General features: G+C 37.7%; 4 protein-coding genes across 5 annotated transcripts; 2 read left to right on the top strand and 2 right to left on the bottom strand.

Annotated features, from left to right (window-relative positions):
* The first annotated feature begins 54,839 nt into the window (after positions 1 to 54,839).
* On the top strand, positions 54,840 to 74,196 carry LOC117435339 (receptor-interacting serine/threonine-protein kinase 2-like). The gene is made up of 13 exons (XM_034058417.3): positions 54,840 to 55,056; positions 55,151 to 55,608; positions 57,273 to 57,426; positions 59,173 to 59,328; positions 60,975 to 61,132; positions 62,162 to 62,211; positions 63,212 to 63,373; positions 65,905 to 65,990; positions 66,622 to 66,720; positions 67,145 to 67,250; positions 69,948 to 70,031; positions 70,529 to 70,744; positions 71,527 to 74,196. Exons 2-13 carry the CDS (start codon positions 55,418 to 55,420, stop codon positions 71,877 to 71,879), a joined length of 1,815 nt encoding a protein of 604 aa, XP_033914308.3. The 5' UTR covers positions 54,840 to 55,056; positions 55,151 to 55,417; the 3' UTR covers positions 71,880 to 74,196.
* Positions 74,197 to 76,565: 2,369 nt separating this feature from the next.
* Positions 76,566 to 83,353, top strand: LOC117394885 (Y+L amino acid transporter 2-like). Its single transcript, XM_059021124.1, has 9 exons — positions 76,566 to 77,007; positions 79,843 to 79,977; positions 80,092 to 80,227; positions 80,398 to 80,545; positions 81,006 to 81,109; positions 81,258 to 81,354; positions 81,463 to 81,612; positions 82,026 to 82,209; positions 82,939 to 83,353. Exons 1-9 carry the CDS (start codon positions 76,599 to 76,601, stop codon positions 83,031 to 83,033), a joined length of 1,458 nt encoding a protein of 485 aa, XP_058877107.1. The 5' UTR covers positions 76,566 to 76,598; the 3' UTR covers positions 83,034 to 83,353.
* Positions 83,354 to 89,661: 6,308 nt separating this feature from the next.
* On the bottom strand, positions 89,662 to 99,348 carry LOC117435739 (metalloreductase STEAP2-like). Its single transcript, XM_034059140.3, has 5 exons — positions 98,829 to 99,348; positions 96,847 to 97,362; positions 94,354 to 94,881; positions 93,472 to 93,636; positions 89,662 to 90,998 (listed from the first exon to the last, which is right to left on the bottom strand). The coding sequence occupies exons 2-5, from the start codon at positions 97,354 to 97,356 to the stop codon at positions 90,714 to 90,716; spliced, it is 1,488 nt and encodes a 495-aa protein (XP_033915031.3). The 5' UTR covers positions 97,357 to 97,362; positions 98,829 to 99,348; the 3' UTR covers positions 89,662 to 90,713.
* Positions 99,349 to 99,898: 550 nt separating this feature from the next.
* LOC117395025 (metalloreductase STEAP1-like) lies at positions 99,899 to 104,770 on the bottom strand. 2 transcript variants are annotated; one of them, XM_033993863.3, is made up of 5 exons: positions 104,648 to 104,758; positions 103,925 to 104,042; positions 101,749 to 102,264; positions 101,014 to 101,178; positions 99,899 to 100,675 (listed from the first exon to the last, which is right to left on the bottom strand). In XM_033993863.3, the coding sequence occupies exons 2-5, from the start codon at positions 104,015 to 104,017 to the stop codon at positions 100,415 to 100,417; spliced, it is 1,035 nt and encodes a 344-aa protein (XP_033849754.3). In that variant the 5' UTR covers positions 104,018 to 104,042; positions 104,648 to 104,758; the 3' UTR covers positions 99,899 to 100,414. The 2 variants fall into 2 exon arrangements, with proteins under 2 accessions (XP_033849754.3, XP_058876132.1); XM_059020149.1 differs by lacking the exon at positions 103,925 to 104,042 and having other exon boundaries at positions 104,648 to 104,770.
* Positions 104,771 to 144,179: the final 39,409 nt, after the last annotated feature.

The following is a 144,179-nucleotide window of genomic DNA, read 5'->3' as shown; positions in this document are numbered from 1 at the left end:
GACCCACGGTGTCATGAGTAAGGGAGTCTAATCACTCTCCGGCTTCCAGACCCACGGTGTCATGAGTAAGGGAGTCTAATCACTCTCCGGCTTCCAGACCCACGGTGTCATGAGTAAGAGAGTCTAATCACTCTGCGGCTTCCAGACCCACGGTGTCATGAGTAAGGGAGTCTAATCACTCTCCGGCTTCCAGACCCACGGTGTTATGAGTAAGGGAGTCTAATCACTCTCTGGCTTCCAGACCCACGGTGTCATGAGTAAGGGAGTCTAATCACTCTGCGGCTTCCAGACCCACGGTGTCATGAGTAAGGGAGTCTAATCACTCTCCGGCTTCCAGACCCACGGTGTTATGAGTAAGGAAGTCTAATCACTCTCCGGCTTCCAGACCCACGGTGTCATGAGTAAGGGAGTCTAATCACTCTGCGGCTTCCAGACCCACGGTGTCATGAGTAAGGGAGTCTAATCACTCTCCGGCTTCCAGACCCACGGTGTCATGAGTAAGGGAGTCTAATCACTCTGCGGCTTCCAGACCCACAGTGTCATGAGTAAGGGAGTCTAATCACTCTGCGGCTTCCAGACCCACGGTGTTATGAGTAAGGAAGTCTAATCACTCTGCGGCTTCCAGACCCACGGTGTCATGAGTAAGGGAGTCTAATCACTCTGCGGCTTCCAGACCCACAGTGTCATGAGTAAGGGAGTCTAATCACTCTCTGGCTTCCAGACCCACTGTGTTATGAGTAAGGGAGTTGTGCAGTTAAAACTTCTGGGTTTGTTTGTTATTTTTTCTGATGAGATAAAAACCTGATGTCCTGTCTGCTCTGAAGAGATTAATTTTACACTTTACTTGTTTAAAAAAATAAATAAATAAGCAAGCCCTCCACATACAGGCTTTACTGAACAGTCCTAAGTAGAGTAAATAAACAATTATTTGTGGTTTTTGTAAGTTTATTTGTGTAGTTTAGCGTATCTTATGTCAGTACTGTTATAAAGCAGGTAACTGACTTCTTTGACAGCCAGTGACTCACCCTATCAGCACTGCTTAAAAAATGAAAAAATAATTCTATGAAAAAAATTTAAATAAACTTTGGACAGTTTTACCAAGCTGCAAGGATGGGATATAAATTTCTTAATAACCCTGAAGTTTCATGAGGTTTTGTGTGTCTGTGTAAAATACATTTCTGGATCAATCACATGGCTGCTTATATCTGTAGCTGTCTCTCTCCTGTCGTCTTGACTGGCTTGGTCTGTCCGCATGAATGCTTTTTTCAAAATGTTTGAATGCATTTGAATTTAATGGCGAGGAGGCTTTCTGACCATTAATGTGCATATACTGACAGATTTGTATTGTCTACAGGTATGCATGTGACTTTAAATGCACCTTTTGCTGGGGCAATGGCACTGTGCCTCCTGCCCACAGACTGCTAAAACAGAAAGCGTTTTATTTTTATTTATTTTTTTGCCGTAGACAATATCACTCAGATATATTTGAAACATATTTCACTGAACAAGATGCATCTGACAGGTCTGACACATCCTGTCTTCATTATTCATACTAGAAAGCTGTCAACAGCTCAAAGCAACCATTGTAAATACATGACTGAAAAGTATATGTGCCTGTTAAATACATTACAGATCTTGAAGCAATTCATATGGTATGTCTACTAAAATAATCCATTATCATATGTCACAACCCCACACATGTCTGCTTCCACATTTGTTGGATGCATCAAATGTAATTGTCTGTATGCAATAAACTTTAAATGTTCAGACTATGTTTATTTTTTTATCAACATCACCATCTGTTTTGTCTGTTAGTAGAAGTCTCCAATTGTACTGTACTGTTTGCTTATTCATAGAAAATGTACGTATGTATTTAATATTCTTACTTAGGAATTCTTGGGACCATTATTTTGAACTGAAATTCAAATTATTCTCAGAAAGGAATAAAAAGAATTGAAACCGTATAAAGCTAGCAAGAAACTAGAATAATGTATTTGATTAATTAAATTAATCCGATTATCTGGTAGATGTAACAGCTTCAAAGTAAGATCTTAAAACACAGGCACATGCCCAATACCTGCCAACTATGAGAATTTCTGCAAACCTTGAGGTATTTACTGTAGGTAAGTGACTCTATTAAGGGTAAATATACAGTACAAAGTAGTTTGAAAGAGTTTCAGTGGTATACTGGTAGTAGAGTCTTGCATCGGGTCGGGAACTTTTTCGCGGTTTGCGGTTCGGGTGCGGGTCAATAAAAAAAAAAAATTGGGTCTGAATTTGAATCACCAAAAACATTTTCTGTCCTTTCAGCGTACTCGTCTGTAACCCTTTCCCAAATAACGTATTAGAAGGTAAATATACCGGTATTTCCTGCACTAAAGCAGGAGGCGATTAGGGAGGAGTCAGCTGACTAAGCAGTGTTCACGCTTGTTTGAAACATTGCAAGATCTTTTTATCACGTATCTTTGGTGATATTAAAAATGTTTGTGAATGAGGCGAAACAAAAGATAGCGCAGGGTTTATGTCGTGTAGTGAATACTAGCTCGAGAGGTCAATCAGAAGTGTGGAATTATTTTGGAAACATAGCGAATTAAAATGATGAACATGTGACTGGATTAGTTGCTTGTAAAACCTGTCATTATGTTTTTGTGAACGACAGCCACAAAACGGGTACATCATCTCTGCGAAAGCACAGGTGTAGCTCCCTTTCAACTGGTGGCACGAAAGGAATAGACAGGTATTTTATAGTAAAGTAAGTAAAGACAGTTAATATGATACAGTGTTAAAATATATGCAGACCACTAGAGAAAGCTACCACGCTGTGTAGCCTATTGTGTAAACTCAATCTGTGGAGAATGGTAGAGATAACTGTGTGTGAATGTGAGAGCATGAGAATCAGTGGACGCAGGCAGTAGGTAAAGGACAAACACTTGCGGGTTTGGGTCGGGTTGCAGGTCTTATTAAAGCGTGTTGGGTCGGGTCGCGGGTAAGAAGACGGTGTTGCAGCAGGTTGCGGGTTCGGATCGGGTCCTGTAGTAGCAGGTCCTGGTCGGAAGCGGGTTGTAAAAATCAGACCCGCGCATGAACTCTAACTGGTAGTGTGATAGTACGGAAATACAATAATATGTATCATCAAAACTTTCATAACAATTACCTTACCAGTATGTGGGCTGATACTCTATATACTGTAGAAGCTGTGTGCAAGCACCATTCACTTCTTACTGTGAGCAGTAAGGTAGCAGGTTGATCTGTTGGGTCCTTCTTGGTCTCAGCTTCAGTGAGTGTGCCCCTTCCAAAGCTACATCTTAAAGAACTTTAGAACTTGTCTAAAGAGCTCCACTCTTGGTTTGTCTTGTGGAAGTTCAGGACCAAACTTATACTGGAACAGTATGCTTGGATAAAGGAACAGAAGATATTGTTTTTTTCTTGTTCTTCTTGTTGAAGAAGCAAAGCTTGAAAGAAGATTTTGCATACATTGATATTACCTATGGAATGTAATTTTGAAATCAGCAGCACATTTTTTTAATAGGTGTATGACCACATTTTTTAAGCTGAAATGTTTGTCTAGTTAATGCAATGTATGACTGAGGTTTTTTTTAAGTTTTCTGAGATTGCATTAAAAGAAGATTAAATCTAAAGCACAAGAAATGAACTAAACTGCATTAGTCTAATAGAAATATCTCTTGGCTTGAATGCAGTTTGGCAAGTCAAGTGACAATGCCCCCAATCAGGTCATGTTAAATGGAACATTACTGTTTCTGTTTTAATTCTGGGTCTACTGACAAACAGAAAGCTACAGTTCATAGTAGGTCTACTGTCTGTTCTACATGTAACTCATCCACAAGTTCATGAGTGTTTAGCGCAGCTGAAACAGTATTACAAGTTATCAACAGCCTACAGGGTATAAAAGGATACTTTGTTTTTGATTGAAAAAACAAACCATGCAATAAACCAGTATGTTCGCTGTGCAAAAACAACTCAGTTTTGCTCACTGACTATTAGCTACACAGTAATGTACTATATTCCTCCAGTTATGTAAAAAAAAAAAGTACTGGCGTCACCAAAAATTCAATGATATAAAGTCGCCTTTGTAACTGTAAGATTTTTTTAAAAAAAGATTCTGTGCGAATACCAATGCTGTTTAGGCCAGTTACTCAGTGTCAAATGTCATAGCATTTCACACATTTGTTATTCCACTATTCCAAATTACAGAATATGAGTTTGAGGAGGAGTACTGTAAAAATCTGATGTCTTAAAAGTCACCTTTTAACACCCACATCCTGCCATTGCACTCTTTTGTGATGCCATTTTAATTGCCTCATGGTATGGTTACCACCTTCAGAGGGAAGTTGATGTTGCCTGTTAATGATGTCCTTTTGGCTGTCATGACTGGGTCTGATATTAGTGTTAGCAGAGAAGAAACAGGATTGACAGGAGATGGAGACAGAAGGTTGGGATTGACACACCCCACAGGCGCGCAGGTTTATTTACATATACAGATATAAACTCCACGTGCCGCTACCAGCAATGGCAGCTCACGAGGGACATATGGCCGGGTGTACAAAAGGCAGTGTGGAGTAGTGGTTAGGGCTCTTGACTCTTGACCGGAGGGTTGTGGGTTCAATCCCCAGTGGGGGACACTGCTGTTGTACCCTTGAGCAAGGTACTTTACCTAGATTGCTCCAGTAAAAACCCAACTGTATAAATGGGTAATTGTATGTATAAATGATGTGATATCTGTATAATGTGAAATAATGTATAATGTGATATCTTGTAACAATTGTAAGTCGCCCTGGATAAGGGCGTCTGCTAAGAAATAAATAATAAAAAATAAACACTGTACAAAAAACAACTATCAAGTAAAAGGTGCTGTGACGATGGCTCACGCTACTCCGCTAACAAATGGAGGTCCCGCTTCCACACCTGTCTGCTATACTGGGTGGGATCTACTATCCCGAAACTAACTCCCTGTCCCACGGGCAGTTCACCCAACTGCAACCTCGGAATATGCACATGATCGTTGGTCCGTTGCAGCTTCTGTCTGCCGGAACAAACCCCGACCACCTTCCGACCTCGGAATACACACGCTATCGCCGTTAGAGGTGGTGGCTTAGTTTTCTGAACCCAGTCGTTCAGCAGCACAGACGGACCGATGCTTGGGCAACAGCAGCGCTCTGACCCCTATGGCTTACAGAAGCTGTGACCTGCTGATTAGGAGCTTGCAGCTGGTAAACACACACACGCTGCTTGTTCCTGCAACTAACACAGCAGCCAGGCTGCAACACACAGAGCGTCAGGTTCCCCATTAAAACCAATCCCATTCTTATTTATACAATCACTACACTCTTATTTACAATAAACAGAAGCCCCCTCCTTCTGTGCATGGCCCCAGCCCTGCTACAGTCACTATAAAGTGAGCTGAAGTTTAGCCACCAAGCTCATTAATTTGAGGGCACAGTAAGATTAGGATTGCATTTGTAATATGACAGTGCAGGCTTGATGGAAATGTAAGGCACTTCAGATAAATGTCATACTTGGAAGCTTCTTATGGAATCCAGTGCCAATTAAATGCAAGTTGGCTCCAAAAGCTCGAAAGTGCCTTTTCAGAAAGGTCTTTATGTAGGTCACTCACAATGCCTTTGTACTTTGTCTTAATTATAATCAGGAGTTGAGTTGAGTCCATTTATTTTTTATTTTCAGCTGCATTAAACACTACCTTTCTACATAGCCCGGGAGGGTACATGAGAGAAAAAAATATATATCTCTTGTGCACGTCTTACTATCTCATGGCCACAAGATAATATCTCGACTGATAATATCTCGATCTGCGACCGAGATAGATAGTAAGACATGTGCACATTTTTTCTCTCATGTCCCTTCCCAGGCTCCGTACCCTACTATACCTTTGTGGCAAAGTGGTTAATAGTGTGCAGGTGCAGGTGATCAATGAACAGACAGACAATTATAATCCCAGTGCAAAGGTTTGTTTTGTTAGTTTTCTGTCCAGTGCCTGACGGCAAAACAATAAACAATAAAGCCGGTAAGTAATACAGCAGCGTGTATTATTTACTTTATAATCCCCGGGTTGGTCCTGAAATGATAGTCCCGTTAATTGTACCCCCACATGAAACACAAAACACATACACAAGTCAGTTTAGTGCATGAATTAGTGCTTGTGGTGCTGTTCCAGGTTTGTGCTGGCCTCTGGTGACAGCTCCGGAACATGTTAGCTGTCTAATAACAACAAGCAACAATTAGACAAGACAAACAAACACTCACAATATGTATAGTCACAACACAGGTCCTTCCGGGTTCTTTTATTAATAACCAAAACGAAGGAACAGATTATGTCACTTATGACCCCTTGGTAAACGATTGCAGCCGTTCCACCTATCCACGGATGCCACATCATTTCCCTTCTGGGTTGATGAGTTAGTGTACCGAAGCTCCGCCCCTTTTCTAAATGACCGACTTCCTTTTAACCCTAGGAACGAAGTGTCAGGCCAAGCAGTCCAGGGTACTCTGTTCCCGTTACTTAGTGCCCTCACAGGTCGGGAGGGAGATTTACCACCAAGAATCATTGTCTTTCTGTCACAACCTTACTGAAAGTAAATTGGATGCCAATCATGTGTTACAACCTGCCTTGTTAGCCCATTTCTCCTATAAAGGTGTACTGGTTGGGGCCCATGTCTAACATGCTTATAACAAATCAGAAATACCTGTATAAGTCATGCATGTCATTCTGATTGGCTTTTATACATGTTTTTTTTATTACTAATCCATTCAATAGGATTCCTGCATCAGTCAATCCAAATATACATTCTGGATAGATTGACAGATAATATATTAAAGTTCTCCCCGGTATCTGTTTTTCTGTGATATTATTAATCTGATATTTTAAACAATCCCTGGTTACTTATATTTCCAATGCCATATGTATGATTTTTAAATGTCTGTATACAGCCTGCAATATTCTTCTTAGCTGCATATTCAGCTACAATTTCCCATACAATTTACAGGCAGTTCATAAGTTTAGTCCTCACTTGTGGGGAAACACCATTGGGTCAGTAATCCCTTTGATTTACTAAAGCACATTCTTGTGATCTATGACTCATTTTGTCCAATATGTTCAATATTTTGAAATACCTTTTTTTTTTTTAACAGCAAGTTGGTCAACTAACATTTCCACAACTTCCCTGTAAATTCAGAACTGTAACTGCACCAAAATCTGTACTAAAAAGAGGTATATTCAAAATGTAGGTTTATCTATTAGCCTTGTATTTCTTTCACATTTAGCCATGTCTACTGTAGCTATAGCATTTTCAAAGAGTTTTAGTAATACCAGCCTCAAATCTGTATGTTTTATTCTTAGCTGTGTTTAAAGCGCAGGCAATATGTACAGCTGTGGCCAAAAGTTTTTCATCACCTAGAATTTTAGGATTGAGACATACATCATTTAAAAAAAAAAAAAAAAAACTGTATGAACATAATTTAAATATTTAAAAATTTAAATAACATCTTTTATTTAACATTATGTAATGAAAGAAACTACAAAATGATATTGCAAAAGTCTACAGGAAGCCATAATAGTAGTACAGTATTTCATGTTAGATTTCAAAATGTCACATTTTTCAATTTTTGTGGAAAACTACAAAGCGGCTCATAATTCAATATGCTAACGTAACATTATTCAGCAGGTTTATTTCAACTTGTTGAAGCAAAATGTCTTAATTCTCTAGGGTGATGCAAAACATTTGGCCATGGTTGTACTTCAGGACTACCTGTAAAGGTATTGATAGAGGAAGATTGCACAGAAATCACAAGGGTCTATCCTGGTGCATAGTATTAAATACAGTATATAGTAAGATATATATTTCCCAAAGAGTCAAAGTATGAAAGCAAGGATAAAACAGCACATTTTACATATGTCAGTGTGGTAGTCATTTTGTGAGAGAGCGAGATGTTTTGTTGGTAGGGAATTAATAATTTAGACAATCAGCCCATAAGTGTCTGTCTGTTTTACGCATTAAGTACTACAATTTACAGCATATTCATTTAATGATATGTCTAAAAATGTCAATGAACAAATAGAACATAGGCTGCAGAGGTAATTACATACAGTATAGAGAAAAAGTATATGAACCCCTTAGGATTTTCACATATTTCACATATTTCAAACCTAAAATGTTATTAGATCTTAATCTAAGTCCTAATTATAGATAACGATAACCTGATTAAACAAATGACACAAAAACGTGATACTTTTTCAACATTTATTTATCCACAAATAATTCAACATTCAATATCCATGTGTGAAAAAGTATGTGAACCTTTAGATTCGGTAACTGGTGGCACCCCGTTGAGCAGCAATGACTTCAACTAAGCATTTCCTGTAAATGTTGGTCAGTCTTTCACATCGGTTTTGAGGAATTTGGGCCCTTTCCTCATTACAGAACTGCTTCAACTCAGTGACATTTGAGGGCTTGATGGGGTTTAGCTCTGGACTTTGACTAGGCCATTCTAAAACGCGGAATTTCTTTTTCTGCAGCCATTCTTTTGTAGATCTGCTTGTTAGTTTAGGATCATTGTCTTGCTGTATGACCCACTTTCGGTTCAGCTTCAGCTCATGGACTGATGGCCTGACATTCTCCTCTAGAATCTTCTGATACAATGCAGAATTCATGGTTGTGTCAATGATGGCAAGTCGTCCAGGTCCTGAGGAAGCAAAGCAGCCCCAAACCATCACGCTCCCACCACCATGCTAGACGGCTGGGATGAGGTTCTTCTGTTCTAACGCAGTGCTTGGTTTTCGCCAAACATAACATTTCTCATTGAGGCCAAAAAGTTCTACCTTTGACTCGTCTGTTCAGAGAACATTGTTCCAGAAGTCTTGTGGATCATCTATGTGCTCTTTGGCGAACTTCAGACGGGCAGCAATGTTCTTTTTAGAGAGCAGTGGTTTCCGTCTGGCTATCCTTCCGTGAACACCATTCTTGTTCAGTCTTTTTCTGATAGTTGAGTCATGAACACTCATATTAGCCAAGGCGAGAGTGGCCTGCAGATCCTTGGATGTTACTCTTGGGTTCTTTGTGACTTCCTTGATGATTTTCCGGTTTGTTCTTGGAGAGATTTTGGTAGGACAACCGCTCCTGGGTAGAGTGACTGCGGTCTTGAACTTTCACCATCTGTCTGACAGTGGATTGGTGGAGCCCAAAATCCTTAGAAATTATTTTGTAACCCTTTCTAGACTGATGAGCATCAATAACTGTTTTTCTGAGGTCCTCAGAGATTTCTTTTGATCGTGGCATGATGTGTTTCCACACACCTGTATGGTGAAGACCAAACTCACAAAGTTTCTGATCTTTATATAGGGTGGGGCCTCCCAAACTCACCCCTGAAGATCTACCTAATTATTTAAACTCCTGATTCTAATTATCCCCTTAATTGAGCTGATAAAACCAGGGGTTCACTTACTTTTTTACATACCCTGAATCTTAATTACTCATTGTTTGTCTAATTCATACATCATTTTGTTTCAAAAGACATGGAATTGGTTAATATAAACCCTATTGGATATTTAAGAAAAGACTGATTTTGATTCAAGAAGGCTATCATGGTAAAACTATGGAATTTCCATAATTATCATTGGGGTTCACAAACTTTTTCTCGGCACTGTAGTTTTATTATAACAATAAAGCAGTAAAATTGTAATAAACACCCACATTTAAAAATGCATGTACAGTTAAATCGTTTACACTTCTCCTATCTTTGATGGATTTAACAGCACCTGGATAAACTCTGGAGATGCTACTTAAAGAATCAGGAAGACATCATTTACATGGAATACAAGGTGACTTACATGGAATACAAGGTGACTTACATGGAATACAAGGTGACTTACATGGAATACAAGGTGACTTACATGGAATACGAGGTGACTTACATGGAATACAAGGTGACTTACATGGAATACAAGGTGACTTACATGGAATACAAGGTGACTTACATGGAATACAAGGTGACTTACATGGAATACAAGGTGACTTACATGGAATACAAGGTGACTTACATGGAATACAAGGTGACTTACATGGAATACGAGGTGACTTACATGGAATACAAGGTGACTTACATGGAATACAAGGTGACTTACATGGAATACAAGGTGACTTACATGGAATACAAGGTGACTTACATGGAATACAAGGTGACTTACATGGAATACAAGGTGACTTACATGGAATACAAGGTGACTTACATGGAATACAAGGTGACTTACATGGAATACAAGGTGACTTACATGGAATACAAGGTGACTTACATGGAATACGAGGTGACTTACATGGAATACAAGGTGACTTACATGGAATACAAGGTGACTTACATGGAATACAAGGTGACTTACATGGAATACAAGGTGACTTACATGGAATACAAGGTGACTTACATGGAATACAAGGTGACTTACATGGAATACAAGGTGACTTACATGGAATACAAGGTGACTTACATGGAATACAAGGTGACTTACATGGAATACAAGGTGACTTACATGGAATACAAGGTGACTTACATGGAATACAAGGTGACTTAAGAAAGCAGAGGGCGTTAAAACAAAATAGGAAACAACTTCTGATTAATTGCCTTTTATAGGCATTGAACATGCATTGAAGCACCAGTGCATAAAGGCTGTGTTTTTAGATGTTCTGTATTCAAATATCTGTAAACAACCTAGCCCACAAGAGATAAGTATAAATCACATATTTATATTTATTAAACCTTGGTTTTAAAATCTGGCTTGTGATTCCTTAAAACACCATCACATGACAGAAGTCCTTAATAATGGTCTATATTCATAGCCTTTATATCCTATAGCATTTATATAAAATGTATCTATAGCAGCAGTACACCGCTCTGACCTAGACTGACATGCGTTCCTTTCACATCACAAAGAAAAAGACAAGAAAGACGTTTCCTACCGATTTCTGAAGATGAACTTCAACAAATTCTAAACAAAAAATATGTTGTAAAAGTTATAACAAAAACATCTAACACCATCTTTCAGCAATATCCTCACTCCAGAAATGTACACACAAACTCAGAAGCCTCAAGACCTGAACTGCCTTCTGCAAGAGTTCTTCACTGCCATCCAAAAACCTAATGCAGAGAAAGCTGTCTTTCGAAGTTTAATAGAACATATACGGACTGGATATTTCATGTTTTGTGGAGAGATATTACAACAACAATATAACCCTCACTCTTTGGCATCCAGGACAATAGTTTTTCAATATACGCCTAATACAGGATCATGACTTGGGTGTATTTGTTCACACTATCCTGATACAATTGGTTTGTTAATGGCTCTTTAACTCGTGACTTTGCGTTGTCATTCACCTTTTGTACGGAACAATTTCATTTCAGTGCAAATGAGGGTTCTCAAATATTATAATGAGATGTATGAAAGCTGCAGGCAATTGCGACACTTACAATTGCATCAATTTGTTAAGAACTTTTGAAAGCATTTCACAGTCTGCTTTTTCTCGTGCTTTGCCAGTTGTGCTAAATGCATTTTTTTCACAATGAAAATGCAAATTGCGGTATGATTGCGCTGGCCCATCTTTGTACACCTACCCCAAGGTGTCACTGTGTTGCAAATGGTTATCATTTTGTATGTGCTCTCATGCAATGACTGAACACAGCTTATTTGCTTATTTTAAAGGCAATAATAGATTTTGTCAGTTTGTACTGTACATATGCTAAAAGATGCAAAATAACCATTGTTTAACTGCAAGATCATTTTTCCTTCATTTATGTTTTTTGATCTTCATTTTCTTTTTGTGCATACAATACCCTATATATATATATATATATATATATATATATATATATATATATATATATATATATAGCAAACGTCTGCCTGCAGTTCACCCAGCCATTTTATTTATCAGCCACTGTACCTTCTAGAGATTGGAATTAGAGGAACAGCCTGACAGGCTGGCAGGCAGGTATTTTAGCACAGATGGTCATCTATTTGATTCACCTATGCTTGCTTTGTTTCTAAGTGCCCTCAGAGCTGACATCTGCTGCAAGGAAACAAATAAAGCCAAGATGCATGGTATTGTTATTGCAGCCACTTTTTAATAAGTCCTTACCCACACCTTCACTGCAGGGTGGGGGGAGGCTATAAAATACTGCTAGCAATTCACCGAACAGGAGCAAGGGCTGCGAGGAGTAAGCCCTGGGACTAAAATTATTTAGTTACCATAATTTCTCATTAGTGGCAGTAACAGTAATGTACAGTCCCGCACTCTTTTTAATTGACTGCCTATTTACAGTAAATACTGCCCATGCCCTCTATAAAAATACAATAAGATAAAATAAAAAAATAAATATTTACACAGCCCTACTATTGTGGGGCTGTCATAATAATTACACATACAGCAATCTACCCATTAAAAACAAAACAAAAAAACCATAGGAATTGTATTTTAATCTCATTACACTGAAGCAGGGCTCCAGTATACAAAACAAGCTTGGGGTTTCTCAGTATTTAAACACTAAGCAAAGCAGATTCATTCATTCAAATGCATTGAAAACCAAAACAGCATTTGCTCCAGTGCAAAGTTTGCACCACTTGAAATAAATAAACTAATTAGCATATTAATACAATATATAAGCATATTTTTCCCAAAAGGAATAAACAGCTGCTTAACAACAGTATCTTTCGACTCCCATTCCAGCCGACAGTTGCAAAATCTGCACATCATCATTCTGTCACCATCAGCTGCATCTTTGCAGCGTTGTTTAATTGTTATGCACAGTTTAGGCATTTTAGAAACAAACATCTCTTCTCTTCCATCACAATTTGAATTCCCAAATGACTCGCTCCAAATTACACATCTGTGCAACTGCTAGTCAGAGCTTCCTTTTCCCTTCAGACCGTGTCTATGGTAATGGCTGAGCCTTGACAACTACGATTGCAAGTATTTATTTAAAGTATTTTTGAATAAACCTCCCAATTTAAAAATGATTTTTCGTTTTATGTTGTTTTATATTTGCATTTTGTATAATTTTGTTCTATATGTTGCATTTCGTTTTATTTCATGCTATTTTGTATTTGCGAAAAACACGGGGCTCTAATTATTGACCATCAATGCTACTTCTTTTTTTATTAAGGAGAGGAGACAGCAAATTCGGAACAGCAGAGAAAACCTAAGGCGGCAGAAAGACAAAGAAATTCCATGAATATATCAAAGGAGAAAAACAGCCTCGATGGAGGATTGAGATTAGATGCAAGAGAGTATCAGTAGTGATAGGGAGACGGGAAGAAGAAGGAGAAGAGGCACTCTTCGCCATCCCCTCAAAGAGAAGGCGAATGGCAGGGATAGATGAGAGAGGAGGGGATGAGCTGTATGAGTGACAACAGTGGTATTGAATGCCAGTTAGATAAGATTTGAAAGTTCCCAGGGAGAGGGGCACGTGTGTGTGTGAGTGTTTGTGTGCGTGTAAATAAGTATTTGGACTGAGACATTGTGTAAGAACATGGTACCTTGGAAATGTTCTTGCAACCTCAATATTTAATTAAGGCAGTTAATCTAAGGCAGTTAATTTTGAACTGCCTTAGTGTTGAACTTCCTTGATGCTGAGCTCTATTACATCTTGTTACCAACTAGGGAGAGTGAGAGTAGTGTTTTATAGAGAAAATATCTGTATTTTAATGAAGCCTTCCACCATACTTAAAAAACTAAGAAGAAAACAACATCAGAGAGAAAATGTGCTGCTGTGTTCAGAACAATAAGTATTGTCAACTTAGTACTGCACTCTAGTATACTATTTTATAAATGTACTTTTGATTCTACCTGAAACAAATGGTTAGTACAGTTCCTTCTGTATGACCCATGTTTTATGGCTAATATCTTATTTCTACAAATTACACCTTCCTTCCTTCTGAACTACACTGAACTGCTAAGCAAGTCTAGCTCATCCTCGTGGTTCAAAAAATATATCCGTCCCACCCACCTCAGCACCGTTGTCATGGTTATGAAAAAAAAAGATTGGTGATTGGACGGCTGAGATATGAGATCTTACGTCTTCAATACTATAGTATTGAAATTACAGTGCGTCGGCATCATACATACAGGAACTTTTCTTTTATTGCAAGGCATGCAAGCAACTAGCTTGTGCAGCTGCTGTTTAGTTATTTTTTACATTTGCAATTAGCTATCTAATTACCTACACAGGGCAACAGTGTGGAGTAGTTGTTAGGGCCCTGGACTCCTTACTGGAGGATCGTGGGTTCAGTCCCAGGTGAGGGGGCACTGCTGTTGTACCCTTGAGCAAGGTACTTTACCTAGAATGATCCAGTAAAAACCCAACTGTATAAATCGGTAATTGTATGTAAAAATAATGTGATGTCTTGTAACAATTGTAAGTCTAAGAAATATAATAATACCGAATGTTTAGCCAACTTTGCAGTAAACCATAGCTATATTTGTGTCTTACGCATTAGCTATGTCCCGACAAATTTTGTAAAAAGAAAACGAACCAATGAATCAACAAATGCGCCAGTAATGTAAGTACCTACATTTAATTTTATCAACTTGAATTCAGTTGACTGATGCAGCTGAGATGTATGTTATGCTCAACTCATGCCTCTATTCCTGTTTTGTTTTTGTTCCCATGTAACTGACACTTTTTTAAAACTCAAAGGGAAGTATTAACATTCACTTTTAGTCACTTTTAGCTTTTTAAATTTAAGCTCACTTTGGGAAGTCGAAACACATGTGAGAGCTTTTGTTGCGCTGGAAGTCCTCATTAATGCACAGGATGAATTGCCATGGAGACCTTGCGATATTTGGAGTCATTAAAAACTGAAAATTGAAACAGATTATTGAGAGCAGATAGTGATACATTTGCATTCTCCTCACAACACAGCCGGGGAGCATTAAGAACATAAGAACATAAGAAAGTTTACAAACGAGAGGAGGCCATTCAGCCCATCTTGCGCGTTAGGTTGTTAGTAGCTTATTGATCCCAGAATCTCATCAAGCAGCTTCTTGAAGGATCCCAGGGTGTCAGCTTCAACAACATTACTGGGGTTGGTTCCATACCCTCACAATTCTCTGTGTAAAAAAGTGCCTCCTATTTTCTGTTCTGAATGCCCCTTTATCTAATCTCCATTTGTGACCCCTGGTCCTTGTTTCTTTTTTCAGGTCAAAAAAGTCCCCTGGGTCGACATTGTCTATACCTTTTAGGATTTTGAATGTTTGAATCAGATCGCTGGGTAGTCTTCTTTGTTCAAGACTGAATAGATTCAATTCTTTTAGCCTGTCTGCATACGACATGCCTTTTAAACCCGGGATAATTCTAGTTGCTCTTCTTTGCACTCTTTCTAGAGCAGCAATATCCTTTTTGTAACGAGGTGACCAGAACTGAAAACAATATTTTAGGTGAGGTCTTACTAATGCATTGTAAAGTTTTAACATTACTTCCCTTGATTTAAATTCAGCACTTCCCACAATATATCCAAGCATCTTGTTGGCCTTTTTTATAGCTTCCCCACATTGTTTAGATGAAGACATTTCTGAGTCAACATAAACTCCTAGGTCTTTTTCATAGTTCCCTTCTTCAATTTCAGTATCTCCCATATGATATTTATAATGCACATTTTTATTGCCTGCATGAAATACTTTACACTTTTCTTTATTAAATTTCATTTGCCATGTGTCTGCCCAGTTCTGAATGCTGTCTAGATCATTTTGAATGACCTTTGCTGCTGCAACAGTGTTTGCCGCTCCTCCTATTTTTCTGTTGTCTGCAAGTTTAACGAGTTTGCTTACTATACCAGAATCTAAATCATTAATGTAGATCAGGAATAGCAGAGGACCTAATACTGATCCCTGTGGTACACCACTGGTTACCTCGCTCCATTTTGAGGTTTCTCCTCTAATCAGTACTTTCTGTTTTCTACATGTTAACCACTCCCTAATCCATGTGCATGCATTTCCTTGAATCCCTACTGCGTTCAGTTTGAGAATTAATCTTTTATGCGGGACTTTGTCAAAAGCTTTCTGGAAATCTAAATAAACCATGTCGTATGCTTTGCAATTATCCATTTTCAATGTTGCATCCTCAAAAAAGTCAAGTAGGTTAGTTAGACATTATCTCCCTTTCCTAAAACCATGCTGACTGTCTCCCAGGATATTGTTACCATATAGGTAATTTTCCATTTTGGATCTTATTATAGTTTCCATAAGTTTACATATAATAGAATTCAGGCTTATTGGTCTGTAGTTACCTGGTTCGGTTTTGTCTCCCTTTTTGTGGATCGGTATTACGTTTGCTATTTTCCAGTCTGTCGGTACAACCCCTGTGTCAAAAGACTGTTGCATGATCTTGGTTAGCGGTTTGTAAATAACTTCTTTCATTTCTTTGAGTACTATTGGGAGGATCTCATCCGGCCCAGGGGATTTGTTTATTTTAAGAGCTCCTAGTCCCTTTAACCTTCTGCCTCTGTTATGCTAAAGTTATTTAAAATTGGATAGGAACAGGTCGACATGTGGGGCATGTTGTCCGTGTCCTCCTTTGTAAAAACCTGTGAAAAGTAATCATTTAATATATTTGCTATTTTTTTTTCTTCATCTATGATTTTGCCATTTGTGTCTCTTAGACATTTAACCTCCTCTTTGAATGTTCTCTTGCTGTTATAATATTGGAAAAACATTTTGGAATTGGTTTTAGCCCCCTTAGCAATATTGATTTCTATCTCTCTCTTGGCCTTTCTAACTTCCTTTTTTACTTTTGTTTGCAGTTCTAAGTACACTTTCTGTGTACTTTGTTTTTGGTCCCTTTTAAACGCTCTGTAAAGTGCCTTTTTTCGCTGAATATGTTTTTTAATTGATCTTTGATAGAGTGTCCTCAGTACGCATATTAGTTTACGGTTACGTCATTAAGTCATAAACGGGGCTCAGCCAGGAATTAAATTCTGCAGCCGCTTGATCTAAATGCACAACAGCTTGACAGCATTGTCTGAATCTATATTAATATCATACATGTCTTTAAACTTTTTAACGAAGGAAAGGCAAATTGAAATGCTGATTGTCTTGCCTCACACTGCCTGCTGGCAGGGTACACCTAGAAATGCTTATGTCACAAGCTGATATGTATATATAACTGCAATTTTTGCTTACTCATGTAAAAATGAAAAGTCTGAAACTGTCTCCCCAAAGACAAATACTAAGCATTCAGTGCTCGATGAAATGCTTATTAAAACAGCAGAGATTCTTATTTTTAATTATACATAGAGGATAGGCCTTTGTCCTCTAAGTTTATATTACCATATTACAGAATCCATCAGATAACATCCTCTGAGTATTAAGTGTAGAGGCAGGACTAAAAGTAAAAGCTCAGCAACAATGGCTCAACAGGTTAATTGCTTTAATGTCATTGCACAGGATACCACGAAGCAGCAATCAGCCCGGCTGCAAGCTCAACATAAATGAAACCAATAAAACGAACTATCTCTACAAACAAAGTATAATTAACTGTCAGTATTCATTATTATGCTAGTATTTTAGATTAACAGAATATTTTTAAACAAGCCACTTCTTTCTGTATCACTAGCTTTTCAATGAATATCATAAATTGGAAAATCTAAAGCTTAAGCATGCCTAGCGGTTATAAAACAGGTGACTAAGTTAGGGAAAAGCATCTGTCACAGTAATTACAATAATTATAGCACTGCTAAAGAAGAGCAAAAGTTTTTATACTTCAGAGGAGGTATTATACTTCAAGACCTGCGGTGATATCTCACATGGTAATATCATGCCATGTCAAATATTGGAGTTGTTTTCTGAAGCGACTTTTGTATCCTGAGGATCTCACTGTATGATAGTAACAAAATTAACAACATTTTTATCTGGCTGACCTGACTCAGTGCGTCGTTGTCATGCCTTGGGTGTGCTGAAAACTGAGGAGTGGCTTCTTGTGATTAGATTTTTTAATAACAAAAACAAATATAAGTTGTATTCATTTTGATTTAAATTGACCTTTTAGCAAGTGTATAAGTGCATCACTAGGCAGGCTGTTACTGTCAACCCATACTTGCCAACTGCAACCACATTTTATACACACACTGATTTGAAATAGTTCCCTTCTATTATTTAATCTTGTATTAAAGAACTTTAACATTTTTGTTTGTTCATTTTTGTACATCGTTTTTAAGACCTGTGACAGGATGGCACTGTGGACACAGGTGTTACTGGCAGGGAAGGAGACTCAGACACAGAGAAGCTACAGTTGAAGCGCTGATGTGCCCTTTAATAAACCACAAAAAAAAAAAAAAAACAGAAACAAAAGGGCGCAAGGGCCCAAACAAAAGGTATAAATGAAACACAAAACTCTGTCAGGCTGAGGAAATTGATGGAAAATGGGAAAAACAATCTAAGTTTAGAAAGAGCGGTTTAAAAAAAAAAACTCTGTTTTTACGTATAAAGGCTGGACGGTTGTGCATCACAACCAGATAAACTCTGGCAATCACTCTCCCTTGGGTCTTAAACAAATATCTGACACCCAAGGCATTCTAGTTTTATTGGCTCAATTGGAAATATTGAAGAGGGTGGATTGTATTGTGAAATAAAAAAAAATGTTCTAGAATGTTCTAGAAATGTGTTCGAGTTCATCTGTGCCCTTGCCCTGTAATAACCTGTACTGCTTGTATAACTTGTTTCTGTACCGCATATCTAACTTGTTTTTGTAATCTAACTTGTTTTTGTACTGCTTATCTTGTTTTTCTCAGAATGTTATGGGAAAGGGATAGCTTACAGAAATGATTCACAGGGCGAGCCTCGAGAAAGTGATCTGGCCAATTACTCTCTCGCACGCAGAAGCCTAACTTGGTAAGCTATAAAAGAACGGGTTCCCCCCCTGCTCTGGTGAGAGTCAGCCGTGGGGATATGCGCAGTCCTGCTCGGTAGTTTTGGAGACAGCTGCTTTCTCTTACTAGGGTCGAGGGGCTCTCCCGATCTGCTTGCAAGGGTAAGAATTAGTTCAGTTGCGTCTCATGGGTTGTATTGATCTGTGATTAATATAACCTTTGTTGAGGAGAGTCGGCCGTGAGGATTTGCGCAGTCCTGCTCGGTAGTTTTGGAGACAGCTGCTTTCTCTTACCAGGGTCGAGGGGCTCTCCCGATCTGCTTGGAAGGGTAAGGATTAGTTCAGTTGCGTCTCTATGAGTATATTATATCTCTGATTAATATATTCTTGTATGTGTGTTTGTCTATTATTGTATCAAGGGTGTGAAATAAAGCGGACCTTATTTGGAATTACTCTGTGTAATTGTCTTATTTACCTCCACATCAACTTCCTTTTAAATTTAAAGTAATTAAAATTTCACACAACATATTGGTACAGATTTCTAGCATATCATATGAAAATGAAGTACAGAATTGTCAAATTGTGAACATATGGTATGAGAAACAGGACAGCTTTGCATCATATAGCCACATTTTATTTTACTGTGCTACACATTCAAAAGGGTTTTGCCATCATGGTTAGCCATACTGAAATTATTGCCAAGTATGTGTCAAATTATTTCCTATTTTCATGATACACTTGGCAGAATATCTCTATAAAACTCTGAAATTGATGTGTAGAGTTAATGATGTTTGAAGACAGCCCAGCTGATTTGAATATAGCAGATGTATCACTGTAATTTCCCAAACATGTATCAATCACATTACGATACTGAAAAAAGATGATGACAACATTGATTTCTTTAGTCTGACACTGAGGGGATCAGGAACCACAGTCGCATTTGAAGGCACAGATGGACAGTGTTGGATTCAAGACCACAACCAAGGTCAGAAATGGGGCAAGCTAAGGACAAGGTGTCAAGGCTATCACTAAAAACAAACAGATAAACCAGAGAAAAGGTCCTTATTTAACCAGGATAAATCACTCTTTTACAAGGTGAGGCTTGACTTAAAGACTCAAAGAGTAAAATAAATAAATAAAGACATCAATTTAATAAAAATACAAAACAATAGTTAATGAAAGATGAGCTATCACAGGGAGACAGGACAAGGAGCACATGCACCTGGTTCTCTTGAGTCCTACACTAAAATAAGCTCGCTCAGCTGTCTCCTAGATCCTCCTTTATTTATGTGGTCAAGCTAAATTGGCAATTCATTCATTTATTTAGCTCGACCCCACCACATTCTCACATGTTTTTGCTCATACACAGTGGGATATTATATAAATATTTCACAGCTGTAGTTTGTTTATGTGGTGAGGCACATATATGTTATGATATAAAATGGTATCATTCATCACTGAAAAAAGGTCATGCCAACAGACATCTGCATCAGTCTATTGTAGATGACATAAATGTCTTTGATCCCTGATCAAATGATACATGTGGTCTTTCAAGAAGCATGGATTTTATTAAGCATGCAAGATTGCCAAACAGACACAGGAAAATGATATCTTACTTTTTTTGACAGTGAGGTAAGGGGAGCATTTGAAGTGTCTGTAAGATGGACAGCCCTGGTTACTATGATAATACATGTTTTCAGTTACATTGTAGAGTCTTTGGAAATCGTTCAGTCTGTTGGTAGACGTACTGTTTGTATGTTATGATGACTTAAAGATTTTTTGTATCATTTTTGAAGGCTGAAGGCCAGTAATAAAGACCATATGTTTCAATATATGTCTTGCCTTAATATATAATTAACATTAAATTGGTTTGGAATTCTGTAAACCAAACTGTTGGTGACAAGGTTTGACCCACATCGTCCTCCTTTTGTAGGTTACTATGGTAATGGTGTGTACAGAATTCACTTAAAAACCACTGAAGCCTGATTTTAAAATATGTTATCATTTAGAGAAAACCAACTGTGTATTGTATATGTTTTTTAATTTCACATGTTTGTATATATATATATATATATATATATATATATATATATATATATATATAATTTTTTTCAAAAACATTGTGTGACATTCTTTTTTTTAGATAATCCAGTACATGTGGATTCCTAATGCAGAACTGGGTGTGGGGAACCAATTTCATTTAAATGAAAGGGTGTCGGGTAATACTAGGTGGATTTAATGAAGGTATGACATATAAAATAAATACTACAACTCAGTCTAACATTAAAAAACATAGTATGATCGTTAGATAGTATCAAAAATTGTGAGCCAGTTCTACATTGATTACTATTGCTTTTACGTGAGTCTATCCACGTTCTGGACGTTGTGTTGGTTATAGATGTAAGTTTGATCATACATGTACTGCTGCTGTTGGTGATGGTATCAATGGCTATATTTACAACGACTGTTGGAACCTGAGTGGAAGGTTCTTTTTCTAGATTTTAGATGTGATCATGTCATCATCATAATACCTTTCTGGATTTTGGAAATTAATGTTCGAAGTCAGTTTGGTTTGATTGGCATTGTTCAATAGGTCAAACAACCTTTCAGGGACAAATTGAAGAATTGTCATCTCATGAAACAGAGATACCCTTCTTTATTTTCTGTAATCCCATTTCAAATTTCAATTTAAGCAATGCTTATTGCACAATGTCTGAACAAATAATGCAAAGGCCAATGAAACTTGGCAACAAAATAATAAATAATGGCAACCAGAGAAAGGGCACAGAGTTCAGTGGGCATCAGTGTTTCACCATGGTTGTAAAAACCTTTTTTTTTTTTTTTTTGATGGGTGGTATTAACCACCCAGCTGCTTGTCCCACGATTTACACGTGGCGCGCATGCAAGTCCAAATTTGTCACTCCCATGAGAATAGCGTGCAGGTACTTATATGTGCATTTGCAAAGTTTAACACGTCTTTTTAACGTGCTTCAATGAAAAAGTAAGAACACTGTATTGTAAAAGTGTATGCAGTTTTATTTTTTACTGGCAGATGGCAGCAGTCCCTAAGAAATGTGCTAGACAGACCGGGTCATCTGTATACACACAGCTGAGAATGAAAAATGGATGCCTGTGTATCTACAGAGAATAAAACGAGGAGATTTCTTTATTTATTTGTTGGTGTTACAGGTTGTAAGGAAGTCTTGTCAGGTTTGGTACTGGTCAAAATGACTTATTGTACCTACACTTCACAGATAATAAGCGCTATACACCCGTGCCTGAAACTGGGGAAGATACTGTATATGACGTGATTGAAAATTTGCAATGCAAGTTTTCTGGTGTATATGTGCTAGATAAAGATGTTAGCATTGATGAGGGTTTGAAGTACTCTGCTTTGAAATCTATCACACAATAAATAATTTATAAAAAGTGATATGCCTGCACAAGTATTATAATGTTATTATAATGCTGCCATTGTAAAAAAAATGATGTTATGTTGTGATCTATATTATAATGCTACAATTGTAAACTCTTTGTTGTTATTTTGTTATTTAAGTTCTATTGAAATACTGCATTTCCGTTGATCATAATCACAATAAAAAAGAGTGTATTTAAAATATAGCAAAAAATGTTTTGAAAACTGTCCAAATTGCTTGTTTGATGGCTAAGAATGAAAAATCTGAAAAAAAACAGCATTTTTAAAATGGAAATTGCCAAAATAAATGGGCAGCTGGGTGGTTAAAGACTAATCTCACCACTTAATTAAGAAGAAAAAAGAAAAACTGCAGTTGCAAGGAAACCTCTGGTGGTCCTGTCGGAGAGATGGCTCCCACTCCAGGCATGCTAGCAGTACACTGTTGCAAAGACATACAATGGAGAAGAACGGACACAAGAGTCCACTGCAGTGGAAGGCCTGTTGACATTGACTGCTGAACCTACATGGAAGGAATAAATATTATGTTTAAATCGTGAAAATCCTCAAATAGGTATATCTATAGGTAACTGTATATCACTTCATTAAATGCTGGTTAACAATACTTTTGGCTGCTGAGGTTGCTGCCAAATACAAAATGAATAAGGGGTATAGGACATGGAGTCATCGTAGAACAGAGAAATGCAGTTTCAGTGCTACAAAGGGAATACCAAATTCTGATGTCTTTCTGGGCTTCTAAACTGTGGTAGAGAGAGTGAGGAGAGAGTAAAAATCCTGCACTGAAAAAATTGTAATGTCCCAGAAGGGAAGGGTTTATGAGATTTATAGTTTTACTAAAATAAGACATTGATAATACATTCTCTATTTTTTAGTTAAAGATTCTGAGATAAAGAAACATGAGAAATTTAGAAATTAGCAAGGATTCTTAAGGTGATGTATTCTAGTTAATGTAATGGAAACAAAGTTGTTTTGAAAAATTGAGCATTATAGGTTATCAATGAAAAAAGGAGGTCAATAGTTTTAAATTATTGCTGTTGTTGCTGATAAAAGTTTAAGTGCTGCAGAAAAAAAGCAGACTTTGTTTTCCAATAGAACACTAGTCCAGAACAAAGGATGTGCCACATGTTCAATTATGGAACACAAAGCAATTGTCCAAATAGATTTATTTGAAGTAAAACCAGCCACTTAGATTTGAAACTCTGATTGGAAGCCCTTAGGCAAGTGAAATATGTTTTCCAGTCTGCTTGCCAAAGGGCACTGCTGTTTTAATGCAAGCTTTCCAGACCTACTGTAATTAGAGCACTGTGCCTGTGCTGTGCACTTTAGATTTGAACGTCCAAGGAAATATAAAACATATGATAATGTCCCCACGGCTACTTTTTAAAAGAAATATCAAGAGCCTAGTTTTAAAGAGTTATTTATTAATGCATTTTGTATGTATTATTTTATTTTTTTATTGTATTCTTCTAATTGTACACCACAATATCAAAGCCATTTTGCAAATACTGTATTTGCAGGATGTGGTACAACCTGGATATGTTTTAAAACAGTAAGTTGCAGATCAACCCACACTTGAACTTTATGTTTGGACACGCAGACCAACTGGATCAGAACAAGCAAAAAAAAAAACCCTGAACCGTCTGCGGCCCCCCAGGATACAGTCTGCGGCCCCCCCACGATACAGTCTGCGGCCCCCTAGAGGGGCCCACCCACCAGTTTGAGAACCGCTGATCTACATGATGGGCACCATTAGGCTCTTTAAAATAGGATTGCATAAAATCTCTTATGCAATCCTATTTCAAAGATTTCTTGTTTTAAAAGCTCAAATGTGAAATATAAGAATACCAGATTTTGGTTATTGCGTGTTAGCAGAGCTTTTTATTTAACACTGCTTCAAACTTTTCACCTTGCTTTTCAGTCAGGACAATCTGCGTTAAATAACCACCTTTATTATAATACAAAATCTTACAGATTACAAAAGCATTGAACCCCCACGCCTCTGGACAAGGCTGAGAGTGAGGTGGTGGTGGAGTGGATGGTAATTCAAAAGCACGACAGGACTGCATTTGTGAAGTAGGTTTATATACCTAGTAGGTTGATGGGAACTTGCCTGTAATTGGCTTGTAGACTGACCAATGAATAAATGTGCTCTACTAGGAACTGCATTAATTATGTTATAGATTTCTTGCCTGAAAACCTTGCAAGCTTTATAAAAGTGCTTAGTCAATTAAATGCACTACAGTTCTTGCTGTATTGTGCAACCTAAAATAAATATGCTATCCAGATAAGGTACGTATATATTGTAGTATTGTTGTGCAGGTCATCAGAATAACACTGCAATTTTGTAATTTCCATAATCTTGATGTTTATGTTTTTCTTCAAGAATAGCACAGTCTGGATCTAAACTGAGGATAATCTTATTTAAGTTATTTAGGTTTGAAGACAAAAGAGACTCTCAGTACAAAAATAATGTTTCCCGTCACAGTAAAAGCCATGAGACATGCCTGCAATACAAAAACAAACTACAGCATTCTTATATGCAAAAAAAGTCATCCTACTGCAGATCTTTAATGGCAATGCTAGGAAATGCAGTAAACTGTAAAAAAAAAAAAAAATGAATATATAAGTTTGATGTCATTTGCTGGAATTTAAAAGTTCATGCATTTATTGTATTGTTCTTTTTTTATGAGGTATGCAACCATTATTTGTGCTGAGTGCTAATGCAGGTAAAACCAATTGTACGACTAATAATGTAAGTGAACGTAAAGAAGTAAAGTAATGCTTATTGAAGTTCATTGTGTGAACATGTCACACAACTCAGATGCAGGGACGACAAAGCAGAATAAATAAAGGATTTACAATATCTTATTTTCAATATGTAGTCCAACTATGCCAGTTCATTGCATGAAAAATGAACAGTTATCAAAAGTTTAGGTTCTTTGTATTTCAGGGAAGCAAAAATTTGAACTTGAGTAGCCAGCAAAAAGAAAGATGTTCACAAGTATTTATAAATCTATTGTATTTATTAACACGCTGGGTACGTGCTTTAAATTCCCTTCTGTCTCGTCCTTCACCGCAGACCTTGCTACATTCTACTTTAGTTTTGTTTTAGTTTTGCATCAGGCAAATTTCCCAGTGCAGTTCCCCTCGGTTTAGTCTCTTCACTGTCAGTTGGCTTTCCCTTCTCCCTGTCGTTTCTCTCTCCGTTTCCCTGTGGCATGTTTCTATGGCGTTTCTCCCTGTGGCATCCTGCTTTTCTCCATTTCTCTGTGGAGCTTATAAAGCAGAACAAATAAGGTATCTAATTAAAGTACAGCTATTTTCAATTGACATGAATCAAATTCCCCTTTTGTCAGATATCACTCGATTCTGTTCAGGTGAGACTTTAAAGGAAAAAAAAAAATTACAAGACAAGCGAATCACACCTAAAGTGTGCAAAAAAAAAGTAAATTTGTGCAATAATAATAATAATAAAAATAATAATAAAGTGCTCAGCAAACAGTCATACCTGTGACAAACACAAACCTTACATCCACAAGCCCATTTAGTTGGAAACAAGAATCATATTTTCCAGCCCTGTACAGGAATCTCAAGGAAAGGTGTGTGTTTAAAGTGATCAGCTCTCTCGCACCAAAATTTACCAACTTTAATTCAATTATCATCACATATACAAATAATGTATACAAAAAATGAATCCCTAGCCCTCAACATCTGCTATAACCACAACGGTTGCCTTTCATAACTAATATGAAGTGCATTCCAGTATATACCAAAAATGACACTGAAGAGCCTCTAGAGTTAGTATTCAAAAAGGGCCCCTTTTCTGGTATTTAGATTAACTGCATTTTAGATGAAATGCATTTTTCTACATGATTTTCCATTTAAAATTTTCTTTTTACTTATTTACTTTATTTTAGCATTATTTTACCAATTTCCTCTTTGCAAGTTTGAAATGAATGAAATGCACATTAATAAAAGAGTAACACGTTTGCAATCAGTTATTTCCATCAAGCTGATGTATTGTCTCTGTAAACTTCAAACTTCACCAATAAAACATTCATACTAGCATGGCTGTTTTGTCAGGTACTGTACTTTTGTGTAATTCAAGCTGAACTTTAAGCACTCTGTTGAACATTCTAAATCTGGCCCCAGATAAATGACATGGTTGACTTTGAGACAGTGAAGGGTATGATTAATACATTTTACATTCTGATTTAATGTGACCAACGACTCAAATAACATTGTGGTATGATTTACATTTGCATTTAAAATATCTTCGTCAAACTCACTACCGTGCTGTGTCAAAGGAATTAATCTGTTCAAGTGACATTTGAAAGAGCTGGGCGGTTTAACGTCAAGGTGAAGATGTTTTATATTCTTTGATCTCCACCTCCTTAGGTTTCTTTATCCTGAGAAATAGCTTTGTGATGTGACAGCTTGTTATTGCTGCTGCTCCAGAGTTTTGTAATCCTTCTCTTTGGTAATCTTCTCTTTTTAGTTAATGAAAAGATATTTTGGTTTCTGTACTGAAAAAAAAAATATGATGCTGATAATTAGGCCCAACCTTGTTTAGCTTCGGAGATCTGACAAGATTTGAATTCATGTTATTCCAGATATGTGGGCCATGAATAGGGCAGCAGTGTGGAGTAGTGGTTAGGGCTCTGGACTCTTGACCGGAGGGTTGTGGGTTCAATCCCCAGTGGGGGACACTGCTGTTGTACCCTTGAGCAAGGTACTTTACCTAGATTGCTTCAGTAATAACCCAACTGTATAAATAGGTAATTGTATGTAAAAATAATGTGCTATGTTGTAACAATTGTAAGTCTCCCTGGATAAGGGCGTCTGCTAAGAAATAAATAATAATAATAATGAATAGAAAATTGGCAAAGGACAATCTTTTTTAAAACAAAGCAAAAAATCAATCCTTAATCAATGGAGGCTATTTACAGTAATACAGTAATGAAAATGTCAGTTAAGTATGTAGGAGATTAACCTTGTACACATTAAAAATGAGGAGTATGTTTATCATTGTGGGTCAAGACCCTAATTAACTTATGACAGGATATATCTTGTTTATGTAAATAATAAATTCTATAAATCTCCATATGCATGGAAGGACAGTAGTTGATGTACCAGACCAACTGCATTTTAGTTTTAGAAGCAAGCAATTTCAAAATGAAAGAAAGCCAAAATGCGCTACAATCCACCACAAGATTCAAATGACACAATCAAAATAAAAAGTATAAAAACAGCTGTTAACATTAGCCAGCTTTAAATTATTATTATTACCAGTAAATATTACATATTGGAAAATATATTTTTTCCCATAATTGAGTTTGATGTGGATAATAATCCAGTGTCTGACTTTTATTTCAAAGTATAGAGTGAGGTCCTTTGAAATGGTCTCTTGTGCATCATTAGAATATAAGATATTGTTGTTTACCACAACAGTAAAAGCAGGTTGATACATTAGACATGCCTCCTATATTAAACATATATATACATTCTTACTTATAATAAACATTAACCAATATACAGTGGGATTGTAATGGCAATTTGGTCACGGGAATATATCATTTGGTGAAATTGAAAGGTTATTGATTTTTTTACTGCTGCTCTTTTATAATTCTGTGATGATTCTGTAACTCTAGTATATTTTAAAGAAAACAACATAAAGGACTGAGTGGATTGGCAGACTGGGCATGCTCTGACAACATTCCTGAATAATCATTGTACTAGTGCTAATAAAAACTAATGCTACTGCCAACAATGCAAATGAAAGTGAAGAGGTTTTTTTTTTTTTTTTTATAAACTCAGATGATATACAGTAAACATATAGCGGTAGTACTAAGGCTGTGTTTCTGTATTGTGTGTGTTACCTGGAATTCATGCAAGCACACTAGAGCCCCTTTCACACTGGCACCCCTACCTGTGTCCAGCGACCCACCTCAGGATGTGGGTCGACATGCTTTGACCCGGGTTGAATGAGACAAAATGCTTGACGGCCGTTCGTGAGCCGACCCAATAACAAACAGCCACGCCTGCGTGAAGGTTTCACTCCCATAAGGAACATTTCTGTTTATTCTGTTTAGCCATATTTTTGTTGCTTGAGACACACCATGAGCCAGATCGCAGCAGGGATGAAGAAACATTTGCTCTAATCAACATTTGGGCAGATGGTTCAATCCAGAGAAGCTTGGATGAAAGCGTCCGTAACAAGCTGCTTCCGGGGCATTGATACGCATATTGTTTACTTGTGTCTGTCACCCAGGTCAACCCTGCTTTATCAAAAGCAGTGTGAAATCATGTACCCGACCGGTATGACACCACGTCCTGCCCAGGTAGGTTCTGACCTAGATAGATCATGCCAGTGTGAAAGGGGCTTTAGTTGCAAACAGTAATCGTTCATTTTCCAGAAAAGAAAAGGCATGTTCTGGAACCCATCAGCTGTCTAGCACTAAAGTTTTAATTAAAATATAATCATATATACAAATAATGTAAAAAATGAAGGCCCAGCCCGCTACAGCTGCTTTAACTGTCTTTCAAACACAATCAATATGAAGTACATTTTAATGCAATTACATTTACATTTTATTAACATAACTGTTTGAGGTTATTGTAGCAAGGGACAACAATCGAATTTATAGACGATGATTGTTATTATTTTTTAATTATTTTTTCATCTCTATTTTAAATCGTCAATTCAGTTTCAACTTTCAGGTTACATGATGATGTGATCTCAGTAAGTACAAACACAGTCACAACTCTTCCTGTTAATGTAATCATCTGTGTGTCCTGCAATTCTAAGTGCAAGAAAATAGTCCCACCTCTTTTCTATAGATCATAGTAGTTACCAGAAACTCTCAGGCCTCACCTCCACCCATCCTTCACTTTTACAGCAATATCACTTATCGTGGCGTTTATTTGTGTTTATTTATAATGTCAGACTGTGTCTATGCTGCATTTGCTTCATTCTTTGAAATCATCAAAATACTGTTAAAAAAATTCAGGTGACAACTGTAAACATCAAATACCATAGAGTTTGTCACATCATCCTAGGATTATTGCAAATACAAATATTTAGACTGCACGATACTAGTAGCATATTTGTTTATATTTTTTTAAGCTGTAGAATTGACATTTCCTAATATTATTGTAAATATCTTCCTGTCATAAAATTAGGCTATTTTTAGGCCTTATTTATGACGTCTGCTGAACGATCTCTATGTAGGAAGTGTTTTGGGGTGGTTGTTAGCTTTTCATCAGTCATCATAAATATTTTAAAATTGGAAAGACTAGCCATCTGTGAATATCAGAAACATTTATTTTTCCTATTTATTTATAAGTGACAGCTGAACAGCTTTGTGAAAGAACACCACGTCCAAAGATACTATGTGAAGGATTTTTTTTAGTTAGGATGTAGCAGTGAATCTTTAACCCTTGGAAATTCATCAGTATGAAAAATGTACACTACTTTTTCACATGGGACATATTACTATGTGAAAAAATAAAACATATGATACAAAGTTATAGAAACTCATGAATCTATTAATGCTACTTCATCAGTTTTATGAATTATTACCCCTATCAGATGCCAAGAGTGCAGGTCTGTGTGGTGCCACCATCGTCTCCATGACCTTGTCTGTAAATATTGTACTGGAGTCAGCTAACCAGTGAATCAGATGACACTGCTGTACAGTATCTGTGCCAAAGAGCAATAGGAAACACAATAGCTTGAGGAACACTTAAGACCAGAAAGTGTTTTCAGGTCTGGTATGATTTTGACACTGGTATTTAAATCTATGCTGAAGGGTTTTAAAAATCTTAAATCATACATTATTAGTTACATTGCATTATGTTTGTACATCAAGCTACAAATAGAGAAAAGATAATGTTAATACATGATTAATATTATTACTGTAATGTACTGTCCCATACACAAGCGTGGGTGTATCTAGCATGGGATATATTGTTATCTCACTCGAGTGGGATATCATGCTTACCGGGTCTTTGTTTACATTCTAATACAGTGGTGTGTGCTGCTGAAATTCAGCTCGGAGCTGCGCTTTGACACTGCCACTGATACATGTTTTATAACAACTTTAAAATGTCTGAAATAATTTCAGATTTCTATTGATGTTTTGATTTGGACTTTGATTTCCTTGAGAATGAGTTTAGTCAAGAAATGCCAGCTACCGATCTGCCTGTCTGACTTATCCGAACAGCCTGTCGCCCCTTCATTAACACTGCAAATGGTAGGAAACAACAGAGAGGCTGCAAATTGACAGACTCAGCTCAAGGTTCTATCTAAAAAGATGGTTGCAAAAAAGCCATACACAGGGTTCAAAATTGAGGTAAAGATCCACCAGGTAAAATAATCCCTGAAATAATGGATTTAATATTACAAATGTACACATTTTATTGCTATTTATTTAAAAAATATATACTTGTGGTATAAACAGAATTCTGAATGACCGTTCACAGTATACGGTTTTTATTCACCATAGGAGGATGTGCCAGTAAATCACGACATTCTAAAGCCCGGTACACACTGCCCAATGCGATCGTTGTATCAAATATTAAAATTGTTTAAAGTTTGCGAGCTGACTGAAATTGAATGGCCGATCCTGTAAAATTTGTGTCGCAACTGATGGCATCAGGCAATGTGTACCAGGTTTAAGGGCTATACCACTGTGTTGTGTTTAGGAAAGCAGTCTGCAGCTAAGCTGTGATAAACCCTAGCCTCAGTTTGGACTTAATATGTATGTATTCTGCCTTTTTATTAGTTTTCAAATAAACAATACACATTTTTTTAGTACACCACATTAAAATACACCTGTATGGGCAGATGTAACTAATAACAAGACTCACAGTGATAGATTTTGAATAATCTTAAATTCTACTGTGGCAGGGTTAGGAGTCTCCTGCCAATGATTGGTCAGGCACAGGCTGGAAAACACTGCTGTCAGGCCCCATTTTACACAGTTACACCCCACAAACAAACAAGTTAAGCACGGGCTGTGGAAAGCCGAGCAGGATCACCCTCCAGACCACCGCAGTGTGTGAGGTGAGATTGTTGTATATATTTTGATGTGTGGTGTTGAGTGGTTAGAAATGGGTTAATATTCATTTGTGATGTGATTGGCTAAGTTATCCCAGCCATGTGACCATCTCAAAAAGGAGCTCCAGCGTGGTGCTGATAGTATCCCAAAAAGTGTTAAGAGTTAAAGAAGAGACTCAGTAGGAGCTCAGTGGGATGCTGATGTAGTGCCAGTTATTAAAGATAGGGTATTATTCATGGTGTCAGAACCAGTGCTATGTTTTTAGGCACATTTCTTTTGAAAGTGTTTTCTTTATAAAAAAAATATATTTATTTGATTCCCGTGGGAAATATGAATAAAAATGAACAAAAAGCAACAAGCAATTCACCTCGACACTCCTGACCTAACATACCAGATGACTTTATCTATGGGGCAGTAAAGTTATCGACCCGTCCACTCACAAGCTGTTATGGTTATTAAATAATTGCCTGGTAATATTTACTGTACAATGCTGATTTAGGCCTGGCTATAGTTACCAGGGGTTACAGATTAATTAGGGTAATTATTGTTTCCCAGAAATGCATGTAACTAGTAGTATTGATTAGGTTGAAGTTTAAGCTTAGACTAGGCTAAGATTATAAAACTATATATATATATATATATATATATATATATATATATATATATATATGTATATATATACATACATACACACACACACACGTACTTGTTAACATCTTGTTAATATCTTATAGCAATCCTAATTAATGGCAATTATTTCCGAGTTATTATACATTTGTATTGCTATTCCCTTGTTGACCTCTCACCTGCTGCATAAATATAATTTCATTGTATTCGATAAATAACAACACAATACAATAGCATATTAAACATCTAAACATTTTGTGTTTCAAGGAACAAGTCAAAGAATATTAAATAATTCAAGCTCCACTAGTACAACTTTTCATGTATCCAGCAAGAACTAGCAGAAGACAAGGCTTGCTTTAATTAAGTTCAATTTGCTTTTAATTAAGTTTATGTCCTCTGTGTAATAATGGAAACAATAACAATCTCAAACTTCCAGTGTTGATTACCTTGGCTAGTCACACCCTTCAGTCCCAATAAGAGAGCACTGACAGGCAGCCAAAAGAAAGCCTCCTAAGTGGAATAAAAAGTGAAGTTTCTCATGGAACCTCAAGAACATCACCGTGGCTACAAAGCGCAAATACAAAGAAAGGCTTTATTCTGTAATCCAAACCAATCGGATTGAACATTTAATTGCTATTTTAACAATGTCTGATAATTGCATAGCAGTTGATTGCATTTACTGGCATGTTAATATTATAACTCATATTACCTACAAATGCAATTAATAGCTTTGGCCATGCCAATGGAACTAATTTAGTCTATCTCTGTTTCTAATATTAATAAATATACAGTGCATAGCGTATATACATATTAATAAACTTGTTTTGTTTGTCTGGACATCAAAGTAGTGACAACAGATGAGGCACAGACTACAGATAGAAGCAAATCTTTCTATTTTCCATTGAAATGCCAACCACACTTCAGTGTACAAAACATGATTGAAACACGTGATGCTGTTTTCTGAAATGGAAATTAAACATTCACGATGCACGATGCATCTCTAATAGCAGGACCCTCTTCATATCACTGTTGTACTTTCTTGCTGGAGGGGCTGAGGTAGCTGTTCCTCTGCTTGCCTGAACACCTCCTTACGGTCCTGGCACAGATTGTGCAGGATACAGATTGTGTTGTTCACTATTCAGATTTGGCCCAGTTTATTAGTAATAAAGATGTCTTGCCTTTTATACAAATCTAGTTGATCCATGTACACCAAAGTAGACAGTTAGTAAAAGGATAACATATTCCATACCATTATTATCTTAAATTATTGAACTTATTAAACTGGTTGAAATGACGAGCAGCTGCATTTCTTACTTCTTGTTTAATGAGGTTGTGGCAGTCTGGCTCGCAGTGGTGAGGTTGATGATGTCACGGACCAGGAAGTAACTCAAACCAAAACAGTGGATGGGCGGGTGAAGCTGAATGCAATTGCATTCAGCGTATTTAATAAACAAACAAATGATTTTCACAAAACACAGAACAAAAGGGCACGAGGGCCAAACGAATAAACAAACAAGTAAGTGTCGTGCTGGATAATCCAGCACGTTTTAGCAATTGTTTTTTTAAATGTGACTCGCTCTCTCCGCTCCCCGTACTCTCCTCTGTACACCCAACCTCGAGTGCAGAGAGCTGCAGGTTTATATACTCTGGCCGAGGGATTAACTAGTTGTTAATTATCTTATTATCCCTCGGCCAGAGTCTGCACGCGTTTGGTAAGGATGCATGACTGTCAGCTAGTTAAATAATCAGTAGCTGATCAGCCATGCATCCTCACTGGGTTTTTAAATATAACAATAAAAGACGTGGCGCTTTTACCCGCACCGCAAACAAAAATACAAATAATAATACGTAGGGGCGGGACACTCCGCCACAGAGGTCCATTTAGCATTCATGCTTTGCTAGGAATGCTGCCGCAATACACCAAATGTGATGAAAACAGGACTGATAAACTGTTGAATCAATTTTGGTGCGTATATTATTTGGGACACTCAGACCCATTTGTATTTTGTGTGAAGCAGCAGAAAGTAGCAGACTAACCCCGAGGACTGATCTCTGATGCTTTATCCGTAAAGAATGTACATATCATTTACATATCATATGGATTTTACAATAAAGTGGAAAAGTTTAGCTTACCATACAATATGTACAGTACTGCATTCAATGATTGAACACAGTAAAGGTACAGACAGTAGATAACCTACAAGGGAGACAAAGATTCCAGACTCTTAGATTAAATAAACTAACGTGGATACAACGTGTATGTTGGAGAAAAAAAAACAACATTCACAATCAATCAACTTTCTACATTGAATAAGAATACACTTTTTTTTCTTACAGTATTATTTCTTCAAAGATCTTGTTTGAGTCCAACAGAGCATGAGTCATGCCAAGTCAATTCTCAGAAGGACAGCATTTCAGAGACAATGGAGGGTTTACAGGAAAATGATTTTACAATTAATGGAACTAAATTGCTTGGTACTTGTACACCAGAGGTTCTTTATTCCAATCATTTTCTTTTTAAATACCAGTAAGCTGCCACACATGATGAACACCAAAGGTTTGTTCACAGTCTCCAAGGGACCTGGATTTTATTAAAGCAGAATGCTATAAATTACGATCATTGAAAGACTTTAATTTAGGTAGACCACAGTAAGAAATGCATGCAGGACTAACCAAAATAGTACTTTGAACAGAAACATAAACCTATCAACAGTGGAAGAGGCAGAGAGAAATGCAAGAAAGAGATGGCCATGGCAGTGCATTCCCCTTTTCCCCACTTGCTGAGTTTGCTCAATCTCTAGTCACCAAATCTTTACCGACTACTTATAAACGCTGGCCTCTGCATCCCCAGCATATCTCACTGTTCAGAGCTCTCTAGTTGAGAAGTAGTTGAGAAGTAAGTATGCATTGTATGCTGATGTCAGTACTGTATATTATTAACTCATTAGCCAATAGGCTCGAACATTTCCTTTTTTGAAGTTGTTTTGTGTCTTTTTTTCTTCTGAGAAAACAAATTAAGCTGGCATAGCATCAATATATGAAAATGTTACAGTTGTACCAAGGTTATGCTGCTTGATAATTTCATTTATGCTGTGGCTTTGAAATACAATTTTACGCTTCCCTTGTTATGCATTTTTCATAGAACAGATGTTATGAGCTCAGCAAGTAGGTACCTAGGCATCAACCAAGTGAGATTGAAGGAGGCGGGCAGTATAGAACTTCAGTAACCAAACCAAGATATGCTTTATGTGAATTTAACAATGACATATAAATTGCACCTAATACAGTTGTAGTATAACTGCCCTGCTAAACGTACATGTTTGACAGCAGTACTCTATGGCTGAGGTTAGATTTACATGGTTTGGATTCCATTAGTGATGTTGATGTGTAATAAATGAATGCCGCTCTGTGCTCTGATTGGTTGAACTGACCTTGCGCGTTGTATAACTTGATCTCATAGGCTCTGTGATTTTATGTTAGCAGGCTTGTTTCAATTCATATTGTCAGTCAGTCTCAATGCTGAAAATGGCTTTCTCATTGACTTGAAGTTGTTTTTTGCATTTTGTTTTAAACCAACCTTAATCACACAACATCAATATACTGGATGAAAGTCATATTTGTGACCATGTGACCCGTCCTCCAGAATCATAAACATAGAACTTGTTTTAGTTATCCCTGACCCAGTCATGTAACAGATGTTCAGACACTGTGGTACCTGGGTCACAGCAGCCAACTAAGGATTATTTCTAGATATTTACATATTATCATACACTTTCCATACAGCTGAAGAAGCAATTGAAAGTGAATATTTACAATTATTCTCTTCATTTATAAAGTGAATATTACGTTTCTAAGCAGGAGTTTTGCATGGTCCATCACATACTTTAGGCACATGGTGTGTCCATTTTAATTGCTTTTACCCGTTTTACTCTCCAATTTCTTTTACTCTTGAATAGCCAAGGCTATCGGTTAAAAAGAAAAAAACTGACAGATCCACTATAATGAAACCTCATGTTAATAAAGTGCAGATATGCAAAGATTCACAATTAAGGCTCCAGGCTTAGGGAAGCAATTCATTTGGCTACTTCCTATTAAACTCAGAGATTGGAAAACAAATCTGTTATTCTCTTGCAAATTGCCTTTTATTTTCTGCAGGTCTAGAAGAATGGATTCATGACTTTGGGGATTTAAATGCTTTATTTGAGAAAAAATAGTTACACTTTAGTATTCTGAAGCCAAACTTATCTGAATGAGGAATTACATGTGGTATTGTATGAATACTTCCTTATAAACAGGGATTGTGTAATTTCTGTGAACATAATAAAACTTACGAATGAGAGGAGGCCATTCAGCCCATATAAGCTCGTCCAGTTCCTAGTAGCTGATTGATCTAAAAATGTGTCAAGTTGGGGGGAGTGTTGGTGATGTCCAGCATTTTGAATGTGGCTTTTTCAGTAATTGGATCATGATGTGGAAGCTTGTTCCCAGTTGTTCCATATTTTTCGTCAGCTCTAGGTGTTGGGTTTCACCTATGTCCATTGGCTTTCCTTCAATGCTGTCTATGCTACCCCCAATCCTATTCTGTCTTTTCTAAATAACCTAAAGCTAACTGAATATTCCTCTCCATCGCTTGGGGTAAGCCAAGTTTCGGTTATCCCAATGACATCGTAGTTTTTGATGGCTACTGCAGCATCAACTCTGAAAGTGTGTTTTTAATACTTCATACAGTTAAAACTTAGACATTTTAAAATGTTACTATTGTTGTCCCTGTGACTTGTCTAGTCTCTGTCTCTTCACTAGTCTCTCCCTGTGGTCCAGGAATGTCTGATGTAACCTGCCCTCCTCTGTCCTAGTTTAAACAATTCCTCATTTCCATGTCTCTATGCTTAGCTAGTGCGGTGTATCCCTTCTTGTTCAGATGCAGCCTGTCCCATTTGTACCAGTAGAGTTTTTCATGGAAGGTTTCTCAATGTCCATTGCTTCATGCTCGCTTAATTCGTTGCAACCACGGTTCAATGACACCCTGGCTGGCACTATTGCTTACAGATTTGCTATTTGAGTCTGTGTCCCAATCCGTGCTTCTCCGATGGGGGAGTTGTGGGAATGTCTCGCACAAGAGAAACCTGATGTTAATCGAGTCTCGCTGCATAAATGACCACACCTGGTAAACTTAACTTTTTAATTCTGAATAAACTACTGTTAATTATGCACTTTTAGTCAGTCAGTTAGTTAGCGATAAATAGACTATTATTAGGTAGATAATACATTAGACAGTAGGCTCTTGCTAATCTGAACCAGTTGGGACCCTGGAGAAGGCACTAGCCAAAATGTTTGTCTACTCATCTTTCTTATAGTTTTACTAAAGACAGATGGTTCAAACGGAGCAGCAATTCAGTGATGTGAAAATGCTTGTTCAAGAAATTAAGACTTATTCTCATAAACTCCTATGCCAAAAAAGAATATCCTACAGGTGTGTAAACGATTGCATTCCATATAAAACGTAAAATAGATGAGATAACAGTGCACAGATACTGTTGTGCCAATTGTATTATTACATCAGTTTCATATTTGGTTCCTATAACAAATACTGAGAAAAAAATGTATGGCGCTGGAAATTATTACCAGAGGCTCATTTTAAGATTCTGCAAGGAACACGTTTATTCTTGATTCACCTAACCACGAGATACCAGATGTCTATGGTACTTGGCCACAGGGTAAATTTTCTTGCTTATTAACAGTTAACAATTAAGTTATTAAAATATATATTTTTATTAAATACTCAAGAGGAACAATGGTCCGCACCTCAATCCTTGCTCTTAAAGAGCAAGCAGCTTCAAAGTTAATGTAATCAATGTTGTAACAGGGGAGATCTGGACTGACTATTTGGCACATTCGTATTACTGCAGGTAGAGGGCAGCAGTCTCGTGGGATCCGCCTGCCGGTCATGGCGATGACACGGAGAGGTGGGGAAGAGGGTGTGTGTGCTTTCCCTGAGGGGCGGGCCTTGGGAGACTGCTCGGCCCATAAGATCTGGTTTGGTTGGGCGCTCGGGGGGCCGTGTTTGGGGAATACCCAGTGACACTGACGAAAGACGTCAGTTTTAAAATAAAACGAGGCAAAACTGGCTGGGAAAAACATCTGGCCTTAAAATAATTTAACGAGAAAAGAAATAACAGAAATCACCACGTACCCGAGGGGACGTGCTTAGTTGTACGGGGAACTCCGGCCATCCCAGTGTATAGAGGGTAATTGAGCGTAGGACGGAGGCTCGTTCTGACCGGCTTAGCGGCAGTGGGGGCACTGCGTAAGCAGAAGTTTTTGTTTGTAGTTTTATTACTGTGTTTTATTTTCCCTTTTTCTTTCGCCTTTGGTTTTCATCATTATTTACGAGCACTTGTTGTGCCTGTACCTGTATTGGTAAACGCTGTGGTTCTGGTTACTGTTGTCAGTATCCAGTCCATGGACAACAGCGCCATCTACTGCATCAAATAAATCAGTGCGCCTGAGCGGCGTTACAAATAAAGTACTGTCTCCTTGTGTCAGTGAATTGCCCACCACCCTTCCACAGATGTTGTACAATAGAAAATAGGAGGCACTTTTTTACACAGAGAATTGTGAGGGTCTGGAACCAACTCCCCAGTAATGTTGTTGAAGCTGACACCCTGGGATCCTTCAAGAAGCTGCTTGATGTTCTTATGTTTTTAACCCTATTAAGGAGGCTGTGTGGTCCAGTGGTTAAATAAATGGGCTTGTAACCAAGAGGTCCCCGGTTCCAATCCCACCTCAGCCACTGTCTCATTGTGTGACCCTGAGCAAGTCACTTAACCTTCTTGTGCTCCATCTTTCGGATGAGACGTTGTTGTAAGTGACTCTGCAGCTGATGCATAGTTCACACACCCTAGTCTCTGTAAGTCGCCTTGGATAAAGGCATCTGCTAAATTAACAAATGACTGAGACACACCACAATGAGATTTGTAATATTCTTTAAATGTGTTATGTCCAATACAGTTTTAACAAGACATCTGTTTCCATGTTTCAACCGAAAGACAATACAATTTTAAAATGTCCAGTTTGCACTGTTTTCTTGAGTTTCCAGCACACAGTGGCTACTGAACTCAATTCACAGGTGTGCTATGGAGGGGACAAAACCTTCTTTGTTTTTATTAAATGTAAGTCCAATTTGCAATAATATTTTTGATCATGTATTATTAATGTGTGTCTTAAACTTACAAGACACTGAATTTATTTATTTTCTGTTGCTGACTTAGATGTTCTTTTGTGCGTACTCTGACTCTCACATCAGCTCAGGATCCTAAAGGAATGATACTCTACCTCCCAAGTAGAGGAAAGACTGATGCTGACTGTCTGACACCACCCATTGCTTCCCAACTAAGGTCAGACTTTTGCCTTACTTTGCAACTTCCTTTATGTCTGTGTGGGTTGCCTGTCGGGCCTGGTCTATCATTACCCTTGCTGTTAGCCCTTTGCAGGCTGCAGCTCTGCATCAGCAGCACCCTGCTGAGACACTGTCATCTATGATTACAGCCCTTTTGTTTCTAGGCTAACTTTCCTGTTAGTCACGTGGCGCTACAGTAATTGAATCAGTGTTTCACTGATTACTGGAAATGATTTACTCTTTCAATACTGCAGACCTCTCAAGTGATATAGGAAAAACAACTCCACAGCATAGCAGTTAGCTGGTCCTGGTCTTGGGTTTGTATGTAGCTTTTGTCTGACCTATTTTCAGAAATTATAAAATTAACTACAGTGGTATTGTGATTAGGTGTGTACAAGTTATAATATACAATTATTTTTCTGAAACAGTACTCTGGGGTACTTTTGACTTCTTTCTTCTGGTATATGAGAATCCATTGAAAAAAAAGAAGAAAAAAAAAGAAAAACCTTTAAGCCTTAACATTTATATAGGTTATTCTATAAACCTTTTAACTGTACATCCCTGCACCACCTGAGTAACATTTTGTCAAGGTCTAGCTACACCACTGGCTTCTGTTTGCTGCCAGATTGAATAATTTCAGTGGAAGTACATGAGTTTAGCAGGCGCCTGTTGACCTTTACTGGCTGATCCATTGTACCTCCCATTGCAAGTTTTAATTTGATGAAACAACACTGCTGCCCTCTTCAGGTCATTAAAAAAAATATAATTTAATGAAATTTGACAACCAGTGTATACAATCAATGTCAAATGTAAAGCCTCCAGACTGATATCAAGTAGAACCAAAAATGAGAATTTATACAACAGATACCACCGCGCTCAATTTCCAAATTTCTCTTTTAACTCATCGGTGCGTTGACCCAAAAATGAATATCAATTCAAAGCAATGTGACGAAGGTCCGCAAACATAAGAAAAACAAATTAATTCCAAAAAAGTCAATTTTATTATTTATTCTTCATTTCACAGCTTCATTTTTTGAAGAACAAACAGATTAAAATTCTAATCCATAAGGAAAGTCACAAACATATTTCAGCCAAAAAGCCTTCATCAGTGTGTACACACAGCTTCAATACCTCGATTTAAATACAGAGTTTAACAGGTAATTACAATTAAGTGAAGTGTTAGTTCATGGGCACACAACACAAATTACCAACTGATTTACCACACCTGGTATATCACGGATATTTGTTCATCAATTTTTGCTTAGATTCTAAAACTGTTTTCAGTGTAATTTACATACAAAATGAACCATTGCTCAATTGTATTACATACATCAATTAATTATCCAGCATTGATCCTTCAAATACCCCGTAAACCAGTTATATACAGTGGCTCTCAAAAGTATTCACCCCCCTTGGACTTTTCCACATTTTATTGTGTTCAACATGGAATCAAAATGGATTTAATTAGGAGTTTTTGCCACTGATCAACACAAAAAAAGTCCATAATGTCAAAGTGAAAAATAAAATCTACAAATTGTTCTAAATTAATTACAAATATAAAACAGAAAATAATTGATTGCATAAGTATTCACCCCCTTTGCTATGACACACCTAAATAAGCTCTGGTGCAACCAATTGTCTTTAGAAGTCACATAATTAGTTGAATGGAGTCCACCTGTGTGCAATTAAGGTGTTTCATGTGATTTCAGGTTAAATACACCTGTCTCTGGGAGGTCCCACAGTTGGTTAATACATTTCCTAACAAAAACTACATCATGAAGACGAAGGAACATTCAAAGCAAATTCGGAATGAGGTTCTTCAAAAGCACCAATCAGGGTTAGGATATAAGAACGTTTCCAAGGCATTGAATATCCCCCGGAGCACAGTAAAGTCCATTATTAAGAAATGGAGAGAATATGGCACAACCTTTCCTTTCCTTCTTAAGCCTAAACCTGATAGCTCTGGGAAACATGTATGTGAGCAGCTTTTCTGCTATTAATTATGACTGACCCATTATGAGGTTTGCCTTCTGTAGCAGCCTCAGACAATCACCATGGCCTAGATTCTGTCATCCTCTGGAAATTGTTCTAAGGAACGCCCATAACACAGATAAGCTGTTCTCATGGTACAGCTAATAGTGTAACACCGAGTCTGACAGACAGATGTACTGCTGCCCATGGGGGATAATTAAGAACTGTTGTAACTATTCGATTTTGACTCCAAAACTAACGCAAACCTCTGGCTACATTTCATTGGTAACGTTTTTTTTGTTTTGTTTTGTTTTTTTAAATTAATATAGATGCAATTTTATAGGGTCCGCATAACAATGTGGTCATTAGAAAGGCTTGTCAGCTGAAATGTTGAGTATGGTCCAAGTTGTGTTTGTATAAATTGTTAAAATAAGCTACACATTATCTATTATTTGAATTGTTAATGCTGAGTTCTGGACATAGCACCAACAATATTTAGACTTGTTCTTTGTTTGTGTGTGAATTTGTGCAGAGAGACCAGTTAAGGGTGCAATATAAGTTTACACTTATTGTTGGTGCTGTTATCCTTAAAACAGGTTTCAATTCCACAGTTTGATGCTTATTTTAAAAAATAATTCATATTGCAAAATCACATGTTACTGTAATCGGACAACTTGTGAAATGGACATGTAATACCCCAAGACCAGTATGGCCAAGAGTGTAGCCAAACACCAACTCCACCACAGTGGATGTCTGTTTCAGTGGTCATGTGTATTCACATGTATGTTGGTTTATTTAATTCAAGTGTTCTTTACAGCAACCTTCTTGTCTGGGATGATTTCAATAGGGTAGGATGGAAGCTGGATACATATGGAAGCTGTGCTCATAGTTTGATACATGTTTGAACCTTAGTAAATTGGTTTCCATGACCTACAATTTGCGTTTTCAAGTGATGGTAGAGATGAAAAGTTTTATTATCATTCACTACTGAATCTGGCTCTGTACTGCAGTATTGAGGACCGCTATCTGGGGAGTCTGTGGTTGCCAGTTTGCATCCAGGCTCCGCCCTGTTGTATAAGCAAACAGTCACAATATCACAATAAAACAATGCCATGTCCTCAGTGGCTGCTTGTACAAGGGGAGATCAAATCCTGCTTGTGTCAAGTCATAGATTTTGGCTGGGGACCCACAGGAGCGATGCAGTGGATTGTTCACTCCCGCTGGGTTTCAGTAACTTGGTAACATGCATTTAAAAGAGACAAGTGGCTTGACAGCAGGGTAGGAGTTTGTCCATTTATGTTCTGTCCTCCTGATCGATAAATGAGTTTCTGCAGAAAGACAACATTGCATTTCGACATTTTACATTGGGAGGGGGGGGGGGGGGGGGAATAGCACGTAGGTCACTTCCTACTTACTTACAGTTGAGGGCATTTATTAATTAGTTTATTAAAATACAGTACTCTCCGGCTAAGAGAACACCCCTCGGGAAGCAAGTGAAGTGTCCTTATAGCCAAAGTGTTATCTAAGACGGAGTTAGCCACTAGACACAATATGAATCAATCAATAAATAAATAAATACATATGTATAACTTGTCATGACACATGTGCATCAACATATGAAATTAACTGAAGTAAAAGAAAAGCAATAGCCAAAGAAAAATGCATGTTAATAAACTATAATAATAAAGTAACAGACAAACTAATATTAATAAACTAACTGTCAAACTAAATTAACATTAGTATACTCACATTATTTAACAGAATGGTGAAGCAACTCACCAGAATGGGAAACACAAAATTGGTCGATGACTTGTCTCTGATTCAGGTTTTTTTCAGGAGCTCAAACAATTTCCTACTTTTAGTAGCAAGAGAAACAGCGGCGCATTTTGCCGTGTGTTTACATGCCATTTTGTAGCGATGAGGTGCACTCGTGGAAATCAAAATACAGTACAAATGAATTCAATGATATGATGGCAGTTCTGGAAAGATTTAATAAACCAATCAGTGTCCCTCAAGACACTCTCATGATGACAAGTCGCTTTTTTACAAAACAGTACTGTATCCATTGTGTAACAAATCGCTATCGGTACCAAGACAGTGTTCTTTTAAGTGAAGTTCCTGTTCCTTTAGATGGAGCATTTACAATGGGAAAAATCAGTTTCACCACAAGGGTGTTCACTTAGGCGAGGTGTTCTCTTCCTATACACGGAGACGACTGTATATATTTTTGGATGCCAGTATTTTATTATTATACAGATGATTTCTTTCCACTGTAATGGGCACCCAGGTCCAATCTGATGTACGCTTAGGACTGATTACAGAGCTCTTACTGAACTGAGAATTTAATAGGTAGCACGGATGCTGCCACCACCTTTAATCGACCAGAAGGTTTGGCAAATCATATCGTTTTAGGTATGGAAGAGCGGGATCAGGAGACAAAATCAGTCATATTCAAGGGTCTTTATTAAGAAAATAAGAAATATAAAATCCACTAAATGCAAGGCAGCTACCCTAAGAATCAAACCTAAAACCAAATCTGGGACAACACAGAAAGTGGTCCCTAGAGGCAGCTACTTCTAACCTCTACAATGCCCAAAAGGCCCAAAAACAATCAAAGCTAAATACCTAAAAACGTGACACACAAACACAAACAAGTAGACTTATATTTCAGTGCAAACCAATATACACCATAAACCAATATATGACAACACAACTATAAAGGAACAATAATGTGAAAACAGAACCACCTAGCCTTTGTGCTCTTTATGCAAATATTTCAAATACAACACTACACATAAATGGCTGCCAGGCAGTACATTTGCTGCAGGTCACATGGCCCAACTGTAGACCATTCGACTGTGTTTGAACTAAAACACAGGAAGTGATGAAGGACGAGGAAGCAACAGCACTTATTGGGTTGCATTTAAAATATCTGCAAATCCCAAATTAAAGTATAAAAAACAAGCAAAGAACCGACATATCTTCAACATAGGAATTGCCCTTCCTTTTTTGTGTTTATTAAACCAGGACAATGAATCTCTTTGAGATGTAAAACAATAGAATACTCAGAGGACAAGTACTGGCAGCATTAAACACATTACCTACCAGCAATCAATAAAACATTGCAGATTAGCATAAAACCTAACCTATGATGTAGATGAGAGACATACTGTACTTTCTGTATGCTATTGATTAATTGCATTTCAGGTGTTGATGGGTACAGCGGAGTCTAGAGACAGCCCATTTATAAAAACGTTGAGAGTGTACAACAAGTCTGCTGTAATATTTGATTTAGTGTCACTTTGCTGTGGGGTGGTGAAATATGTTTGGAGATAATATAAGATATTGTGTCTGGCCACTCTCCATCTATCAACTTGTAAAGCTTTTAAACTTTTTGCTGCTCATTTTAACCCCCTGAATGTGACCTTGGCAGTTTTTAGGATTTGTTCTGTGACACAAAACAAGGATCAGATATTTGAAAGTCTGCATTGAGTGACTTCGGTTATACTATATGCTGCACTCAGAGAAAACAGGCTCAGCATTCAGGAAAAACAGCCTGTGCCGTGCTTTTTTTTTTGAGGTTTGAGACATCTGCAACAAATCAGAAACAATGCTTTACAAATAGGATCAAGAGAAAAGGGAAACAAAACCAAGAGTTTTGAATTGTGAAGACGTTATTTATTCCACCCTGTACCAGCAATATTTGTACCAAATTTCAAGGGTTAAGAACTTGACAGTCATAAAAAGCTCTTGGATAAATGGGAAGGAATCATTTATACTAAAACTAACATGTTAAAAATGAACAAAGAAGGGTGTTCCCAGTGACTCGCCTTGTAAAAAAGGTCATGCAGGCATGGTTTAATCTAAGTCATGCCAAGTTACCTACAGTATATTGGCCTTTGCAATCCCACATTGACTGTGGTTATTCTTCCTCATCACACTCCAGTGACCATTGCTATTCAGAAGCTCGACAACTCCAAGAGGAGAACTCCCAGGCTGGGCCCTTGCCTTTAGGGCTCAGTAGCCTGGTGACATCTGTTGCTTAGTTTCAGCAGATGAGGAAATAATGAGTTGACAGTGGAAACAGAGCTCGTTCATCGGTCTTCAGTCCTCCTGATCAGTAAGTGGGAGGAAAAGGACACATTCCAGTTGGGCTTAAAAATGTATTTAAAAAATGAACAAAACAAGAAAACTAAACAAAGAATACATCAACTAAACAAAGAATATGTAATATGTACATGTATGTTTTCGGAAACTGCATTTTGTGATATACAGTAGTACTAAAAAGAAACAAATCGAGCATTCTGGCTGTAACCTGTCAATTTGATATACCGTACAGTTTGCCTGCTGGTAAATGAATAACAGACAAAAGAAAGGAAATGCCAGGAAAGTTAATAGACAGCTTCATTTTCTGCTGTGCAGTACAGTAATTCCTCACAAGCTCAGAGGTTTTCTTACCTGATTACAATAAACAAGTATAATAAATACAAACTGTACATCAATAGTAACTGGACCACTCACTAGATTCTCGTGCCCTTCAATTTAGCACAAAGTGGACCTGAGGCATCTCACAATTGCAGTGGCACACCAAATGTTATCTATTTAATACAATGCAGACAGACTGGGTGGGATATATGTTCTTCATTTGACCAAAACAAAATCGGTGTTTGCAATGGTAACTGTCAAGATTATTGCAACATTCTATGTGATACCAGTGTTAGAAGTAACCATTGCAAAAACACATACCAAGGGTAGAAGAGTTCATCGGTAATGAATGCCCTAGTCACACTATTTTATGTCCAAATATTTTTGAATCCACTGTATCTAATTTGGGTTTATGCACGATTATGTGATTATTTAATTGGCAAGCTATTTGTCACTGACATATTTTGTTTTCAAGACAAGTTTTTAAACCTGCTTAAATAAAAAAAGACACGAATAAGGTATTAGAAGTAATGGTGGAGCCACAGGTCCAGGACTGCTGAACCCATTCCAAACATCTGCTTAATATGGCAGGTGCAGAACTTTGTGTGCCAAAACATGGCGTGCTTTTCCCATGAATTAATTATGTATTAGTAACTTAGGGCACAGCTGTGATGGCCCAGTAGTGTTTTTTTTTTTTAAAAAGGAGGCCAATCGCCTTTAATTGCCCAGTTCTTTATGCAGTCTAATCATGAGTGACTGAAATTTCACTCGTGAGACTCTAGTGGCATTCCAGTTCCCCTGGGCTAGTTGCATGTGTAATATTTGAGAATATATGTGTTTTAATAGCTGTATATTAATAAAAGTAACTTAACGAGTATGTCAGTAACATGCATTCCCTGCCACTGCTATACATCTAAAATGAGATATATTGGTATGATAACAAAGCTCATAAACATAACATATATCAACAGTATGTATAGAATAAGAATTAGCAATTAAATGTGTAATAGCAATTTGATAAGTGATTCTCCAGACATATATGGAAAAATGTAAGTGTGACATACAGACACCTCCATATACCCCCCAGAATCTGATACCCTCAATACCTATTGCTGAATATGGTTAACATCAAGTTGCATGACAATTGGATAAGTGGTTCTCCAGATATATGGACAAATGTAAGTGTGACATACAGTTGGACAGATGTACGGATATGCAGACAACTCACTATATCTCCAGAATCGGATTCTTCTCAATAACTTAAACTAAATAAATCACTTATTGTGGCTGCTTTATTAGGTGCCAAATGTTTTGGTAGTTTTGTCACGTTCAACAAAACAATTACAAGATCCACATAGTAACACTAAATGGAAATAATGTTAAAGGCTGCAAAACATCAAGAAATCCTAAGCATTTACATTTTTGCTTTTTGCTGTTCTGCTCCTCGTTTGTGTAACAATTCTGAAAACTTATTTTTTTTATGTGCTTTTATACAATTAGTTGTAACTGGAGTGAATTGAACATATGAGCTTGTTTTGTTTTATTTGTCATTTTGTACAGCACTCTGGGATATCATGGCGTGAAGGGCACTGTATAAAAATAAATGTGTACTGTATTGTATTTTAGTTAATAATTCCCAATGTTCATTTTTACTTATCTCGCAATTACTCTTCTTACAGTTGGTTACACTGGCAAGAAACTATAATACATAAAGCTATACAATTATAATTTAAATGAATCTTTAGTTAAAAAAAATAGAAAGAATCAAAACAAGGTAAGATATTTGATTAAACAAATGTACATTAAGATAATTCTATGAATTAGGTGGCAGTGTTTGTGATTTTGTTCCCCCAGTGACAGTCATCCTAAATATTAGCAGTCAAATTACAAGAAAAATAATGTGTTGAAGAAATGATGGAAAGGATCACTACAGTTTAGAAAGCATGGAGGATTATAATTGCTACAGAGCAAGGTGAGAGTTGGGTCTGCTCTATAGTGTAGTAAGATGAACATTGAAAACGATACTGCAGCTTATAGGCTAGAACATGGATTTTAAAGCTTTTAAGTCTGAGCTTAACCAAAATGAAACCGCTGCATGATATAACAGTTGGCAGTTGATGTAGCAACCATTTAAATGTAAAAGAAAAAAGTTGAATGATATATGTATAAGGTAGGTGATAAGACTGTAAGCAGCGAGGTACTTCCATATTACATTTAAAAAATGTCTTGCTGGAGCAAATGTTGAGACTATGGACCCTATTAGTGTAGGCTAAAACCACTTAGTTTCCTGCTTTTGATGAAGCCCTTTGGTCTTGTTACAACACAATACTGTACCATTGCACCTGTAGGACGTGCCTTTAATTAAAATATTGTGTATATATTTAAAGAGGAAACCATTATCAGAACAGATTTAGAAAGCACGATGCCTTAACCTATTATTATTATTTATTTCTTAGCAGACGCCCTTATCCAGGGCGACTTACAATTGTTACAAGATATCACATTATACATTATTTCACATTATACAGATATCACATTATTTTACATACAATTACCCATTTTTACTGGAGCAATCTAGGTAAAGTACGTTGCTCAAGGGTACAACAGCAGTGTTCCCCACTGGGGATTGAACCCGCAACCCTCCGGTCAAGAGTCCAGAGCTCTAACCACTACTCCACACTGCTGCCCTACTACTCCACACTGCTGCCACAAACTATTACCCACAAACCACCAGTTTTTATAATTTGGTGAAATGCCACAAAGAAATGAAAACTGTCTTGTAATGTTGTCAGTCGCACATACCCTGGGTAATTATTTCACTTTGGAAACCCAGCTGCAATGGCCAAGATCAAACCAAGCGTTCAAAGGTTTAGTCAGAAGAGTGTCAGTGAATGGACATCATGCAAGCAGTAATGTGGGAGCTCTTGTTGCCTCTCATTCTTGCAAGTGAAACCAGAAAGGTTAATTAAAAAAGCAATGTATTTTCTTTATAGTATGTGTCATGAGCTGCCCAGCATTTGGTATAATTTGCTGTACTGTAGTTGTTTAATCAAATGGACACGTTTACCCTTACATGTCAGAGATAAATTAAAGTGTAGATATGTGGATCGCTCTTTACATTAGTGCATCAATCTACACGGTGTAAATTAAATCACTGGCAAATGCTTAATGCTCTTTGTGCTTCCATCAGTGAGCATCTGCTGTGGAATGCGGTGCAGGAATGGGTTGGAACATCTCTGAGGGTCACCAATTTAAACATCTATTGCAGGGTATTATAGGATGCCTGCATATGCAAAGACGTATGCTCTTTGATTTGCATACTGTAAACTGTACATTTAATGAAGCCTTTGCATTTGCAGTTCCCTCTTTTTAGCAATAAGGGAACTGCAATGTTGTGTCACTGCTCTGAATAGGACAGCCCCTGGGGAATGCCATCCTAAAATATGTTTTTGACCAGCAGTGTGGAGTAGTGGTTAGGGCTCTGGACTCTTGACTGGAGGGTTGTGGGTTCAATCCCAGGTGGGGACACTGCTGCTGTACCCTTGAGCAACTGTATAAATGGGTAATTGTATGTAAAAATAATGTGATATCTTGTAACAATTGTAAATCGCCCTGGATTAGGGTGTCTGCTAAGAAATAAATAATAATAATAATAATAATATGACCATTTGATCTTATTTTCTACTGATTTTATTGTACTTTATAACTGCTCTTAACTGTAATGTGATATACTGTAATGTGAATTTCTGCACTTTGCAAATATATTTTACTCCGACTACACTTAAGATCATTCTACTATCATTTTTGTTATGAGAAAGTTTAAAATATTCAGATATTCTTTAAATGCCATGTTTTCTAAGTGCACATTTCAAAATGGTCTTTAGTATTTAATTATAATCTGTAATAATCTCACAGTGAAAAGTATACATTAAACTTGTAGTGAGAAGTTTCACCACAATTGAATTAGCAGTTATAGAAAATGAAAGTGTCATATACAGACAGCCCCAAGATTATGATACAACTGTTGCTGCAGTCACTACAATAGGACCTTGGTTTTACGTCTCATCCGAAGGACAGAGCACAAGGAGGTTAAGTGATTCGCTCAGAGTCACACAGTGAGTCGGTGGCTGGGATTGAACCGGGAACCACCTGGTAACAATCACTGGACCACCAAGGCAGGTTCCAGAGAAAGAGTGGGGTTTATGTATTCTCTATGCTACAATACATTAAATATGTTGTTTAATTTGAAGATTTCTCTCTGCTTTGTTAATAGGTTTAGCTGATGTGTTAGAAGCACCCAAATAAATAAACCTTATACAAAACTATATGGGGCCAACACAGTATATAGAGTGGTTTGGTTATGTAGCAGGCTGTAAAAACAATGTACCACAAGGTGGCGGATGTGAAACATGAAGTCAGCTGCTTGTGCCTTCCTGTTTTTAAGTGCACTTAACATTGCTGAAACGGCTTGGGATTTTCCAGCCTTTTAACTAAGTATTTTACAACGTTCCTTTAATAGCTTCTGCTTAAATGACCTTTCCTCCATTCCACCAGGAATTTCCATTCTATATAGGTACAATAAAGTACAGAACACAGATGATGTTTAATGCTCATTAATACTGCCTGAAATGTCCTAAACTTTTTTTTTTTCTTTTCATATGCATGCACCTATTTAGTATCTTTATATCCACTGTGTTGCAGTTGGATATCAAGGACACTGTATTAAACAGTAGGCAAAGGACTTTTTAAAAATTTAAAACAACTTGTGCCTGGAACCGCTTTCATACAGTATATCGTGTGGACAGAATCCTCTCACAACAGCTAGCCTTGGCCAATCTGTGTGGCCTTCAAACACCCTTGAGGGCCTTGTGACCTCCTTATGACAAGGCTTGGTTATAACAATCTACACATTTTATATTTATATAATAAGACTGCCTGGTTTTTTATTGCATAGAGGCCAAAACGTGTTTAATAACATCAGTACTTTTTATTAGTAGTTACTCTGACATGATTTTACGTTTAAATTTAATATTTATATAATAAGACTGAATTTGTATTGCAGAGGCCAAAATATGTTTAATAACATCAATGCTTTTTATTAGTAGTTACTCTAAAATGCTTTTCCTTTTTCTTTCCAACAAAAAATGAAGTTTAACCCATTTGCTTCCTTGTTTCGCCTCCCTATAAAGAATGCCTGTAGGGTTTGTTTATATGAAGGTTGTCCTTTGTGGTCCATGGGCCTCAGATTGGACACCTCTGCTGTATAATATTTTAAAAAGACCATTGACATCCTTACAAAAGTTTACCATAGTAAATTCGCACAGTAATTTTGCAGTTTGCCCATGCTTTTCCCCAAGGTTATTCTATGTAATGTTGTTGAAGCTGAAACCCTGGGATCCTTCAAGAAGCTGCTTGATGAGATTCTGGGATGAATAAGCTACTAACAACCAAACGAGCAAGATGGGCTGAATGGCCTCCTCTCGTTTGTAAACTTTCTTATGTTCTTATGTTCTTATGCATTTACCACAGTTTACTACAGTTTGTCTTTATTACTGTATGCTTTACCTTACTTATCTGAGCTTTACGATGCTTTACCACATTTTCACACCACTGAATTACACTCTTCTTTTATTATGGTAAAATTTTGATATGAAAAGTACAAAAAAAAAAAAAAAAGTTTTATACATTCACTTGACCTGGCCAGGTTATTACGCACACCCCACTGCCCTTTTATAGCAGCAGCTCTACACACAATGCAGCTGGTGTCCAGCAGGTTTTGTTGATATCAGGGTGATCAATCTCAGTGTGCATCTCCAATGATTCCCAGCTTCAGCTGACCTGCCAGCTGTACATTTTCAGTCACCCCAGATCGCATTGGCAGAGATGTTTTTTTGTGATGCAATCTAATTGGAAAAAGACTCCTTAAAATGTCACCACACGATTTCCCGCTTGTTATATGAAAAACACTCACATGAGATGCTGATGCTGAGCCAAAACATCCAGTGTGTTGTTTTGATAAGGCTTAACAACAAAATATTCTATAATCCCCCTTTCTGTAGTTCCAAGTTAAATGTTTTTTCATATTGCATGTCTCTTAAAGAGTAAGTAGCAGAGTTCCGAGAAATATAGTGTTATACATCGCCACATGTTTCTACAACTGTTTAAATAATATACCTTTAATTTCTCTTTTCATTGTTAACATCCAGACAACTTTTTACACATAACCTTAAAGTCTGTTTCAAAGCTCTTTTCAAAATGGCCGCTCTAGTGCACTGCGGTTTGAGATCTGTCCTCTAAATCACTGCAGAAACAGCGATTGAAAAAAAAAAACATAACAAGTGCTCTGGCTTTTCTTTTCCGTACCACATCATGGATCGTTATTGCTGTTTTACCTGTTTGACAATGTGGGCAATAATCCTTACACATCACTGCACGAGAGCGGCCATTGAAAAGAGCCTTGAAACATACTTTAAGGTTATGTGTAAAAAGCTGTCAGAATGTTAACAATTAAAATAAATTAGAGTTACGTTATTTAAACAGTTGTAGCGACACATGGGGACATTTAACATTATAGTTTTCAGAACACCGCTACTTACTCTTTAAACTGGAGTATTTAACTTTAATGAAGAGGTATCTTCAGCACAACTTAATAATGGGGATTTAAAAATCCACTCAATGGTTATTTACAAATATTTATTAATATTTAGATAGTTTAAAAAAAAAAAAAAAACACAATATAAATTGACAAAAATAGGTACCTTTCAGGGGAAAAAAAAAAAAACATGATTGATATAACATGATATACATTGCACCATGGGTGACACAACAGGAAAGTATGGCAGTTATGGAGTGTAAAAAACTAAATACACCCTATGTTGTATAACAGCAAAAATAAATAAAAATAAATAAAAAATAAAAAAAATGACAAAACCCAACTAAAACCCTTTCCAGATACTTTTGTGGTCACAGTACTGTAATTTATATATATATATATATATATATATATATATATATATATATATATACACACACATATACACACACATACATACATATACACACACACACACACAGTACTGTGCAAAAGTTTTAGGCAGGTGTGAAAAAATGCTATAAAGTAAGAATGCTTTCAAAAATAGACATGTTAATAGTTTATATTTATCAATTAACAAAATGCAAAGTGAGTGAACAGAAGAAAAATCTACATCAAATCAATATTTGGTGTGACCACCCTTTGCCTTCAAAACAGCATCAATTCTTCTAGGTACACTTGCACACAGTTTTTGAAGGAACTCGGCAGGTAGGTTGGCCCCTAACATCTTGGAGAACTAACCACAGTTCTTCTGTGGATTTAGGCAGCCTCAGTTGCTTCTCTCTCTTCATGTAATCCCAGACAGACTCAATGATGTTGAGATCAGGGCTCTGTGGGGGCCATACCATCACTTCCAGGACTCCTTGTTCTTCTTTACGCTGAAGATAGTTCTTGATGACTTTCGCTGTATGTTTGAGGTCGTTGTCATGCTGCAGAATAAATTTGGGGCCAATCAGATGCCTCCCTGATGGTATTGCATGATGGATAAGTATCTGCCTGTACTTCTCAGCATTGAGGAGACCATTAATTCTGACCAAATCCCCAACTCCATTTGCAGAAATGCAGCCCCAAACTTACAAGGAACCTCCACCATGCTTCACTGTTGCCTGCAGACACTCATTCGTGTACCGCTCTCCAGCCCTTCGGCGAACAAACTGCCTTCTGCTACAGCCAAATATTTCACATTTTGACTCATCAGTCCAGAGCACCTGCTGCCATTTTTCTGCACCCCAGTTCCTGTGTTTTCGTGCATAGTTGAGTACCTTGGCCTTGTTTCCACGTCAGAGGTATGGCTTTTTGGCCGCAAGTCTTCCATGAAGGCCACTTCTGACCAGACTTCTCTGGACAGTAGATGGGTGTACCAGGGTCCCACTGTTTTCTGCCAATTCTGAGCTGATGGCACTGCTGGACATCTTCAGATTGCGAAGGGAAGTAAGCATGATGTGTCTTTCATCTGTTGCAGTAAGTTTCCTAGGCCGACCACTGCGTCTACGGTCCTCAACGTTGCCCGTTTCTTTATGCTTCTTCAAAAGAGCTTGGACAGCACATCTGGAAACCCCTGTCTGCCTTGAAATTTCTGCCTGGGAGAGACCTTGCTGATGCAGTATAACTACCTTGTGTCTTGTTGCTGTGCTCAGTCTTGCCATGGTGTATGACTTTTGACAGTAAACTGTCTTCAGCAACCTCACCTTGTTAGCTGAGTTTGGCTGTTCCTCACCCAGTTTTATTCCTCCTACACAGCTGTTTCTGTTTCAGTTAATGATTGTGTGTCAACCTACATATTGAATTGATGATCATTAGCACCTGTTTGGTATAATTGTTTAATCATACACCTGACTATATACCTACAAAATTCCTGACTTTGTGCAAGTGTACCTAGAAGAATTGATGCTGTTTTGAAGGCAAAGGGTGGTCACACCAAATGTGGATTTGATTTATATTTTTCTTCTGTTCACTCACTTTGCATTTAGTTAATTGATAAATATAATCTATTAACCTGTCTATTTTTGAAAGCATTCTTACTTTACAGCATTTTTTCACACCTGCCTAAAACTTTTGCACAGTACTGTATTTATTACAGTACTTGTAGTGCAGTACAGCATTGTGTTTCTGTAAGATACTGCATTTTAAAAAAAAGGCATGAAAAATCTTTAAACCATGGTTGTGTCCCTACAACTACCATTAGGTGGAATTCATTTAAAATCAACAATACATGCTTACTGAAGAGCACTTAAGACTACAAACTAGGAAATATAATAATATTGAATAATTAAGACTTAAATTATGGCAAATGAGACATATTTGGTTAAGTAAATAAAACCATAAATATAAAACTAGCATGTTATATATTATTATTATTATTATTATTATTATTATTATTATTATTATTATTTAAATTCGCAAAACGTAATGTATTACTTTGTGATGCTTCATCACGCCGTGGCGCGGCCCTTTTTCCCGGAATAGGCGGTGTTTGTTCAAAGCAGTCAGATTGCGCAACATTTGCGTCAGACCCGGAAGCTGATTGTTGGGAAAAACCCTGCAGCCCTAGCTGACGTAATCTTCTAGACTACAATATTTGTTTAATTTACAGTACTCTGTTGTATTTTGTGATGAGACTAATTAGGAGACAGGCGTGTTTTCAGCGAATACATTAAAGTTTAAGGAAAGCATGGTGAGCTTTTGCGTTTTGCATTTGTGCAGTTCTTAGCAGCAGCTCTGTAAGCGGCTCATGTTTATTCACGTATATCTGCCTTTCTTTTTTGCAGGTGTTGAAGACAGAAACTTGACTGGACTAGAGAAGGTTTGGGTTCATAATGACGGCTGAAAATGGAATCCGAATCAGAATGTGATTATATTTTAATGATACTGGAAACGGGGTTCAGTTTTATTTTTATTTTTACCTAACATCCGGTGGACCATATTTTTACGTTTTCATTGAAGTGAAACTACATCTGAAGCCTTACATATGATATAACAAGCTAACTTTTTTAAATTCCTCTTTTGCTTATACGTTTCATTTCTTGGAGGGTCAAATGGAGCATTCTGGTTGTGTAAATTTATGCAGCCTTACCAGCACCCTCCCTGTTATCCCCTATCAGAAGCTCACTGACTTGCACTACCTGAGCAGGGGAGGGTTTGGCACAGTGTTCCGAGCTCAGCATTCTGACTGGAGGACTACAGTGGCGATCAAGTGCCTCAAGTTAGACTGTCCTGTTGGAGAAAGGTAGGTGCATTGGTTGCATAATTATTTCCTTTCCACCTGCCATCTGTCTGCATTGGGAATTGGCTGCCCCATAGGCATCACTGCTGAATGCACGTGTGTTTACATGGTCCTGTATTTACCTATTGTGACAATGTAGCTTACATGTTACTTGTCAAACATGGTCTGCGCTCGAAAAAGGCGAAACGTATTGTTTTAAATTACTTTAATTGCATAATTTATTTATTTTTAATTTGAACTTCCCCCATAACAAAACCAGTTTCAATGCAATGTGTTTATCCAGTATTAACATTTGAAAGATAAGTTTAATGCTGTCTATAAACAGAAAATGAATGATTTGTAGTGAACTGCAAATACAATACAAGGTCTCTGATCTGGGGTCAGATCAGGTCTGGATCAGGATCAATACTGAAACAAACCTGGAGTCACATATTCTGCTAGAACTAATCGTGGACTACCTTACCAAAGTTAACATTGGGCAGTCCAAGACTAGTGCTAGTCAGGGGATGTGAAACCAGCCGCCCCCAGACTCCCCCGTGAAGTGCCCTGTGATACTTGTTATGAAGTGCGCTATATAAATGAAATGTTGTTGTTGTTGTTAAATCCCCCTGTTTAGATGATTCAATTACAATCAGTACCATCCTTGCCCTGCTTAATTGACTAACATTTTTTCTGTTTTGGAGCAGTCCTATTAAAAATAATATCAGTAGAGAAAAGGAGATTATGTAATTTATGTACCGTAACTAAATAAATAAACAAAATAAATCATATTCGGAGCTTGTTGGCTGGCCAAAAATCTCGTGTAATATATATATACTGCCTGCTTTTAACTGCTTAACAATAAAAATAAAACAATACAAAAGTATTAAGGACTGGTAGAAAACAAACTAGTAAAACGAGTTCATGTAAATCCTGCACACGCACTGCCCCCTCCCCCCACTCATTTTCACTGTCTGTCATATGATGCAGGTTCCTGTGATTTCCCCTTTGACTTTTGTGACAGGCATTGCATAATCATATAGTGCATACCTCGCTGGTTGGACTGCTATTGAAAGCTCTTGGAAGTAGGGAGCAGCAGTGATAAATCAGATTGCAGTATGAAAAGGAACTGACCCCAGTGTACCCTAGTGTCAGCACACTATGTACTATGTACTGAACAGCTTGTCTCGATTTCAACTGAAGTAATGACATTCACATTGTACTTAACCAATTAAAAAGAAAGAATGTTAGCTAGTGATATACCCGTGTTTACTGTACAACGCATGTCATTTCTAGTCAGTACTGGTATAATGTAAAAGATTTTTTAATTTCAACAAAATGCAGGCACTGTGCAAGTCATCTCACACATTCTTTCCATCACACCTCTAACATTAGCTTTCCAGAGAGAGGGGCAACAGGTCAAATCTGTAATGCTGCATATAAAGGAAAGACCACAGGAATGCAATACATACAGTACACTGTTTGGAGTTTTAATACTCCATTCAAGGACTAACATCAAAGTATTGACCTACAACAAAAGTTGCCCACATTATATTGCCAACCTACTAAGAAATGACTGTCATTGTTGTGTTAAATATTGTTTTTGAAGTACATACGTGGCATAGTACGTATTTGTTTGTATAATGTAGAATAAGGTAGTTCAAATGTTACTTTTTGTCTTTGCTCAGGGAAAGAAACAGTCTTTTAAAGGAAGCAGAGGTACTCCATAAAGCCAGGTTTAACTACATTATCCAGATTTTTGGTGTCTGCAATGAACCTGAATTCTTCTGCATTGTGACAGAATACATGAGCAATGGATCGTTGGACCAGCTACTACATGGGGTATTTATTTATTTATTTATGTGTTTATTTATTTTGTTTTGATACATTTAATATGGGGGTGGGGGTCTGTCTCTCCGTCCCCCTGTCACGTTACATTTTATAAAATTGCAATGAAACATTGAATTGCTCATTCCTATTCCATATATTCTGTACACACTGGTGTCATATGTTGGGTTAAGCTACTTTTGCATCATACTGTTAGCTGCAGTTATAAATTCACAGCTGTGTCGGGGGATGCTTGGTACTGGTGTTCTGTTATTTTTCTATTTCCTGTGGTGTCATTTCAGTTTCTTTAGGATTTCTCTGACAAGCTCACTGTTTGAGTGCAAATGAAATTACTGCTGCATACCCCAAGAACAACAGTAGTGATCATTTTGAACTGGCGTCATAATAGAAATGGCTTTGCTGTGAGACATCTCCATAGATCAACTGTGCTGGTGCTTTAGTAAATGTGCCAAATATCCGGAAGTGCAGAAATAGTAATGCATTATAATTTAAGAATACCAGGGGATAATAGGAGGCAGTGTGGTCCGGTGGTTAAAGAAAAGGGCTTGTAACCAGGAAGTCCCCCGTTCGAATCCCGGCTCCCTCACTGAGTCTCTGCAGCTGATGCATAGTTCACACACCCTAGTCTTCTTGGATAAAGGCGTCCGCTAAAATAAGCAAATAATAATAAAGAAAAGTGTGAATAATCCCCTTAATATACCATGACATTATTTTTTGCATATTCCAAGTATGTGTATGTATGAGATTATATAGAGAGAGAGAGAGAGAGAGAGAGAGAGAGAGAGAGAGAGAGAGAGAGAGAGAGAGAGAGAGAGAGAGAGAGAGAGAGAGAGAGAGATTGATTGATTGATTGATTTTTGCACAAAAAAAACCAAACATTAACTGTTTATACTTAACGAACATGGAATTTTCATGTTTGGATATCCATTTAATATTCAGACATTTCCTTTACAAGTTGGACCAGTGCTGAAAACCTTGAGTCATTTTGGAGTGACATACCTGTATCATATGGCAGACAGAAACAGAATCAGATTGACTTGCATCCAAAATCTGAAGCAGCAATGGCAACTTTATGTAGCGATTACTATTTGTCAGTTTGTGTTGGACTCTCTTTAAAATGCTAAAGTTTTTTGACAGCTACATTAAATAGGGGACCAAGAGCGACTGTGTTGATCGTCTGTTTTTTTATTTTGTATACATAGAAATCTCAAACAGACTGACCTATTTTTAATATAATACTCTTAGCATAACTGCTCTTCTATCTCTGCACTTAGTTATCTAGCAGTAGGTATGAAGCAGTGGTATTAAGCCCATGTCAAGTGTATTTGATGGGAGAGTGTCTGTCTGTCTTTTTTTTGTTTGTTTTTTAAGTAATAATGAAAAACAAAATCAACATTCATGTCAAAGGCTGTCTGAATCCATTTACATACAAGTTCATACTATCAGCATCTGATCCACTGCATATCATTAAAATAGAACCATTTTTGCAATTTTACATATTTTTGCTGACAAATATGTTAAAAACACCCTGAAGCAGTTAGTTTGATTTTTACAAGATCTGTGTTCAAAGAGCCCTACTTTGTTTTGTCAACTGTGGCAGTATTTAGATCCACCATTGTTTTAAATCATTTAACAGACCCCCCCTCAAGCCTAGCTTGATGAGTTCCTTTGTTTGAACAATTTCGCCATGTAGTTTCAGCATGGACTGTTGATGAGTATTTTGCATATTTTCTGTCACAGAGAGAAATCTACCCAAGACTTGCCTGGTCATTGAGACTTCGTATTCTCTATGAAATTGCATTAGGAGTGAATTTTCTACATAATATGACACCACCTTTGTTACATCACGACCTGAAGACTCAGAACATCCTCCTTGATGCAGAATTCCATGTGAAGGTATGCTAATGTTAAGAGATTCTGTGGAGTTTATATACAGTACACACTACAAAACAAAACAAAAAAACTAGATATCTGTGCAATCAACAATTAAAGTAAGTTTGAGATGCAGTACATTATAACCTCCAGGTTAGAACCACCACACTTGCAAACTTGACCAGTCAACCAAGTACACTTGAAGCTCGCAACAGAGGACTGGAATTTTACTGGTTAAACATGGCTCTCTGGGCTTTAAAATAAATAAATACATGGGTTTCCTTATTATTGTTTCTCAGATTAAAAGTGTTGTCCTTTTAGGAAAACAGTAAATTAAATCATTGGAAAGTTTCATACATTTCAGACGTATGACCAAGTTTCATGCATGGTAAGGTTCTTGGTTATATTTGGTTGATCTAAATGCTGGCAGATCCTAAATCCCTTTATCCTTTACAGAAATGCACTTGAGAGACTTGCATACATTGTCAGATGTTTGTTGTTTTTATAACCTTGGCACACAAGTTGAAATTATTTCCATGGCAGGATTTAGATCAATTGAATAAAGCTTGCTGTCTTCAGTCTGGTGGGTACCTTTGTGCATGTGTGTGTGTATCTGATACCTGAAGCACCAATAAATACGATTTGAGCTGTATATAATGTTTAGGTAGAATGAGACAATTAAAAAAAAAAAAAATACATGTTTAATTTTGTCTTAAAAAATTGGTCTTCAAATTAAGACATTCCATTTTAAATGTACCTTTTTACTTTTCTGTAGTTGTTAAATAGCCTATAATTGATCTTTTACTAGTTCATCTTGCGGAATTATTTATTCAAAATGGTAGTGAAAAAAGCTCAGCCACAGCTACTCTTGTTAAATTTAGAAATGGGAAGCAAGTCTTTTTAAACAGGAACTAATCTAATGTGTCCGTGAAAAACAGACAGTTTTGTACTGTATTTTATGGATTGGGAGTCTACTGAAAATGAGAGAAAGGTATCATTCCCATGAAGAAAGGGAGATTATAGTTTGGACAGTAGCTATTTCTGTGTTTAAGGAGGAAACTCTGCAATTGCAGTTTACACTTGGGGCATTACCATTTCCATTATTTATTGTTCCAAAATAAAGTAAAGAATATATTGTGTTGTGACTGGTGTAAAACATATCCTGTGTTTGAAACGAGGCCAAGTTCAGCTCTGCTCGTATTCTTTACCATCTAAGCCCTTGGTTTCATCTGGAGTGCTACTGGAAATCCCCTTACTATTCCCACAGTTAACAATGGCTGTTCTATTACGTGTGTATGTGTAACTGGTGGATAAAATCTGTTACCAGTTATTCCAGCCTGGTGAATAATAATAATAATAATAATTGAGTGCTTTGTCACTTGTTCAGTAGAAAACTAGAATGATGTGATTTTAACAGATTTTGTCATTTGTTTTGGTCCCAGGCAAGTTCATTTAGGAAGTACATTGTCTTGCTGCCTGTCAATATGACATCCATTCTGTGATATCATAAACATTTGACTTAACTAAACCTTAATTATCACACTGTACTCGGTATGGAACTTTCTCATATCCCAGCCAGTGGAAATTGCTCTCCCGCCATGTTAAATGAACAACTAAAGTCTAGTTTTAGATCATAGTATTACTTACAAGTATAAATCTTTTGATTTCAGATAGCAGATTTTGGCCTTTCGAAATGGCGTCAGCTGTCTATTAGTAAAGCATCTGGCTCCAAGCCACCTGAAATGAGAGGGACGGTTATCTACATGCCTCCAGAAGAGTATGAGCCTTCCAGCAACAGGAGGACAGATGTGAAGCACGACATGTACAGGTACACACTGCCTTGAGCACACATTTATTTACAGGGGCTTTGTTTTTTGGTTGTATGACTACACATGAATAAACATGAATGTATTGAAACAACTAACATATAAACACCAAGAGAACCGTTAAGAATATTTATGAAATAGCAACAGTTTTACATGTATTAAGTGACTAAAGTTGGAACTGTGATGGTGTTGACTTGGCTGAGCCTGAGAAAATGTCTCCATCCTGCCCATCACCTTGATAAACTGATAATCTTTACAGTGTTGTTGGTCATGTACGGATTGAAAAGTGAGGAATAAAGATTGAATTGAAATACATTATTAAATATATACATTTCAGAGCTGTATATAGTAAGCTAGTGTAGCACCATTAGCCTACTTACTCATTTTAATCTTGGTGAAAATCAAATAATAAGGTCTGGCATAAAATGTGATCCAAGCGAATGTTCACTCTTGCTAGTGGATGAGTAGCATACCCATTGTATAGCCTGTCCTACAAATTGGCTTCTTGTTTGTGGATAACATAATACTTATTATTATTATTATTTGTTTATTTAGCACATGCCTTTATTCAAGGTTACTTACAGAGACTAGGGTGTGTGAACTATGCATCAGCTGCAGAGTCACTTACAATTACGTCTCACCCGAAAGATGGAGCACAAGGAGGTTAAGTGACTTGCTCAGGGTAACACAATGAGTCAGTGGCTGAAGTGGGATTTGAACCGGGGACCTCCTGGTTACTAGCCCTTTTCTTTAACCACTGGACCACACAGCCTCCTGATTTAAAATTGAAAACTCTATGGGCCATTATGGAGAACAGACTTCACTGCTGTTGTCATTACTTTTGGCAAATTATGGGACTACTTTGGTTGTTTTTGCTGGAATAGTTAGTAAGCATACACAACAATAGAGGATCTTACATAGAACACATAATATAATTTTTAAAAAAAATTGAGAGAAATTAAATACATTTGTTGTTGTGATTTGTGACAAAAATGTAAAATCTGATTTTTGTAATTGTTTTTTTATTACAGCTATTCAATAATTATGTGGGAAGCCCTATCAAGAAAGATACCATTTGAAGGTAATGTCATATAGCATTTTGTATTTCATGTCTTCAGTGCCACGACACGTAACAGGTACGTCATCTAAACGTACTTACCCAGTGGCTGTAAATGTACCAGGTACATCAAACTGAAACAAAAAATAATGACATACCGACTGACCATAAACACTCGAAAGAGTTCACTGGGAAGTTCTTTTTTAGATAAAAGGGCCTTTCTTGGTTCAGCTGGTTCAGTTAAGGGTATAAAGTAACTTCCAAAGTAGCAGGGTTGTTAGAATATAATGAAGGGCCTGCTTTTATGCTGTTGCTCGTCATTTACGGTGGCTTTAAAACAATCGGCTTTAAGGAAGATTACACTTCATTTTCCGATCCAGACTTGAATTTATTTATCTGCATCACATTTATAGTATAAATATATAAGGTTGCATCTGTTTATTTGCTGCAGTTTGACATTGTGACTAAACTGCATGAGCAGCTTACTGATTCAAGCTCTAATAAATATAATCACTTTCAGCAGTCAGCCACGTGAAGACTCGATTACATTGACCTGCCTGATACAACGTGAATTGTGTCCAGCAGGAGTGGACTGCTCTCAATCTGAAACCAAGAAACGCAATCTTGCATCTTTTAAATGTTTTGGATCCTTGAATACTTTATCATATGCTACATATTGTTTTGCAACCAATTTATATTTCTTACACCTTTCTTTCCGTATAACTGCTGTACTAGATATTATTTCATTTCTATTCCCCCCTGCTCCCCTCCCTGTACTGATTATATTTATTTCTCATCTCAACTACAAACACATTTACTTTGTAGTGATATATTGTATATGTCGTCAGATAGTATCTACAGTACAGCAGGAGATACCTTAAACAGTCACTGTTTATGTAAAGCCATCCTTCCCCATGACATTGTTAAATTCTGCCAGTAATGCAACCCCCCGCCCCCCAAAACCATTCTCCTACAGGTTCAGTGAAAACTCTATTTCTTAAAATTGTGTTTTATTTTTTTACAGAAGCTACAAACCCCATGCAGATCATGTTTAGTGTTTTGAGAGGAAGTCGTCCAGATACCAGCGAAGACAGTTTGCCGTTTGACATCCCCAGCAGAGACACCTTGATAGAGCTTATGACCAGTGGCTGGGCAACAAATCCGGATGTACGACTCTCCTTCATAAGTACGTTTTTGATATTGATATTTACGTATATGTGCACCATTTGGCCACCAGAGTGTTGTTTAACCCTTTGCGGTCCTATGTCAGACCAGGTCCGACATTACAATTTTCCCTTTCCGGTCCAATGTCAGACCGTGTCCGACATCTTCAAAAAGACGTAAAACACAGGTCTCTAGTCGTTTTTTCTCCGGAAAAATCCGAGAAAACAATTCAATGGCTGAGTGAGAACGATAGGAACCGAGAGAAGCCGAAAAAAAAGGGGGCGGATCTGAGCAACACACATAGCCCTGGCACCATGGAGATAACACGGACATAAACAAACAAGATAGATGATTCTGCATCCAGCGCTCAAAGAATATCACGGACATTTGCAGAGCTTTTTGAGATGTTATAGTAATAAAATAATGACTTGGATCACATTTTTGAGGAGTTTGGTGATAAAAACGAGTGATCAGGATTTATCAGTATGCACGACTATGAAGAGGTATGTGAAAAATACAGCTAACAAGGGGTGGGGTGGGGAGGGGCTGGAGATGCAGTACTGGGTGTCCTGTTGATATGCAGTGCCTTTTAAACCTGTTTTACTGTGAAAAAAAATACTTTTAAACAGCGCGTCTAAAATAAACTGTCGTGTGAAAATAAATTGGACCTGACGCGCTGAATAAATGGACCGCAAAGGGTTAATAATGTCAACATTTAAGTAGCTAGTGGAAGGTCATCAGGGTATGGTGAAAAGATGTTCAGTAGGACAGATGTAGGATTCTGCATTGACCGAAACAATGAAAAATATGTCCCAATAACTATTGTTGTGGAGACCACACCACACCATGACACAGGGATTGAATTTCGTGTCTTCCATAACTAAATGTTGGGGTTTTCCTTAGTTTGTGGCCCCGTTCAGGTAAAAATTGCCTCATCTGAGAAGATGATGTTATCTGCCACACTGGCTGTCTGTTCTTTCTTCCATTCAAATAATCACTTTAGGCATGTGGTATCTGCTACTGCTAATGCTTGCACAGTGGTAAATTCGTATGGATGAACAGCCCTCTGGTGGCTCTGCTGTGGAACTCAAAATATAGTTCTAGGTATAGCATTGGTTTACAGTAGTATTCATTAATGCAATTTATTTAAAAATGTTCTTGGTTACTATACTTACTGTAGGCTAGCTCCTCACAAAATACAGTAATAAATCACTCACTTTTCAGTGTAACATTTATTTTTGGGCCAACGTCATGAAACTATGTTAACTGTGTACCAAGTTACAGGGACTTTGCTGCTTAATGCAATTATTTTAAAGCAGCTCATCAAATGTGGCTAGTGGAGAATTCCAAGCTAATGAAAATCACAGCAAATGAAACATGGGTGTCAATCTTTGTACTTGACAGTCTTTGTACAGATTTTAGAGCATAAATATAAAAAAAAACTTGGGTGTCTTTTTTTGACCCAGACCTCTCATTTGAGGCACACATTAAAAATGTTCCAAAAATGTATTTTTTTTTTCATTTAAGAAACATTGCCAGATTGAGAGGTATTTTTTCCAGACAGGAAGCTGAGCGATTTGGTGCATGCTTTTATATTGTCAAGAATTGATTATTGTAATGGTGTTTTAATTGGTATTGGTAGCAATGTGATATCTCGTCTGCAACTTGTACAAAATGCTGCTGCGAGAGTTTTAACTGGGACGAGATCATATCACTCCTGTGCTGGCATCTCTGCACTGTCTTCCTTTCCGATTTAGGATAGATTTTAAGGTGTTGTTGTTAACCTTTAAGGCTCTAAATGGTCCATTTTACCTTAAAGATCTTTAAACATCATACGTCCCCAATTGGTCACTCTGATCTGAGGATGCCAGGTTACTTTCTGTACCCATTATTCAGAAAAAAAAAAAATTAAAATCAGGTGGTAGATGCTTCAGCTATATTGCACCGAAATTATGGAACGACCGACCCAGTACTATAAAGGAAGCTCCCTCGATTGATGTTTTTAAATCTTGATTAAAAACACATTTTTTATAGTCTGGCATATCCAGTTATCTAAAATGATGTTCTCTTGTCTCTATATGGCATATTTTACTATTTTTACTTTTTAGCATTATTTGACTTTTATTTATTTTAAATACGTTTAACTATTGTATTCTTGTTTTTACAATTACTGTTATTACTTTATTTATTTTTTCTTTTGTTTTTTCTTCATGTAAAGCACTTTGTGGCTGCCCTCATTAAAGGCGCTATACAAAAATAAAGATTGATTGATTGAATCATACCAGATATATACCTGTTGTTTTACTGTGGATACTGGTATTTCCTTGTCAGAAACAACTCAGACTGAAAGTCGTGTAATTAACATGTTTCATTGTGTTCAAAAGAAGAACCCCAGTCAAATGGCGAGTGATTTATTACAGTGTTGTGTGAGGCCCTGAAAAGTAAACACCAAATAGGAGAAAGCTTAAATATACTGTACTGGTACAATGCATTGTAATAACGACTGATAAATACTAGAATAACCATTTTATTTATTGTTTTTGTTTTTTGAAGAGTGTTTAATCGAACTGGAACCTATGGTACGAAGTTTTGATGAAATAGATGTGCTTGAAGCAGTGCTAGAAGTAAAGAAATCCAAAGTAAGAATCAGTGTTTGTATTTCAAAACAGATTCATTTTATTTTCCATTTAAAATTATATATATATATATATATATATATATATATATATATATATATATATATACAGTGTATATATATATATATACATATATATATATATATATATATATATATATATATATATATATATATATATATATATATATATATATACAGTATATATATATTATTCTTGTTTCTCTTAAGGTGTAGTGGAATATTTATTTCAATTTGGTTAAACCCTTTCTACTGTCCTCTTTTCAACTTTAAAACATATACCAGGGTACAACACTACTTCTCGTGTGTGCAGGACAATGTCCCTTACAGATACTGTTGTCTTTCGTTTTAATTATCAGGAAGGCACAGCATACAGAGTTCTCTGTCCATTTAAAGTAAGAATGGGGAAGGTCTGGAGCAACACGAAGGTGAAGTCTGCTCTACAGTGTGGTACCTTCACCCTCTACACTGGATCAAGACAGAAAATAGACACGCGCAAACTAAATCATGCCAAGCCATATACACCTGTGACTGTCTACACCGTGAAGAATAGAAAGAATAACTACATCGTGAAAAATAGAAAGAATAACTAAAACCTCTCTGTCTGTTTTCAGTTAGTCAGTGGATCACGTTATTCATCAAGTTCAACTTTTGAGAAGTGTCAAAAAGGACAGAAAACTCTGAATGCAATGAAAAACGTCCCTCCTTGGCAGGTAAGACAATATGTGTGTAATATATAAATGTTGCTACAAGGTTCCTGTTCTTATCACGTTATTGTAGCAAGAACACAATTAGCTTGGTGAACATACCACAGTAATCTAGGTAAGCTCAGGCTGAACCACAGTCTATTATATCATACAATAACAGGCATACTTACATTCATTATGATATACTTAAAGGAATAATAACCACGCCTTTAAAAATAAGTTCTCTTCCTGTGCAGCGGGTATTAAAACCCTGCACGGGATCCTGCATTCGAGGGAGAGTAGAGAGAATAGCGTGTGAGCCTCTGGAGTCGTCCTAGTCAAGTATACAGCTGTTTTAAGACCATCTCTAATGTCTTGCTGAACTTTCTGAAGGGCATGTTTTATTGTTCCATACAGACTGTTACAAAGTTCCTCATGTTTTGTGTTTTAGGACGGCAGCTCTGCCTCGTGGTCCTGTTCAGAAGAAGCTGGCTTTTCACAGCCCCAGTTCCTGACTCTCAGCTGTGCTCCTCCTTCTAACTTTGGTCCTTCCAAAGGTAAGTTTTTACTGCAGACCCCTCTGTGGTACACGGGCAACTTGTGTTATTATTATTTGTTTATTTAACGGACGCCTTTATCCAAGGTGACTTACAGACTAGGGTGTGTGAACTATGCATCAGCTGCAGAGTCACTTACAATTACATCTCACCCAAAAGACAGAGCACAAGGAGGTTAAGTGACTTGCTCAGGGTCACACAATGAGTCAGTGGCTAAGGTGGGATTTGAACCGGGGACCTCCTGGTTACAAGCCCTTTTCTTTAACCAATGGATAGTTGAGCAGTCGGTAGGTTTCACTACATTGTACATTACAAAGTCAGTTGTTATTTTTATTTTATTTTTTTTTGTTTTTTGTGTTAGCCACATTGTGACTAGGGCTGTCAGTTAAACCTCCAAATAGCAATCGACACAAAATCGAGTCGAATAAATATTCGAATAAATATCGATGATTGTACCGCCCACATACATTCTTGCTCCATTCCTCTCCCCCTGACGTGATTATTTTAATATCATTGCCGTTATAAGTAAAAGCTTGTGCACAACAATTGAATGCGAGGGGTAATTACGCCTGGGTAGTGTCAGGAGAAGAAAACATTCACAACAAGCCTAAAGCAAGTTTAACATATTACAGGAGTGTTACTGAAATATTTATTCCAAACACATTACAGTACTTTGGAATGTAATCTATATAAACAAGACACAAGTTTATGACATTTTTTATTCAGGGACAGCTGCAACATCACGCATTGCATCTTGTTAATACTGTACCACCTAACCTTCACTATCTGTGAAACACACAATGCAGAAATCCCTGCCTAAAACATCATCATCATCATCATCATCATCATCATCATCATCATCATGATTTACTTACCTCAACATGCATAAAATTGCATTTAATGTCACTGATCTTTAATAAAAAAAAAATGTTTTAATGTTATTTAATATTGTTACATTTTCATTATATAGCAGTTCATTTTGAAACTCCAAAGAAGCGCAAACTATATAATAAAACATTGAAATATCTTGCTTGCATAAGTATTCAACCCCTGTGCTGTGGAAGCTCCCAGTTTACACCGATGAAAGAAATTGCCCTAACGAGGACATTTTACCTTACCATTGGCCTCCACCTGTGAACCATTAAAGTTGCTGTCACATTTTCTGGATAAAAACCCCACTGTTGAAGGATCATTGGTCAGGCTGTGAATCTGAAGGAAAATTAAGACCAAAGATCATTCTACAGAAGTTAGAGATAAAGTAATACAAATGCATAAATGTATTATTGAATTGTGGTTTGTCACACTTGTACCTTGCTTGAACAAAAGTTATTGTATTCTTGCTCTTATTGTATTACTTGTATTGTAACACTTGAAATGTATTTGCTTACGATTGTAAGTCGCCCTGGATAAGGGCGTCTGCTAAGAAATAAATAATAATAATAATAACAGGTACAAAATAATATCCAAGTGTTTGGATATCCCAGCGAGTACAGTTGGATCAATAATCAGGAAGTGGAAGCTGCATCACACCACCCAGGCACTCCCTCAAAACTCAGCGCTCAAACAAGAAGGAGACTTGTGAGAGAAGCCACAGAGAGGCCAACAATCACTTTGAAGGAGCTACAGAGTTCAGTGGCTGGGAGTGGAGTAATGGTGCACCAGTCAACCATATCAAGAGCTCTGCATAACACTGGCCTGTATGGGAGGGTGGCAAGAAAGAAGCCGTTCCTCAAAAAGTACCATCTGAAAGCACGTCTGGAGTTTGCCAGAAAACATGAGAGTGACCCAGCTGCAATGTGGAAAAAGGTTTTGTGGTCAGATGAGACCAAGTTAGAGCTTTTTGGCTAAAACTCAAAGCGCTATGTGTGGCGCAAACCTAACACTGCCCATGCCTCAAGACACACAGGGACTGGGCATCTTGTCAAAATTGAAGGAAGAATGGATGGAGCAAAATACAGGGAAATACTGCAAGAGAACCTGCTTCAGTCCGCTAAAAAACTGAAGCTTGGGAGGAAATTCACCTTTCAGCAGGACAATGATCCCAAGCACAAGGCCAAAGCAACATTGGAGTGGCTCAAGAACAAAAAGGTGAATGTCCTACAGTGGTCCAGTTAAAGTCCTGATCTCCATCCCATTGAGAATCTGCGGCACTATTTGAAAATTGCGGTCCACAAGCGTCGTCCAACCAACCTGAACAACCTGGAGCAAATCTGCCAAGAAGAATGGGACAAAATCACTCCGACACTGTGTGCAAAGCTGGTACATACTTACCCCAAAAGACTTAAAGCTATTATGGCAGTGAAAGGTGGCTCTACCAAATATTAATGTGTGGGGGTTGAATACTTATGCAAGCAAGATATTTCAGTTTTTCATTTTTCTTAAAAATATTTCCCAACATAAACCAATGTCACCTTACAATAATTGATTTTGACTTTGTGTTTTAAAATAAAATATCAAACCGAATGAAATTTCAATGTACCATTTGTAATACAGTAATATGAGAGAATTGGTCAGGGGTCTGAATACTTTTGCAAGGCACTGTATATATATATATATATATATATATATATATACACACACACACATACATACACACACTAAATATTTTAAGATCACACGCTGCTTTTGTTATAATAGATACATTTTAAAAGTTGCTTGATCATTACCTTCTCACCCTCTCCTTTTTTTCATTAACAGATTTGCAAGAGTCTTCAAATGATTCGTATTCAAAAAAGATGGATTTTAAAGATAATTGTAATTATAACATACCAGTGCAATCAGGTAGTGAACTTTTACAATATTGTTTCATTTTTTTATTGGGGCCAACATTTTGTAAATTGTACAAGAGGTATTTTCAAGTAGTTTAATTAGTAACTTTGAACAATCAACCATAAACTCTGATGTTCTTTTGTAAGACAAACATTGAGCCTCATGCCATCGTTGTATCAAGTATGAAGGACTTTGCTTTATGAGGTTCTTCAGAATCAGACACTTGAGACTTTACAAAAACAGTTAACAGAAATATGAACGATTTAAAAAAATAATAGTAATAAAAAACATAGACCACAACCGCAGCTCTTAATTAACACCATGGGATTTTAACTGCAAGTTTGAACCATTATTTTTTAAATTTAGAAAAAAGCGTTACTGTAAATTTAACTGAATAGCTTGTATAGTGCCAAGTGTGTCTTCTAGGTTTTAGTGTTTAGTCTTCAGTTGGCGATCATTTTAGAATTTAAATTTGTCTATTGGTTTTTAATACATTTTCTCTTTTATAGAACTCATCCATCTGAATCCTCTATCAAGTATCCCGACTGCCATGCAAGATCCGCCCATGACTTTGATTGCCCCGAGTTTTGAGGATAACATGCCTAATCAGATTTACCAAAGTGCCAGAACACAGTCAGACTTCGACATTCCTTGCAAACCATCTGTCCCTGAGTCTGAATGTGCAGCCCAGCTTAGTAAAATGACTGTGCAACCCAGCCCCACAGGTATGTCAATCTGAATGATTTATACTGATAATGCACTACGATATTTAACTGGAGGATGAATTTGAAGAGGCAAATGTAGTGATGTGCACTATGTTCCATCAAGATTTAGCAGCAAAATAAAGTAAACACCAATTATCAAAATACATGAAACCACAATACTACTGGACCATTGGGTCTTTATAATGATCAAAATGTCAGCTGATCTAAATCATCATTTTCATAAGTTTAAAAGCAGGAAAAAAAATACCTGTATTGTTTAAAAAATACTTTTGAACCAGTTTCACTGGAAATGAATCCTTCTATAAAATGGTATGTTTGCAGTCAAGAAGACCTTGCTCAACATTTGCAAACCTGAGTCATGTGAAGCAGGGACAGAGGATCGTTTCCAATAGTTGTCAGTTTAAGGTAGCTTTGCAAGAGGTTAATGCTTTTAATAGAATGTCTACTTTCAAAATCAGCAATCGATCCTGGAGTGCTGTTATCTGAATGCTATGTATGGCTTGTTCCTTAAAGTGCTTAGATCATGTTTGTATGGGATTTTTCAGTGCCATGTGAATCGGTGGTCTTTGAAATTTATGATTCACCAAATGCCATGTCTGATTTGCTTGACCAGTATGCAGATTTATATTGAAGACAGGTGCGTATGGCAATGGAATTCTGTGAGTTGCGAGATGTAAAAAGGATTTGAAAACAGGTTTGCAGTTGTCATTCAGAAAAAAAGTGCTTACTTACCTTATATGAAAGAAAGTGCAGGCAATAAAGTATGTTCCCTTTTGTTTTAGTTTTTATTCCAGAGTATGCACAGCCAGGAGTAGCGCATCAGTGGATCCAAGCCAGAAGAGAGGATGTTGTTACGCAGATGACTGAGGCTTGTATTAACCAGTCTCTGGATGCACTTCTCTCCAGAGAGCTCCTAATGAGAGAGGACTACGAACTCATTACCACCCAGTCAACAAGGACTGCTAAAGTCAGGAAGCTGCTAGATACTTGTGACAGCCAGGGAGAGGACTTTGCAAGAATCATTGTTCAGAAACTAAAGGATAACAAGCAAATGGGACTACAGCCTTACCCAGACGTGTCACCTACCACTTTCGGTGCATCTGCATTGACCTTTGAGAACCGGAAAAACGTTTAATGTTTCAACCTGTTTTTCAATGCCTATGACGCTGGATTGCCTTCTTCAAAAGAATGTGTTCTCAATAATTCTATGGAAGTGGAAGTGTATTTAAGTATTGAAACTCATTCAAGTGATCTTGAAGAGACTGAGAATTGGACCTTGTTATACAGGATTCTGTTATAATGAAAGTAAAGACCAAACTCTTATTCTGCCAAACTTTTTATTTGATGTAAGTCTGAAATGTCAGCAGCTCTGAAGATTAGTTTTCGATGGTTTTAATAAATGTGTACACCTTCTATCTACAACCTTAATCTGGCAAATAATACAAGGATACAGCACAGTAATGCAATACTTCTATCGTACTACATAGGAAAATGCAACATTTAGCTTGGTATTCAAAGTGTAACTGTAGCAAAAACACAGACTTAAAAGGAACAGCTGGGTTAAGATAGTGTTTGTTTCAAATTTTTTTTTTCTTTTTTTTTAAGCTTGCTCAGTCAATTAGAGTCCTTTGGCTTAAAAAAAAAAAAAAAAAAAACTTTGCTTTGTTTAACTAAAATGTTGGTAAAATTGTTCGTACTTACTTTGAAGTCTGCCTCGCCTCTTTCTGGATGTTTTGCCCTCTCCATGATCAGCATGTCGTTTATGGAGTGCTTTATCAAAACATCATTTTCAGATATGCGTATGATGCATCTGTTTTACTGCTCTGCTGTCTTTCGCTTGCTTTGCAAACTGTTGGGGTTTTTTTTCTTGGCTTTTTTTTTTTTTTTACTTGGATGACAATTTCCCGATACGGTATTCCCATTGCCGAGTATGATGCCGATGTCAGGTTTAAAAAAATAAATAAATAAATGTTGTCTTTCAATTGAAAGTGTAACTCCTTTGCGTTTTCCAGTCCTTACCATTTCAGTAGGTTAACGTTGCGCTTTTCTAAACTGGTTTCTAGTTGCATTGTGGGCATGGTTGAGTGATTGCAAACTTCCAGCTCAAACTGGGCGTTCAACTGAGCGGTCAGTTCATAAGTATGGTGTTTGTAACTCTGATTTTCTACTGTAGCTGAATCTGTTCCTAAACAGAGCTAGGCCTATCTGTAGCCAAAACTGAGAACAAAAGATGATGGCTCATTTTCAAAGCTATATTTATTTTTTTTCTAATGCTTTTTAAAAACTTTTTTTTTTACTTGTTTCATTAAATTATATCTTGTCTGCTTTCTGGAAAAATGTTTGAAGAAAAAGAAATATTCAGAAATCCATTTTTAATTTGCTTTTGTTGTTGTTGCTGGCAGCTACAGTAGCTGGTTTCCCAGCTGATTACCATGGTTTTTATCAAGACTTTTCAATATCGAATATGGTGATCATGTTAAAGTCAGTGTTTCCCTTCAATATCAAGATTGTACACCATTGATGGTTCGTTCCTAATTGGTTAAGACTTTCACTGGGACTTTTTTATATTATGATCCTGTGGATAGTTCTAGACGTATGAAAACAATCCAACAAATCAAGTTATTTAAGTCTTGAATCGGAAAAATGAAATGCAGGTTGTTTACCTTATGCAGCACCTTTGCTGCAAGCATTACTTCCACTTCCACCTTTAGAAACTGCTTCCACAATAAAGCACTTGTCAATATACATGTATCCTGTAGTTCCAAAAATGCTTTTTCAAGGTTGTGAAAAAGTTGGACACGAGGAAGTTACATGAGGAGATGTTTCCTATTCAGTACTGTGTGTATTTTGGCTGTGTTTTGTTATCTGAATATCCTGATATATTCTGTGCTGTGTCGTGCTAACCTGTGCTTCTGAATAATACAGTTTGTAGAAGTCATTTGTGTTATATCATGGGTGTTGTTATCAACGTGGCATATTCAAGACTCGGGATGTATAGTATGGCAAACTTCATTTTTTCAGGATTTTTTGAGCAGTTGGTGCAAAATAAAATTAAATACAAACTTTATGTGCATATTTTGTACCTCTCAGTTGTGCTTTTACTGCACCTGCTGTACTCCCAGTACATTGGAGGGGGGGGGGAATAAATGAACTATAAAAATACATCTTAAACGGTACCCGTCAAATGTAAGATATTCTAGAAATGTTCTTGTGTGTCAAGTTAATTTAATACTAGGGTACACTGCTTTGCCCTGAATTGTAGTGTGTGTGATCAGTAAACCTCTACAGCATGTAATAGTGTATGTATAAGTACTGACAACGAAGCCTAGGGCATTTCCTGGGGATTCAATGACTAAGAAAGAGAGCTGGGTGATCTGCATTCTTTGTTTGTTTCATAAGATGCAAATGATGAATGATGAATGTTGAAATAAACACAAAGTTTTCAATTCAAACTAGTAAATGCTGCTAATTGTCAAGACATGTATGTATTTATTTATTTTATTTTATGTTTTAAATTTAAAATGCCAGCCCCCTAAGATTACAAGAGGGGCAGTCATACACCGTATCATTCACACTGCATTTATACAACAAACCGCATACTGTACAGCTTGGAAGAAAAGCACTGAGCTTGCTGTGAGGACTATATCAAGTCTTTTGAAGTAATTGTTCGTAGCGTCATTCAGTACCATACTATAGGGTGGTAATAGGAGAATGGTGTGGAATAAAAGATTGTTGTCATGCTAGTCTATCTGCAGACGAGTAGACGTCTTTGTGAGCAGCTCAGAGTAACGTTGGGTCCTGTTTTATTTTACATGTAAATGTAACTCAAATACAATCTCTGACTTTTAATTTGAGTGAAATATGGAAATACTGTATGAAAATAACAGCTGGCTAGAGTTGAGTTGACAAGAAGGAATCATGATGATATGAACATTTAACACCTGTTTGCAAACACCAAGAGTAACAATTGAATCTCAGTGCAGGTTTAATTGGTAAAAAAAAATGTTAATAATACGATTTATGTTAATAATAAGTTCAGCTATCCCCCAAAAATGCATTAGTTGCACTACCCCGGCCTAAACATTGCCAACCACATAGCAGACCTCTGCTCTACTTCCTGATTCGCACAGCAAGTCTGCTCTTGTCCATTACATTCAGGTTAAAACCTCTGTATAGGCTAATTCCTGTTGATTCACTGCCATCTGCCTATATGTCAATCCCTGGAAAGTGTCGGTTGCATTCAGCAGCTGAAATGACAACTTGATAAGTGTTTTGTGTTTTTTAATATGCAAGTGGCAGCTGTCTTGACACATGCCTGTTTGTTTTATACGTCTCCAGTAATATTAAGAGGAAGAAAAACTTGTCATTGAACCTTTAAAAATTCTAAATCAACATCTGAATCTACAAATGGGATCCTCTGAATAAATATAGAAAGTCCAAGCCAGAGGAGTAATGTATTTGTTTACTGTGATTCAAAAACACTGTGCATTGCATCATAAACTGTTGTTTGTTTTGCCACTTCACACACATGAAACCTCATGACAATTTGACTGAAATGAAGTGCTAGTTGTGTGTGTTGGTTTTGCTAAGCAATAAAACTTTAGTTGATAATATTGATGTATGCAAAAAGGCTGAATACTAACAAATACTATATTGTTATATTTAAATCTGTTCAAAAGGTGATTTACATCCCCTTGTGGTGAGAAGTTCTTAAACCAATACCTGTGAACACGATACCAATTTCCTTGTTTACGAGTACCAAAATAGAAGACACACTCAACTCTATTTCTGTTAGCAAACAAGTCTGTATCCATGTCCCCCATGGGGGACAGACTAACTGTAAGCAAGACACACATGGTCCATGTATCTTAAGTCAGCTGTTGTGCAAGTTTTATGTTATGATTCTGGTTTTCGTAAAAAAAAACATGTACAGTATTTGACTCTGGTTTCCAGGAGGGGATAGAACCTTAAGATTTCGCTTTATGTAGCCACATAAACCAGTTTTTACAGGTAAGTTCTTTTTATATTTCACTTGAATTGTTTATTCCAGATATTTAAAATTAATAACTGATTTTAAAATATGTGCCTCTTTCTACCCAAGATGTAAGCATACCATTTCAAACCAAGCTTTCAGTTAATTATTTTGTTATTTCTTTAATGATGTACTCTTCAATATTCAATGTATTTGTTTGCTTATTCTGAAGTTACTTATTTGAGCATGATAATGTGCTGCTACTAATACCAAGGATATAAGAAAATTGCATCTAATTCATTGACAAAAACAATGCCTATAAATAATGATGGATACTTTGGCTCTAGAAAGAGACACTTCCTTAAGCCTGCTAATAAAATGTAAGCAAAAAATAGAATTTACATTTTCAGAAATACACCATTACTGAAATCTAACCAAGAAAGCATACTAAGAAATTATATATCCTGAAGACACTCTCGGCCAATCAATAGGCAGATTTAGGGACATACAGTAAGTGGCAGCTTGTGCATGGTAGAATACCAACTGACAAAAATGTAGACATGGATAACAGAAATAACTATTTTGTTCTTTTTTTATAAGTAAAACATGAAGCTCAGCTTATACCATAAGATACAGGGTCGACTGTACATATTAACTTATATATAACACAGATTTCAGTGCAATATTGTTTACATGCTTGCATATCAAAATAGGCATTATTGATAAGTACAGTATTATTCATTGTTAATTCAATGATGCTTTCTTTCCAAATGTGTCTATAGGAATCAAGAAGCTGTTATAAAAATGGCACCGGCAGACAGTACCTATTGCTCCAAAGAAGGCAACACGCCTAATGAAACGCTGAAAGGCTCTGAAGACAAAATGCAGATGAAAAGGGAAATTACTTTACTCAATAGCGTCTGTCTAATAGTGGGGAATATGACTGGCTCAGGGATATTTGTCTCTCCAAAGGGAGTTCTGATGTACAGCGGCTCTTATGGGCTGTCCCTAGTTATCTGGGCTTTTGGAGGCATCTTCTCAGTGTTTGGGACCCTTTGTTATGCTGAGCTTGGGATGACCATCACCAAATCAGGGGCCAGTTATGCCTATATCTTGGTGGCCTTTGGTAGCTTTATAGCCTTCATCAGACCTTGGTCTTCCCTTCTCTTTATTGAACCCTCAACACAGGCAGTCATATCAATTACCTTTGGCAACTATGTCGTTCAGGCCATCTTCCCAAATTGTGAACCTCCTAATGAAGCTGTCCGCTTGATTGCTGCTGCATGTCTTTGTAAGTATCATGTATTTGTATTATGTATCCTTCCCCTTTCTGAATTATTTTTGTCAGATTGGATTGCATCTAAAACTTATTTTTTTTCTGCCGTTTACCACAAACTATGATTCGGTACATAATAAAGACGTATCCTATCTTATGTTTAGCGCACAGACTTATTGTAAGTAATTGGTTTAGAATAATCACATAGGCATGATCTGCAAGAAAGTGCACTCTGTCTCTTCGTAAAAAAGCTGGAACACAGAGACTTAGAGATGTGTAGGTTCAAGATAGCCGTCTCAATCACTGTTGTCACTTAAGCACTCTCAGAATCGTCACAGCTGAAAGCTTATTTATTTTTAGTTTGTTTTGATGTCATACCTTCATCTCAGAACATCTTAAAACGATAATTGATCTAAATATGACCTGATGTATAGCACGGTTATGAAATCAACACCTCTAACAGAGCATGCGAGTCTTCGATAGTTTTGTTACATTAAATTCAAAGGAGAGTGATATTTTATGTGGCTTTTGGAGTTTTCTCTAATTTAGTGCTGGGCATAAAACAGCAACAAAACACTGCTCTCCCATTACTTTCTGTTATTTCTCCATAAAGGAACACCAAATACAGCACTGCTGTGATGTTTTACTCATAATCCTATGTGACACAACCCTTCCAATATTAAATACAAATAGTTTATTTACTGTTATGGGCTTCCTTAATGCAGTCTCTTGGTCTGCAGATATAACTAGCTGACTGAATAGCTGGCTTTTCTTGCCTGTTTTAGTCCCTTATGTTTTTCTTATCTTGTTTTCATCTGTGGGGTCTATTTTAAAGACTTAAACACCTGGAGATCTAAATACGCTTGTTCTTTATATCTATATGAATCCAGTTGCGGTTTGCCTGTACCAGTACATTTCAATATAAATACATTTTCTGTATTGTTCATGTCAGGCTTGTTTGAACAGAGTCTTTTTTCTAATCACAAATGTCAAATGTACCAGCAATACAGACCGTAAGTATTTAAAAATGCTCTTTATTTCTGCTTTAAAATATACAGCTGACAATTAGATGTCATGTCACATGCTGCAAATTTGGTAATGATGTAGTAAGTTATCTTGTGGTATTTGTTAATCCTAGTAGAGTGCATTTAAAATTAAACAGAAACCAGTGTGTGGAGGTGCTTGCTGTTTTTATAAAAAAGCTTATCTCGTTTCAGTTTTGTGATGATATTCTATTTTTTTATTAAGAGAACAAGTTGAGTATTTTTCTTAGCCCTGGTATTGGCATTTGAACCCCCTGCCAGGATTTACAGTCTGTGAGGACCCACTGTACAGCCGGAAACGCATGAGTCTCTGCCAACTAGAATGCCTCCTAGAATCGTATAAATGGTAATAAACCCTTATGTTATTGCGTACCAATAATTTGAACACAAAAAAGGTTAATAGTAAAGGTTGATAATGCTGCCTGTGTATGCCCGGTAATGGATGCAGAGAAGTGTGGGCAAAGCAGAGCAAGGAATCCAAGGAGGTGTTGGCACGAAAGCAGTAGGCCTAGAATCTTGATGCCCATTTTTTGGGCCTCTACTTGTTATACAATAGCAGGTTTCTACAGCACTAATCGTAAACGGTCAGTTTTCTACACAGCCTTTCTGTACAGTCTTGCTATAATCTATTTTATTATGTGTGATAATCTAAGATGCCTGTCAGAAATTCCAGCCATTCCACCAGAGAATGTGTCCATGTCAAATTTAAAACACACCCTGCAGACTGGAGCATGGAATACTGAACCTCCATGAGTACTGGGAAAGATAGACAACTGTGGAATTTGGACATTAATGCCCTTTTACCAAACTTAAACCACTTGCTTACTATAAATCTTAATATTCGCTAATAGATCATCCCTTTTTGATATATCTTACCCAGTCATTCTGCATTGGTAGTAATTGGATAGCATCTTGTCACTGCATTTATGGGACATCTTGCTAATTAAAATATGCTGCCAATTTTGGATGTATGCTATCATCTGATCAGGGTTATCAAGATATTTTAAAAAGCAAGCAGTCTGCGTGGCAGGAAATGCATCATCCCCAACCATTTGTCATTCCTAGTAAATAGATTACACTTTGGCTTACCACTGCTCTTGTGAGATAACTACAGAAACGTCTTCTCTCCAAATGAGCTCATTCCTCTTGTGATGGCTCCTTGTAAAACGTCAGTATTTTGTGCTTCCAGTTGGGGAAATGTGAGTGATTTTGTTTTTTGAATTCCAGAATATTCCAGTGCAAGAAATAGTCAACTTTTAAAAGGCAGGTACCCAATCCCTTTACCCACTTAGCAGCCCTGGTCCTATACAGAAGTATGCATTATAATTCTCATCATTAATACTCCTGACATGTCTTTGGGCTATTGCAGAAAGAAGACTTCACACACACACACATCTTCTGATATGAAATAAACCTTTCATAGGCATCACACACTGTGTGATTCAGTTGTGTTTAACTCTATATGGAGGCTGCAGTGCCCTCTTCTCACAGCATGGGTTTTGTCCAGATGAAGGTTGGAAAATATACAGGTTGATGTGAAAAAGACCACTGTATGCATTTAAGATATCTTTTTTGTATTTATGTTTTGAGTTTTTTGGGTAATTAAGGGTGGGCTGAGCTTTCAATAGTGCATTTCTAAGAAAGAAAAGCATAATTTAGAAAATAAAATGCCATTACAGGAGTGGAAATAGCTGAGCTCATAAAACTCAGATGGCATAACAAGCCTTTTTTTTTTTTTTTTTTTTTTTTTTAATTGTAGCAACAGTTTCACTTACAGATTGTCTCCGTTTTTGTTTTTCCCAATCAGGTACTCTCACCTTTATAAACTGTGCCTATGTGAAGTGGGGCACCCTAGTACAGGACCTCTTCACATATACCAAACTCTTAGCCCTAATCATGATTATATCTGTGGGGCTTGTGAAAATAAACCAAGGTAAGACAATAAAATTATAATCAACCATAATGGTCAAAACTAAGAGAATAGTAAACCATGCCTGGTTAAACATTTCTTTTTAATATGTTTTTTTTTATCTCTCTCTTGGCAGGACACACACACAAAACTTTGAGTCTCCCTTCGAAGGTTCATCCACACAGGCTGGTAACATAGCGCTCGCTCTTTACTCCGCCCTCTTCTCCTATTCTGGGTGGGATACCCTCAATTTTGTGACTGAGGAAATCCAGAAACCAGAGAGGTATTTAATAACACCCAAGGGGTGGGATTATAAAGTGGAGGACTTTGGTGTATTTTCTAAGCTATTTATATATGGGTGACCTTTTCTTATTATATATGCGGTGGAATTTAAAGCTTTGAGAATCACCCCTGTTATGCAATAATTGTTTTACTTACAGGGGATAGCCTAAGATATGTCACCTTCTCTTTCCTCAAGAACCTTCCCCTTGCCATTGCCATATCCATGCCCATTGTAACTATCATCTACCTCCTTACCAATGTGGCCTACTATGCTGTACTGGACATGCCCTCTGTTTTGGCCAGTGATGCGGTTGCCGTGGTAAGCCTCTGAAATCACTTTATTTTCATCATGAAAGCTACAGCAACAGATTTATGACATTTACCATAATACATGAAAACAATATCAAATAAACTGCAAATGTATTTAATCACTGAACAAAACAACACTCTTTGAAACCCATTTTGCATATTTTATTGACTAGACAAATGTAAAAGATGCAAAAATGAATCCTGTAGACTACATGATTATGGGCACTTTTTTATCAAGGGATTTCAAAGGAATAATATTATTTTAATAGTATAAAACTCATATATACCAAACTCCCTAATCAGCAAGCTGGTACTTGCTAGTTGTAACACTGCCTGTTTCATTTCTCTCTGGAAATTCACCTCTACCTTTCACTTCATTTAAAATATCCCAGTTCCTTTTTTAAACGGTGTATTATTGAAAACGTGATTGCTTAAAGCTTACGCTAACAACACTGTTCCTTTGACTGCAGACATTTGGTAATGAGGTCCTTGGGTATGCAAAATGGATCATCCCTATTTCTGTGGCCATGTCTTGCTATGGTGGATTAAATGCATTAATTATTGCAGCCTCCAGGTATTTAAAAAGCATATACTGTAATAAAGCAATATTTTTAATTCAGTTATTTAGTTACAATATGGGGCCTGTTTACCTTAGAGTACTGATAATACAAGTCTAATAAGGCATTAACGTAAGGTCTTAGAGTTTATCTTCTGTTTTGTAGACTGTTCTATGTTGGGGCACGAGAAGGACATCTTCCTGATAGTTTAAGCCTGATTCATGTTGAACGCTTCACACCTGTTCCTGCACTTCTTTTTAATGTAAGTGCACATTCAGTCCAGATTGTTTGTACTTTGAAACTTCAGTTTTTGCCGACCCATATGAACTGTCCCTGCAAAGCTCAACATGGATATTTTGTGTGTTTCCAGGGGTTTATGGCTTTGGTGTACCTCTGTGTGGAAGATGTGTTTCTTCTTATTAACTACTACAGCTTCAGCTATTGGCTGTTTATGGGCTTGTCCATCGCAGGGTTAATATATTTGCGGTTTACTCAGCCTGACAGACCAAGACCCATCAAGGTAAGAAACATGAATTTAGTACCTCTTGTTATAATACTTATCATTATATATTTAAGTGATAATTGCAGGGTATACTAATCTTCTAGTGGATAAAATCCAAGGTTTTTATTCCATCAAGAGAGATGGCTGTCCACAAGCACACTTGATGTGTTCTCTAGTTTAAAGCTATTATGTACTGTATTTTGGTCTTTATTTTGGTCTTAAAAGTGACTAGCAGAGAGATTCCAATTGTCATATACTGTACAAAAAGAGGTTTGAGGTGTGTTAGTGGTGAACTGTTTCTGGAAAGTACGGTATGCATGTTAGGCTTTGTACAGTAGTCAATGTAACTTCTGGCACCCCAGAAAGAGGTTCCAGTCTTTTGTGAACTGAGGAATCATCTTTAATCTGTGTTTCTTCTCCCCCATCTGCAGCTGATCCTCATATTTCCTGTGATTTATTGCATATGCTCCCTGTTCCTGGTGCTTGTTCCCCTGTACGGTGACACCATCAACTCTCTGATTGGAGTGGGAATAGCTCTCTATGGAGTCCCTGTTTATTTCTTAGGAGTCTACTTACCTGCAGAAAAGAGGCCAAGAACTATTCGGTGTATAGGCGGTAAGTGCTCTTATTGTGCTCTTAGTGCTCTTGCTCTTATTGTATTAATAAATAATAATAATAATAAGTGGGTTCTGTCTGAATACCTGCTCCACGTCAGTATTTCCACTGCCTGGAGAAGGGGATCATTTGGTGTTGATTGACCCAGCATTTCTGAAAAAAAGTACACCCCAATATATTTTGAATAGGGTCATTCAGAATTGCCTGACTTACAGTTACTGGGGGCTTTAACTAAAGTTGTATTTTTTTCACGGTTATCACAGATTTCACGATTTCCTTGAAATATACCCATTGCCGTGCAATATGTAGTTCCCTGTGAAAATTGCCATTTCTGTCAGAATAGTCTCAATATACATATTTTTTATCACTTAAAAATAAATACAGCAAACATTTGCACGAGGAACCTGGCAGCCGGTTTAGTTTGCTGCTGGTAAATTATTGAACACACTGCATAGATTTCTTTAAAATGTTTTCAACGAAAAAGATCAGCTGCATCAAAGATCAGAAATATTTCTGCTAAAGATCGCTCTGTCCACTACAAGAAAGGGGCATGTCACGCGTGTTATTATTTTTAGATTTTATTATTTTGAAATAACTATTTTTAAACCTTGAAATGCTGTTAAATAAGCAGTGTTTTTTCCTTTAATTTTTTTACCGTTGAATAAATATAGCCCTAGCTTTAATGCTTGCATTCCCTTGTTCTTACTGTTTTGATGTTTCATTTTTTAGAAACTGTTCCAAGATACACACAGATCCTGTGCAAATGCTGTCTGACCGAGTTGGACATTGACCCTGAGAAACTGAGAGAGAACACAGCCAAGTAAAAAGGTCACTCCCAGCACGACCTGCAGGGGCCTCTGTGTAATATGTTTATTTATTGGTGGATGCTAACCTTATTGATTGCTCTGCTTTGCATCAAAGACAAAGTAGCATCTAACAGCATCTGTTTGACCACATCCATAATATTTCAGACTGATCTCTTTTCTAGGAACATATCAGTCAAACTTACATTTGTTTTTAATTGTTGTGCATTGTAGTGCTGTGGTAACAGATGAAATGCTGTTTGTGTGCCATTTTCATTGTGTATAGTGTGTCAGTAAAAGGAAATTTTTGCAGTAACTGGTTATTTTTGTGATAGATAGATATAGAACGTACAGTATAAACCATCCTGGTTTCTCAGTAACACCCCTGTAAACATGATTTTTAATATGATGCCATCGTTTTGATCTATTATATATTAATCTACAGTATATCACAATATAAGTTTACATTTTTGGAAACTATGTTACTCTACTAATGTGCCATCATGCTGCACACCTACTGTAACCAGATGCCTGTGTGTTTGTGTGCATTCGAAGCTTGGTCATGTGTAAAACAGACCTTGCAGGTGAAAGGTCATGTGAGGTAAATATATCTGTTATATATATCTATATATAACAGAGAAATGACTTCCTGAGGGCAAACAAAAGGACCTAACAGAAGCCTAATTACTGGGCATTGCTGTCTGGAGGTTGACAGTGGTGGGAATCTAAACAGACAAGGTCAGTTTCCAAGGGAAAGCCCAATAAACACTGTTTTATCTTTTTTTTTTTTTTTTTTTGCAATAATCTTTCAAATCTATATTTTCCCCTTTTTAAAAACGTGGCAGCCTAATTACAGTTCTGGAATAGAGAAGTGGCACATTAAAAAAAAAGTTTAAACTGTCACCACAAGAGGGAGCTGAAAGCTTAATTACATGATTTTTTTGTTTGTTTTTTTCACGAACTCATCATGAAGGGTAATTTACAATGAAAGTTCTTCCTTAAGAATAGTTTCTCTATTATTGTATATCATTTTCATATTTAAACAGCATCGTGGTAGGTGGAAATACACCTGCGTACAATATTACATTTTAATTACTGAAAACTATCTGGTTTTCATGATGTTTCCAAACTTTTCTTAATAGGCCTACTTAATATAATTGTTTTCTTATTTTTTGTCGCCATTTGGTTCACTTTGCCTTTCCTATATTTTCTTCCTCTCCACCAGTCTGCTTTCCCCTAAAATAAGATACACCCTAGAATTACTATTGCAGTCTCTCAGTTCTGGAGTAATTTGAAACTGCTGTTCATATCATTTTCTGATTTAATGAAGACCTTTGAATACTTCTTTTTATGTATCAGCAGCACGCCACACACACTCACACACGCAATATAGCTTTGAGATTGACCGATAGATCATTTTGCAGCATCTTCGTGATGTCAGTTGTTAATTAGCACAATAGTCACCGCTCCTGCTCTAAAACAGAGTTTGTCATTTTTCAATCACATCTAGTGAATCCAAATATTATATCCAAATATAAGTCATAAGTTTCTTTTGCTGCTCAAATATTAGTGATAAGTTTCTTTTGATGCTCAGTGTGTATATATATATAGTGCCTTGCAAAAGTATTCAGACCCCTGACCAATTCTCTCATATTACTGAATTACAAATGGTACATTGAAATTTCATTCTGTTTTATATTTTATTTTAAAACACTGAAACTCAAAATCAAGTATTGTAAGGTGACATTGATTTTATGTTGGGAAATATTTTTAAGAAAAATAAAAAACTGAAATATCTTGCTTGCATAAGTATTCAACCCCCACACATTAATATTTGGTAGAGCCACCTTTCACTGCCATAATAGCTTTAAGTCTTTTGGGGTAAGTATGTACCAGCTTTGCACACAGTGTCGGAGTGATTTTGTCCCATTCTTCTTGGCAGATTTGCTCCAGGTTGGTTGGACGACGCTTGTGGACCACAATTTTCAAATAGTGCCCCAGATTCTCAATGGGATGGAGATCAGGACTTTGACTGGGCCACTGTAGGACATTCACCTTTTTGTTCTTGAGCCACTCCAATGTTGCTTTGGCCTTGTGCATGGGATCATTGTCCTGCTGAAAGGTGAATTTCCTCCCAAGCTTCAGTTTTTTAGCGGACTGAAGCAGGTTCTCTTGCACTATTTCCCTGTATTTTGCTCCATCCCTTCTTCCTTCAATTTTAACAAGATGCCCAGTCCCTGCTGATGAGAAGCATCCCCACAGCATGATGCTGCCACCACCATACTTCACTGTAGGGATGGTGTGTCTTGAGGCATGGGCAGTGTTAGGTTTGCGCCACACAGAGCGCTTTGAGTTTTGGCCAAAAAGCTCTACCTTGGTCTCATCTGACCACAAAACCTTTTCCCACATCGCAGTTGGGTCACTCTCATGCTTTCTGGCAAACTCCAGACGTGCTTTCAGATGGTACTTTTTGAGGAAAGGCTTCTTTCTTGCCACCCTCCCATACAGGCCAGTGTTATGCAGAGCTCTTGATATGGTTGACTGGTGCACCATTACTCCACTCCCAGCCACTGAACTTTGTAGCTCCTTCAAAGTGATTGTTGGCCTTTCTGTGGCTTCTCTCACAAGTCTCCTTTTTGTTTGAGCGCTGAGTTTTGAGGGATGGCCTTTTCTTGGCAGTGCCTGGGTGGTGTGATGCAGCTTCCACTTCCTGATTATTGGTCCAACTGTGCTTGCTGGGATATCCAAACACTTGGATATTATTTTGTACCCTTTCCCTAATCTATGCATTTGTATTACTTTATCTCCAACTTCTGTAGAATGCTCTTTGGTCTTCATTTTCCTTCAGATTCACAGCCTGACCAATGATCCTTCAACAGTGGGGTTTTTATCCAGAAAATGTTACAGCAACTTTAATGGTTCACAGGTGGAGGCCAATGGTAAGGTAATTGTGTCCTCGTTAGGGCAATTTCTTTCATTGGTATAAACTGGGAGCTTCCACAGCACAGGGGTTGAATACTTATGCAAGCAAGATATTTCAGTTTTTTATTTTTCTTAAAAATATTTCCCAACATAAAACCAATGTCACCTTACAATAATTGATTTTGAGTTGTAATTCAGTAATATGAGAGAATTGGTCAGGGGTCTGAATACTTTTGCAAGGCACTGTTTATATATATATATATATATATATATATATATATATATATATATATATATATATATATATATATATATATAGTACTGTGCAAAAGTTTTAGGCAGGTGTGAAAAAATGCTGTAAAGTAAGAATGCTTTCAAAAATAGACATGTTAATAGATTATATTTATCAATTAACTAAATGCAAAGCGAGTGAACAGAAGAAAAATCTAAATCAAATCCATATTTGGTGTGACCACCCTTTGCCTTCAAAACAGCATGAATTCTTCAAGGTACACTTGCACAAAGTCAGGGATTTTGTAGGCATATAGTCAGGTGTATGATTAAACAAATATACCAAACAGGTGCTAATGATCATCAATTCAATATGTAGGTTGAAACACAATCATTAACTGAAACAGAAACAGCTGTGTAGGAGGAATAAAACTGGATGAGGAACAGCCAAACTCAGCTAACAAGGTGAGGTTGCTGAAGACAGTTTACTGTCAAAAGTCATACACCATGGCAAGACTGAGCACAGCAACAAGACACAAGGTAGTTATACTGCATCAGCAAGGTCTCTCCCAGGCAGAAATTTCAAGGCAGACAGGGGTTTCCAGATGTGCTGTCCAAGCTCTTTTGAAGAAGCATAAAGAAACAGGCAACGTTGAGGACCGTAGACGCAGTGGTCGGCCAAGGAAACTTACTGCAACAGATGAAAGACACATCATGCTTACTTCCCTTCACAATCGGAAGATGTCCAGCAGTGCCATCAGCTCAGAATTGGCAGAAAACAGTGGGACCCTGGTACACCCATCTACTGTCCGGAGAAGTCTGGTAAGAAGTGGCCTTCATGGAAGACTTGTGGCCAAAAAGCCATACCTCCGACGTGGAAACAAGGCCAAGCGACTCAACTATGCACAAAAACACAGGAACTGGGGTGCAGAAAAATGGCAGCAGGTGCTCTGGACTGATGAGTCAAAATTTGAAATATTTGGCCGTAGCAGAAGGCAGTTTGTTCGCCAAAGGGCTGGAGAGCGGTACACGAATGAGTGTCTGCAGGCAACAGTGAAGCATGGTGGAGGTTCCTTGCAAGTTTGGGGCTGCATTTCTGCAAATGGAGTTGGGGATTTGGTCAGAATTAATGGTCTCCTCAATGCTGAGAAGTACAGGCAGATACTTATCCATCATGCAATACCATCAGGGAGGCATCTGATTGGCCCCAAATTTATTCTGCAGCATGACAACGACCCCAAACATACAGCGAAAGTCATCAAGAACTATCTTCAGCGTAAAGAAGAACAAGGAGTCCTGGAAGTGATGGTATGGCCCCCACAGAGCCCTGATCTCAACATCATCGAGTCTGTCTGGGATTACATGAAGAGAGAGAAGCAACTGAGGCTGCCTAAATCCACAGAAGAACTGTGGTTAGTTCTCCAAGATGTTAGGGGCCAACCTACCTGCCGAGTTCCTTCAAAAACTGTGTGCAAGTGTACCTAGAAGAATTGATTCTGTTTTGAAGGCAAAGGGTGGTCACACCAAATATTGATTTGATGTAGATTTTTCTGCTGTTTACTCACTTTGCATTTTGTTAACTGATAAATATAAACTATTAACATGTCTATTTTTGAAAGCATTCTTACTTTACAGCATTTTTTCACACCTGCCTAAAACTTTTGCACAGTACTGTATATTTCTTCAGGGGCTCTGATAGATGTAGAACATTTGAACATGATTCTGGCTTGCAATTTATTTTTTTTGTTTGTTTTTCACAACCACAACATTCTGGTAGTGTTTATCTGAAACTCTTTCCAGTGATAATAATACTTGATTTAGCACTGTGATAAAGGTTTAACTTGGTGAATGACACTCATTAGACTGCCAGTAAATGCACTGCAGCCCTAAGCATTTCCTGAGTTGTATTTGCTGCTGGCTTTGAATACACCTCCTAGTGCCTTCCAAATTAATCTGGTGGGAGCTCCTGAAGCATGCGTAGGAGGCTTAACAACTAAGACTGCAGTTAGAGGATTGTTTTGTATTTGTAGTACTTATCACAATATTGTCTGTACTGCTTTAACTGTATTACACGATAAATAAATCAAATGTTTTATATTCTTTTTTTTATCCATTGTAATGACTCGGGGGGGTCTGTAGCGAAGACATATCTCTTTGTGCTAATGCTGCAAACCACTGCTGTACTGGTCACTGGTACAAATGGCCAACTTAAAATCTGTAACTCATGCCCAGCACCGAAGTGTGTGAGCAAGACTGCATTATGTAAAGATCAGTGCTGCTTTAGAACTTGCCTTTAAATTCTGATCATGTTAATTGATGATTTGAAACGACACATTCTTGCCCACGAAGCTGGACTCCTCCATGTTCTGCACGCTGAAGGCTGCTTTCAGAATAAAGTGTCATTTGGGGTGCACCTGGGCACTTCAGGCTGACGAGTAAAGTTTCCAGTGATGGTAGTTTTTCCTGTCAACACTCACACAGCAGGTTGTTTGCAGTGTCTCATATGGTTGTTTTTTTACCTTGTTTTCAGTTATCAGAGTTTAAAGACGATTTGGCTTGCGGAGTGAGGCAGTAGGAAGTGTTTTACTGTATTGTGTGTGGTTTTCTGCTCATACCGAGACCTCAAAGCCCTCACTCACAAACAATCAGAGTCTGGATCCTACTTTTCCAGACGTTAACAAATCAAGAGCTGGATATTCGCAAATTGATAAAGATACATGGTAAGTGTGTGTCCTACACACTACCTTGCTACCCATGCCTGCTTTCAAACATAATACACTGCAAGACTAAACTATGAATGAATGTGGCAAGAAAGCCTCTTTCCAGTCTTCGCAACTTGCAGGTGCACATCAGTGTGGTTATTTTAATAACTCGTGTGCAATTAACCTGTATTCTTTTTATGGTTGTGTTGTGTGTAATGTTTTTTTAAATAAATTAGGCTACCTCACTTTGTGAAGAGTGAAAACCTAATTATCTCTCTAGATACTTCAGCAGTGGCTATCGGATGCAATGCTGGAGCTGAAGCAGAACATGATTCCATTATTGTAATTAATAAGGTACAATATATGGCACAATAATCTTTTATTTTGACACAGGACAGGAATGCACATATAGTTCTACATGGCAGCATGATTTTTGGCACAGTACAACCAACACATAACAATTTACAAAAGTAAAAACAACATCCAGAAAAATAACCACAGAGTACTGAACAAATACCATTTACTGTGTATGACTCTGGCAGTGTATATTGAAAACCATATCATTGCTGTTGCAAAATGTGTGTTTTATGTTATTGCAAAATTGTAATTAATTTAAGCATGTAGAAGAGAATGCTGGGCTAAAACTAGAACAGGCAACGGTACTGGACATGTAATAGGGAGTCCCAGGTTCCTATGTTTTAAAAAAAATATATAATAATAATAATAATTATATATATATATATATATATATATATATATATATATATATATATATATATATATATATATATATATATGCAAATGACCATATCACTGATATGGAAAAGAATAAAACAGTTATCCTGCCATTGGGATGTTTCTGATTACACAATATAAGAAGTAAAACTGGGTTTGAGCACAAATCTTTTAAGAAATAAAGTTTTAACTGTTCTAGACTGAGTTTGGTTTCTTCAATAGTCTACAACACTTTTATGAATATCTAACTTTTCACAAAAACAGACTTTGAACAAACCAAAACCTCAGCTCTGTTAATTAGACTCTGAATTTCAGACTTTACAAATCACTCAGTACAATTTCCCAGCTAAATATGAGTTAAAAGCGGGTTTGTCAGGAAGCACAGTTTAATGTTTGTCAAATAGCTTCTGAGTATACTGATATATTTACACATAACAGTCCACTTCAGTGTTCCAGAGAACCTCTCCTCTCATTACACTGAGAAATGGAACCTCTTTGTGGAAATACTGTGAGCATTTCATTTCAGCAGCCTTGCTGCTGTTTAACACGTAGGATATGGCAAGAGCAATCTTCAACATTTACAAACAAGAGTTACTGTGTACTACCGAGGGCAAGATTTGACCAAAAAGAAATATGAAATATTAATACAATACTCAAATGTATAAACTGTGCTACATTTTTAAGGAACTATGATAAAATGAAGACTAGTAATACCCTGACATTGTTAATTTGTCTTTGAGTGTGGCATACAGGATTTCTGTCAGGTTTATTTCAACTCATTTTATTTTATGGAGTAGTGTAATTCAGACGCTACTGTTCTTACATGATAGTAATGCGCTCTGGTGAGACCTGGGAGGCTGCTCCTGAAACCTCACTTCTATACTGGCTGTTCTTACATGATAGTAATGCGCTCTGGTGAGACCTGGGAGGCTGCTCCTGAAACCTCACTTCTATACTGGCTGTTCTTACATGATAGTAATGCGCTCTGGTGAGACCTGGGAGGCTGCTCCTGAAACCTCACTTCTATACTGGATGTTCTTACATGATAGTAATGCGCTCTGGTGAGACCTGGGAGGCTGCTCCTGTAACCTCACTTCTATACTGGCTGTTCTTACATGATAGTAATGCGCTCTGGTGAGACCTGGGAGGCTGCTCCTGAAACCTCACTTCTATACTGGCTGTTCTCCCAGCCTCTTCGGATTCGTCTGAGTCGACCGCTCATACAGGGAAGCAGCAGGACAATCTTACCCACTATAACTGTTACAGGCAACACCAGAGCTATGACAAAGTTTGGTGGCATATAGAACTTGTAGTATTCTTGGTCAAAGGCTCGCTTCCAGCCATACAGTAACACATGGAACGTAGTTATGAGCAGAGCTACGTACCCCAGTGTAGACTGTGAAGAAATACAAGAAGAAAATGTCAAAATGTTTACATATAATTAATAACACAGCAGAAGATTGCTAGGATGTGACATTTCACCTCATTGGTGGTATCTGGGTCAAAGCATGTTACTGGTTGAAAGCATGTCAAGTCAATAAGGCAAGCATCCGACAGGGAAGAAGCTGTTGAAGAGGCTGGGACAATTTCACCATCTAGGTGAAATGACCAAAGTAGTGCAACACCGTCTTCAAGCAGTTCTTGCAAACAAGGATTCAAATGAAATGAATGTTTACTGGAACATGTATTGATTTCGAACACTTTTGAGACTGTTATACCAAATGAAGTGCACAGCAGGTATGATTTATGGAATTATTTTGTCAGCAACAATCACTTGAATCTTAATATTGTCTGTAAATGCTTATGGCATATTGAACACTTAAAAGACCACATCATCTTGTATGGGAAGTCAGTAAATGTAAATTGTTCCTGGGTTCCCAATGATTATTGATCTGCCCAGCCTTTTAAATCGTGTACATCTGGGGTGGCAAGGATGCATAGCATAAAACACAGACATGACAGCCAACAGAAATTATAATAGGAAAAATGATAATTCTATCTTTTAAAAAAACTTCTGAACTTGAGTTTTCAGTTTTTATGAAGTAAAATCGATGTGAAAAAGAGACTGTCCAGAGGTTAAACCAATGTATCAGTAAAGCCACCCTCTTAAAGTGTGTGGTCTGTATCACTGATATATGTTAAAACAATGTTAAACGGTTACTTTTTAATAGATAACACTGCTAATGAAATTTGTACCGCTGTGTACCAACTGTAAAGACAGTGCTGTATGTCAAAGCATGTGGTCTGTATCATTGATACGGCCAAAGGTTTAAATTGTATGTTAATTTTTAATGGACAACAAATTGAGCTTGTAGAATAAAGGTGTGCACCACATATCAACACAATAACTCCACGTGACACTGTTTAATACAAGTTGTTGGTCATATCATAATCTGGGGCTAAATATAAGCTGTGTGTCTGTCAAACTGAATGTGACATAGTTTTACCTATGTCTGCAGAACAGCTTGTCCCACTGTGATGAAACTTGCTAATAAACTCCATCTTCAGTTATTTAGTGTAACATAATATGGAAGTATATGGAGTATGTGTCTGTCTGACTGTACACCTCACTTACATATTTCTAATTTATCTAGAGAACACCTTGTCAAATTCTACTGAAATCTATTATACATATTTGGTTTATATGCAAATGTGAAGGTCGTTGACTGATATTTAACTATAGGAAGACTGAGTAAAGGCCTCAGAAAAAACCTAGAAAACTGACTGTTGTATATTCCTTGGTCGTTGGACCGTGAAAAAGTTTTTATAGCCTGTCAGCTTCCATCTATCACCCAAGGACAATAGATTCATATTTTAACTATAAACACTGGGATGCCTAACTTGTTTCACATACAGATGCATATTTTATCTCAACTCCATATGAAAGCACATGCTGATAAACTGGCTGTTATAAATACAATGCAAACCAATGAATAATGAACTTCAAGAAGACAACAAAAGCGCTCAGCCAATGTTTGGCAAGACCTTCTGGGTCCTCTGTGCTACACTATTCAAATGTAAGCATTAGAATAACTACAGCACAATTACACAGATGCATTCTTGCACAGTAAGTCTCTAATGAGAAACCATGTTGTTAACTAAAAGGTTCATCAGGCCCAACCGATCTTAAAAGAAGTCTAACGAGGGTCCATTGTACATTTTGTTGGGTTAATTGACAATAAAGGTCTGGCCCGGTACCAAGTACTTTTCCCCTGTAAGGCCATACAATGTACAAAAAAAACTGTTTTCAAAAAAGGATGAAGGGTAGAAAGTAGTCTCTTATACGTTACTGTTATTTGTAGAGTTAAGAATAGCAAATCTTAATAAAATTGCTTGAAGTGTGTATTACATGTAAGCACTCCATTGTAGAAAAGTATTTATCTGACTGCACCTTGAGAGGGGGTCAGACTTATTCATATTTGTTTTCTTTTTATGACACATCCCACTGACTCTGAAGTGCTAGCCATTGCCTGTGTAAATAAAAGGGTTTTGAATAAAAGATGCTTATTATCATAGAAAGACAAGTCTCTTTCATTTGAAGCACAGTTATAAGTAAATGGTTAACTAAATATTGTTATCACACAGTAACAACCAACTTTATATCCCAATATTCTGTCTGACAAACTTCAAAGCACAGTGACGCAATACTCGTCTCCATTCACTGTAGAGATTAAAGCTCGACTAGAAGTTTCTTTTAAGTTGTACAGTTCCTCGGAATGTATGTTTAACGGCTGGGTTCACAGACCCCGATTAGCACTAGTCTTGGACTTTACCTAAAATAGCATTAGTCAGTCCAAGATGAGTGAGGGGTCTGTGAAACCAGCCGAGTGTTTAAAGTTCAAGATGAAAGATTACTGACTGCCACTTACCTGAATGAAGCTGAATTCTCTCCAGTTAAGAGCACTGTTAACTGAAGGAATAGACGTAACAGCCAACAGCGAGAGCAGTCCAAGACTCATGATTCCAAAGGATATGTACATTTCCACTCTCCATACCTCTTCCTCGTTCCAAGAATTATCAACGTTGGCATGAACCTATAATGAAAGCTTGTTAATACATTAACAGTAATGTTTGAATGACATGGTTCTTTGGCCCATCCAGCCCTTTTAAAGAACCATTTTCTTCTATTGAAAGGCCCAAGCTCCAGTATTATAACAGTTTTTTTGTTTTTTTTTTTTATCTAGGATTACTTATGCATTCAGTTTTTCTGTTTTTAATAAACAGTCATCAGTATTGCTGTCCTATGTACATTATGCAGAAAGATGTACACAGGGAGAGGTCCAGATATAGACCAATGCTGTAATTAGAGTTGATAAATGTTACAATTAAATAACAGCATACAACAATGTCTGAAGTTACACAAAGATATACAATTGCTATATCACTTTAAAAATATGTTACACCAAGTTCTCAGCCTACATTTCAATGCAGGAGGGTTTGCTCCAAACTGCAACACATGTAAGGTGGGATGCGGCTTGAGCTTACCAGGCACCTGGTATGTACAGGTTGCTGGAGCACAATGAGGTGACACAGTCATTGCCAATTCAGCCTCACTGACATGATGTTACTATACTGGCTAAATGACACATGCAAACTGTCTGAGTGTACTCATATACACATTGGAATGCTTAATATCCAATCAGATTGTAAGATTAGGCCAATGTTGACTTATTTAAATTAAGGCTGTTACTATTCAAATCTAAACTAATATTAAAATTAAGAGGTTGTCTGTAAAACGTTTTTTGGGATACCTGTTGAAATGCCATGTTGAGGAAGAGATAGCGCTCAGATCTCCTCATTGGTAAACAGATACTGTAGAGAACATGAACCGAAGCAAAGAAGACACTGAGCAGCCCCAGCTGCTTCCTGCACTGCAGCCACCCATCCAGCCAGTGAGGAAAGCGCCGGTATTTAGTTCCATAATAAATCTGGTGAGCTGCAGCTAGCAGACCTGCCAGGTATACCAGCGACAGAAGAGTTATTGCAACGATGGGCAGGGTCTTATTGACAATCTCTATGGGGATCTTATAGAAGTCGCTCTGCTGATTCTTAACGTAGGGGTGTATAATATCTCTGATGAATGAATAGATGAAAAACAAGATTGAAAGGCTGACAGATACAAGCACGGGTCCCTTCCAAAGGGTGAACAGCTGAAGAGGAATGTTTTCTATTTCTCTGGCAGAAGACAAGGTCCCCAGGTCAACAGGGATGAAGTTTAACTGACGAGCCACTTCTAGGACTTGATGGCGGGCTTCAACCGAATTGCTGCAGATATACACCTGTCAATGAAATGCAGTTATAAATGACATCGTTATTATTTAATGAAGGGCCACAGAGATGGTGAAGAACTGTGTTGTTATTCGTTCCTATTACATTACTTTAAGATATAATGCAAAAGAAACCAAATGTATCAATAACACTATGCTGTACAGTGTTTCTGGCTTTCTTTCAGATCATTTGATGGGGTATTTGGTTTAAGATACTTCAGAGACATTCTTTTTATAGTAATAACATTTAAACTGAAAGAATATTTTAATATTAGTTTCAATTTTGAAAGAATATGAAAAATGATAAAAACAAGTTTGGCCCAGCATTAACATTTGTATTATTATTATAGCAATGTTCATTTAATATAAAATATATCAAACACTGATAATTATAAGGATATCAAAACAATCTGGACCATTCTCTGGTATGTATTAATATCTTCCCTTGCACAGACATCAACAGAATCAATATAAGCTTTGCATTAAATGTCAATACTGGTATTTAAGGATTATCCATCAGTGCTGGTGTTAGCCTATAATTATAATGATGGTATATAGTGGATCGTAATCTGATATTACAATGTGGGTGTTCGCTGTTAATTATATGGTTTAGAGAAATTCATAAATTCCATCACTTAATGTTGTGCCATGTACAATGTGTTATTAATGGGAAATAGAAGTTGTTCATGTGTTCTCAATTTGAAAGCAATGCTCATGAGCCTAGCGTGACATTATGCTTGCAGACAAGGATGTCTCTCTGACTCAGTGTACTGTATGTTGACCTATGTCGTTACATCACTGTAGCTAATTGAACTTAAAGCTTAACTGTTGCTAATGGCTACTTGCAAGACACTATTCATTCGCATTGCTTGATGTGCCAAAACAGTCTTTTCTCATTACCAACCTTTGTTTTTACTGTATTAAAATCTCAAAATAAATTTCTTCTGCAAACACAATCCTTTATAATGCTGTTTCCATCTGAAACCTGTACAGCTCAATCTCACCTTGTTGTTATTATTATTATTATTATTATTATTATTATTATTATTAATTTATTAGCAGGCGCCCTTATCCAGGGCGACTTACAATTGTTACAAGATATCACATTATTTTTACATACAATTACCCATTTATACAGTTGGGTTTTTTTACTGGAGCAATCTAGTTAAAGTACCTTGCTCAAGGGTACAGCAGCAGTGTCCTCCACCTGGGATTGAACCCACAACCCTCCGGCATATAACAAAACATGATATCACATTACCTTAGAAATAGATTTAACGCATTACTATTCATTCTCATTTTGAGCCACCAGTGCTAAGAATGGCAAAGCTCAAAGGCTCATATTTGTGAAACTTGCACTTTAAAATAATAAACTGCTTTGGGGCCTGGTTGGATAAGAACTTGGTTGAAACAAATAACTGAACTGGAAAGGTCAGAGTATATTTTTTATGTTTGCTGAGGCAGTGTTTTGAAACAAACAAGAACGCTTTTATGAGTACAGGCTACATTGGTCACATTTGGACATTATTCTGCTAGAGAAACCCACAGTTTTAGTTCAGCTTCCGACAGGGGACAAAAGGTTGCACATGTAACATTTAGGGAGCGTCATGCAAACTAAACAGTCAGAGTTATATTTCCTTTTGCAAGAGCTCTAACTCCTAGAAACAACCGCAACATGATACTGCTGTTCTCAGTGACCAGTTTCTGCTTTCCCTTTGACCCTTGTGTTTTCAATGTTGTACTTACTGTGTTTCCTCACATGACTACTGAAAGTGCAGCACAGAGACACATAAAAAGGACGTTCACTTTTTTTTTCACCAATTGCTGTGAAAATAATGCATAGAGTAACAAAAGGATTAAAAAAACACTGGAATACCATAATAACATCAGAGTATCACCCTGAAGAAACCCACTGTTGCATTTCCACATTACAATGGGAATAGATCAAATACATCACAGTGCCCCTCCAGTCTTTACCTGTCTGCTGGCATCCTTTGGCCCGGACTGCATTGCCCAGGCTGAGATAACGTTGAATCCTTTAACCACAAACGAATCAGGAAAAAGGGAAGCCAGGTATTCTGCATTGGATTCTGGATACTGGTTCATCCGAGTATTGTTACTCACATCCACAAGGATTTTGCCCACTAAAAGGTGCTTGAGGTCCCAAAATGAAGCGTAATGTTCTCGGTGTATGGAGACAAAAAGAATATTAGCTTTGGCCACTGCATCTTCGTGGTGGGTAACATCAACTACATGTGGAAAGAATTCAGCAGCCCTCTTGGGGCTCCGGCTCCCAACCACAACATGGTACCCACACCTCAGGAGCCTGAGAGACAAGCATTTGGCAAAGTCCCCGCTTCCTATAATCCCTATGGTAGATTTGTTTCCTTCTTTGACACCATTCATGCAGTTTGGTAAGAACATCTCCTTGCTGTTCCTTGGACTTCCCATCATTGAAATGGTTTCCATTGCTGCTCCTGTTTCCATATATTCCTAAGAGACCAAAACCAAGCAACTGTTTTTAAATTGTTAGTATATTACACATTACAGCACCTGCATTCAGAGTGAAACCAAGGACAGGAAAATGCACCTTTCAAAAAGAATACACTGTATCCCTTGAGAGCCAATAAAGACCATTATTATTAATTAGTCATTTAGCAGACGCTTTTATCCAAAGCGACTTACAGAGGGGGTGAACTGTGCATCAAAAACTGCTGCTGCAGTCACTTCCAATAGGACCTTGGTTTTACGTCTTATCCGAAGGAGAGAGCACAAGGAGCTTAAGTGACTTGCTTAGGCTTGCTTAACCACTGGACCACCAAGCCTACCCATAAGAAAATGTGTTACCAGTAGACATCTTCCTTGCACTACCCATGCATCCTTTTTAAAGGGTGTCACTGACCCACATTCAATCAATTCTACAACATTTTAAAAACAGTAAGCTATCATTATATATATATATTCTTAATGCAGTGCATTGGTCTACAGTGACTGCCACTCTAATTATGACATATGTGTTCCTGTCATTACGGGATAACTTTATATTAAGTGGCATCAGCAACAGTATTTTAAATGCCTGAAAGGTACTGAACGCATTCAGAGTATGAGACATTGATACCGTGTGTGAGCATCAAGGGTTATGTTGTCAGTTGCTCCTAGTTGAATTTTGGACAATACTCATGAGACCTGACTCAAAATGTTACTTACAAGGAGGACTGCATATGGTTTGTTTTCATAGTGTTTTCATTAAAGAAATTGAAGGTCAAATGAACACAACAGTCCTCCAAACCACACACACACACACACATATATATATATATATATATATATATATATATATATATATATATATATACACACACACACACACGTTAGGTTGCCTGGCAAGACTTTATACATTTTTTGTCCACTAAATGAGTGAAGTGTATCTGCTTAGATCTCTTACAAACAACATTGTTTTGATCACAACAGAACACCACGTCTCTTCTCATTCTCATCTCTTTCTCTGCTTCACTGCCAGATGACACCTGAAGCTGTTTCTCAATCTGTTTTTTTTTTTGTTTGTTTGTTTTTTTGTTTTTTACTTGATAGGCCTAACTGTCGAAATAAAAAAAATCAATACAAATTGGAAAGGGAGGTTTACGAGACAGGTTAAAATGAATGTTACAATATTAATAAATATCATCACAACAACAAAAAAAACAAAACAAATACATCATCAGGAATATACATCGCAATGTTGCCGGCAGCGAAAGCGATGGAGAAAAACTAAAAGCTTAAAGGTTGCTGGATAGTATAAATATGATTAGTATTGGTAGGGTATCGGTAATACAGACTACATAGCATGTTAATGTATCATTAAGTCGCAAGAATCGTTTTAGGAAGTCATTCTAGGAATACATATTTATATTTTAAAATGAAATCAATTTTGTTTTTTAAGTACATGGGTTAAACCTTACCTTATTTACATGAAGGTTTCTACCATTCAGCTTGCATCTGCCGCTGCTTTCTTCACGATGTTACTGTGTTTGTCTCCGCCTCCATTGATTGACTTTCTTGTCACGCAAACCCTGTGCGCTCAGGCAGGCAGACCACGTTCCAATATCACAGGGATCGGGAAATTGCACAACACAGGTATCAAGAGCCTGTTCCACAGACTCAATTTAGCCTTTCATTATTCTTAGACAGGGCAGTGGCCACAATGTCACACTGAAATTATGTTAGTTTTTTAAAAGAATGTTTGTAAATACTTTAACTTTAATATGTAACAGTTGACTGTTTTCTTGAAAAGCTGAATTTAATAAAATTGACACACACACACACACGTTTGCATTTCTATATTTGTGGGGACTCCTCACTGGCTGTCACTGTTTTTATTTACTATTTCTGACTCGTCAGACAACTCCACACAGGGTAAAAGTCGACAACAAACTAAATATTTTGGCACTTGTATTATTTTTTATTTATATTTAGTTCTTAAAAACGTGTTTTACAAAGTGGGACGTCCCTACAACGTTGTCTTTTCAGGAGTTGCTAGCTTTGTGGGGACCTGTGAGTGGTTGGTCAATTAATTAATTAATTAATTAATCAATCTGGTCATTGTACAGGTGTGTATAAAAGGCCACTGAAAGTCCAGTCAAGTAGGCTTGAAGAAGTTTGAATTGGAACTAGTTCAGCACTGACATAAGTGTTTGCTGAATGTATAGCATGGTACCAGGGAAAGTTGTGTCATCCAATTAAAGCCTGAAGTTTTTTTTTATTTGCTTATTTTTGTGTTTACAAATAATTTGCGAGGCAGGAGCCAGGCCTGCATAAGAGACTACTAGAATAAAGACAAAGTGCTTGTGACTTGGTAACAGAAAATGGGTTTCCCCTTGATTACTCTGAGAACTGCCCTCGCTGAGGTGAGGCCGAACCGATTGACCTCCAATCCTCACGATCTACGCAGGGAGAACAAAAGCACTGGAAAAGAGAATAAAGCACAAAAAGGACCAGGGTTCATGTTGATGAATGAAGCATGTATCTTGGCAACAGGCAATACATAGGTTGGCAGGGTGTGGATAATTAGAAAATGCATGCTTTACAAAATATATTTTAATATATAAAAAAAGTATGAAATCCACTAATAGTTAATAATATTTTTTTACAAGTACTTTCCTTGAAGTCATCTTTAAGGGGACAGATTTTGGGGTAGTTTTCCTTGCAAATAAAGACACAGGTGGACTTGCTTAAACACATGTCAAACATGACAACCAAACCCAAGAATAAAAGTCTGAAACTGTACATACACAATGATTATTGTTGTTTTATTTTTTACTTACTGATTACTACTCATGTAACAAGCAATCACATATTCCATTAAAGCCTATTGTAAAAATCATGTAATTTGAAAACCTTAAATAATTATGCATACATACCATGAAAATACAAGACAGTTCCATAAAAATCACATAAGACAGTAACAGTATGGCTTATTACACACACACACAAAATACATTTGCTATATCAAAATATATGTATCAAACAATAATTTATCTTGCAAAGTTCATAGTAAGATATTCACTGCAGGTTCTGTTTTGGATGTTGAAGTTTCTTCCCAGCCATGTCTAATCTTCCGTAACTTCTTGTCAAGACACGGAAGAACTAGTACAGTTTTACACAACAGAACAACGATAGGTAGAACTACTGCAATCATGAACGATGGAGGGGTGTACCACACAAAGTACTTCAGGTCTGCCCACTTTCTCCATGCATACACCAGGGCATGAGCTGTGCCAAGCAGGAGCGCGCAATACCCCATCTTGCTCTGTAACAGCATGAAAACAACATTCATGTGTTAAGATGTATTGTTACTCTCCCTTATAAATGTTTATCATAATAAAAGCATAGGACAGGGTAATAAATCATAGTGAAAGCATGACAACGGAAAGGTAAGCATTGTGTATCCCAGAGAGGCATGGCAAATCATATTAAAAAAATGCCACGCACAGTATATGGGGCAGGCATGGAAAAACTACAAAATGACTGTGGTAAACTTTTATATGGGTGCATTTGTAACAGGTTGACGTCCCATACAAGCACCGCACGTTCCTTTATTTATGCGTCACACCTGAAGCCGCATCTTTGATGGAATGAATGTATTACCTGAACACACTGAAATTCTCTCCAGTTCAAGGAGTTGCTGACAGAAGGAATTGAGGTTGTGGCCAACAGGGCTAAAACTGCAAGGCTTAGAATACCAAGAGACATGTATATTTCCATTCTCCACACATCATCTTCAATCCATGCGTTTTCTATGTTCTGCGTTACCTGGACATACAAAAAAACATTCTGTGAATCTAAGAATAGACATGAAAAAACATTTCCAAAAATAGGCTTTATAAAAACGCCTTTGATGCCTTTCTGGAATGTAGGTTCAGAATGTCTTTCCCGGCAAACCTATTTTTGCAACACATAACCTTAGAAATAGGATAGCCAACATAACTGGTAGTACTATAGTGTATTTACTAGGATTACTTTACAACACAATTTTAAACATACACTTTGTAATTAATCTAAGTTTTTTCTCTTCGAATTGAGTCCGAAATGTATTTTCTCTTGCAACTGGCTATTGGTACTTACTGTACCTACAGTACATCTACCTTATGCATATGTAAAAATGTTTGTGTGCCATACAGACAGATGCTCTCGATAACCAATTTGCATTGGTATTGAAAAGGTGGTTCTCTCCATAAACTGAAGTATGAAAACATGCCATTGCTTGGAATATGGCTCCACAGTGGGTTACAATAACCTTTGAATAGTTGTACTGTATTACAGTACAGGCAAAACTGCTTCAGAAAATAGTATAAAAAATACATTTATTATTAAACCTCCTACCTGTTGATAAGCCCAATTTAGCAGTTTGTAACGATATGACCATCTCATTGGATAACACAGGCTGTAGACTGCATGAAGCAAAGCAAAAAAGAAACTGAGGAGACCGAGCTGTTTGCGCATCAACATCCATCTCTGTAACCAGTTTGGAAAGCTGCTATATTTGGTACCTCGGTGTAACTGCAGAACCGCTGCCAAAATCCCTGGCAGATAAACCAGAGCCAACAGGGTGATGGCAACCACTGGCAGGACCTTATTCATTACCAAAATTGGCATTTTATAGAATTCATTCTTGCTCAGAGATATGAATGGGTGAAGAATGTCTCTTAGAAAGGTATATATAAACACAATTACAGAAAGTATAATTGACAATTTCAGTGGTAAATGCCACTGTGGAAAAAGACCCAGGTTTTCTTTGTTGACATTGGATGGACATTCAAAGTCTTCAAAAGCAAACGTGTGTGGATCAAGAAACTGCGAGGCTCTGTTTGTCAATGTAGAATCTTGTACACCAGTCCCCTACAAGAAAACAAATGGCAAAAACAGACAGTTAACTTATGTCAAATAAAAAAAAAGGTAAATGCAGAAGGGCAAATATAATTTGTTGTAGAAAAATAACACTATAGTTAAAGAGAACATTTAAATAACAGGTAGATGCCAGTTAAAAAATTACAAAGTAGCCTGTCCTGAAATGTGTTAATATACTGACAAGATGAGTAAATACAGGGCAGTGAAATGAGAAGTAGAGCACCAAGCTGTACTATCAAAGGCATTCCTCTTGGCGGTATAGTGGAATGTGGTGGGTAGTACCAGAGCACCATGGTTGGAAAGGAAATACTGTATCCCATGCCAGGGGACACAGCCAATGCTTTACAGTCCCCATTGGGTGGCATCTTATGCAGGTATTCCCCCCTAGCCTCACTCCTGATATTTGCTTTATAACAGTACCAACCATAATAGTGGTACTACATAAGAAAATATGAAAATCTTTCCATGAATACCTTGATATTACACATTATTAAACCGTGCGTATCTGCAGTTTGATTGATGCATTTCAATTTGCTATTTCATTAATGTCACCTCAGTATTGTATACGGCTGTAAAGCATGCCCATCATTAGGGGAAGCTGCTGGTTTGGAAAATGACAGGAACGTAAGCATTTAAGGGGTGGACAGAATTTTGCGTTTCTGAGGTGAAGTACCCTAGGAAGTACTACAGACTAGCTGAAAGTAACTCAGACTTCTACCAGAACTAAACACGTGAGACTTAAAATACAATAAAGATGTGTGGAATTATTGTATCATCTATAACAGCTATTAAATAGTTTAGGAAGAAGCAGGGGCAATCTTTTGGTTCAATTTAAGTATTACTGTTGTGCACAATCTAATGTAGGCTTTTATTCACTGACAGTAAAATGTTTTTCATTTCTATACACAAATCATATTGACAGCCTTGACATGTGAAATGAACTGCATTGAAGTACAGATATTAAACATTTAATCTAGTACCAGGGGAGATCATGTGTTTCTAGATAGCCTTCTCCTTTTTATGGCATGACAGCTCACATATAAATTAAGAGAAATGAACACCCTTTTACAAGTGAGTTTTGTGCTCTATACAAAACTTCCAATGTTATCATTTTTTTTAAAAAAGATCAGTTTAAATCCTAACTGCAAAATGCAATGCCTGTGTAAATCGACTTGAAAATGATTCAGTGTTGCAATTATTTCACTTTTAGCAGATATGAAGACTCATTTCTGTTCTACTCTACATTTGAATTTTAGATGCTGTGCTAATGAGAAAGAATGGAGATTAAATAAATGCAAATCTCATGAGACACATTTGTATTAAAATAGTTCAGCTTCCACGTCTTTTAATTTTCTAACTATATGATACACCTAAATAACTTATTGTCAATACACTACGCAAGTTCTGGTCCTTGAAATATCGGCTAATTCCCCACTCCCAAAAAGCTTGCCCATCAGTTCTCTATTACTAGACATGGGGTATTGAAAACTGATCCTGAGGTCCAGACTTGTATGAAGTTTGTCATTAAAAAATCTGCTTTGTAAAGTTAGTGTAGTAAACCAAAACAAAGGAGCAATGTTGTGAGATCTGCTTTAAGACATTGCTCCTACCACCAGCTTTAAATGCTGTTCAGTTTATTGTATCTCTTTACCAAATTAATATGGTCTCCAGAGCTTTTTTTGGACTTCATTCTCAAAATGCCATCACATTCCTCAATGCAAAGGTCATCTCTATGTGCATTCATTGCTTGGTACTGGCACTTTGATCACCTAGATAAAGACAAAACAATTAGACACTTACTAAAAAGCACTGGCTATCCGAAAAAAAAAAGAAACACACACTCCATCATATAATAATAGATGTATCCCCTCAACTCAACACCACACGACCAGCATGACAGTAAACACAGACACAATGAAGCGTTCTTACCTTTGTATACTGGTAAGTTAGTGATCAGCAGAATAAATTATTTTTTTCTCTGTGAGTAAATATCGGGATTTGCTAGGAAATCGGGACTGTCCCGATCATATAGGGACTGTTGGCATGCATGCAGATGAGCATTGAAAAAAACAAAGTCAACCAATGTGGAGCACAGTAAATGAGCGATTCTAGAATAAAAATGTAATGACAACTGTAATAAACACAGCTATAAACTGCAGATGTTTCTTGATTAAAAGAAGAAGAAAGCGTTCTACTTTGCTTCACGTGTTTTCAGTACTCGTTTTAAAGCATTTGTAGTGACATTATAGCAGCCCACTCTGGTCACCTCAGCAAATATTTGAGCGCTTCTCGAGCCAAACGTTTTGTGTTGAAAAACTACAAAAAGAAAGCTGAATAAACGAAGAGAAACATACAAATAAGTAACAATACTTACAGGCACAGAACGTCCTTGTCTTAACGAAGCTATATATATATATATGACAAGTAACAAACACCCAGCATCTCCAAATGCAGCCTTCATACAGTTAATGTTCCCTTCCCTTCAAAAACTTTAACTTTTGTCCCGCCCCTATTCTGTGACCGAGGCGTAGAACTGTGGGTGCGTTCACGGAGCACCCATTGGCTACATTGGTCAGATTCTGCACAGAATCTGCGCAGAATGATCTCCGTGAAAGCACCCATTGTCAGCGTCGTACCACTAACTAACTGGCAGCGGTACGCTCCCTGCCACCTTGCATTCCGGGCAAATCCTGATGACCTGGATAAACCAAACATGGTACGGCTAGAAAATAGTATGTGCAATCACGTCTAATGCTTACGTAAGTAAGCCACCCATTAAGCTAGGTATTTTTGTTTATTATTACTGTTCCGCCAGTTCATGTTTATTCCTGAAATGCATAATTGCAAACACTCTTGTTGCTGTTCTGTAGAGTGTCCTGTAGAGGGCGCAGCAGTTAGTCTTCATAGAGGAAAGCGCTTCTTTTTTCTTTCGGTATAAACCAGATGCCAGAAGAGTAACCGGTCGTACCGGTGTATGCTCTCCTTTATTTTGTTACAGTTGCGGGACCACTCAGACGCACATCTGAAACCTGTAACATAGGCCTATATTGTAATTCATTTAAATAGAAGAAATTAAAGGCTTTCCAACCATTGATTTCAAATCCATTTTCTTACTTATTATAAAAACCGTTGTAGCATATGCTGGCCTTCCTTTGTTTCATTGAGAATATTTTGCTTCTTGTTTTGTAGTTGTTTAAATTAATGCCTACATATTCTAAATATAAACATGATCACATGTATCACATGATCTGAATGCATCCCATTGGAGTGGATATCTATGGAGGTAGCTGCGAGTCAAAAAACAGGCTAATTTTAGTTGCCTACTACATGTTTGAAATATATTTTTGATTCATAATTTATGAAATATGTGGCCCTCAAATGCCCCCAGCACAGTGCTATTATAAAATGTGTAGTTAGTTGTAACTCTTAGCAGTCAGTTATTGTTCAACCTTACACTTATCCAAAAACTAAACTTAATTAGGAAATGGGGGTGCAGGTTTATTTATGTGAGGAAACAAAATTGATAAAAAAATCTAAAACTTTATTTGCAGCGCCTTTATGTTTTCCAAAGTGTTATGTTACCACCCCCTCCCCCCTCTCCTTTTTATTTCAAACATGGTTTCCATGGTTATTTTGCAGTTTTACCAAAAGATTACACTGAAGAATATAGCTGAGTCAAAATGCTTGTTTACCTATACTTTCTATGTATTAGCCCACTGAAGATTAAGCATGCTGGACAAGACATAATAGATGTAAAAGCAGACTGAAAAATACATGAATTGAAAGCTACAGGGGAGAATGTGATGTGTTTTTCGTATTGGCATTTCATTAAAACTATAATTAATAGTATAATAATTATAGTTAGATTGTTCCACGAGGTCATTTATTATGACATGATATGGGGCCCAAGACTTTTTGACCAGTCTGGATGGTGGATGAACTGAACCTGAAATAATCAATAAATTGTACCCTTCACTCACTGAGCCTAGCAAACATCTTCTTAAACATTTCACAGTCCTCATGTAACCAGTGCTGCACATACTGTATCACTGCTGATGCAGCAGTTTGACAACCAGGTGTTTGTTCTGATTTGGATCATCCACTTTGATTCTTTCTCTTATTGTCCAATAGGGTACTTGCATCATTTCCAAATAGTTTGTAGGACAGCTGTAGGGAAAAGCACAGAACATAAAAAGATTCATGACGTTTGATTGCATGATCCCCATTTTAACATACTGTAATGTGGTTGGAAAGAAAAACAGATAATAGACAAACCCAACGTTTATTTGGCAATAAAATTGGAAATTAAACAGCAACCGTGATGGCAGTACTTCTGAGTCTCGTATCAATTCCATTGGGAATGTCCTTGGATCTATACAGACCCTAAAATGTGCACAATAAAATAAAGTACAAGACATTGGAATTATAAACAGTTAAGTTTCTGTCCCACTGATATCAAGAAAATATGTTTAAGGTTAAAAATAAAATTATTTGCATATTATTATTATTATTATTATTTATATGCTGGCAAACAGGACAGCCTACTGGTGAATAAAGTCCTGGCTTTATAAAAAGCATTCCTTGGTGGTTTTAAGTTCTCTTTTGTGTTAATAAAGATCATTGGAAATGCAGAACAATCATTAGATGTCATGAAGTTGCAATTTGTCTTGTGTCAAATCTTATCCTATCCCCATGACCAGCAGATCCTCAGCTGCCAAGTATTGTGGAATGTTCTGTGACAACAGCTTTTTGTTATGTTACACTATAGTAACACACCCACACATTTGAATCAGTAAACGTTTCATTTTATCTGCCTGATTTATACATTCAGTCTGTATCACAAGATGATCACACGTGTCTCTTAAAAGAGTATGTATTTCTTGCATTTCTTCTTACTTCCTGATTAATTTAATCAGACACACACACACACACACACACACACACACACACACACACACACATATATATATATAGTCCTTGATTCCTGTTGTTCTTTATTGTTGACAGGCAAATTTGGAAATATTACAAAACATTAAACTCTGCCTTGAACTTTGCCAAAGCACTGAGGACTTTTCCTGTATAAACGAAGGGGGCCAAGTAAATAAGGTTACACAAAGTTAGCCCTCATTTTCTGTGTTTACTTGTTTACTCTCCTTTGGGGGGGGGGGGGTGAGGGAGGGGTGAAGTAGTGGGTTGCTTCATACATGCTCTAATAAAAATAAGCCGTTGACCAACATCTGCCAGCATTTTCCAGTCTCTAGCAGCTTCCAGTTGTCCTGGGCGAGACTTGGTTTTAACACCTTTTCTTGGCGGTTGTTCTCCTGAGCGGAGGAATGTTGTCTTTTATGTGTAATGTTTTGATGGAACAGGTGGCAACTTATTGGTCATGTTACGCTTGTCTTCCAATGCTAAGGTAGATAATTAACTTAGATATACACGACTATGAAGTTTAAAGAAGCCTATCTTTCCTTTAGTAAAAAAAAAACAGCATAGATGTTAGAAGTGCATTTCATATAATTTAAATCCACTGTTAATCATTTTAACAAGAAGTAAGAAAGGATATTTGACAGTGTTGACCTGTGATAGCTGTGCCCTTCTTTCTCATCTGGACAGTATTCAGGGATTTTGTATTGATTCCAGGATAGAAGGTTTATTGGGAAGCATTACATGGCACTTTTTTGTCCCCTATACCACAGTAAAACGATAGGAAAATGTATATTGAAAGCACAGGCAAGAAAGCCAGATAAATCCCAGATACCCCAGTAAAGCATTACTGTATTACTGTGCAACTTTACAGAGTGCAAGAACACTTATAAAAAACCAACAGATGCTTCATCAGGATTACTGTCAAACCATCTTTCAGTGAGATTAGACTGGTTACATGAAACTATGAAAAAGAGTCCTTAGAAACGGTTTACCATATCACAACCTACACTGTTTTAACCATGATGTACTTCTACATTGGTTGTGCTTTCACCATGACCATGGTATGCAGCAGGAAACCTTTGAACCATATTTTGATGTAAACCGGGTAATGATGAGAGAAAGTACGAGGTGATGCAATTTCTGTGAACACCACTTTAGCACGCATGCTAGTGAGTGGCTTGTCTGTGCGTTGGCATGCATTCAGTATGCTCTACTGCTCTTTGCTATGCCTTTACTGTGGCATACTCATACTACAGTAAGATTTTACAAGGGAAATTAACAGTAGCTGTGCTTGTGACTCAATCATTTTTTTTTTTCGTGTTGTATTTCTATTGTAAATATTTTATTTGACAAAATAAAATATACTAAAGTGTATTTATGTGACTTGATACCACAGCCCATTGTTTAATCAGTGTTAAATAAATACAGAGCTTGCCACAATACTGTTTTGAATTAATTATTTTGAAAATAGATTCTCATAATTCCTCATACGTTTCGGATTTCCTCACAAATCTGTGCACGATTGTTATTATGTGATAGATTGAAACTCAAAATACAAAATTGTATAAGATCAAACCAGAACATTACAGCATTATCTAATCAAGTAACGACAACATTTTCACAGTGAAAGAAACGTTGAAAAGGTCATTCATATTTTTATAGAATGTATTTAGTTATCAGTACTGACAGAGCAGTGCAATTCTCGACTTTTCCACAAGAGGTCTCTCCTCTATTTTAAAAACACTTCCAGCTGTACCGTCAGATAATTGTTTTGATGGTCCTTCGTCGCTGTGAAAGTACTGTGATCGTTTTGTTTATCTATATAATGCTTCAAGGACATGTTTAAACTTTCACGAGGAAACAAAACTTACAACTTTGACAACATTCATACTATTATATTTTCTTCAAACAACCGGGAGCAAGAATTATTACAGAAAGCAAAATGTATTTCAGGCTGTATTTGCTGACCACCATAATATTTGGGACTTTTGCTTTCACGACTGCGGTCATGTTACTACTAGGGCGCAATTGGAAAATATTTACAGTATGCATTTGGATCGCTTCATCATACTTTATTTAACATACGTTTATAAATATGTATGTATGGAAAGATATATTTTTAAGAGTGTATACTCTACCATGTTATCTGATTATATGCTTCATCCATGCATGTAAATGTATGCAACACAATTCAAACTTTTGTGGTAATAATAATAGTCCAGTCCAGTTACATGTAGGTTTTACTGACACTATTTAGACTTCCTGAAACTAGGTGTGACTACAGTATAAGATTCTCAATCGTTGAATCTGGTAGTCAAATCTGAGAGTAGTTGATGTGGCTTTGCTCCCTGAAAAGCAATATTGATTTTTTTTAGTTAAACTCTACCATACATTCATGTTGAAATAGTTCCTTTAAAAAATCAAGAGTTACTCACAGACTGGATTACATGCCCATATTTCCAAAGTGAATAGAAGTGCTGCTCATGACCAACTTCATTTAACCATAACATAAGTTCCATTTATAATTAACACCAGCAATTCAACTATAAAAATTCATAGCTCTTATTGATCTCTTAACTTGAATTCATATATATATGAATGCAAATATTACACTAACACTTCCACAAAAAGTCATATTGTTTTCACAGTGGTTATTTGTTTTGTGCTTCTTAAAAACAGCTACTGTGTAAGGTCAGCTCCACCATAATTTAAAATGTAATCTCACAGTATACTTTTACAGTGATTTGATCATCATCCTTGTGTGGTATTAGTGGACCCACAGTAATATTGAGACACCCTGTATGTCTCTCCTTGCTGGTGAAACACTTCATTGTCAGCTGTCAGCCCCATGATGCTGGTCATTCAGAGGCTGTGCTACTGTGTAATGCTGACGCTTACAAAGACTTCCACTAGATGGTGCTGAGGAACAAGGAAAGGATCCTAAATAATGCTAACGCATTGGTAACCCAGATAAAACAGTGGACCATGGCAGACAACTGCGCTCATGGAGGAGAGAAATGTTAAACGGATAGAAAGATTTCAATCCCTGCTGTATTTGGGTTGGAAGGATAATTTTAAAGAAAGCACATGTCTAGGTCAGGGCGAATGTAAAAATAAAATCCTGCTATAATCACTGTAGCAATGTGGACAACTACTGGTCAGAAAAAGTTTCACAATGACATGGTTTTGTAATATGACACAGAAGTGCAAATGGCTTTGACATGTGTAGAATAGTGTGGTACACTCACAAATAGTGCAGATAACTTTGTTTCATTTACTTCAGTTGGAGTCTTCTGATGTACATTTTATAAAGGCAAAGCACACCACTCCAGTGAAGAAATATGTTGATGACCTCACGTTCAGACTGCTTCCCTACCGGGCCAATACCAATTGCCATGTCGTTGTAAGTGTTTATTTAGAAATCTGTTATGTAGTTGTGGTTTGCTTGGGCTATGGCAAGTAAGGATTATTTATTAAAACAACAAACCAATACATCCAAACAAACTATATGATCCTGCCTATATGTATTTGTTGCAGCACCATTTAATAAAAAAAGACAACACATAACACCAGACTGGAATTACAGAACAGGAAAGGATACATCTCTCAATCATTGCAAATTGTTGTGTTTGTTTTTTGTTTTATTTAAATTAATTCATATCCGATGCCATGTTTTACTGTAACTGTTGTTTTTAGTTCTTACTACAACCTATAGTTTTATCTACAGACCACTTTAAATTACATTTCAAAGTAGATTAATGAACCCTTAAAACAACCCTTCACCCGAGGAGCCACTCTAATTATATATATATATATATATATATATATATATATATATATATATATATATATATATATATATAATATATACGGGTCATTCTATGCCAACTCAACCAGTGCTGTTGCCCGTTCGTCTCAGATTTTCCTAGAAAAATTCACCTGGGGGTTTTCAGACATGCTGAGTTCAGAAATGATAGCCATTATTTTTTTTTAAATTCCCCTTTGACCTGTGAAATAATATGTTTGTTTGTGCTGCAGCTACCTTAAAAACATCCTGTTTTTGGAATCACTGCTCTAAACAAATCAGTTTTAAAAAACGGGTCTAAAAGAAAACAAGCCTATCACGATCACATGGAAGAATATCATTACTTTTGAAATATTACTGACCGCCTCTTTCTTTTACTTATAACTAATTTCTGTAATGGCAGTATTGTGCGATGCAGATATATTGTAAGGCAAAGAATTGGGCTGTGAATAGGTCTGAGTTATTTCAAAGCTCTTCATACAATGTGTCACATGTTTAATTACCACTCACAAGAGAAACTCAGTAAATGCTGCAATTAGCTGTAGTGTGCTGAGTGCATATAACATTGTTAGTCACTTCTTTGTATCCTGGGGATTGGTTTAAGCCACTTCCTGTCAAGAAAACAGAACAAACAAAAGTTAAACAAATGTTTGTACGATCAATGTTACAGATAGAGGTTGAGAATGATTTTTCTTACCTTCCACAAGGTTGAAGAGGTTGTAGTAGTTTGTACCATAATCCAAGATTGCATACCAGGCTTCAGAAACTGACAAAGCCTAGATTCCAAGAGACAGACACAGGGGGAAAAAAGTATTGTCTATGAAATCAAACACAAATAAAATATATAAGGGTCATTCCATGCCAACTCAACCAGATAAAGGACATTCCGTTGCCCGTCCGTCTCAGATTTTTTTAGAAAAATTCACCTGGGGGTTTTCTGACATGCTGAGTTCAGAAATGATAGCCATTATTTTTTTTTAAATGTCCCCTTTGACCTGTGACTTTACAAAGGTCAACCTAAAGTGAGAAAGGGACCTTGACCAGAAAAATCACCCTGGGTGCAATTTAGATGCTACCATCATGTGTAGCACCTGGTTCTACTCGTATTGAATAGGGCTTTTCAGAAAAAAATACTAGGAGCACTGTGACGGGGGACTGCCCTGTCTTTATGAACGTGGTTGGGACTGGCAGGGAGGGGTTAAATTCCTCCCTGCCAGGAAAACATGTGAGAATGTGGCTGGAGCCCTAATTGAATAATCAGCAATTATTGATTAATTGGGCTCCAGCCACAGGGGATAAAAGCCAGGGGAGAGGCCCTGGCTAGAGAGAGAGTTCTGGAAGGAGAAGGAGCCAGTGTTTTGTGTGTGCTGTTTTTCTGTTTGTTTGTTTTTGAATCCAGTGAAGGCAACGCTAGGCCTGGAAACCTTTATTTTTGTAAGTTTTGCTTTTTGTTTTGTGATTATTTTATGTTTAAAACCTTTTTGTTTGGCCCTTGTGCCTATTTATTTGATTATTTTTGTTTATTAAAAAACTTTATTTTGAACTTTAAAACTGTCTCTGAGTCTCAAACCTCTGTCATCTTGTCACATTTGGTGTCAGAAACGGGATAACACCACCTGGAGGCTCAGGGCAGTATTTTTTTTTTTTTTTTTTTTTGAATTTTGGGAGGTTTTTTTTTGAAAAAAAAAAAAAAATGGGCAAGAAGAGAAGACAGAGACAGTAACAGAAGCAGCAGCTGCCACCACCACCCCAAACCCTGTAGGAGGACCCAGCGAGCCTCTTCCCGTGGTGCAGGAAGGAGGATCATCGGTGGAGGTCCTGTCCAGATGGGCCACCAGCTGACTGGTGTGGGCGCTGTGAGGCGGATGGCCACAGCTGGGCAGAATGCCCCCACAACCCGGACAAGGAGCAGCTGCAAACCCCGTCCTCAGCAGCCACCCCACCACTTCCAACATCACCGCCTTCACCACCATTGTCTGGAGAGGGGGAGGAGCCACCGTCCCGTGAGCCAGAGGGAGAGGAGCCGCTGTCCCGTGAGCCAGAGGGGGAGGGGCCGCCGTCCCGTGAGCCAGAGGGGGAGGAGCCGCCGTCCCGAGAGCCAGAGGGGGAGGAGCCGCCATCCCGTGAGCCAGAGGGGGAGGGGCCGCCGTCCCGTGAGCCAGAGGGGGAGGAGCCGCCGTCCCGTGAGCCAGAGGGGGAGGGGCCGCCGTCCCGTGAGCCAGAGGGGGAGGAGCCGCCGTCCCGAGAGCCAGAGGGGGAGGAGCCGCCGTCGTCCCGAGAGCCAGAGGGGGAGGGGCCGCCGTCCCGTGAGCCAGAGGGGGAGGAGCCGCCGTCCCGTGAGCCAGAGGGGGAGGGGCCGCCGTCCCGTGAGCCAGAGGGGGAGGGGCCGCCGTCCCGTGAGCCAGAGGGGGAGGAGCCGCCGTCCCGAGAGCCAGAGGGGGAGGAGCCGCCGTCCCGAGAGCCAGAAGAAGAGGGTCCGCCGCTGCCGTCGCCTCCCGAGGGTCCGCTGCTGCCGCTGCCGTCGCCTCCCGAGGGTCCGCTGCTGCCGCTGCCGTCGCCTCCCGAGGGTCCGCTGCTGCCGCTGCCGTCGCCTCCCGAGGGTCCGCTGCTGCTGCCGTCGCCTGGGGTCTTCGGGGATCCTGCTTCGCCTGGGGTCACTACACTGTGGCCGGAGCCCCACGGAAGGGAGTTGCCGGCCATGAAGAGGGGGGGGGGGAGGTCAGGAGATCAGCTCCCCCAGCTGCACTTTCGCGGCAGGATAGTGTGTGGCCGGAGCCGCCGAGGGAGGGAGCTGCCGGCCACGAAGAATTGGGGGGTGCTGGACCTCCCACCATGGCCACCCCCATGGACACTGTGCTTCCCCCTCTTCCGGGACTGAGACTGAGGGGGGAGGTGGCCATTTAGGCCATGTTGTGCTTGGCACAAGGGGGGGGATATGTGATGGGGGACTGGCCCGTCTTTATGAACGTGGTTGGGACTGGCAGGGAGGGGGTTAAATTCATCCCTGCCAGGAAAACATGTGAGAACGTGGCTGGAGCCCTAATTGAATAATCAGCAATTATTGATTAATTGGGCTCCAGCCACAGGGGATAAAAGCCAGGGGAGAGGCCCTGGCTAGAGAGAGAGTTCTGGAAGGAGAGGGAGCCAGTGTTTTGTGTGTGCTGTTTTTTTGTTTTTGAATCCAGTGAAGGCAACGCCCAGCCTGGAAACCTTTATTTTTGTAAGTTTTGCTTTTTGTTTTGTGTTTATTTTATGTTTAAAACCTTTTTGTTTGGCCCTTGTGCCTATTTATTTGATTATTTTTGTTTATTAAACTTTATTTTGAACTTTAAAACTGTCTCTGAGTCTCAAACCTCTGTCATCTTGTCACAAGCACCCTACTTACTTCTGGCAAATAGCCAGACGAGGGGTAACTGATGAGGTTTATTCGAACTTTAGCCTAACCCTTTACCTTATAGGGGATGTGGGTCCTAAAATGTAAGTATTGCTCCAAGACCCTTAGGTACCGGGGCTCCCGAGTGGCGCATCCAGTAAAGGCGCTCCACGTGGAGTGCAGGATGCGCTCTATAGTCTGGACGTCGCGAGTTCGAGTCCAGGCTATTCCACAGCCGACCGTGGACGGGAGCTCCCAGGAGGCGGCGCACAATTGGCCGAGTGTCGCCTGGGGAGAGGGAGGACTAGGTTGGCCAGGGTGTCCTCAGCTCACCGTGCACCAGTGACCCCTGTAGTCTGGCTGGGCGCCTGTGGGCTTGCCTGTAAGCTGCCCGCTGTAGCTCTTGGGTGGCTGCATGGTGAATCCGCAGTGTGAAAAAAAAGCAGTCAGAGATTAGATAAAGGGGCATTCAGAACAGAAAATAGGAGGCACTTTTTTACACAGAGAATTGTGAGGGTCTGGAACCAACTCCCCAGTGATGTTGTTGAAGCTGACACCCTGGGATCCTTCAAGAAGCTGCTTGATGAGATTCTGGGATCAATAAGCTGCTAACAACCTAACGCGCAAGATGGGCTGAATGGCCTCCTCTCGTTTGTAAACTTTCTTATGTTCTTATAATTTATTGTTGCTGTGAGGTGTTTGGGGTTACTGTGTTTTAAATGTAACAATTATTACCTTGATGTCAGCTCTATAATTTTATAATACCTGTGCTAACAGTATGTACCATTATACAACAAAAAGATGTGATTGTACATTACCTTGGTAGTATTTGTATCTTATATATATATATATATATATATATATATATATATATATATATATATATATATAGGCATGCTGTGGTGTCTTGTGTTAATGGTGAAACTGGATTAAAAAAAATGTGACAGGTTACAGTTTGTGTTTCTTGACTTGAGCTCAGTTCTACCAAGATCTGCTGTATCATATCATACTGTGATGATTCTGTGTGTGTTTACTAAAGCAAGAAAGGGCTTGGCAAATATAAAACATGTTTAAATAACACCTGTGATTGCTTTTTATTTACTTCCAGTACACTCCAGGTTTAAGGTACAGTTTTTATTTATTTATTTTTTTAATTTAGTATTTGCCAATTATTTGATTATTTTCTCCCAATTTAGAATGCCCAATTATTTTTAGGCTCAGCTCACCACTACCACCCCCACGCTGACTCGGGAGGGGCGAAGATGAACACATGCTGTCCTCCAAAGCGTGTGCCGTCAGCCGCCCGCTTCTTTACACACTGCAGGCCCACCATGCAGCCACCTCAGAGCTACAGCGTTGGAGGACAACGCAGCTTATAGGCAAGCCTGCAAGTGCCCCGCCAGACCACATGGGTCGCTGGTGCGCTGTGAGCCGAGGACAGCCTGGTCAAGGACCCCCCCCACCCCCCCCACCCCCCCCGGACGGCGCTCGGCCAATTGTGCGCCGCCCCTTTGGAGCTCCCGTCCACGGTTGGCAATGGAATAGCCTGGACTCAAACCAGTGACATCCTGGCTATAGGGCACATCCTGCACTCCACGTGGAGCGCCTTTACCAGATGCGCCACTCGGGAGCCTCAGATACAGTATTATTAATCTGTATTGAAATCTATTTTGATATTAGTTCAAAAGGTTTAAAACCTCTTAGTGCAGAACAGACTAGCTGTGAATTGGACTTCTACTTGAATCATTAGGAATTACATCTCTCCATCTCAGTGACCAGTAAAATAAACCAGAAAAATTTCAGTGATAACAACTAATACAACAGTGAACTACTAGGAAACCATACAAGAAATTAGATCAAACATCTTCAATTCAGGGCAATCTATCTGTGAACTGCTGTACATATTTAGACTTCCTGTATGCACTCGCTGTTTTAATACCTTTTCTGCAGATATGTTACTTAAGTTGTTGTTATAAAAATGGTTCAAATGTGTAGTGAGGGTCTATAGCAACTTCTGATAAAATGTTTACTTCTAGAATGTAGAAGAGATGAGAAACACGAATGAGACTATCTGGGGTTTCTTAAGACAAAAATATATGCTTCAGGCAAGCCTCATCCATCAAGGTGCAGCACACTGATTATATTCTTCAATGATTCAGTTTGGTGTCAGTGTGGAGCAATGTTTATATCTAAAGATTTTCCACTAGAGGAGGTGTACAATCCAGTCTTAGACAAAAGGGAAAACAATCCCAATTCAGAGATATAAGTCTCTATTTCCCTATAGAACGAACCAGGAAGACAACACATCTATAAACATTACTTTTAGGATTGAGCACCCAGGAGCTGTCTGTGTCACAGTGCTGAAACAACTTTAATTTCTAAGTTACTGTGAAACTGTAAAAATAGAAGAACACCACCGATCTACCTAAATAGAATGAGCTTCATTTAATCCACGATAGCTGAAGAATGCAGAATTCAAAACACTCACTAATTAATGGAACATTTTGGGGTACTATTGTACTCATTAAAATACTTGTGCATATCTTTCAAAGAGGAGATGATGTGTGTTTCCTACTCAGCATCCCTAAGATGCTTCCCAGTTAAAAGCAGGTTTCAATCTCCATTAAAAAAAGACACAAATGTGCTGGCATTTCTGTAACTTTACAAAACTTTTTAGAACCACCAACAGATCAGTATTATAGGATCTCAAAGACGGTTGGTAATGCAAAGCACCCAGCAGAAAAGGCTCCAGCACTGTTGGCATCTCAGCATTGTTTATGCAGTGTTCCTCAGATGATACATTATTGAATTTCATTTTATCTGAGAAGTCTTCTTCAAGTTTATTATAGTTTTGACCTTGTTTGAAGGTGTTTTATAGATATTCAAATGAAAGGCAAGATTGTGAACACAATTTAAAACAACAAGCAGTAGGACTTTTCAAAATTCTGCATCTCACCATCTCGCTGTACCTCAGTGTGGGTTCCTGTAAGGATTCTATGCTTCCATTATGTCATGTGTTTCAGAAGCCAGAACCGGAAACACAGCAAAAGAGAATTCATATAAAGGAACTTGGTGGAGAGTTCAAACAATGTTATAATTAACCATTAAATAGGACCTTACAGATTGCAGCCTTTTTTAATTTTTATAGTTGTATGTGAAAAAAGATATGAAGTTATAGAGTATTAATGCTTTGGGACGGAATTTACAAGTGTAATAAAATAAAATGAGATCAGTATTTTCAGATCTGCAAAAGGCATAAAATCATATTACATATATTTTGTGTGCTGATATTTTTGCAAGTTGGAAAATGTCAGAAATAAATGGGCTTGGTTTTCTACTGCAATACTTAATTGTTTAGTACAGCTGTAGAGTATTATGGAGAAATTAAGATATGACAATCCATTTCAAGGATGTACAGTATATAGACATGTTATCTCTGACAGAATGAGCAATAAAGTAAAATGTACTGAAAACATTGAAAAACCTGTTACAGAGTGCACAAGACATAACAATTCCTTATTTTATCTGAGCAGCAAGAACTTGCTGAATACTTAGAGCAGGGCTGTGGAGGGTTTTTTAGTCCTATCATGGTTGAGATGCACAATGTACTTCTGTGGAAAAACACTGGGGATTACCTTTAGCTCTGGGGTTATTTGTATTTTGATGAAATTTGTCATAGATAAAAGGGTGCAAACACCTCTCTAAACCAATTAAACTGTTTTAGCCTCAGGAGCTGGCAAATAAAAGCGCATGATAGAAGTAAAGCAGAGTGGTGAGTGGTAATCAGCAGGTCGGTATTGAACAATATTGAAAACTGCAACAATAACATCTAATAAATCATTCTGAAAGGTACATTGGATATAGGCTTTCAAGGACAAACAGGGTTTACTCTCGTGAACCAAGAGAGAAAGTGCAGCTTTTTTACAATCCAATTTTTACAACACTGGCATTGGAAGACATCCCAATAACCTTTTAACTGGTATATTGTTGTGATTGTTTGAAACTGTCTCTTTTATTTTCTTAGTGCTTTATTGGTTATATGTTCACAGAACTTAGATGGCTGGTTTCGCCAATTATCAAGAATCTTGGGTGCCTTACAAGTTTTTGAAACCAGCTGAGACAGCTTGGAAGAGAATTTTCTCAATCAGTAGGAGAGGTGTGTGTTTCATGGGCAGACAGGTGTGGGTTTTCCAGGCTTGCTTTGCCAATGTGCTTTCACCATGACCTTTACCACAGGGCATTGTTTGAGTTCATCTTCCCCCTCCTCTGATCTCTCTATCTCCATTCCTCTGGAATCTACCACACTCTCTCCCTCCTCCTCAGCTAAGAACCTCAGAGTAACCCTGGACCCCTGCCTCTCCTACTCCCAGCACATCTCCACTCTTGCATGCACCTGCCGATTATTCTTGAGCAACATATGAAGAATCCGACCCTTCCTCACCAACTACTCCACGCAACTCCTCGTCCAGGCCCTGTTACTCTCCCTCCTAGACTACTGCTACTCCCTCCTGGCCGGCCTCCCTGCGTCCGCCACCCGTCTGCTCCAGCTTATCCAGAACTCTGCTGCTCGCCTGGTGTTCTCTCTGCCTCGCTTCTTCCCCGCTTACTCCACTGGCTCCAGATCACTGCTCGCATCCAGTTCAAGACTCTTGTACTCGCCAACCAATGCCTTGACCAGACTGCACCCAGCTACCTCTAGCACTAGAAGACTGGCTGTAGCTCCTCTACACTCCCCTGCCTCCAGAGCCCGCTCCTTCTCCACCCTCGCCCTGCAGTTGTGGCACGACCTTCCTTGGATGTCAGGACAGCCCAGTCCCTGACCACCTACCAGCGCCTCCTCTAGACACTCCTTTAAAACTCAGTTTTGTATTGATGAGAATACTCAACAATGAAAATAACTCAAAAGCCAAAAAAAGCCCTAAAGTTTAATGTTTCATCCTATAGTTTAAGAAAATCCTGTCTTTACCTGAACTCATTGGATGTTTATTACCTAATGAACTAGAGAGCTCTAAGGACTCAAAGATACTTTTCTCTAATAAATTCTTACCATATGTGTGCCTGCAGGGCTACAGGCTCAGAAATAAAATGCAGGGGAAGATGCATGCATTCTCTCAATCTTTTCAGATGTTCCAGATGTTGTTTTTGCTCCCTGATTTAAAAAAAAAAATATGCCAGTGGGTCTGGTGTAAGTCATAACTTCTATTTTTATCTAGCCTCATGCACTTGATATGCAAAGCATACAGACGTGCTCAAATTTGTTGCTACCCCTCCACAAAAAGAATGCACAATTTTCTCTGAAATAACTTGAAACTGACAAAAGTAATTGGCATCCACCATTGTTTATTCCATATTTAATAGAAATCAGACTTTGCTTTTGATTTTTTATTCAACATAATATTGTAAATAATAAAACAAATGAAAATGGCACGGACAAAAATGATGGGACCGCTAACCTAATACTTTGTTGCACAACATTTAGAGGCAATCACTGCAATCAAATGTTTTCTGTAGCTCTCAGTGAGATCTCTGCACCTGTTAACAGGTAGTTTGGCCCACTCTTCCTGAGCAAACTGCTCCAGCTGTCTCAGGTTTGATGGGTGCCTTCTCCAGACTGCAAGTTTCAGCTCTTTCCATAGATGTTCGATAGGATTCAGATCAGGACTCATAGGAGGCCACTTCAGAATAGTCCAATGTTTTGTTCTTATCCATTCTTGGGTGCTTTTAGCTGTGTGTTTTGGGTCATTATCCTGTTGGAGGAACCATGACCTGCAACTGAGACAGAGCTTTCTGACACTGGGCAGTACGTTTCGCTCCAGAATGCCTTGATAGTCTTGAGATTTCATTGTGCCCTGCACAGATTCAAGGCACCCTGTGCCAGGCGCAGCAAAGCAGCCCCAAAACATAACCGAGCCTCCTCCATGTTTCACTGTAGGTATGGTGTTCTTTTCTTTGAAAGCTTCATTTTTTCGTCTGTGAACATAGAGCTGATGTGACTTGCCAAAAAGCTCCAGTTTTGACTCATCTGTCCAAAGGACATTCTCCCAGAAGGATTGTGGCTTGTCAATATGCATTTTAGCAAATTCCAGTCTGGCTTTTTTATGTTTTTCTTTCAAAAGTGGAGTCCTCCTGGGTCTTCTTCCATGGAGCCCACTTTCGCTCAAAAAGCGACGGATGGTGCGATCAGAAACTGATGTACCTTCACCTTGGAGTTCAGCTTGTATCTCTTTGGCAGTTATCCTTGGTTCTTTTTCTACCATTCGCACTATCCTTCTGTTCAATCTGGGGTCGATTTTCCTCTTGCGGCCGCGCCCAGGGAGGTGGGCTACAGTTCCATGGACCTTAAACTTCTTAATAATATTTGCAACTGTTGTCACAGGAACATCAAGCTGCTTGGAGATGGGCTTGTAGCCTTTACCTTTACCATGGTTGTCTATTATTTTCTTTCTGATCTCCTCAGACAACTCTCTCCTTTGCTTTCTCTGGTCCATGTTCAGTGTGGTGCACACAATGATACCAAACAGCACAGTGACTACTTTTCTCCATTAAATAGGCTGAATGACTGATTACAAGATTGGAGACATGTGTGATACTAATTAAAGAAACTAATTAGTTTGAAATACCACTATAATCCAATTATTTATTATCTTTTCTAAGGGGTACCAACAAATGTGTCCAGGCCATTTTAGAATATCTTTGTAGAATAAGCAATAATTCATGTCTTTTCACAGCTTCTTTGCTTTATTCTATGACATACCAAAGGCATGCAAGTATACATGATAAAATAGCTTTTAATTTCATCACTTTTCAGGAGGAATGAAGCATTATTTCAATGAGCTGTAAGGGTACCAACAAATTTGAGCACGTCTGTATGAGAAATGACAAGCATTTTGGCTAATGTCTTTATGAGTGTTGGTCAAATTCAGTATAACAAGATGCGAAGCACAGAGATTATATAGTAAAGCAAACAGAGTACTTGGCATGTGTAACTGACATGTGTTTTGACTGGAAGTTATTCCCAATGTCTTCTTTCTTGAGGAAGAAAGGGTCTTCTATTTCTCATGCTGAAATGTGCCCTACTATGAGTGTAACTTAACAGCAGAAAAAACATTCTGAAGGCTCTATTTTCTGAACTTGGTTTGACAAAAGTGAAAAAAAATCAGTATTCAGTCTCATGACATGTACAAAAAGTAATTACGTATATGGTCTTCTTTGGCAATGATCAGTTTCTGAATGACATTCTTCTTCTTATTATTGGTCACAAGTAAATGTTCTGGACAGATTCATAATCACAAACAAGGGCATCTCTTATGTATTGCACTCTACGCTGGCCTTTGCCTAACATACTGTGTGCTCTCTGTATCTTGGTCTATGACCTATAGTCTGTACCCTTTAACTACCAATTATCTGTCATAGTTTAGTCCCTATTATAGTCATGAGTTTGTTTCCCTCTCCTATGCAATACATTTGACTTACGCGTTTATAGATGCAACTGCCTTGGTTGGATAACAATGAGTACTAGCACATGACTAATTGAAATATTGTGCACGGTGAGAAAAGCACTTCTATCAATCAATCAACCAATCAATCTTTATTTTATATAGTGCCTTTCATAGTTGACCACCATCTCAAAGCGCTTTACAAGATGCAGTAACAACAAGAAAATCCATAATACTTTAAATACAGAGAAATACATAATACATGATATACAGTAAAAAAAAAGCATAATACATTAAATACAGTGGAAAGTGCATAATACATGATAGTAGCATAATACATGAAATAATACATGATAGGGACAACCCCATTTCTTTCTCTCAGTCGTTTAAAAGTTAGGACTTACCACCATCACTCGAGTACTGTGTTAAATAGCACTTGGTAAAATATATACTTGTTTAGCCATAATAACCTTCAATTAAAATTATATTTTATAATTAAATAAATGCAATAACAACAAAGACATTTGTGTACTGTTGGTGTTTCCATTTCTGAGAACTCTGTAAAGAAGCTGGAAGTATACTGTACATAAAATATGTTCTAAAACTCATTTCAGCATTGAAGACTCTGAGAAAGACTAATTAAACGCTGATGTTTTCAACACCAACTGGTGGTCTATCTTGTCTTCTGCCCTTAAAGTGATACAACTGAAGCTCATTTGTAACTCAAAAAATACTCCAGCAATGATAAGGTAAAGCTAACTGAAGCAGACAAACATTTCAGCTGATGCCTTCATCAGTGTGTGTTTGAGCACAGAAACTATGCATGATCATCATTTTAGCATTTTACAAATGTTGCCCTTTATCACTGATGTATTTGTCATCTAAAACAGGGAAAAGTAATGTCATAATTTTCTTCTACAGTGTTCTGCAACGATCATATCAACACACATTATAATGAATAGTAAAGGCCCGAGCAGTAAGGAGCCATGTAATCAAATTCTGATTTGAAGCATTTAATAGGACTATCTTCCCAAGGTCTCACTTAGCAAACACATACATCATAGGGGGGAGTAATAATGATATGAAAATATTAATGCAAGCAAAAAAAGAAGATATTGATGAATAATGGTCATACATTTTTTTTAATCTGTCTGACCAGTCATATTAAAATAACAAATAATTGGAATTTGTTCACAGAGGAACGGAGCAAGCCTTCCAGTCGAAAACGCATTAGGGGCCAACAGTGTCCATTTGTTATCCTTTGTCAGGAAAGCACAGGGCTTAATGAAAGTGAATGAAAGGACACTGATTGTGGACAGTGACACTAAACCTCCATCTATTTTTTTTTTTTTATAAATTTAGTCGTCGCCAATTTTTTTACCCCGGTTTTTTCCCCAATTTAGTATGCCCAATTATTATTTATCTGTATCCTCGGCTCACCGCTCGCAACCCCCCTGCCGACTCGGGAAACAGCAGCTGGAACACTCGTCCTCCGAAACGTGCTCCTGCCAAGCCGTCATTTTTCGCACTGCAGATCCACTGCGATGCCACCAGACCTATAGTGCCAGAGGACAACACAAATCTGATGGCTCCACTGCAGAACCACAGGCGCCCTATCGGCCACAGGGGTCGCTGATGCGCGGTAAGCCGTGGATTCCCCTGCCGACCTAAGCCCTCCCTACCCGGGCAGTGCTCAGCCAATTGTGCACCGCCCCCTAGGAACTCCCGGTTACGGTCGGCTGTGACATAGCCTGGATTCGAATTCGAGATCTCTAGGCTATAGGGCACATCCTGCACTCCGCGCGGAGCGCCTTTATTGGCTAAACCTCCATCTAAAACAAAACCCTGATATGGGTATCAATAAGCAGATTGGGAGAGTTAGCCTGTTACTATGGTCATTGAGTGCAGGGGGATTTAGACGTGAGCACCTTATAATGTAATGAAACACCACTGCCAGGAGAATTGCTGAAGTTAACTATTTACCAAGCAGGTTTACAGTGCAAACAGTCCCTTGTCACGGTGAATAAATACCCTTCGATTTCTGAAAGCAAACACAAATTGAAAAGATATAGAGCACTCTTTCATTCGCTTGTTTATTTCATAAAATTGCTTCCATACTGTCAATAGTATCTATGGCACTTGGATTGTAAGTGAGTCAGGCCATTTGGCATTGCCTTTGTTATATGCATACCCTCAACCCCTACAGAAAATGTTGTTGTGTAAATCATGCAACCAAAATGATAGTTAGGACAAAGGGCAAATGCTGTGTTTCAACATAGTTGTCTCCTGTTACCTGTTAATGCAGTTGTAATTCAAATGTTTTATTGTCTGCGACGTTAACTAGGCTATGTAGTAGATCAAATCAATGGAATACTAAACAGTAACAGGATGTAAGAATTATCTAATTAAATAAATCTTTAAATGCTGCCAATAAATGAGCCTTTCCATGAAAAACATGCATGTGCTGGCTCACAACAACTGTCCTTTCTAAAACCACACAGATAAAAGAAACCATAAACTTCCATATCCAAAGTGGTGCATTAATAAATCAAGCAGCAGTGTTAACCCAGGACTAATGACACTTATAACTGTTTGCATGGCTGTTTAATGTTTTTGTTATTTATTTTTATTTATTTTTTATGGAAACTATGCTGTGTTTCTGAAAGGAGGATCCGCCTCTAATCACATATGCAATCACAATGTTCCTATAAACAGCCCCTTGCCCATGCCTCCTTATCGTTTCTTTGTTTGGTTCTCCCCCCCCCCCCCACCGCCTCCACCTTGCAGTGTGCTTTGTTCAGGGTGCCTCTTGCTGCCTACTTACTATAGTTGTCATAAATGATCACATCACAGTTCAGCCAGCTCACGAGAGGGGTAACGTCCCCAAGAGTGCCACTTGCTCTGCTGCTTGCAAATAGCTGTCATACTCATACATCACAGTTCAGCCAGCTCACAAGGGGGGGTAACGTCACCCAGAGTGCCACTTGCCCTGACGCTGGTCATAACTGTTAATAATCATTACATAAAATGTCAGCCCCACATGGGGAAGTTGGCCCAGAGTGCCCATGGTCATGGCGCTGGCTTGACTGTCATTAATCAATAACCATTACACTACAATCAGCCAGTACACGGGGCGGGGGAATGTGGCCCAGAGCGCCACCTGTCCTGCTCGCTGGCAATTGCTGTCATCAAGCAATAATTATTCATCTCAGTCAGCCAGCACACGGGCAGCTCTAGAGCTCAATGGACAAGGCCACGGGCCAAAAAAAGTCTCCTTTCTGAATTAAGGTAAATACATGTGTCTGGATCTATGAACTTGTTTTTTTTTCTGTGTATGTTGCCTGTAACCCTCAGAAATTGTAAACAGACTCTTGATGGTCCAACCACTTCTTCAGCTATGTAAATGTGCTCCCTTTTTTACTTTCAAAAGAATAAATGCTTTGGTATTTCTAACTCAAATGTAATGTACTGTTTTGCAAAGTAAAGTTTATGCTGTTTACTTACATAGGACCTATTAATTTTATTCCAGCTTTATTATCTGAGATCCACTCAGCATGTTTTAAAATATGAGCCCCTGTTCACTTTTAACCCTATACATGTTTTTATTAAAATACATACCTTCTTTTGTGATCTGCCATCATCAACATGAGAGGAGTGGAAGACTTATTTAGATGGGCAGGATCCTGAGCCAAGGAGAGAGCCCCCACACCTTAAGAGACCACCAGTCATACATTATTATGGGCTCTTGTTTTGTTTCTAACATTGTTATTTTGGCTCTGATTGGGACCCAACTGGCTCAGTTGACATATAGGTGTAATGATTTTGGCAACAAGGCACAATACCACCCTGTTTTAAGAATGCATTTTCAAGCTACTGAAATAGTCATTTTAATTGATGCAGTATATGCAACCCTGTTACAAGTCACATTTCATACATGTCAGAGAGCATATGAAACAAAAAAGCAGCCACAAAATATTGAACTTTTCTGTTCCCTTGAAGCCTTTAATTAAGATTTGCCATATTTTACTTCAAATACTGCCTCAGCTGTCTCATTGTGCATGTATTGTGTCATTACAAACCTGGAGTGTTTGCCCCCCCCCCCCCCTCCCATATGTTAAGATTATGGTTTAGTACAAACTAAATGTGGAATTGAGGACCCTGACCTCAATGACAATTCAGGGTGATCAGGGTGGTGGTGTAGCTGAATCCCAGAAGCTTTCTTTGCCACAATGCAAAAAGTCTGTGGAGCTTTTAACCTCATCTCATCTCACCGACAGGGGACAGAATCCGTAACAGCAGTGTATCACACAGCACTGCCCGTTGCATATGCATGTATTCATGCATTCTTACATGCATACATACATACATATTATTTGCATGTATGTATTATTACATCCATACAGACATACATATAGATATAATATCAGAAATAAAACAACATTAGTCTTGAAGGTTTAGTTTGAAATGCTTTAAAGTTAAGAAACTTACTTCAATAGACCCCCATAGTTGTGGGCTAATTAATAGTTCCTCCAGAGTGTTTTTTTTTTTATTATTATTCTCAACTGGAAAACCAGAAGCTTCATACAATATAGGGGAGGCTAAAACGTGTGACTCACAGTCAAATCAAAGTGCCTCTCACACTGCTGTAATACTGTATACATTTGCTTTCAAGTACAAATTTGCACAATTCTAAAATGTGATACTTTTAAACCAGAAAACTGTTTGTTTAATAATATGGAAAGAGATCAACTGTCTTTGGTAAAAACCTCCTCAATCTCCTCCAGTTAAACACAATTATTACTCCAGACGCTGGTGCAGACAGGCACAACAATCCCTCAGCTGGCTTGCTCATCCATTTCCCCAGCCCTGTCTATTATTATCAGTCACTGAGGATCGTGATCCAGAATATTCTTACATGAGGAAAACAATGGAATTAAGCTATGTGCTCCAGAAGATTACTTTTTTATATGCCGGCAGTGGTGGGTACAGGATCTGAGGTGAAGATTTTCAGTGGCCAGAGGAAAATGTATTGCTCCTGCCATCCAGCTGTCTTTTAACACTTTGTCACTTACAAGTGATGATAAAACTGCAACAGTGAGGCTCCGTTTAAATTTTATAGGTCATCACTTGTGCTGAGGGTCGTCCTCCCCATCGTATTGCTTCCCAGTGAATTTCTCTCAACAGTGACATTATGTATAGGAGCTCAGTCCTATGGAAGGAACACAAGCAAGAACATGTCAAAGTTCCATCACTTAGTTCTGACTACTCTATTGTCTATGCCCCTTGACTTCGGAGACATTTTGTACTTTTTACTCTGCTGAATCTGTGGCATATTTTAACATTAAATGATAGATCTAAATCTCAAAAGGAAGCTTATTAAATTTAGAGTTGGGTCAGCAAACACATTCAGATTTCTCAATCAGAATAACCCAATATGGTCTGTAAATAATCTATAAATCATATATCATATATTGTTTTTGTTGAGAATATATCATACACCAAACCTGCACTGTATGAGCCAGTAAAGCACATGGGATTGGTTTCTATTAAAACCAGCATTATGCATACAGTATAACAGCATTGTTTAATTGAATTACCTTGTGCTCTATATACAGAACATGTTTGCTAATGGCCGTGCTAATGAAGCTGTATGTTTTTATCAAGGAACCAATAGGTGGCACTTGAGTTTCTTAATGATATTGATTTGACTGAGATGTCAGGCAATCCATTATAGTGACAGCCGAGGTGGACAAGCTGAATGTAAGAAAGCCTAAGATTTCTTTTTTTTATAATAGTTCTATCTGGTAATAAGCACAATCACAATGTGTGATTCTATTATGAATGTCCCCTGAAAGTCACTCAAAGTCTGGGTTGAGGCATAAATAAATCCTATTTACATCCAGCGGGTGTGCTGGACAGGAAGATACTCCAAGCCACAGATGGTGAGCTACTCAAGACCCATAGCTAATATTAAGTTTAGACAGCCACTGTGAATGGCAGGGACAGCTCTGCCCCATATACTGTCCCAAAGAATGTGTCTTTAATTCTAAATAACTGCAGAAGATACTTTTATAATGGCAGTATCCAATCCATATACACATTACTGGTGTACAGTCATTCTTATGGTCTCTGTTGTTTTTTGTGTGTTATTATTATAGCTACACTACAGGTTTGACAGGGATGGGGAATTATGCAAGTTCTGCTTCGACTACCCTGCCCAAGGTTACAAAACCACTTCACTTCCTAGCTTCCCTGCAAGCCTGCAGCGATGTTTCCACTAACCGGGTAGTTGTTTTTACCACCACGATTAAACATCCCCAGATCACAATGGGAGCATGACATTTAATATAGAAAAGTGTAAGGTACTGCATGCAGGCAATAAAAATGTGCATTATAAATATCATATGGGAAATATTGAAATTGAAGAAGGAATCTATGAAAAATACCTAGGAGTTTATGTTGACTCGGAAATGTCTTCATCTAGAAAATGTGGGGAAGCTATAAAAAAGGCCAACAAGATGCTCGGATATATATTGTGAAAAGTGTTGAATTTAAATCAACGGAAGTAATGTTAAAACTTTACAATGCATTACAGGCTAAAATAATTGAATCTGTTCAGTCTTGAACAAAGAAGACTACGCAGTGATCTGATTCAAGCATTCAAAATTCTAAAAGGTATTGACAATTTCAACCCAGGGGACTTTTTCGACCTGAAAAAAGAAACAAGGACCAGGGGTCACAAATGGAGATTAGATAAAGGGGCATTCAGAACAGAAAATAGAAGGCACTTTTTTACACAGAGAATTGTGAGGGTCTGGAACCAACTCCCCAGTAATGTTGTTGAAGCTGACACCCTGGGATCCTTCAAGAAGCTGCTTGATGAGATTCTGGGATCAATAAGCTACTAACAACCAAGCGAGCAAGATGGGTCGAAAGGCCTCCTCTCGTTTGTAAATGTGCTTATGCTTATGCTTATGCTTATGCACTGATTATAGCTCATAGTTTGTTGTATTTCAAGGTGCAATTAACTGACATAACATACGTTCGATTTAATGTAAGCATATAGGTATGTTTGGTGACACAATGTCTAATGGCTTCTAGAGGAATATCCTATAACAGTATAAGCTCCCGGACAAATGTCTTTCTTGCTAATGGCACTCTGACTGATTAGGTATTTTTCAATCATGTAGTAAATATTATATCCTAGCAAAAAAACACAACCATATATTTTATAGTCAAAAGGTTGATAGATTTGGATACAGATGCAGTTCTAAATGTTTACAGTAATAAATGGATGTGGCAATGTGCCCCGCCCCTGTGTGCATTTGTGTGTTATATGTTGTATGTTACGTGTTGTGTGTTAATGTTGGTGTATAGAGATGGCTGCACGGGATATAAATGGGTGTGTGCAGCACGAGTTATTTAAGATGTAATTGTATTTAGGCACGGGATTGCACATCACTTCACGTGCATTTAAAGTAATTAATATGTGAGCACGAGGTTGCACATAATTAATTCATGTGCTGGAATTCAAGTGAATAATTAATTAGTAATTGAATCCCGGCACAACAGTATATATAGGTGCAGGTTTTACTCACTCGGGGTTGTGTGTTCGGTGAGTGGAGAACGGGTGTGGAGAGGAGTAAAGAAAAGTAAAATTAAGGAAAAAGTAAATATAAGTTTGTTGTACTCACCATGTTTGTTTGTTTGTCTGTCCTTCCACCGTTTGTTTAAGTGTTAGTCCGTTTTGTTTATCTGTTTTATTTGGCCTCAAGCGCCGTGTCCTGTTTTTCTGTTTTGTTCAACCTTTTTATTTTCTGTGTGTTAATAAAACGCTGAGCGCCGCAGCGTCTCAGATTCACCATTACTGCCTGTGTCTGTGTATTTCTCTCTGGCCTGAAGTCATCCCTGCAGCTAGCCTGTCACAATGGACCAACTGAAGCACAGACCCCTTTTCTTCTTATCCAGAAGCTCTAGCAAATGTATAGATTTATGCAGCTTCTATTAAGCCTGAGTTTCAAATTGCTGTACAGTGAAAGATGAATATATGACATTTATTGGAGCTGCGGGATTCACAGAGATGTCAGTGATTGGCCTGTGCTGAGGCTTGGTTTGAAGGTTATGTGAAGTCTTTGTCATTAAAAGTCAGCACCACTGACAAGATATATCCTCCATGGGGTTTGTTTGAACTCCAGTGGATAAACAAAAAAGTCAAGAAGAGATATTAGATATGGAGTAAAGTCCTTTCATCTCTTTACTATAATACATTGCTCTTTATCATACCGTGCCATCAGCATTAGCAGTTCTGGGTCACTGAGGATCACGACATTTACGTCAATGTGAACAGTGTACTGAATCTGTATATTGCTTAAAAATCACAAGTTAACAGTTATGGATTGTTAAAACGTTCAACTTATGTTAAGACAATGTAGTTGTCTTCCTATTTTACACACTCTTCCTTGGGGGACCTGAAACTTGTTGTATGTGAATTTTACCAACAGTTGCTGTAAGAGAATACCACAGAGATTTTCACATGCACCCTCTTAATAGAGGACACTCCATAAACGTTCATGGAGGGCTGTGGCTTTCCCAGGATTGAGGAAGACTGAGTAATCAACGAGTGGGTTGTCTCCAGCCTTCTACACAAGTGAAAATAAACACAGATATTCTATATCTGGTACATATAAAATAGTTTAAAATATTTTAAATATAAACTTTCTTTTAAGAAACACGTCTGTGACATTCATCCCCTGCCATGGCTGTATGTAAATGAGTTTCACATGAGTTTGACAAACAGATTCTCCAAATTCTGATACTCATAATACGTTGTAAAGAATGTGCTTCGCAAGACTCACCACAATTAGACAAGTGGTTTTCTGCAGTCAGATGGACAGGCTTACAGCCTCCATATAACCTCCTTATACAAGTCAGATTTCAGTATTGTGTTTGTTTGTTTTTTTTAGTATTCTCCCTACGTTGATGTTTATGCTTTTGCACCATGTATCGTGTGTTATGGATTGTGCATCGCAATATGAATTCCAGCGGTTCTAAGCCTCCTGTAAGAATAGTATTGTACTATACTAACATGCACAAGCTTCATTTATTTAGCAGTAAGCTCTTTTGATATACACATGCTGTACAGTAATGCTATACCACAATAGAAAAACATGACTGAATTCTAAAATGACGTTTTTACTTCAATTATGAGGTGCCGTCGATATAGGCTTAAAGATAACGCAATAACATCTTGTGAACTGGCATTTTCCCACTGTTGCGATTTTATTAAGACTGCACATTTTCATTTGGTTTCTGTCATTAAAAAACTGTTTGTCATGTGGTGGCTTTAATCAAACTGCGACGTAGCAGAAATTATAGCTCAATAAAAAAATATGAATATCTGAATTATTAACATTTACCCAAACCCTAGATGTGACATTTACAAAAATATTCACTAAATCACCACTGCCAACTGGCAACTTTTATTGCCATCCCCATGATTTATGATCCAAAGGGCAGCTTTTTTTTTTACAGCTTTTAATACATTTATGAAAAAAGGTTTATTAAATAGATTCATAAAGCATTTAAATCAATAATATTACTTTTTAAAATAATTTTTCATTAATTTTTTGACATTAACATATAGTAATATTAATATTAAATATGTACATTTCAAATGATTTTTTTCATTTTGTCCTTTTTTTATCTACAGTGTTTGCATGCTATGAGCTGCTGTTTTCCTGCACCCAGCAGAGTGGAGTAGTGGTTAGGGCTCTGGCCTCTTGACCAGAGGGTTGTGGGTTCAATCCCTGGTGGGGGGTACACTGCTGTTGTACCCTTGACCCTTTACCTAGATTGCTCTAGTAAAAACCCAACTGTATAAATGGGTAATTGTCTGTAAAAAAATAATGTGTAAAAATAATGTAATTGTATGTAAAATATAATGTGATATCTTGTAAGTTGCCCTGGATAAGGGTGTCTGCTAAGAAATTAATAATAAACAGCTCATTTTAAATAGTCCTAAAACTGTTGGGAATTTGTAGTTTATTTTACTTTTCTGTACTATGCTAGCAACATATTTTAGAATGTAAAAAGCAGAACGATTCACCCAGCCAACCAACTGTGACGTGAAGCTAGTGAATAAAACAACTGGCTATCACAAGGATAAGAAAGGATTTCTGGACAGTCCAGAAATTGGTATTTACAATACAATACCATACAATATAATACAATACAATACAATACAAATGTATATTTATATAGTGCCCTTCGCCCCATGGCATCCCAGAGTGCTGTAGAGAATTAAAAACCAAAGAACAGCCAATTATATAAAAGACCATTCAAAAATGCCTGTTTTCAATCTAGACTTAAAAGAATAAAATGTTTCAACCCGTGTGAGTTCCCCTAAACAGATGGTTACTAAATGGATATTTTTTTTATTGTCATTGAATGTTCAACTAAATAACTTCTAAGGTTATCTTAGAGTCTGTGACTGTGACTGAAAGTCAAACAAAAAAGCTTCTATGGTTATCTGTTCATCTTTTCTTCCACAAGGCGCTCAAAAGAAAATTTCGTCTGCATACTATATCAGAAGTTTCCATCTTTTTCAAAACGCAGTATAGAAGAACACAAATAAATAAAACCAGGGCTTAGATTCATAGACTTTTCTTTTTGTGTACAGTACACTCAGTGCTGTGGGTGGCATTAGAATATGGTTATCTCTATAGAGGGCTCTGCAGACCCTATCATAAATCATAGTGCCACCTGTTTACTGCTGTGACTGATCTTCAGAAGCAGGATCAATGCAGCTCATTATCCCAGTCAGAAAACAAGCCCATGAGAAAGAAAATGTCAAGAAAGGAACAAGGGAGCAACAGAGGGTCAGCTCCTCAGTCATTGACCTTGGGTCCACGCAGCACTCCTTTCAGACTCGATGATAAAACTTTCCACATGGCCAATAAACTAAGAAGTTTGTGCAGGACCCCATTACAGGGAGATGTTAACCAGCTGGATAGTTTGCACTGCTGCTGTGAAAACAAAATCCCATGCATGGCATGGAGAGCCACAAAATAAAGGACAACAAGAAAATTGGACTACACCTCCATAAGAATGGGACATGAACCTGACACTTATTAGTGTTGCACTACACCTCCATAAGCATGGGCATGAAGGGCATTGGACCTGACACATATTAGAGTTCTTGGCTACCACAGAAACCCTTTTTTCTCAGGGTTCCATCATTAGAGATAACATTACAAATATCAGAATGGTGCATTTTCACACAGACACAGAACACCACCTGATGGACGGTATCCTTCAAATCAGTTTGGAAGCAACATTGCAAAGTGGTCTACTTGACTTTCTGTGTTTATCTTTACTACCTATCCTCACTACGTATTCTTCCGGAAGACGGTGGGACAGCAGGAGGACATTTCCAGGGTCCAAACTGCAATGGTCATACAAGGCCTGTGATGGAAAATAAACACTTCTCAATACTTTTGAAATCATTTAGCTTTTCTAACCCAGTCAAATCTCTATGGGGCAGTATTCAAAACTACTTTTCCTTTCTTGGTCTGTTTAATTAAGTGTAGATCATTGGTTTATGTCAATTAACACTAGATCTGCCATGGCATTTTGACGGTTTGAGACTTTCAAATTTAAATTGCTCTGCGTGTCTGAAAGTTATGCAGTTGTCCATTTACGACTTTTCCTAAATATATGTATTAAATACCCTGATGGCGTTTGAGAGGCTGGATCGTGAAAATAAGGAAGTTGTAATCCTGCCCACCTAGAACTGCCAAAGCAGTCATTTTACAATACATGTTTTTTTTTATTTTGAATATAACCTACAATATTCTTTTTATAAAATATATATATATATATTATATATATATATATATATATATATATATATATATATATATATATATATATATATATATATAGCCTATTGTTATCTCTACTGGACCTGTCAGCCATCAATTCCTTGGTTTTGTACAAGGAATGCACCAGAGAAAATATCAGTAGGAGAGATTTCATCTTGAAGCTAGCCACAGCTCTTCAGCAGAAACATTTTGATCAGAAAACTGGATGCTGCAGCTCAACTTGGATTCAGTGCTGCACCGAGTGACACATGCAAGAGAAAACATATGCTACTTTAGTTTTAAATTAAAAAATCATTTCTTTTTTCCAGTTTTGTATGTACATATACCTATGAATGTTCTATTTGTCTCTGACATGCTTTCCTGTAATTATGTATGTTTTACATACACTATAAAAGCCAGAAGATGTAATATGAGCAAAAGGAAGTATGTCATTTAATAACATTCATTTAGATAATGCATTTACAAAACAAATTATTTTGTGAAAGTAATGAATGCTTGACTTTCTCAGGTCACACAAAATGTTTTAAATCTTTAGCAAATTTCAATGCCTGTGTCTGCCTTTCAGGTACGTGTTGATTCATTGCATCCTGAAACCAACGCCAGCATAAGCATAAGATCTTTTTCGATTACCGCGCAAATTGTTTTCATACTCTTATAAGTATGGCTTGAATTTTTTGGTGTTTATTTTCCTTTTAACGGTTCGTCTTTAAGTCTTAAGCTGCTACATCCTAATTATGAGAACATTCTGTTAAATTAGCGGGAAAGAACAACACAACACGAAACGGACACATTGGAAGCTACCTAGTTCCCAGGAAAGTGCGAGAACGAAATGCAAGTTAAAGTATTCATTGCTTGCTCTTGTGTTCAAATAATGAAGATGGTGAAACAGACTCAGCAAGTCAATCAGAACATAAAGGTAAAAAGAAGCGACTTTGTTTAGTAATTAACAGTTTAATTAAGATATTAAATCAGCTCAAAACACGGTCACGTGAACAAAAATATAAACCTAAAACTTCAAACCCAAGTTCTTTCCTTTTCAAAATGCTGTAACTGCATCTTTCTAGTGCTGAATTTTTCAGCAGTTTTTTCTGGCACTTACTGTCTTTACAAATAACTTTAATTCTGTCACCTAGGGAGGACCTTTTGCTTCTAAACGTTCGTTTTCTCTCTTCCTTTACAAGAGAGCGCTGTTGTTTTAAGAAACATAACAACATAAGAAAGTTTACAAACGAGAAGAGGCCATTCAGCCCATCTTGCTCATTTGGTTGTTAGTAGCTTATTGATCCCAGAATCTCATCAAGCAGCTTCTTGAAGGATCCCAGGGTGTCAGCTTCAACAACATTACTGGGGAGTTGGTTCCAGACCCTCACAATTCTCTGTGTAAAAAAGTGCCTTCTATTTTCTGTTCTGAATGCCCCTTTATCTAATCTCCATTTGTGACCCCTGGTCCTTGTTTCTTTTTTCAGGTCAAAAAAGTCCCCTGGGTCGACATTGTCTATACCGTTTAGGATTTTGAATGCTTGAATCAGATCACCGCGTAGTCTTCTTTGTTCAAGACTGAAGAGATTCAATTCTTTTAGCCTGTCTGCATACGTCATGCCTTTTAAACCCAGGATAATTCTAGTTGCTCTTCTTTGCACTCTTTCTAGAGCAGCAATATCCTTTTTGTAACGAGGTGACCAGAACTGAACACAATATTCTAGGTGAGGTCTTACTAATGCATTGTAAAGTTTTAACATTACTTCCCTTGATTTAAATTCAACACTTCTCACAATATGTCCGAGCATCTTGTTGGCCTTTTTTATAGCTTCCCCACATTGTCTAGATGAAGACATTTCTGAGTCAACATAAACTCCTAGGTCTTTTTCATAGATCCCTTCTTCAATTTCAGTATCTCCCGGATTATATTTATAATGCACATTTTTATTGCCTGCGTGCAATACTTTTCTCTATTAAATGTCATTTGCCTTGTGTCTGCCCAGTTCTGAATGCTTTCTAGATAATTTTTGCTGCTGCAACAGTGTTTGCCACTCCTCCTATTTTTGGAGTGGTTTTATTGATTACCGATAAAAGACAGCTAAAATGGTTATCGTATTGCTTTGAATTTAGGACGTACCATTTAAAATCATATTTTTCTTATAACAATAGCCCTGTGTAAGGGTGCTTAATACAGGTTTGAGTCCTTTGCTGGGTAAGAGAATTGTGGTCGCTGGTCGCGTTAGACAGGTGGTCGCTTAATACAGTTAATTAAAACCACAAATATCATTGGGAGGAATTTAAAGTGGTCACGTAGACCAGGTGGTCGCTAAATAAAGGTGGTCGCTTGAGCAGGTTTGACTGTAGTGCTTTATGTGTGGTAAGTTAGAAAATAAACCCTTTTATGTTTAATTGTTCATTTAAATACGATGTTTCGGCTGTGAAGATGTTTGATATGATGTGCTTGATTTGAGTTGTATCCGATAGTTTGTCTTTCCTTTTAATATTGATGTTGTTTAAAATGTAACCATCATAATGACTGCCGGCAGTGGTTTTAGGTATCAATATAACCGCGTCGGTTATAGGGTTAATGGTTTGATTTGAGGGTTTGGTTTGACCACAGACTTACAGATAAATGTCTGATGCAATCCAGGCTACCCCAGTGCTGTAAAATGCTCTAAAAATATCCAGCTCTGGTAGGCGCTAAGTAAAGCTAAGAAATGATGCTTCATTGGCAGTTGCTTCCATATATAAGATCATTATTTTTATGGTTGCCTGGAAACACTTTTTGCAGATGTCCAAAATTTCTGTTAAGAAAGGGGAGGTGGTATTCATTGGTTTCCCTAATTGTATATCTCTTGAATGTCTTGCTTGATTCCAGTAAGATCTGTCCTTTCTTCCATATTACCTGCAGACCAACATAAACAGGATGGCTGCTTTATAGTGCTGTTCTTTTACAGCTGTTTCAAAATAAAGAGAACTTATGAGAAAGGAAATGTAGTAGTAAAACTAAACTATGACAAGAGAATCAGCAGGAATACTTTACTTGATCCTGGCAAGAGCCATCCTTTCTGCCTACGGGCATGCATTTCTGAGCTGTTTGTTTCCTCCTAGCCTTTATTGAAACTAAGACTCTATGTGGAGCTGTTTTCTTTAAGGATTCCAGTCAGTTCTTCTTTTTCTTCAGTATTACATGAATCTCTTGCTCATTGAAGCAGGTTAGCAGGCAATAGCACCCGCTTCTTCTCCCCAAGGATTTATTTTCCTTTATGCAATTGCCTCATAAATCATCTTTTTTCCCTTCTTTTAAAAATAGACTTTAATGATATGTTGTACTTTATATATCTCTAATAGTAGTATTTTTATACCAAAATTGAGGGTTAAGTGTTTAAATGGCTTTCCATATTGTTTTAACAGTCCACGTTTATTGAGACTGTAAGAGGGTACAAATAGGTTATTTTTGTTGAGATTCATGTTTCATCTGTAATATACAGAAATGATTCCACTTAGAAGTCCCTGAAATATCAAGCACACTTTATGCCTGTAGTGTAGCTAGATAGGTGATAGTTGATGATACACACATTTTGTTTGCAAAGAACATTGGGACTATTGGCACTTAATACTGGCTTTTTGGACAACTCCCTTTATTTAAAACATGTTCTTTCATGTTTAACAAACACTTTTCCTCCAGGTTGGTCTATACCTTCTGGTTATGTCCTTCCAAAGTATAAACAGAATCAACGTAAACAAGATGGTGGCGCTATAGTCTTGTACCTTCAGAGATGTTTCATAGTTAATACATCTTATGAAACTATGATTAGAGAAGCAGTGGGGATGGCACAGGGCTAATTAAAGGTAAGGACATTTATACAGGTCTTTTTGGAACTCAAAACATCTATAATAGACAACCAAAAAGGTCATTTTCAGGATGTTTTCCAGGATACAACATTGAAAACAAAAACAAAAATGTGGTGGTGAATTAGTTTACCGGCTTATTTGTGTAATGTAATAAAAACATTGCAGGTTCGTAAATAAAATAAAACAATTATATTCAATGATTTTCCTTGTATGAATTGTTGCACTGAAGAAAAGTGTGAAAACCATAGCATATTATGTTCATAACACAGGTTACACAAGCTTACAGTTTCAAATGTATAAATGTTTCTGTTTTTAGTAACAGAATGATTTACTGTACATACATCTGACAAAATATATAATTCTGTTTATTATTATTGACAGGGCAGTGGTAGCCACATCTGTCAGGCATAAAGCTTGCTAACAGATACATCATTCTTTAAACTAAATTAAACCAATGTTTCTGAATATATTGAGCAAATAATATTGAAGCAGCATCTCTGCCAATCATTTTTCATTTTCTAATTGTCACCTACATATTAGAAAGTAAATAGGATGGAATTAGTTGCTAAATATTTCTTTGTTCTCCTTTTGGTGACGTTATGCCTTTAAAATAATGTTAGCTTAGCCAAAAGTATCGATTTAACATTTCATTCCCACAACCTACTGTAAGTTTTCTGCTTCCCAGTAAGGTCTGCTTTAAAGGTGAAAATCTTCAAAAACCACTACAAAGGCCAAACAATCTTTTAGTAAAATGACTATGCAGCTAATTACCAAGTTCATAACTTAATCTTAATCCTCTAAAAATATAATTAGCCTCTTTTTAGATCAATAGACCACCAGTGTGCAAAGGAGAATTGACTGAAAGGTTTGCTGATAATTTGGCAGAAGGGCATTAGGTCCTGGAAATCAGACTGTTTGCCAATGTGTTCTGAAGGTGGCTCTCTGCCTGTATCTTTAACAATTAATTCTAAAAAAGGCAGCATTTCTGCCATTCTGTGTGGGTTCAGAGTGGAGTATCTGTAGTATCCATCTTTACCAACCGCAGTCAGTGCTTTTAATTAATGGCCAGGGAATCTGCTTTGCCTTATAAAAGGATAAACTCTAATTGTAGTCCAAATGAGAATGTTTAATGAAAGTGCTTCCAGGAGCAATTCATCAAATCTAATAAGGGAATAGCTGTGCTTAGCTTCCAGGAAACCTTTGGTTTGTTTTGCCAAAGATTTCTCTTGGGATTAAGGCTTTGTTTTTTTCTGATAAATTGCCCACCCTGTTTCACACAACTGTTGCTCATTGCCTTGAAGTATTGTTGTTTTAAATGTGATGCTATTGAACATATAAGACCCCATAAAGAACAAGACGAGATACCACGAAGCACGTCGTAAAAATACCAATAATAAGAAACTACAGTCATTGAAATGTAATTGATTTATTTTGAGTTACATGAGAATAACCCATTTTGAAGAAAGGGCAAAGGACATTTTTATGAATGTAATGGAACAATTGTAATGGTATAGAACTGTTTATATCCAGCTCAATTCCATGAAGAAACAGTTATATTATTGTAATGGATGGTTTCTTGCAAGCCTTATACTGTTAAAATGATACCTCTCTGATGTGGTTACCATTGCTTTGTCAATTAGTTGTCATTCTCAGATCAAGCATTCCATTCCTCTCTTTAACAGTGGGGTGGAGATTTTGATCATTGATGATCTGAGGCAATGGGATGGATTCAGATTCATAGAATGTCATTAACTATCGTAGTTCATCTTTTATTTGATAAAAAAATACCTCAATTATCTTGTATGTAATGCCTAATGCTTTTATGGTACAACACTTTTTTTAAAGAGCCATCTACCATAGAATATTGATTGCTCTGCTCACAATCTCATTTGCTTGATACGTTTAATTTGATTTGTTCCTGTAATGTATATTTTAACGTTCTTCACGTCTTTGAGTGAAACAAGATTAGGGAGACCAGGTGGGATTCCAAATTTGACCAGTTTATTTTCCACAACTGGTGGAACAGCGAATCCCTGTTTTGGACCAGGTTTCATGCTAAACTCCTCTATCCCTTTTTTTCACAATTGTCTTCTCACTCTCCATCACACTCTTTCTCCTTTCTCTCAGACACTTGTTCTACCTCTCTTCCACGGACACACTCCTGGGTTCTTCCTGCTTCACAGTTAAGGCCCTCACTTTCAGCCTCTCTCTCTGTCCTTCTCCTCCTCGAGGCTTGCCCCCCCCCCCCCCACACACTTATAGCCTTGGGGGTATAGCCTTGGGGGAGGGACCCCCCCCCATACACACACACCATACACACCATACGCACCCACACACACCATACACACACACACACACACACACACTTCCATTACTCTAATGGCGTGCCAAGTACTCTTATAATACACGTAACACTAAACGAGACATGACAAACAAACAAGACAAACACAGAGTCCAGCACAGATGCCATCGTCTGGGTCATTACAATATATTCAATAAAGCTTTATTCAAAGAACAATACAACCTCTAATCTGATCATCCATAAAAACACTTAATCATAAAAAATGTAGAAATACTGAAAATAAACTAGTAAACTTCTTCGACAAACCTCTACTCTGACCTTGAGACTTGTTATTGAAAGTGAGCTAGAATACATACTGTATATTGTAGAAAGTCTAAACTAGAGCATTTATTTTATTAATCTCTTATGACACATTCCCCTATAGAGGAACACAATTTCCTGTCAGCCTGCCATCATTCAAATCAGGAGAACAGAAATGGATGAAATCACCAGAACAAGTGTCATGAAAAGAAATATGTAGTAAAGACAAAAGCAAATCAATAAGCAATTTATTAGTATACAAGTTTGCAGTAATCCTTGTTTCATTCTTTTGCACAAGATGTCTGCGTGTGACTATGAAAAGTTTTGATTAAAAAAGTAAGAAAAAGAAAAATCTGAATCAAGAACTGTGTGGTTGCATAATTTCTACGTTATTTACATAATGAATTATTATTGCAATTACATTTCTCACACTGACAAGCTTAAGTTCGCTTGCCTTCTGTTTACTGCTGATGATATTAGGTGTGATCACAATGAAGACTTGCAAGCGAGATGGCTCCAAATGCTGCACATCCTCTTTTTCACCTGCTATGCAAATGTTCTACTTCCTAACATGCCTTCCTGTCTGTAATCTTCATTTCTGCAAATCTGTTTGTAGGTAAAGGCTTTACCAACTTCCATTAAGTATATAAATAAATAATTATGTGATTAACCTTAACAGTGCAGGTACGGTAAACCATATCAATCACCTGGAGAAGGTGCTCAAGCAAATGTAAATGGACAAGAACCAGCGAACATTTCACACCGCGAGCGATGCAGAAGACAACAATATAAAAATAATGATTCCCTTGGTTCTTGTTTCTCTAGGGATGTGCAGGTTCTATCCTTGTGTGCTCAATGCACCCTTTAGATCTCAGTTCAATATTACAGTTAAAGTTCTTTACAGAAACCAGGGATTGTTACTGAAACTGACACTGGCAAAATTATCTGGGCACTCAGCTGATTGAGGTTGAAAAAGGAAGATCAAATGGAAATTCAACGAGCAGTGTTAGAGTGTTAGAGTGGAGCAGCTGGCTTATTTGCTTCATTCCAAAAATAGAAAAAATAATCAGACAGGCAAGACATAGTTCAGTGGTTTACATGGAAACTGATTGATGGTCTTTGTGCCAGAACTCACAATGAGAGTTTTAAAAATGAACTTATTTTAGATATGAGAGGACTGCTTCAGTAAGCAGTACCTAGGGCTGTAAATTCAACTGGCATTGAACATTTGGTGAATGGAGACTAGCTAGTTAGTTCATTGGTATAGTTAGATAAATCCTACAGCAAGGCTAAACAGGTTAGCTGAGGGGCAAGGTAAACTGAAGGCAGAAGTGAGATTCAGAAAATGTGGTTGTGTAGGATACTGCACTTTTATTAACAAGAAAGTAAAACCAGCCTTTACATGCACAATTAAAAACAGAATTAAGCTGCATAAAGAATCTCCCAAAACCCGTAACCAGCTGTGCTCATATCTCCCCTTCTCCAACTGATCTTTCTCCTGTACTGTTATACTGTACATTTGGCCAGGTTAAATTGGCAATAAGTTTACAAAACCTTTTCCCTGCCAACATCACAAATACATTTGGGGGGAGGGGTCTGACCTGTCAAAGCGAATAAAACTAAAGGGTATATTTTTAAATCATGTATTCCAGTATTTTTTTTCTTCTAGTTTTTGAAAGGATAAAATTCCATGTAATGTTATAAAACAGAGAAACAAAAAAAGTTAATTAAAGACTGTAAACACTTCATGAGTGATCAGAGAACATATGGTTGAGTGTTTGATGCTGTGAGTATAAATATGGGCAATGAACCAATATGTATGTTTGTCTGTTTGACTATGTAACTATTTTAAAATGTTGAAAGGTAAAAACACATGTGTATGCAGAACAAGAAAGTTAAAAAAAATGTGCGACAAAAGGAACATTAAGTGTAAAGTTTTGGAGAGTATCTATTGGGAAAATTGTGTCTCTTATTTGAGCAATGATGGATGGTTCCAGCATTTATTTGGCAATAGGCATCATATAAGAACATAAGAACATAAGAAAGTTTACAAACGAGAGGAGGCCATTCAGCCCATCTTGCTCGTTTGGTTGTTAGTAGCTTATTGATACCAGAATCTCATCAAGCAGCTTCTTGAAGGATCCCAGGGTGTCAGCTTCAACAACATTACTGGGGAGATGGTTCCAGACCCTCACAATTCTCTGTGTAAAAAAGTGCCTCCTATTTTCTGTTCTGAATGCCCCTTTATCTAATCTCCATTTGTGACCCCTGGTCCTTGTTTCTTTTTTCAGGTCAAAAAAGTCCCCTGGGTTGACATTGTCTATACCTTTTAGGATTTTGAATGCTTGAATCAGATCACTGCGTAGTCTTCTTTGTTCAAGACTGAATAGATTCAATTCTTTTAGCCTGTCTGCATATGACATTATTATTATTATTATTATTATTATTATTATTATTATTATTATTATTATTATTATTATTTATTTCTTAGCAGACGCCCTTATCCAGGGCGACTTACAATCGTAAGCAAATACATTTCAAGTGTTACAATAGAAGTAATACAATAAGAGCAAGAAATACAATAACTTTTGTTCAAGCAAAGTACAAGTGTGACAAACCACAATTCAATAATACAGCAGATAATAGTGATAGTTACATCAGGATATGATTAAATAGTGATAGTTACATCAGGATATGATTAAATACAAAGTACTACAGGTTAAACACTTGGCAGATTACAGTATTCTGAAGTACAGGATTAAATGCAGTAAAATAGGGGGCAGATAAGAGCAAAATAAAGCACATTTACATGAAGGGTGATAGTGTCCCAGGATACAAACAGAGGAGTTCTACAGGTGCTGTTTGATGAGGTGAGTCTTAAGGAGGCGCCGGAATGTGGTCAGTGACTGGGCAGTCCTGACATCTGTAGGAAGGTCATTCCACCACTACGGAGCAAGGGTGGAGAAGGAGCGGGCTCTGGAAGCAGGGGAGCGTAGCAGAGGTAGAGCTAGTCTTCTAGTGCAGGCGGAGCGGAGAGGTCGAGTGGGGGTGTAGGAAGAGATGAGGGTCTGGAGGTAGCTGGGTGCAGTCTGGTCAAGGCATCTGTAGGCTAGTACAAGAGTCTTGAACTGGATGCGAGCGGTGATCGGGAGCCAGTGGAGCGAGCGGAGTAGTGGAGTAGCGTGGGCGAAGCGAGGCAGAGAGAACACCAGGCGGGCAGCAGAGTTCTGGATGAGCTGGAGCGGACGGGTGGCGGATGCAGGGAGGCCAGCCAGGAGGGAGTTGCAGTAGTCGACATGCCTTTTAAACCCGGGATAATTCTGGCTGCTCTTCTTTGCACTCTTTCTAGAGCAGCAATATCCTTTTTGTAACGAGGTGACTAGAACTGAACACAATATTCTAGGTGAGGTCTTACTATACACACTTGATTATCATGTCTTCATCATAAGGACCCCATTAACAAAGTCTATAGCAGGATAGCTCACACTGGATGTAATTTCTTAAAATAACCCACTCTTATACTGTACATTCTTCCAGGCAGTGGTAGTCAATGTTATTGGGTGCACACAGGAAATGCTGTAGACATGCAGAGTATGTGTGTTGCTTTTCACATCATGACTTTTTTGTTGAAATCACTTTTGATTTTACATTGTTATAAGTGCACATTTTTTATACTTGGTTTAAGTAGTCACTTTGAATCGACTTGCACAGTATAACAAAAAACCTGAAGTTTGCCTTGCAGGGTGGCCATCCTTGTGTGTGTTTGTGTGCAATGCAGGAGAGGGAAACAGTCAGGTAATAAAGTAGCAGAGCTGTGTAGAAAGTGCTCCAGGTCATTGGAGTGTCTGTCACTGTAGAGTGGGAGTTGAAGATCCAGCTCTCTGCTGTGTGATTGTTTATCTACTGGGAAATATTTTATCAGAGAGATCATTTTCAATTCTCTTTCTTGTTGCTGAGTGATGTCCCTCCCCTGCATTGATTGTGTGTTATGATCTTTTTTAATTCTAATTGGTCAAAAGTTTTTCTGTTTTTCTGTTTTTCTGTACTC

Source organism: Acipenser ruthenus, chromosome 3, assembly GCF_902713425.1.
Source record: "Acipenser ruthenus chromosome 3, fAciRut3.2 maternal haplotype, whole genome shotgun sequence".
Classification (NCBI taxonomy): Eukaryota; Metazoa; Chordata; class Actinopteri; order Acipenseriformes; family Acipenseridae; genus Acipenser; species Acipenser ruthenus.
This window is presented reverse-complemented; position numbering and strand designations above follow the sequence as displayed.

Coding starts and splice junctions, on each gene's coding strand:
- LOC117394885 (XM_059021124.1), top strand. CDS start 76,599: ATGCAGATGAAAAGGGAAATTACTTTACTCAATAGCGTCTGTCTAATA. Junction 80,228..80,397: donor GAAATCCAGAAACCAGAGAG/GTATTTAATAAC, acceptor GGATAGCCTAAG/ATATGTCACCTTCTCTTTCC. Junction 81,110..81,257: donor TTAATTATTGCAGCCTCCAG/GTATTTAAAAAG, acceptor TCTGTTTTGTAG/ACTGTTCTATGTTGGGGCAC.
- LOC117395025 (XM_033993863.3), bottom strand. CDS start 104,017: ATGAATGCACATAGAGATGACCTTTGCATTGAGGAATGTGATGGCATT. Junction 102,265..103,924: donor CTGGAGACCATATTAATTTG/GTAAAGAGATAC, acceptor GTTTTCTTGTAG/GGGACTGGTGTACAAGATTC. Junction 101,179..101,748: donor TAAATTGGGCTTATCAACAG/GTAGGAGGTTTA, acceptor TTGTATGTCCAG/GTAACGCAGAACATAGAAAA.
- LOC117435739 (XM_034059140.3), bottom strand. CDS start 97,356: ATGGAAACAGGAGCAGCAATGGAAACCATTTCAATGATGGGAAGTCCA. Junction 94,882..96,846: donor CAAAGGATGCCAGCAGACAG/GTAAAGACTGGA, acceptor TTTCATTGACAG/GTGTATATCTGCAGCAATTC. Junction 93,637..94,353: donor TCAACATGGCATTTCAACAG/GTATCCCAAAAA, acceptor CTTTCATTATAG/GTTCATGCCAACGTTGATAA.
- LOC117435339 (XM_034058417.3), top strand. CDS start 55,418: ATGGAGCATTCTGGTTGTGTAAATTTATGCAGCCTTACCAGCACCCTC. Junction 57,427..59,172: donor TGGACCAGCTACTACATGGG/GTATTTATTTAT, acceptor TTTCTGTCACAG/AGAGAAATCTACCCAAGACT. Junction 59,329..60,974: donor ATGCAGAATTCCATGTGAAG/GTATGCTAATGT, acceptor TTTTGATTTCAG/ATAGCAGATTTTGGCCTTTC.